The sequence below is a fragment of the Eleutherodactylus coqui genome, chromosome 7 (assembly GCF_035609145.1).
Source record: "Eleutherodactylus coqui strain aEleCoq1 chromosome 7, aEleCoq1.hap1, whole genome shotgun sequence".
NCBI classification, from domain to species: domain Eukaryota; kingdom Metazoa; phylum Chordata; class Amphibia; order Anura; family Eleutherodactylidae; genus Eleutherodactylus; species Eleutherodactylus coqui.
This window is the reverse complement of record NC_089843.1, coordinates 44,210,143-44,354,321: the sequence shown is the minus strand read 5'-3', so window position 1 is coordinate 44,354,321 and position 144,179 is coordinate 44,210,143. Positions and strand designations below refer to the sequence as shown.

The following is a 144,179-nucleotide window of genomic DNA, read 5'->3' as shown; positions in this document are numbered from 1 at the left end:
ATGAGTAGTGTGTGGACACATGGATTCCCCATTGCTATGTCACTCGCAGCACCTTGGGCCACACAAGGTTTTTGCAGGGACCGAGCTTGACCCAGGGCCCGCTCACATACTTCCCACACCGAGTATTGCTGCATTGTGGAGATGTGTAGAAGTGCTGGGCTTGCACCTAAGTCCCCTTTTATGCCCACGTTTGCGGCTCCAGCCAATTTTGCGAAGGAGGTGTCATGAGATTGGAATGACGATCGTACGTCAATTTATCATCGATTCTCAACAGCATCGTGGGCTATCGCCCCCCCCTCCTTTCAAAGAGGGTCTCTGCCTGGCCCTGCCAACCCTCTGCATTGTGTGCCTCCAGTTCCTCCTCATCGCAGACGCACTTAGAAATAGATATGAGGGTGGTGTAGCTATGAAGCGAGCGTGTGGCATGAGGGCAGCTGAAGGTTGCGCAGAGACACTTTTGTGTGCGCTATGTCGTGCGGGGGGTTGGGCAGCATGTAACCCAGGAGAAGAGGCAGTGGTGTGACCCGCAGGCAGTGATTGTCCTTGCTTGCAGGTAGTGTGGTGCTTAGCTAAGGTGTGCCTTGCTAATGAGGGTTTGTTTGAAGTAAAAATTGTTAGGGGGGGGTGAGTGGGGCAGACTCTAGCCCCTATTGGGGCTTGATAGTGGGACCTGGGAGCCTGAGATGCAGCCATGCATGCTGCCCCTATCCTTCCCTATCCTTTTCTGTGGTGTTTCCATGACTTTCAGATGTTTTCCAAGGTTTCTCAAGTGAAGACCTATGTGGAGCATCGGTCATATACAAAAATACTCGAGTCGCCCATTCACTTTAATGGGGTTCGTTATTCGAAATGAGCTCTCGAGCATCGCGGAACGTTCAACTCAAGCAATGAGCACCCAAACATTTCCGTGCTCGCTCATCTCTAGTCCCAACTCGTTTTTTCAATTCTAGCGCAAAAGAATTAGCGCCCAAATTTTACGTACGGAATCTGGTTCTCTCACTTCATGATGTCATAGAAACTCGAAATTTGGCACTAGCATTGATCATGTCATAAATAGGAAAAGGTAATGGGTCCCAACTCGATTATTCAATTCTAAGCACAAAAGAATTAGCGTCCAAATTTTACGTACGGAATGTATTTTTCTCACTTTCCGGTGTCATAGAAACGTGAAATTTGGCACGAGCATTGATTATGTCATAAATAGGAAAAGCTAATGGGTCCCAACTCGATTATTAAATTCTATGCGCAGAAGAATTTAGCGTCCAAATTTTGCATACGGAATGTAATTTTCTCACTTTCCGGTGTCATAGAAACGTGAAATTTGGCACGAGCATTGATTATGTCATAAATAGGAAAACCTAATGGGTCCCAACTCGATTATTCAATTCTATGCGCAAAAGAATTAGCATCCAAATTTTGCGTACGAAATGTAATTTTCTCACTTTCCAGTGTCATAGAAACGTGAAATTTGGCACAAGCATTGATTATGTCATAAATAAGAAAAGCTAATGGCTCCCAACTCGATTATTCAATTCTAGCGCAGAAGAATTAGCTTCGAAACTTTATGTACATAATCTAAATCTCTCACTTCCCAATGTTATAGAAACATGAAATTTGCCATAAGCATTGAATATGTCATAAATAGGACAAGTTAATGGGTCCAAACCTGATTATTCAATTCTAGTGCAAAAGAACTAGCGTCCAAATTTTACGTACGGAATCTAATTCTCTTACTTCTTGGTGTCATAGAAACATGAAATTTGGAACGGGCATTGATTATGTCATAAATAGGATAAGTTAATGGGTCCCACCTTGATTGTTCAATTCTAAGCACAAAAGAATTTGCGTCCAAATTTTTTGTATGGAATCTAATTCTCTCACTTCCTGATGTCATTTTATATAAAGGAAACATTGCATGGCTACCTCCCCGTGGTATTTCCTGGGTAACGCAAAGAACCATACAAAATGGTGAACATATGTTTATCCCGTTATCTCTAAAGTAACCACGACTTCATAAGATTTTCTGTGTGAACACCAGATAAACACCAGTACCAAAATAACTCGGGCGAAGCCGGGTATATTAGCTAGTTTTATATAAAGGAAACATCGCATGGTTACCTCCCCGTGGTGTTTCTTGGGTAACGCAAACAACAATGCAAAATGGTGAACATATGTTTTTCCTCAGTATGTCTAAAGTAACCACAACTTCATAAGATTTTCCGTGTGAACATCAGATAAACACCAGTACCAAATTACTTCCGGCGAAGCCGGGTATATCAGCTAGTCTTTGTAGAAATCTTTGTATAATAAGAACTGTAAACATATTTTTGATGATATCCGATCATTAAGATGTAAATGTTGGTATTACGTTCTTTTGTGTACTTTCCTACAATAAAAATGTATTGATATAAAAAAGAAACCCCTCAGATATCATAGAGCTAAAAATATTGATAAGTCCACAGTGTTAAAAAATATAAAGCACACTTTTCCTTATGACTGTACATACTGTAACATACACAGGTTTTCACATGGCTGCACATTATGTATATTTTTGTAATGTGGCTTATTATATGATAACAGCTGATCTCAAGAAGCTCAGTAGCAAAAACAACTGCAATCATCTGTTCTCAGGGGTCTGTGGTATGAAAACTAGGTGGCTTTTTTATTTAAACACTCATTATGTATTTACATGAAGAGAAAAAGAGGAAGTAGGTTTTTGTACGGCTCTGTATCACCGTGTGATTTCTTTTGTTCTGTATTGCATACAGTAATAACGTGCTTCATCGTCTGCTGTAAATCCATTAATTGTCAGAGTGAAATCAGTTCCAGATCCGGACCCATTAAATCGTTCTGGGACTCCTGATGGCCGTTCGCTGACTTTATACATAATTCGTTTTGGAGGTTGACCTGGTTTCTGTTGCAGCCAGGCTAATGCATCATACTTCCATACTGTATGGTAGACACTTTCACTGGCTGTACATGAGAGGGTGACTGTATCTCCTGGTGACACCGACCTATAATCTGGAGTTTGTGTCATCACAGCCTGTCCACAAGATCCTAATGCGATAAATGATAGAATTACATGTTGTACATATAATCCTTATATCTAGAAATATCCAACACATTATAATTCAGTGCATCATAAATGTTCCCACCAGAAGTATTAGCATTGGGCCCTTATATCCATAATCAGATGCAGTTAGCATCCTTCCTACTAATGGGTTGATGTTACATGCATCAGGTCAAATATTACAGTACCTGGGATGTATAGACACAGGACACACAGCAGATATGTCAGAGGAGTCATCATGGCTGAGCAGTCACACACACTGATCATGGGCCTTCAGTAGCAGCTGTTTATAGCACAAGAAATCCATAGGGAAATACAGAAATAGAAGCAAAATGCAAAATATATGTAAATTTATACCGCAATCTAATAATAATACAACACAAATCTTACTGCATTCTGCAAATCTCTATAATAGAAAGTCACTTCATCAGTAACTGATGTAAAAGATGGTGTTGGTGCCGGACAATGGCCAGAATGTACAGTAATATCAATGCAGTCTGTAATAAGTGAATGAGCAGCTCATCGTACAACTGGGAAAATAGTCACATTACAGAGTCATCAACTACTGACTGTTAGAGATGAGCGAGCGTACTCGTCCGAGCTTGATGCTCGTTCGAGTATTAGCGTGTTCGAGATACTTTCACTTTCTTCCCTGAGAAATGTGCGCACTTTTCTGGCCAATAGAAAGACAGGGCAGGCATTACAACTTCCTCCTGTGATGTTCCAGCCCTATCCCACCCCCTGCAGTGAGTGGCTGGGGAGATCAGGTGACACCCGAGTATTTAAATCTGCCCCGCCCGCGGCTCCCCACAGATGCATTCTGACAGAGATCAGGGAAAGTGCTGCTGCTGCTATAGGGAGAGTGTTAGGTGTTATTTTAGGCTTCAAGAACCCCAACGGTCCTTCTTAGGGCCACATCTGACCGTGTGCAGTACTGTTGAGGCTGCTGGGAGCACTGTTGCACAATTTTTTTTGTTTTTGTATATCGGGCGTGTAGAGCATTGCGTCCTCAGTCTGCAGTCATTTTACAGAGTATAGGGGCAGTACTGGTGAGGCAGGGACAGTGGTACAGGGAAAGAGATATACTGGCTATATAGGCAGTGGGCTTTTTCAAAAAAAATTGGGGAAAAATACTATATTTGGGCTGCCTGTGACCGTCTTCAGTGTACTGCGTGTCTGCTGGGAGTAGTAGTCATAATTAATACCCAGCTAAGCGTTACAGCAGGCTTGCGCAAAATTGTTTCCTGGCTCTGCTGTCTCAGTTACATCACCGCCGTCATAGCGCCAGAGGGAAACAGTATACATAATATACGCTGCATACAGTATCTGTCTGGTGTTTCAACGCACCATTTAAAAAAATAGAAGCAAAATACTTAAAGGGGTTGTCCCGCGAAAGCAAGTGGGGTTATACACTTCTGTATGGCCATATTAATGCACTTTGTAATATACATCGTGCAATAAATATGAGCCATACAGAAGTTATTCACTTACCTGCTCCGTTGCTGGCGTCCCTGTCTCCATGGTGCCGTCTAATTTCAGCGTCTGATCTCCCGATTAGACGCGCTTGCGCAGTCCGGTCTTCTCCCTACTGAATGGGGCCGCTCGTGCCGGAGAGCTGCTCCTCGTAGCTCCGCCCTGTCACGTGTGCCGATTCCAGCCAATCAGGAGGCTGGAATTGGCAATGGAACGCACAGAGCCCACGGTGCACCATGGGAGAAGACCTGCGGTCCACCGTGGGTGAAGATCCCGGCGGCCATTTTAGCAAGGTAAGTAAGAAGTCGGCGTAGCGCGGGGATTCGGGTAAGTACTATCCGTTTTTTGGGTTTTTTTACCCCTGCATCGGGTTTGTCTCGGGCCGAACGGGGGGCCTATTGAAAAAAAAAAAAAGTTTCGGCGTGCGACAACCCCTTTAAGGCCTACCACTGGCCTTTGGCCACTTGACTGCTTCTGTGCTGTGAATTCCACTAGCTCAGTCATACGCACCTACGTCTCACTACAGGCGTGCGCAAAATTGTTTCCTGGCTATGCGTTGCCCGTTACATCACCGCCGTCATAGCGCCAGTGGGAAACAGTATACATAATATACGCTGCATACAGGGTCTGTCTGGTGTTTCAGCTCACCATTTAAAAAAATAGAGGCAAAATACTTAAAGGGGTTGTCCCGCGGCAGCAAGTGGGTGTATACACTTCTGTATGGCCATATTAATGCACTTTGTAATGTACATTGTGCATTAATTATGAGTCATACAGAAGTTATAAGAAGTTTTTCACTTACCTGCTCCGTTGCTAGCGTCCTCGTTTCCATGGAGCCCGTCTAATTTTCGGCGTCTAATGGCCAAATTAGACACGCTTGCGCAGTCCGGGTTTTCTTCTTTTCTCAATGGGGCAGCTCGTGCAGGATGCCGCCTCCGTGTAGCTCCGCCCCGTCACGTGCCGATTCCAGCCAATCAGGAGGCTGGAATCGGCAATGGACCGCACAGAAGCCCTGCGGTCCACCGAGGGAGAAGATCCCGGCGGCCATCTTCAGCAGGTAAGTAAGAAGTCACCGGAGCGCGGGGATTCAGGTAAGCGCTGTGCGGTTTTTTTTTTAAGTCCCTGCATCGGGGTTGTCTCGCGACGAATGGGGGGGGGGTTGAAAAAAAAAAAAAACAGTTTCGGCGCGGGACAACCCCTTTAAGGCCTACCACTGGCCTTTGGCCACTTGACTGCTTCTGCGCTGTGAATTCCAATAGCTCAGTCATACGCACCTACGTCTCACTACAGGCGTGCGCAAAATTGTTTCCTGGCTCTGCGTTGCCCGTTATATCACCACCGCCATAGCGCCAGAGGGAAACAGTATACATAATATACGCTGCATACAGTATCTGTCTGGTGTTTCAGTGCACCATTTAAGAAAAATAGAAGCAAAATACTTAAGGACTACCACTGGCCTTTGGCCACTTGACTGCTTCTGCGCTGTGAATTCCATTAGCTCAGTCATACGCACCTACGTCTCACTACAGGCTTGCGCATAATTGTTTCCTGTCTCTGCTGTGCCCATTACATCACCGCCGTCATCCCGCCAGAGGGAAACAGTATACATAATATACGCTGCATACAGTATCTGTCTGGTATTTCAGCGCACCATTTAAAAAAATAGAAGCAAAATACTTAAGGCCTACCACTGGCCTTTGGCCACTTGACTGCTTCTGCGCTGTGAATTCCACTAGCTCAGTCATACGCACCTACGTCTCACTACAGGCGTGCGCAAAATTGTTTCCTGGCTCTGCTGTGCGTTCCGTAAGCGAAGTCAGCCTCCAACCACAGGCCAATAAGCGGCACATTTAATTACAGCGTTCTGTTTCTGCTAATCTCGTAATACACCATGCTGAGGGGTAGGGGTAGGCCTAGAGGACGTGGACGGGGGCGAGGACGCGGAGGCCCAAGTCAGGGTGTGGGCACAGGCCGACCTCCTGATCCAGGTGTATCGCAGCCGACTGCTGCGGGATTAGGAGAGAGGCAAGTTTCTGGTGTCCCCAGATTCATCTCACAATTAATGGGTCCACGCGGCAGACCTTTATTAGAAACTGAGCAGTGTGAGCAGGTCCTGTCGTGGATCGCAGAAAGTGCATCCAGCAATCTATCTACCACCCAGACTTCTACGCCGTCCACTGCTGCAACTCTGAATCCTCTGGCTGCTGCTCCTCCTTCCTCCCAGCCTCCTCACTCCATTAAAATGACACATTCTGAGGAGCAGGCAGACTCCCAGGAACTGTTCTCGGGCCCCTGCCCAGAATGGGCAGCAATGGTTCCTCTCCCACCAGAGGAGTTTGTCGTGACCGATGCCCAACCTTTGGAAAGTTCCCGGGGTCCGGGGGATGAGACTGGGGACTTCCGGCAACTGTCTCAAGAGCTTTCAGTAGGTGAGGAGGACGATGGCGATGAGACACAGTTGTCTATCACTCAGGTAGTAGTAATTTCAGTAAGTCCGAGGGAGGAGCGCACAGAGGATTCGGAAGAAGAGCAGCTGGACGATGAGGTGACTGACCCCACCTGGTTTGCTAAGCCTACTGAGGACAGGGCTTCAGAGTGGGAGGCAAGTGCAGCAGCAGGGCAGGTTGGAATAGGCAGTGCGGTGGCCAGGGGTAGAGGCAGGGCCAGACCGAATAATCCACCAACTGTTTCCCAAAGCTCCCCCTCGCGCTATGCCACCCTGCAGAGGTCGAGGTGCTCAAAGGTGTGGCAGTTTTTCACTGAGAGTGCAGACGATTGACGAACTGTGGTGTGCAAGGTTTGTCGTGCCAAGATCAGCCGTGGAGCCACCACCACCAGCCTCACCACCACCAGCATGCGCAGACATATGATGGCCAAGCACCCCACAAGGTGGGACGAAGGCCGTTCACCGCCTCCGGTTTGCACCACTGCCTCTCCCCCTGTGCCCCAACCTGCCACTGAGATCCAACCCCCCTCTCAGGACGCAGGCACGACCGACTCCCGCCTGCACCCACACCCTCACCTCCGCTGTCCTCGGCCCTATCCAGCAATGTCTCTCAGCGCCGCGTCCAGCCGTTGCTAGCGCAACTGTTTGAGCGCAAGCGGAAGTACGCCGCCACGCACCCGCACGCTCAAGCGTTAAACATGCACATAGCCAAATTGATCAGCCTGGAGATACTGCCGTATAAGCTTGTGGAAATGGAGGCTTTCAAAAACATGATGGCGGCGGCGGCCCCGCGCTACTCAGTTCCCAGTCGCCACTACTTTTCCCGATGTGCCATCCCAGCCCTGCACGACCACGGCTCCTGCAACATTGTACGCGCCCTCACCAACGCGGTTACTGCCAAGGTCCACTTAACAACGGACAAGTGGACAAGCACAGGCGGGCAGGGCCACTATATTTCCCTGACGGCACATTGGGTGAATTTAGTGGAGGCTGGGACAGAGTCAGAGCCTGGGACCGCTCACGTCCTACCCCCCCCCCCCAATTGCGGGCCCCAGCTCGGTGCTGGTATCTGCGGCGGTGTATTCCTCCTCCACTAAACTACCCTCCTCCTCCTCCTCCTATGCAACCTCTGTCTCGCAATCAAGATGTGTCAGCAGCAGCACGTCACCAGCAGTCGGTGTCGTGCGGCGTGGCAGCACATCGGTGGGCAAGCGTCAGCAGGCCGTGCTGAAACTACTCAGCTTAGGAGAGAAGAGGCACACGGCCCACGAACTGCTGCAGGGTCTGACAGAGCAGACCGACTGCTGGCTTGCGCCGCTGAGCCTCCAACCGGGCATGGTTGTGTGTGACAATGGCCGTAACCTGGTGGCGGCTCTGTAGCTCGGCAGCCTCACGCACGTGCCATGCTTGGCCCACGTCTTTAATTTGGTGGTTCAGCGCTTTCTGAAAAGCTACCCACGCTTGTCAGACCTGCTCGGAAAGGTGCACCGTCTCAGCGCACATTTCCGCAAGTCCAAGACGGACGCTGCCACCCTGCGCACCCTGCAACATCGGTTTAATCTGCCAGTGCACCGACTGCTGTGCAACGTGCCCACACGGTGCAACTCTACGTTCCACATGTTGGCCAGGCTCTAAGAGCAGCGTAGAGCTATAGTGGAATACCAACTCCAACATGGGAGGCGTAGTGGGAGTCAGCCTCCTCAATTCTTTACAGAAGAGTGGGCCTGCTTGGCAGACATCTGCCAGGTCCTTGGAAACTTTGAGGAGTCTACCCAGATGGTGAGCGGCGATGCTGCAATCATTAGCGTCACCATTCCTCTGCTATGCCTCTTGAGAAGTTCCCTGCAAAGCACAAAGGCAGACGCTTTGCGCTCGGAAACGGAGGCGGGGGAACACAGTATGTCGCTGGATAGTCAGAGCACCCTCATGTCTATATATCAGCGCGTTGAGGAGGAGGAAGAGGAGTTGGAGGAGCCTGAGGAGGAGGGGGAAGAGTCAGCTTGGCCCACTGCTGAGGGTACCCATGCTGCTTGCCTGTCATCCTTTCAGCGTGTATGGCCTGAGGAGGAGGAGGAGGAGGAGGAGGAGGAAGAGGAGGAGGATCCTGAAAGTGATCTTCCTAGTGAGGACAGCCATGTGTTGCGTACAGGTACCCTGGCACACATGGCTGACTTCATGTTAGGATGCCTTTCTCGTGACCCTCGCGTTACACGCATTCTGGCCACTACGGATTACTGGGTGTACACATTGCTCGACCCACAGTATAAGGAGAACCATTCCACTCTCATACCCGAAGAGGAAAGGGGTTCGAGAGTGATGCTATACCACAGGACCCTGGCGGACAAACTGATGGTAAAATTCCCATCCGACAGCACTAGTGGCAGAAGGCGCAGTTCCGAGGGCCAGGTAGCAGGGGAGGCGCGGAGATCAGGCAGCATGTACAGCACAGGCAGGGGAACACTCTCCAAGGCCTTTGACAGCTTTATGGCTCCCCAGCAAGACTGTGTCACCGCTCCCCAGTCAAGGCTGAGTCGGTGGGAGCACTGTAAAAGGATGGTGAGGGAGTACGTAGCCGATTGCACGACCGTCCTCCGTGACGCCTCTGCCTCCTACAACTACAGGGTGTCGAAGCTGGACACGTGGCCTGAACTCGCGCTGTATGCCCTGTAGGTGCTTGCTTGTCCTGTGGCTAGCGTCTTGTCAGAGAGGGTGTTTAGTGCGGCTGGGGGAATCATCACAGATAAGCGTACCTGCCTGTCAACCGACAGTGCTGACAGGCTTACACTCATCAAGATGAACAAAGCCTGGATTTCCCCAGACTTCTCTTCTCCACCAGCGGACAGCAGCGGTACCTAAACAATACGTAGGCTGCAGCCGTGGATGGAAGCATCGTTCTCTATCACTATCAAAAACGGGGACCTTTTAGCTTCATCAATCTGTGTATTATATTCATCCTCCTCCTCCTGAAACCTCACGTAATCCCGCCGAACGGGCAATTTTTTTTAGGCCCACAAGGCTCAGTCATATTACTTTTGTAAACAATGTTTATACGTTTCAATTCTCATTGAAGCGTTGAAACTTGCACCTGAACCAATTTTTATTTTAACTGGGCTGCCTACAGGCCTACTTACAATTAAGCCACATTAACCAAAGCGATTAATGGGTTTCACCTGCCCTCTTGGTTGGGCATGGGCAATTTTTCTGAGCTACATTAGTACTGTTGGTACACCAATTTTTTGGGGCCCTCGCCTACAGTGTAAGCCTAGTAATTTTTTTGGGCTTCACTTGCACTCATGGTACAGCAAGGTGTGTGGGGTTGGCCTACACTTTTGCTACATAAATGTAACTGGGGTCTTGTCTATACTGCAACTACTGAAATGTGAAAGAAACTGTTATCTCCCTAAACTGCTGCATCGGGAATGTTACTGTGGCCTGTCTTGACTGCTACTACTACTGAAATGGAACTAATACTGTGCTCCCCCTATACTGCTGCTTCGGAATTGTTACTGGGGCCTGTCTTCAGTGCTACTATTACTGAAATGGAACTAATACTGTGCTCCCCCTATACTGCTGCTAGTGATATGTTACTGGGGCCTGTACCTAATGCTACCGCTGAAATGTTACTAATTCTGGGCTCTGCCTATACCGCTGCTAATGCTATGTCACTGGGGTGTGGAAACGGGGGCTTCCCAAAGACATGATGGTGGCGAGGCCATTTCCCACCAACGCGGTTACGGTTAAGGTGCATATAACCACGGACACGTGGAGAGGACACGTAGTGCCTCAAAAACATCCCCCTCCTCCTCCAACAATGAAAACATTCTTGGCAAATACCTTTGCATTGGTTCGTCTGGTGGCAGTCCAAGAATTTCACATTTACCGACACAACAAGAGAGCCCCCCCACCATCCCCCCCGCCACGGCCCACTTAATCCTGGCCACATTCCGAAAACCAACTAAATAAAACCGCGCTACTAGGTCCGCAGTCGCCACCACATTCCCACCAACGCGGTTACTGTTAAGGTACATATTACCAGTCTGACTGGGGCATGCACTGTGGGCCGAAGCCCACCTGTATTGTACGTGACGTTAGCTCTGCTGAGCAGGGCACTGCAATGGGATACATTTATGTACCGCCGATGGGTTCCAGGGAGCAACCCATGCTGTGGGTCCACACGGACTTCACATTAGGGATTTGTACCTGCCAGTGTCTATGTATGAAAAACCCCGGTCAGACTGGGGCATGCAGTGTGGGCCGAAGACCACCTGCATTTAATCGGACGTTACCTCAGCTGTGCTGGGCACTGCAATGGAATATATTTATGTACCGACGGTGGCTTCCTGGGACCCACCTATGCTGTCGGTCCACACGGAGTTGTACCTGCCAGTGTCTATGTATGAAAAACCCCAGTCTGACTGGGGCATGTAGTGTGGGCCGAAGCCCACCTGCATTAAACCTGACGTGACCTCAGCTGTGCTGGGCACTGCAATGGGATTTATTTATGTACCGCCGGTGGGTTCCAGGGAGTCACCCATGCTGTGGGTCCACACAGACTTCACAATAGGGAGTTGTACCTGCCTGTGTCTATGAATTAAAAACCCCGGTCAGGTTGGGGCATGCAGTGTGGGCCGAAGCCCACCTGCAAGTAATCTGACGTTAGCTTTGCTGTCCAGGGCACTGCAATGGGATATATTTATGTACCGCCAGTGGCTTCCTGGGACCCACCCATGCTGTCGGTCCACACGGAGTTGTAACTGCCTGTGTCGACTTCTAAAGAACCCCAGTCTGACTGGGGCATGCAGTGTGGGCCGAAGCCCACCTGCATTAAACCTAACGTTACCTCACTTGTGCTGGGCACTGCAATGGGATTTATTTATGTACCGCCGGTGGGTTCCAGGGAGCCACCCATGCTGTCGGTCCACACGGACTTCAAAATAGGGAGTAGTACCTGCCTGTGTCTACTTATAAAAAACCCCAGTCTGACTGGGGCATGCAGTGTGGGCCGAAGCCCACCTGCATTTAATCTGACATTAGCTCTGCTGTCCAGGGCACTGCAATGGGATACATTTATGTACAGCCGGTGGGTTCCAGGGAGCCACCCATGCTGTGGGTGCACACGGAATTCCCATTGCGGAGTTGTACCTGCCTGTGACTATTTATAAAAAACCGCGGTCTGACTGGGGCATGCAGACACCTTGACAGAATGAATAGTGTGTGGCACATGGGTTCCCCATTGCTATGCCCACGTGTGCAGCTCCTGATGGAGGTGGCACATGATTGGATTTCTCATTGCTTCTGTACAGCATTGTGGTCTATCGCCCTGCCCCTTTTAAAAAGGGTCGCTGCCTGGCCGTGCCAACACTCTGCAGTGTGTGCCTGCGGTTCCTCCTCATGGCAGACGCACTTATAAATAGACATGAGGGTGGTGTGGCTATGAGGCCAGCGTGTGGCATGAGGGCAGCTGAAGGCTGCGCAGGGACACTTTGGTGTGCACTGTGGACACTGGGTCGTGTGGGGGGGAGGGGGGGGTTGGGCAGCATGTAACCCAGTGGCAGCGGAGTGTCATGCAGGCAGTGATTGTGCTTTGTTGGAGGTAGTATGGTGCTTAGCGAAGGTATGCCTTGCTAATGAGGGTTTTTCAGAAGTAAAAATTGTTGGGAGGGGGGATGCCCACTCTTGCCGCTATTGTGGCTTAATAGTGGGAACTGGGAACTTGAGATGCAGCCCAACATGTAGCCCCTTGCCTGCCCTATCAGTTTCTGTGGCGTTCCCATCACTTTCTTGAATTTCCCAGATTTTCACAAATGAAAACCTTAGCGAGCATCGGCAATATACAAAAATGCTCGGGTCGCCCATTGACTTCAATGGGATTCGTTACTCGAAACGAACCCTCGAGCATCGCAAAAGCATTTTGGTGCTCGCTCATCTCTACTGACTGTAGATATTTAAGCATAAAGGATAATTTAACCCTCTCATAAAGTGATCTGTTGATTTGTAAACATTTTAATGTTTAATTTTTAGTGGGTTTCCCCCTTATAACTGAACACAAGTCTGCATGGTGACCAATACAGCTGCTAGGGAAGAAATGCAGCTGCCCAACAGCGTTCCTGCTGTCAAGATAAGCCCCCTAGTCCCCAAACCTACTTCCCTCTCAGACACAGTAAGGAGATGTTCACAAGCATCATATTTTTTCCAGCTATTTCTGTGCCTGAAATCCATACTCATGACTGGGGTTTGTTTCCAGTTGGATATGCATGGATTTTTATGAGCCTATTTTAATAAAAGGCAAAGTAGAGGAAATTTATGCAACATGTTTGCTGCAAACCGATATATCTAAATTGAAACTTTCAAGCAAGAGAACATATAACAAATCTCAATTATCCTTGGTCTTTAATAGAGATGAGCGAACGTGTTCTTCTGAGCTTGATATTCGTGCGAATATTAGGGTGTTCGGGATGTTCGTTATTCGTAACGAACACCATGCGGTGTTCTGGTTATTTTCACTTTCATCTCTGAGACGTTAGCGCGCTTTTCTGGCCAATTGAAAGACAGGGAAGGCATTACAACTTCCCCCTGTGACGTTCAAGCCCTATACCACCCCCCTGCTGTGAGTGGCTGGGAAGATCAGGTGTCACCCGAACATAAAAGTCGGCCCCTCCCGCGGTTCGCCTCAGATGCCATGTGAGTTAGATGAGGGACAGTGCTGTTTGTACCGGAGCTGCTGTAGGGAAAGAATTGGTAGTTAGTGTAGGCTTCAAGACCCCCCAAAGGTCCTTATTAGGGCCACTGATAGCTGTGTGTTGGCTGCTGTTAGCAGTGGCAATTTTTTTTTTCTCAAAATCGCCTCTGCAGACCGTTGCACCTGGCATTAGGGACAGAAGTGCTGCAAAGGCAGGGAGAGTGTTAGGAGTGAGTGTAGCCTTCAAGAACCTCAACGGTCCTTTCTAGGGCCATATTTAACCGTGTGCAGTACTGTCCAGGCTGCTGTTAGCTGTGCTGCATTTTTTTTTGCTTCTCAAAATCGCCTCTGCAGACCATTGCACCCTCCATTGATACTGCAGGGAAAGAATTGTATAGGCAGGGCGACAACACAGTTGTTATTCATTGAATATACGCAGTGCTGCCTTTTGGTGCCAAAAAACGGAAAATAATTAAATTTGTCCTGCCTCTGTCCGGCCTAAGGCCGGTGGACACGTGTGAGCTGCGTCTGCAACCTGTAAAAATCAGACGCACCCAGCTACGCTTTACTGCTGGCTTCGCCATTTGCTTTCCTTAATTGGGAAAAAAATACCTGCTCTGCCAGAGTTATAATAACTCTGCTACCCTCACGTTCTGTGACACATAAGCAGGGACACAGCACAGTTATTAAACTTCTCATGTTCATTGAATATACGCAGTGCTGCCTTTTGGTGGAAAAAAACTGAAAACAAATCTATTTGTCCAGCCTCTGTCCGTCCTAAGGGCTGTGGACACGTGTGAGCTGCGTGAACAACATTGCTAAATCAGACGCACCCAGCTACGCTTTACTGCTGGCTTCGCCATTTGCTTTCCTTAATTGGGAAAAAAATACCTGCTCTGCCAGAGTTATAATAACTCTGCTACCCTCACGTTCTGTGACACATAAGCAGGGACACAGCACAGTTATTAAACTTCTCATGTTCATTGAATATACGCAGTGCTGCCTTTTGGTGGAAAAAAACTGAAAACAAATCTATTTGTCCAGCCTCTGTCCGTCCTAAGGGCTGTGGACACGTGTGAGCTGCGTGAACAACATTGCTAAATCAGACGCACCCAGCTACGCTTTACTGCTGGCTTCGCCATTTGCTTTCCTTAATTGGGAAAAAAATACCTGCTCTGCCAGAGTTATAATAACTCTGCTACCCTCACGTTCTGTGACACATTAGCAGGGACACAGCACAGTTATTAAACTTAGATAATTCATTCACTAGAGGCAGTGGGGCCTTTCGTTTTCCAAAAAGGGCAAACATTATATTTGGCCTGCAGTCTTGCGCCAATTTATTTCCTGCCTGTGAAATCAAATCACTGGTAATACAGCATGCTGAGGGGTAGGGGTAGGCCTAGAGGACGTGGACGCGGCCGAGGACGCGGAGGGCCAAGTCAGGGTGTGGGCACAGCCCGAGCTCCTGATCCCGGTGTGTCGCAGCCGACTGCTGCGCGATTAGGAGAGAGGCACGTTTCTGGCGTCCCCACATTCATCGCCCAATTAATGGGTCCACGCGGGAGACGGTTATTAGAAAATGAGCAGTGTGAGCAGGTCCTGTCCTGGATGGCAGAAAGTGCTTCGAGCAACCTATCGTCTACCCGCAGTTCTGCGCCGTCCACTGCTGCCAATCCGAATCCTCTGTCTGCTGCTCCTCCTTCCTCCCAGCCTCCTCACTCCACTACAATAACACCTGCTCAGGAGCGGGAACACTCCCAGGAACTGTTCTCGGGCCCCTGCTTAGATTGGGCAGCAGCGGTTCCTCTCCCACCAGAGGAGTTTATCGTCACTGATGCCCAACCATTCGAAAGTTCCCGGGGTCCGGGGGAAGAGGCTGGGGACTTCCGCCAACTGTCTCAACAACTTTCTGTGGGTGAGGAGGACGATGACGATCAGACACAGTTGTCTTGCAGTGAGGTAGTAGTAAGGGCAGTAAGTCCGAGGGAGCAGCGCACAGAGGATTCGGAGGAAGAGCAGCAGGACGATGAGGTGACTGACCCCACCTGGTGTGCAACGCTTACTCAGGAGGACAGGTCTTCAGAGGGGGAGTCAAGGGCATCAGCAGGGCAGGTTGCAAGAGGCAGTGCGGTGGCCAGGGGTAGAGGCAGGGCCAGACCGAATAATCCACCAAGTGTTTCCCAAAGCGCCCCCTCGCGCCATGCCACCCTGCAGAGGCCGAGGTGCTCTAAGGTCTGGCAGTTTTTCACAGAGACGCCTGACGACCGACGAACAGTGGTGTGCAACCTTTGTCGCGCAAAGCTCAGCCGGGGAGCCAACACCAACAGCCTCACCACCACCACCATGCGCAGACATATGATGGCCAAGCACCCCGCAAGGTGGGACGAAGGCCGTTCAGCGCCTCCGGTTTGCACCCCTGCCTCTCCCCCTGTGCCCCAACCTGCCACTGAGATGCAACCCCCCTCTCAGGACACAGGCACTACCGTCTCCTGGCCTGCACCCACACCCTCACCTCCGCTGTCCTCGGCCCCATCCAGCAGTGTAGTTCAGCGCACCATCCAGCCGTCGCTTGCGCAACTGTTGGAGCGCAAGCGCAAGTACGCCGCCACGCACCCGCACGCTCAAACGTTAACCGTCCGCATAGCAAAATTCATCAGCCTTGAGATGCTGCCGTATAGGGTTGTGGAAACGGAGTCCTTCAAAAGTATCATGGAGGCGGCGGCCCCGCGCTACTCAGTTCCCAGTCGCCACTACTTTTCCCGATGTGCCGTCCCAGCCCTGCACGACCACGTCTCCCGCAACATTGTACGCGCCCTCACCAACGCGGTTACTGCCACGGTCCACTTAACTACGGACACGTGGACAAGCACAGGCGGGCAGGGCCACTACATCTCCCTGACGGCACATTGGGTGAATTTAGTGGAGGCTGGGACAGAGTCAGAGCCTGGGACCGCTCACGTCCTACCCACCCCCAGAATTGCGGGCCCCAGCTCGGTGGTGGTATCTGCGGAGGTGTATGCTTCCTCCACTAAAGCACCCTCCTCCTCCTCCTCCTCCTCCTCTGTCTCGCAATCAAGATGTGTTAGCAGCAGCATGTCGCCAGCAGTCGGTGTCGCGCGGTGTGGCAGCACAGCGGTGGGCAAGCGTCAGCAGGCCGTGCTGAAACTACTCAGCTTAGGCGATAAGAGGCACACGGCCCACGAACTGCTGCAGGGTCTGACACAGCAGACCGACCGCTGGCTTGCGCCGCTGAGCCTCCAACCGGGCATGGTCGTGTGTGACAACGGACGTAACCTGGTGGCGGCTCTGCAGCTCGGCAGCCTCACGCACGTGCCATGCCTGGCCCACGTCTTTAATTTGGTGGTTCAGCGCTTTCTGAAAAGCTACCCACGCTTGTCAGACCTGCTCGTAAAGGCGCGCCGGCTCTGCGCACATTTCCGCAAGTCCCACACGGACGCTGCCACCCTGCGCACCCTGCAACATCACTTTAAGCTGCCAGTGCACCGACTGCTGTGCGACGTGCCCACACGGTGGAACTCTACGCTTCACATGTTGGCCAGGCTCTATGAACAACGTAGAGCTATAGTCGAATACCAACTCCAACATGGGCGGCGCAGTGGGAGTCAGCCTCCTCAATTCCTTTCAGAAGAGTGGGCCTGGTTGGCAGACATCTGCCATGTCCTTGGTAATTTTGAGGAGTCTACCCAGGTGGTGAGCGGCGATGCTACAATCATTAGCGTCACCATTCCTCTGCTATGCATCTTGAGAAATTCCCTGCAAACCATAAAGGCAGCTGCTTTGTGCTCGGAAACGGGGGCGGGGGAAGACAGTATGCCGCTGGATAGTCAGGGCACCCTCCTGTCTATTTCTCAGCGCGTACAGGAGGAGGAGGAGGAGCATGAGGAGGATGAGGAGGAGGGGGAAGAGACAGCTTGGCCCGCTGCTGACGGTACACCGGCTGATTGCCTGTCATCCTTTCAGCGTGTATGGCCTGAGGAGGAGGAGGAGGAGGAGGAGGATCCTGAAAGTGATCTTCCTAGTGAAGACAGCCATGTGTTGCGTACTGGTACCCTGGCACACATGGCTGACTTCATGTTAGGATGCCTTTCTCGTGACCCTCGCGTTACACGCATTCTGGCCACGACGGATTACTGGGTGTACACACTGCTCGATCCATGGTATAAGGAGAACCTGCCCACTCTGATTCCCGAAGAGGAAAGGGGTTCGAGAGTGTTGCTATACCACAGGACCCTTGCGGACAAGCTGATGGTAAAATTCCCAGCCGACAGCGCTAGTGGCAGAAGGCGCAGTACCGAGGGCAAGGTAGCAGGGGATGTGCGTAGATCGAGCAGCATGTACATCCCAGGCAGTGCAACAGTCTTTAAGGGCCTGGCCAGCTTTATGGCTCCCCACCAAGACTGTGTCACCGCTCCCCAGTCACGGCTGAGTCGGCGGGAGCACTGTAAAAGGATGGTGAGGGAGTACGTAGCGGATCGCACGACCATCCTTGGTGACGCCTCTGCCCCCTACAACTACTGGGTGTCAAAGCTGGACACGTGGCCTGAACTCGCGCTATATGCCCTGGAGGTGCTTGCTTGTCCTGCGGCTAGCGTCTTGTCGGAGAGGGTGTTTAGTGCGGCTGGGGGAATCATCACAGATAAGCGTAGCCGCTTGTCAACCGACAGTGCCGACAGGCTAACACTCATCAAGATGAACAAAGGCTGGATTTCCCCAGACTTCTGTTCTCCACCAGCGGACAGCAGCGATACGTAAGCAATACGTAGGCTGCACCCGCGGATGGAAGCTACGTTCTCTCTCACCATCCAAAATGGGGACATTTCTGCTTCATCAATCTGTGTCTAATATTCCTCCTCCTCCTGCTCCTCCTCCTGAAACCTCACGTAATCACGCTGAACGGGCAATTTTTCTTAGGGCCACAAGGCTCACTCAAATAATTTTTCAGAACAATTTTTATAAGTTTCAATGCGCTTAAAAGCATTGGAACTTTAACTTGAACCAATTTTTCGTTACACTGGGCTGCCTCCAGGCCTAGTTACCACTTAAGCCACATTAACCAAAGCGATTAATGGGTTTCACCTGCCCTCTTGGCTGGCCATGGCCAATTTTTGGGATGTACATTAGTACTGTTGATACAGCAATTTTTGTGGGCCCTCGCCTACAGTGTAATCAAATTAATTTTTAGCCCACCTGCATTACAGCTGACGTTACCTCAGCTGTGTTGGGCAATGCAATGGGATATTTTTATGTACCGCCGGTGGGTTCCAGGGAGCCACCCATGCTGTAGGTGCACACTGAGTTTTTAATACATCTGTACACTTCTAAAGCACCCGTCTGACTGGGGCATGCAGTGTGGGCCGAAGCCCACCTGTATTACGCACGACATTACTACCTCAGCTGTGTTGGGCAATGCAATGGGATATTTCTATGTACCGCCGGTGGGTTCCTGGCACCCACCCAGGCAGTGGGTCCACAGGGAGTTTAACCTACATGTGTCCACTTGTAAAGAACCCCAGTCTGACTGGGGCATGCAGTGTGGGCCGAAGCCCACCTGTATTACGCACGACATAACTACCTCAGCTGTGTTGGGCAATGCAATGGGATATTTCTATGTACCGCCGGTGGCTTCCTGGCACCCACCCATGCTGTGGGTCCACAGGGAATTATAAATGCATCTGTTTCCACTTATAAAGAAACCCAGTCTGACTGGGGCATGCAGTGTGGGCCGAAACCCACCTGCATTAACCCTTTCCAGTCCACTGTGTGACCTGTGAAGACATTAGGGTTTAAGGCTGTACAGCTCCGTTGTTGGTAGACGTCCGTCGGGGTTCTCTTACTGTATATTGCCAGCCTCTCTGCTGTCGGAGCCTATCCTATGTGTCAGCTCATGCAGTACTGGCTTTAGCCAGCATATAGCGCCGTTGTATAACGGCAGAAAAAGAGTAAGCCCCCTAGGAAAACCATATACAAATTGGATTGGAAAGGGTTAAGCACAACATTACTACCTCAGCTGTGCTGGGCAATGCAATGGGATATTTCTATGTACCGCCGGTGGCTTCCTGGCACCCACCCATGCTGTAGGTGCACACGGAGTTTTTACTACATCTGTACACTTATAAAGAACCCCAGTCAGACTGGGGCATGCAGTGTGGGCCGAAGCCCACCTACATTAAGCACGACATTACTACCTCAGCTGTGTTGGGCAATGCAATGGGATATTTCTGTGTACCGCCGGTGGGTTCCAGGGAGCCACCCATGCTGTGGGTCGACAGGGACTTCACAATAGGGAGTTGTACCTGCCTGTGTCTATGAATTAAAAAGCCCGGTCTGACTGGGGCATGCAGACACCTTGACAGAATGAATAGTGTGTGGCACATAGGTTCCCCATTGCTATGCCCACGTGTGCAGCTCCTGATGGCGGTGGCACAGGATTCTATTTCTCATTGCTTCTGTACAGCATTGTGGGCTATCGCTCCGCCACTTTTAAAGAGGGTCGCTGCCTAGCCGTGCCAACCTCTGCAGTGTGTGCCTGCGGTCCCTCGTCATGGCAGACGCAATTCTAAATAGACATGAGCGTGGTGTGGCATGAGGGCAGCTGAAGGCTGCCCAGGGACACTTTGGTGTGCGCTGTGGGGGGGAGGGGGGGCGGTTGGGCAGCATGTAACCCAGGAGAAGTGTCAGTGGAGTGTCATGCAGGCAGTGATTGTGCTTTGTTGGAGGTAGTGTGGTGCTTATCAAAGGTATGCCATGCTAATGAGGGCTTTTCAGAAGTGAAAGTTGTTGGGAGGGGGGGGGGGCCCACTCTTGCCGGTATTGTGGCTTAATAGTGGGACCTGTGAACTTGAGATGCAGCCCAACATGTAGCCCCTCGCCTGCCCTATCCGTTGCTGTGTCGTTCCCATCACTTTGTTGAATTGCCCAGATTTTCACACATGAAAACCTTAGCGAGCATCGGCGAAATACAAAAATGCTCTGGTCGCCCATTGACTTCAATGGGGTTCGTTGTTTGAAACGAACCCTCGAGCATCGCGGGAAGTTCGTTCCGAATAACGAACACCCGAACATTTTGGTGTTCGCTCATCTCTAGTCTTTAATAATTTTCAAAAACTCAATTTATAGGGGGGAGTGGCCTGGAGTGAGCCCGAGACGGCAGCGCTTGTGTAGGCTCCGCTCGGCGGTGACTCGTAGCGACAACCACAGCTACCGGTGGACTTCAAAAAACGTACCTTCTGCCAGGGGAACGTCGTGGGATCATGGCAGCAGCAAAAAGAAAAGCTTCTAAAGCGGTCCCGGCGCGCCTGGAGGAGTTTTTCGCTCCGCGCGGCTCTCCTCCTGAAATGGCGGCGGAGGGAGTCCGGAGACAGCAGCGGGAACCCCGGTAAGAGACTCCCGTAAATCCCTAATTCCGAGACCCACTAGCAGAGAGGAAGAAGACAGAGGTCGGGAGGAGATAGCGAGCTCAGGACAGGAAGAGAAAGGAGCTGTAACGGGGAATAAACAGAAACCCGGGGTCCCCACAAACCGTAGTGTAAAACAAGATGGCGCCGACGGCAGCGCAGGGAGCTGGTTCTGCATCAAATAGCCCTGCTAAACATAAGCAAAAAATGTCAGATGCTGCAGAAGGAGAGGTCACTGAGGCACCTAGCTCTCAACCAGCAACAGAGGGTGAAATAAACAACCTAGTTGCGTCTGACAAACCGGCCTCAGAATCATATATTAAAGAAGCAATGCTGGCTTTGAGAAATACCATACAAGCCGATCTGTGGGGTCTGTCCCAACATGTAGATGCATCAATCTCAGAAGTCACCAATAGACTGAACACCACTGAAAATAAAATGGAAGAGATCGTAAAATCGCATAACGAGCTTATTGATGCCCATTACGACTTAGAAGGGACCGTCTTTGCGCTACAAAAAAAGTTAGTCGATATGGAGGACAGAAACAGACGTAATAACGTCAAGATCCGGGGAGTCCCTGAAAAGATATCTAACGCAGAAATTCCCGATTTTGTCACGGGTCTGATCCAGAAAGTTCTCCCGAACCTTCCCGAACACGAGGGGAGGATCGATAGAGCGCATCGGCTCCCCCTTCCGAAATTTTTGAAGGATGGTACCCCCAGAGATATCATCGTGCGGCTTCACTATTATAGCACGAAAGAGGCCCTCATGTCTGCAGCGAGAAAATTGAAAGCTTTGCCGAGCCCCTATGCAGATATTGGCCTGTATATCGACCTTTCTCAGGCCACCATGACGGCGAGGCGCAACTTTGCAGGCGTAACTTTTGCCCTGAGAGAGGCGAACATCCCATATAGGTGGGGATTCCCCACGAAGATTATTGCTTTCAAAGACAATTCACCACACGTGTTCCTGGATCCTGCGTCTGCTAAAACCTCCTTAATCGCGTGGGGGTTAAAAATTGTGGACCCCCCCTCTATCCCCCCAGGAGAGGCGTCCGCCGGTCCCCGAGATAGAAGACTACATCCAAGACTTTCTTAAGGACTCAAATGTGAGTTTTCTCTTTCATTTCAGCCTACCAAGGTCCACCGACACAAGAAAGGCCATACTTGAGAGTCCGGCCAGTCACCATCACGAACTTTTTCACCCCCCCAAATGATTCAGCAAGCTATAGCTTGCCACTTTCTTTTCTACTGTTTCTTCCTTACACACTATAAGGTTTTGCTATTTGATCTAGCAATTCATACTTACTTAATTTTCTGTATAACAATTTGTTGCTGTTTTTTGCTCAGTTATGTGTTTCTAGGCATCATCACTTTTCTGGGACCCCTGTCTCTTAGCTCCAGAATGCTCGCTTCTATGATATGGCTGTGAGAGTTATGTCGCTGAACGCCAACGGGTTCAACCTCCCACAGAAAAGAAGCTTCGCTTGGAAGGAGGCCCTTCACCACAACATTGATATAGTATGTATCCAGGAGACACACCTACTAGCCACAGACACACACCGCATGTCTCATAGGAAATTCCCTTACACCGTGTTTGCCTGCGCTTCAAAAAAACAGGCTGGAGTCATGGTTGCTCTCCGTGACTCCGTCTCATTCTCGCTCACGAAACAACTATGCGATCCGGATGGTCGCTATATAGTCCTGGTAGGGGAGCTGAACGGTTCCCCAATCACTCTAGTTAACGCTTATGTCCCGAACAGCAAATAAATAAACTTTCTAAACAAACTTATGAAAAAAGTCAGAAGAATAGCGATAGGACCACTGCTCCTATGTGGAGACTTTAACCTGTGCCCCGAGAAATCTATTGATTCCTCCCAACACCCAAAACACATAACTGGCGCTGGTTTAAACCGCTGGCTGCGTAGTCACTCGCTCTTTGATACTTTTCGTTGCCTAAATGCTACGTCTAGGGAATTCACGTTCTACTCTCCCAATCACAAAACGTTCTCCCGCATAGACCTGTGTCTGGTTGATAAACAGCTCATAACAACGGTGACGAGGGCAGAGGTGGGTACGGCCACGTGGTCTGACCACGCCCCCATAATAACATCAATAGCCCTGGGTAGACCTAAACATCCCACCAGATTGTGGAGAAACAACGCTTACCTTATGAAAATCCCCGAATATAGAACCGAAATCTCAAAAAACATAAAAGAATTCTTCGCAATAAATGATTCCCCAGATATAGACCCTTGTACTTTGTGGAACGCCCACAAAGCGTTCATGAGAGGGGTGCTTATCAAATTAGGTGCAAGATTTAAAAGGAAAAAACTAGAAAAAACCGACTCGCTGGTGCGGGAAATACAACGCCTGGAAGACGAGTTGCAAAATAGCCCTCCCCCAGCCACCCATGACGAATTATTTAAACTAAGACTTGAATTACGTAAAACACTACAATGCGACTTTGACAAGGAAACCATGGCCCGGAAAGCTAATGTTTATTCCTCGCTGAATAAACCTTCCAGACGGATGGCCAAATTAATTAAAAGAAAGTCGGTTAAAGCCTCGATTCCATTCTTGTGGAATTCGAAGCACAAAGAATTCAAAATAACGCACCCAAAGCAGATAGCAGACAAATTTTGCTCCTACTATAGTGAATTATACAATTTAAAAGACGACTCGTCCATCGTACAACCGAACAAAAACGCGATAGAAAACTTCTTAAATAAGTTAAACCTCCCTAGCATTTCCAGCGCACAAGCGAAGGAATTAGATAAGGACATATCTGGCCTTGAAATTACTGAGACAATTTTAAACATGAAAAATCTTAAAGCCCCCGGACCTGACGGGTACTCATCTGAGTACTATAAATTATTTTCACCCCTCCTGTCCCCATATTTAGTTAAATACTTTAATTTTGCCATGAGTAGTGGCTCCTTCCCAGAAGAAGCCCTGCAAGCTATCATTGTAGTCCTGCCCAAAGCGGGCAAATCCCCTGACGATCCATCGAATTTTCGTCCAATATCGCTGTTAAACACGGATATAAAAATTTACTCTAAAACGCTGGCGACTCGGCTGCTTGGAGTCCTGCCCGGGATTATACACTCCGACCAGGTCGGATTTGTGAGGGGGAGGCAGGCCCCGGATGGCACCCGCAAAGTTCTGAACCTTCTACATTCTCTAAAGGCTTCCCGTACCCCGGCGGTCATGCTGGTCCTTGATGCTGAAAAAGCTTTTGACCGGGTCCATTGGGACTATGCATTTCAAACGTTGGCTAGGTTTGGATTGGGGGAGGGAATGCGCAGTGCCATCCGGGCCCTGTACTCTGTCCCGTCGGCGAGGACACTGGTGGATGGTACGCTATCGGAACCGTTTAAAATAACTAATGGAACGAGGCAGGGCTGCCCCCTTTCCCCAATTCTATACGTTCTTGCCATAGAGCCTCTGGCTGAGGCCATTAGGTCGTCCCCTGAAGTAAGAGGCATCCCAATAAATTTCCGTCAATACAAGATTGGGTTGTTTGCGGATGATGTCATTCTCACCTTGACACATCCTCTTAACTCTCTGAGGGCAGCTCAGCAAATCCTGCAGGCATTTGGCAGAGTGTCGTATTATAAACTCAATACAAATAAATCACTAGTCTTGGGGATCAATGCTCCTGCGGAACTAAAAAACGCGATAAAAAAGGAGTTCCCGTATGAATGGAGGGACACAGATTTACCGTACCTGGGTATTTACTTAACGCCTAACAAAAATGACCTAGAGAAAACAAATTTCCCCCCACTGTTGGAAGATGTGCAGAGGGAGATAGATCGCATGGCACGTCTTAACTTGTCATGGTATGGCAGAATCATGTCATATAAAATGAAACTCTTACCCATGATTCTCTACGTTTTCAGAGTTCTGCCAATTCCCCTTTCCAAAGCTACATTAATTAAACTCCAAAGACAGGTGTCCCTTTTTGTGTGAGGTGGCAAGAAATCCCGTCTGGCACTGCCCATCTTAGCTATGCGTAGACTTAAAGGAGGAGCGGATCTACCTGACATAGAAAAGTACTATAAGGCCTCCCTTTTAAATCAAACGAGATATTTAATTCAGGGAGACGACGTGGTGTGCTGGGCAAACATGGAAAAAGGCTTCGCCAAACTTTCCTCGGGTGGCAATCTACTTTTAGCGACATCATTGGAAACTATGTTAAATTCGACGGACATGAAAGCGAATATAAAAATAATTTCTGACCCTCTGGCCCCTACCACATTAGCAGCACTTGCAGCCTGGAGAGATTTTACAAAAAAGGCCGCCCAACGAGACAGGCTGGTGGCTCCTATTGTACCTCTGGGGACCTTATCTGCATTCATCCCCGATCTGGATGTGAGAGGGTGAGTAGAGAGAGGTCTGCGGTCAGTGTCAGATCTAGAATCAGGGGGAGTTCTAAAAACGTTCAATGAGCTCCGTTCTCGGTACGACCTGAACCTCCAGGATATATACAAATTCTCCAGAATTAACTACTTTTTGTCCAGGTCCAAAATACACACAACAAGGATCCCACAATCTATTGTAAACATAATCAATTCCCCACCTAACCTAAAGAAATCAGAAATCAGGTATTTTTATGACATACTGTCGGGCAATGACATTCTCTCCAAAAAAGTCCATATGCTAAACTGGGAGAGAGAACTGGAGACGGTCATCTCCTTGGAATCCTGGAAGAACGCCTTTGGACTTACGGGGAACTCAACCAAGGGGCTAGGTATCTTAGAAGTTCAAACGAAGATCTTCACTAGATGGTACTACTCTCCCGCCCTGCTGCATAGCAGGTTTGGGAGGGGTGATGGCTTATGCTGGAGAAGTTGTGGCCATAGAGGTTCCCTCTCGCACATTTTTTATTCCTGTCCCAAACTAGACTCCTACTGGAAGAATGTGCTTGATTCTTTAGATGTAACCCTAAGTGCCCGGGTCCCTAGGGGAGCAAAACACGTCTTACTACTGGTGGGATTAGAAAAACTTCCCCCGCCAGCCAGACACCTGGCCTGTCATGCCTTGATGACGGCAAAAACTCTCATAGCGCAACATTGGAGAGGCCCGGATTCTCCACATTTCAACGAATTTAAAAATAAGATGGCGGAGCAGAAACTATTTGAAAGATGGTTGGCGTTCAGGGAAAACACGTTAGCGAAGCATGAGGAGATGTGGAGCAGTTGGAGGGAGTCACTATAACTGTGTTACAAAGTTTGCCCATCGATGCCTAGTCTGTTTGTTTTATTCCTTGTTTTATGTTTCATCCCCCCCCCCCCCCCTCTTTGGAATACAAAGTTGATTTGCAAAGATGCGCTGGGGAAGCAGCCATTTCTGCATCAAGTTCTTTAAATCTATACGTTTCTTTATTGCTTATTACACATATATGGTCTGTATATGCCATATATATTATGCTTCCCATTGCTAATTGTATTTATATTTACATAATAAAAAAAAATTCTAATGATAAAAAAAAACAAAAAACTCAATTTATACAAGTGAGTAACCACAGAAGATGTGGAGGTAAAATAAACGTGAGACACCAGTACTATACATGGCACTTGGTAGGGGACTGTCACAGTTTTTGCATTGAGGCTCAATTAAGTTGTCTCTTGTATGGAAGAATATTTGAAAATGTATGAGGAAAAAATAAAACACTTATTAGCCATTGTTCACATCCCTTTTTGGACCATATGACCAAAATGATAATGTCACAGAACAACGCGCTGCCTGTCTTATAGACAAATCATATTTTTTTATTAACTGTTCTTAAAACAATTTAAATAATAGAGAACAGGGAAGCACTGCTCTAGTATATCCTACTATGGCCGCCTGCAGACGGGCGGGTCAGATCCGGCGGCGAGAATTCTCGCCGCGGGACCCGAGCGCCTGCAGGGACCAGCGCGTACTCACCTGCGGCTGCGGCTCCGGCAGTTTGATGTGCCAGCTTGCCGGGCAGCAGACACATGTGCAGAGCGGAGCAGGCGGCGGGTGAGTGACATTTCTGTGTGGGGCTCTGCGAGCCCCGCACAGAAATAGGACATGCTGCGGTTTGTTTGCCGTGCGAGATTTCGCGCGGCCAAACCGCGGCCATCTGCATAGGATTGCGTTCCTTAACGCAATCCTATGCAGGCTTCAAGCAGCGGAAATTCCGCGGGAAATCCCGCCGCGGAATTTCCGCTCGCATGCAGGCGGCTTATGGCTACCAACAATGCAGAGTCCCTGAAATGGGCCACCGTTTCCAGGATCTTAACACCGGATCACTCTATTTCACCATATATTAAAAGGGGTTTGTGAGCAATTTTTATTGATGACCTATCCTCAGGATTGGTAATCAAGAGTTGATTGGTTGGGATCTGATTCCACTTTGAGTTCAGCCAATGACAATGACCACTCAAATAGATGATTGGTCGGGGTCTGGATGATAGGTCATTAACTAAAATTGCCTGGAAAACCACTGTAAGGAGAAAAAAGGAAACACCAAATAGAAAAAAGGACTTGAAAGCGTAAACAAGCTGATGAGTTACATCAGCTAGTCTAAACTTTCAAGTGGTTTTTTCCATTTTTCTAAAATTTTCCCTCTTAAATATAGGACAAAATAGGATAATCAACTGTTAGGATCCTGCAAGGGGTCACACTTTTTTCACTGATGCGGCTCTGTGTTGTTGTTAGTGGCCATAGAGCAGTGTGATAGGTTACATGTTTATGCTTACTTTTTCTCTATTGTTTTAAGAATTCTTAAAAACGTTTATGTTTTATCTATTTAACAAACAGTGTATTTTTTGTGACACCTGTAGTTAGATTGCTGTACTGCGGATATAGTGACCTTTCAAATGTTTAACAATAGAGATGAGCGAGCATACTCGTCCGAGCTTGATGCTCGTTCGAGTATTAGGGTGCTCGAGATGCTCGTTACTCGAGACGGGCACCACGCGGTACTCGTCTCAATTAAACGAGCACTGACCATTGAATTCAATGGAGCCGGCAATACAGCCGGCTCCATTGAAAGCAATGGGCTGCCGGCGATCGCGGGATGAATTGTCGGGAAGGGCTTAAATATATAAGCCCTTCCCTGCAATTCATCCAGAAATGTGTAAAAAAAAAATATATATATATATATATATATATATACTCACCTGGTCCCGGCAGACAGAGTTCAGCGCGGCCGGCGGCACTCCTCCTGAACTGCTCTGAACAGCTGTGAGTAGTATTCAGCAGCCGGGGATTTAAAAATCCCCGCCTGCTGAATGAGCTGCCTCTGATTGGTCACAGCCTGACCAATCAGAGGCAGCTCTCACTCACACCCATTCATGAATGGGTGAGTGAGTGCTGCCTCTGCTTGGCTCAGGGGCAGCTCTCAGCTGAATGACAGCTGAGAGCTGCCCCTAATTGGCCCTGAATTCATGAATGGGTGTGAGTAAAAAAGCTGCCTCTGATTGGTCAGGCTGTGACCAATCAGAGGCAGCTCATTCAGCAGGCAGGGAATTTAAATCCCCGGCTGCTGAATACTACTCACAGCTGTTCAGAGCATTTCAGGAGGACTGCCGCCGGCCGCGCTGAACTCTGTCTGCCGGGACCAGGTGAGTATATATATTTTTTTTATTTTTACACATTTCTGGATGAATTGCAGGGAAGGGCTTATATATTTAAGCCCTTCCCGACAATTCATCCCGCGATCGCCGGCAGCCCATTGCTTTCAATGGAGCCGGCTGTATTGCCGGCTCCATTGAATTTAATGGGCCAACATCGTTCTTCTCTGCCACAGCTTTTACAGCTGTGGCAGAGGAGAACGATCTTTATGCTGACAGTGCGGGGGGGGGGGGTCTCACTCTTGCCACTATTGTGGCTTAATAGTGGGACCTGGGAACTTGAGATGCAGCCCAACATGTAGCTCCTCGCCTGCCCTATCCGTTTCTGTGTCATTCCCATCACTTTCTTGAATTTCCCAGATTTTCACAAATGAAAACCTTAGCGATGCTCGAGTCGCCCATTGACTTCAATGTGGTTCGTTACTCGAAACGAACTCTCGAGCATCATTGAAAGTTCGACTCGAGTAACGAGCACTCGAGCATTTTGGTGCTCGCTCATCTCTATTTAACAACTTGGACTTATGTGATAGTAAAATAATAATGTGCCAAAACAGAAATATTCTATATTATTTCCATATTGTACTGTAGGTTTACATCAACCAAAAAACATACAAAAGTTTGTCCTAGTAGCAAAAATTTGACATGCTTATAGTTGGATATAGTTTTTAATGACGATACTGCTTTGCTATTCAGTGAAGTGGTTTCTGTTGCAGCCAGTATAATGCATCAACTTTATGATTAAGGTTGGAAACACTTTCACTACATTTACATGATAATCTGGCTGTATCTCTGGGTAACACCGACATATATTCTGGAGTCTGAGCCAGCGTAATCTCTCCATAGGAAACTTTGGGCAGAAAGAGAGGAGATAATGGTGACAATCAGTGATATAAATGTGATTGTTTTCCTCCTCCTGCATGTATACATGGATGTTCTATGTATTCTCATCTCTCCCACATAGTATAAAGCTCACTGGACAGTACTTGAGATGAGCGAGCACCAAAATGCTCGGGTGCACGTTGCTCAAGTCGAACTTTTCATAATACTCGAGAGCTCGTTTCGAGTAATGAACCCCATTGAAGTCAATGGGGGACTCGAGCATTTTTCAAGCTGACCGATGCTCCGCATGGGGGAGGTTGTGTGTAACACCTGAAAACATGAGAAAGTCATGGAAACACCACAGAAACGGATAGGGAATGGCAGGGGCAGCAGGCAGGGCTGCATCTGAGGCACCCAGGTCCCATTATTAAGCCAACTTGGGGGCAAGAGCCTGGCGGTCACCCGTCTAACAATTAACTTGGGACAGACCATCATTAGCAAGGCACACATGCTGGAACATCTTACCTAAACACCACACTAGCTGCAACCAAGGTCAATCACCGCCTGCGGGTGACACTGCTGCCTCTTCTCCTGTGTTACATGCTGGCATTGCTGTCAAATCATCCACATGAGCCAACGTCCACAGCGTACTCAAATTTTTCCCTGTGCAGCGTTCAGCTGCCCTCATACCACACGCCCGCTTGATAGCCACACCACCCTCATGTCTATTTATAAGTGCGTACTGGATGGGGAGAAACCGGAGACACACACTGCAGAGGGTTGGCAGGCCCTGGCAGCAACCCTTTCTGAAAGTGTGAGTGATAGCCCACAATGCTGATGAGAATTGATGATAAATTGATGTGTGATCGTAATTCCAATCCCGTGCCACTTCCATAACAAAATTGTCAAGAGGCGAAAAACATGAGCCTAAAGGGAACTCAGATGCCAGTACTTCTACACATCTCCACAATGCAGCAGCGCATACTAACACCAAAGATTGGTTTAAAGCAGGAGGTGTCGCAAAAGTAGCCCCCACAGGTATACAGTGACCCTGTGAACGTCTCATTCAATCAGTTACGCTTACTGTGAACGCTCCAATCCAGGATCTCGGATAACTCTGGTAAAACGAGAGATAATACATGGCGACTAGTGCTGTTCCCCAGACTCCAAGGAAGAGGAGGAGGTGGCATAATAAGCCTGAGAAACAGTGACCGAGGTAGGACCCACAATACTCTGTGTGGGAAGCACGTGAGCGGGCCCAGGGTCAGGCTCGGTCCCAGCCTCCACCTGGTTGGCTCAATGCATTGTGAGTTACATAGCAGTGGGAAATCCATGTGCCCCCACACAATTCATTCGGTGTATGTGTCAGATAGCTGAACAACGCAATGGGAAACCTTTGTGTACCCACAGCATAAGCAAGCCCATGAAACCCAAAGACAGTATTACACATGAAGAAATGACAGTGCACAAACATGGTGCTGTTGCCCTCCCCCAGGACCTCGTCCTCTTACCTACACCCTCAGCAATCGTGGGCATAAAGCGGACTCGGATGCTAGTACAGCTTTGAGCATCTCATTAAGGGCGAGCACCCACTGGCGTTTTTTTACCTGCGTTTTGCGTTTTTCCTGCACAGGCATAGAGATAACATGTGTTCCTGTCCACTGGCGTTTTTTTTGCGTTGCGTTTGCGTTTTTAACATAGGAACTGTCAGTTGCATATGTGTCCTTATTTTTCTCCATGGAAATTAATGGAAAAGCCGCGAAAACGCCACGAAAACGCCGCGAAAAACGCGCGGAAAAATCGCGGGAAACGCAAACGCCAGTGGGTGCTCGCCCTAAATGAGTTATGCTTGCTTTCATCGCTACAAAGACTGGATGAACCACCAAGAAGTTCCACAGGCCAAAACTGGCACAGTTGCACCCTCCTCGCCCCCTCGGACCTCGACCTCTGCCCTACACCCTCACCAATCGGGGGCATAAAATGGACTTGGATGCTAGTACAGCTGTGCACATCTCATTAAAACATTTACGTTTCTTTTGATTGGTTCAAACCAGTGTCTCAGATAATTGTGGTAACACGAGAGTAAATACATGTCTACCAACGCTGATCCCCAGACCCCAAGCAGTAGGAGGAGGTGGCATAATAAGCCAGAGGAACCATGACCGAGGAAGGACCCATAATACTCTGTGTGGGAAGCACGTGAGCAGGCCCAGGGTCAGGCTCGGTCCCAGACTCCACCTGGTTGACCCAATATGCCGTGAGTTACAGGGGAAATCCATGTGTCCCCACACAATTCATTTGGTGTATGTGTCAGATAGACGAACAATGAAATGTGAAACCTTTGAGCACCCACAGCATAGGCAAGCCCATGAAACCCAAAGACAGTATTACACATGAAGAAATGACAGTGCCCAAACATGGCAGAGTTTCAGTGTGGCCAGGACCTCGGCCTCGACCCATACTTCTGCCCAAGTCATTCTGTGTATTTGTGCCAGACAGCTGAACACTGCTATGGGAAACCTTTGTGCACCCACAGTATAGGTGGACCCCTGAAACTTCTCTGTTGCAAGAGTATAGGCGAACCCCTCAAACCTTTTAGTAGCAAGTGTATAGGCGGACCCCTCCAACCTTTTAGTAGCAAGTGTATAGGCGAACCCCCCAAACCTTTCAGTAGCAAGTGTATAGGCAAACCCCGAAAACATTTCTGTAGCAAGTGTATAAGCGGACCCCTGAAACATTTCTGTAGCAAGAGTATAGGCGAACCCCTCAAACCTTTCAGTAGCAAGTGTATAGGCCGACCCCTGTTACATTTCTGTAGCAAGAGTACAGGCAAACCCCCCAAACCTTTCAGTAGCAAGTGTATAGGTGAACACTTGAAAAAATTTGTTCACCAAGAGTATAGGCGAAGCCCAGAAAAATTAGTTTGATAACAGTATAGGCGAGGGCCTGAAAAATTGGTGTACCAAGAGTACAAGAGTACCCCAGAAAAATTGCTGAACCCCAAGGGCAGGTGAAACCCCTAAACATTTTTTAAAGCTACAGTTCGTTGTTGCTCAATTTGTAACAAAGCCTGGAGGCAGCCCTCCGAGAAAATTGGTTTAAGTAAAACTTTTAAAACTTGTAAAAATTGTAAAACTTTTAAACAGAGCCTTTTGGGCCACAGAAAAAATGGCAGTTCAACATGATGACATGCTGTTTTAGGAGGAGGAGAAGTAATAATACCCGAGAGGGATAGACAAAGCTAATTTTCCCCTTTTTTGGGGTGATAAAGGATGCATTTTTTTTCCTGTTGCAGCGAAACAGGAGAAAGGTTTAGGTTTTGCTGCTTTCCACTGGTGGAGAAGAAAAGTCTGGTGAAATCCAGCCTTTGTTCATCTTTATGAGTGTAAGCATGTCGGCGCTGTCAGTTGACAGGTAGGTACGCTTATCCATGATGATCCCCCCCAGCTGCACTAAACACACTCTCTGGGAAGATGCTAGCGGCAGGGCAGGCGAGCACCTCCAGGGCGTACAGCACAAGTTCGTGCCACGTGTCCAGCTTTGACACCCAATATTTGTATGGAGCAGAGGCATCACGGAGGTTGATGGTACGGTCGGCTATGTACTACCTCACCATCTTTTTACAGTGCTCCCTCCGACTCAGTCATGATCGGGGAGTGGTGACACAGTCTTGCTGGGGAGCCATAAAGCTGGCAAAGGCCTTGGAGAGTGTTCCCCTGCCTGCGCTGAACATGCTGCCTGATTCTCGCGCCTCCCCTGCTACTTGCCCCTCTGAACTGCATCTTCTACCGCTAGCGCTGTCTGATGGGAACTTTAGCATCTCTTTTTCCACCAGGGCCCTGTGGTATTGCATTGGTCTCTTACCCCTTTCCTCTTCGGGAATGAGAGTGGAAAGGTTCTCCTTATACCGTGGGTTGAGAAGGGTGTACACCCAGTAATCCGTGTTGGCCAGAATGCATCTAACACGCGCGTCATGGGAAAAGCAGCCTAACATGAAGTAAGCCATGTGTACCAAAGACCCAGTACGCAACACATTTCTGTCTTTATTAGGAGGATGCTCCTCCTCCTTTTCAGCCAATACATGCTGAATAGATTAGAGGGAAGCAGCATGGGTATCCTTTGCAGTGTGGCCAGCAGTCTCTTCCCCCTCCTCCAAAACGAGCTGAGATATAGGCGTGAGGTTGGTCTGGCTATTAAGCAACTTACTGTCATCCCCCATCTCCTGTTCTAACCACAAAGCGTTGGCCCTTATGCTTAGCAGCGAACTTCTCAGCGGACAAAGCAGTGGGATGGTAATGCTAATGATGGCCGCATCGCCGCTCACCATTTGGGTAGACTCCTCAAAGTTTCCGAGGACCTGGCAGATGTCTGCCATCCATGGCCACTCCTCAGTAAAGAACTGCGGAGGCTGATTACCACTCCACCGCCCATGTTGCAGCTGGTATTCCACAATTGCTCTACAGCCTGGCCAACACGTGCAGCGTAGAATTCCAGCGCGTTGGCACGTCGCACAGCAGTCGGTGCTCTGGTAGCTGTAACCGACGTTACAGTTTTCTGAGGGTGGCAGCATTCGTGGTGGACTTGCGAAAATGTGCGCAGACGCGGCGCACCTTGCCAAGCAGGTCAGACAAGTGGGGGTAGTTTTTCAGAAACCGCTGAACCACCAAATTGAAGACGTGGGCCAGGCATGGCTCGTGTGTGAGGCTGCCAAGCTGCAGAGCTGCTACCAGGTTACGGCTGTTGTCACACACGACCATGCCCGGTTGGAGGCTCAGTGGTGAAAACCAGACGTCAGTCTGCTCTGTCAGACCCTGTAACAGCTTGGGGCCGTGTGCCGCTTGTCACCTCAGCTGATTTGTTTCAGCACGGCTTGCTGATGCTTGCCCACCACTGTGCTGCCGAGCACTACCGACTGCTGGCGACGTGCTCACACTTCTTAATTGAGAGGTAGACGTGGCGGAGGAGGGGGGGGGGGGTTGGGGTTGGAGGAGGTGGCATAGTATGCCGCAGATACCAGCAACGAGGTAGGACCCACTATTCTTGGTGTGGGTAGCACGTGAGTGGTCCCAGGCTCCACCAAGTTCACCCAATGTGCCGTCAGGGAGATATAGAGGCCCTGCCCACCAGTACTTGTCCACGTGTACGTCATTAAGTGGACCTTCCTAGTAACTACATTGTTGAGGGAATGACTAATGTTGCGGGAGACATGCTGACGTAGGGCGAGGATGGCACACCAGGAAAAATAGTGGCGACTGGAGACCGAGTAGCGCGTGACCGCCGCCATCATGTTTTTGAAAGCATCCGTTTCCACAAGCCGGTACGTCAGCATCTCCAGGCTGGTTAATTTGGCAATGTGCATGTTTAAAGCTTGTGCATGCGGGCGTGTGGCGGAGTATTTCTGCTTTCGCTCCAATGCTTGTTTTAGCAACAGCTGAACGCTGTGCTGGGAGACATTGCTAGAGGCCGTGGAGGACCGTGGACGTGAGGGTGTGCGTGCAGTTCGGGAGGCGCTTCCAGGGAGGGGAATTGGATCTGTGGCGCAGGTTGTGGCACAGGGGAAGAGGCAGTGTTGTGACCCAGCGGTGGTGAATGGCCTTTGCCCCACCTTGTGGGGTGCTTGGCCATCATATTCCTGCGCATGCTGGTGGTGAGGCTGGTAGTGGTGGCTCACCGGCTGATCTTGGTGCGGCACAGGTTGCACACCACTGTTCATCGGTCGTCCGCGCTCTCACATCCACACCTTTGAACATCCAGTCCTCTGCACGGAGGCTTACTGGGGGAAACAGTTGAGGGATTCTTCGATCTGGGCCTGCCTTTACCCCTGGCCACTCCACTGCCTTTTCTGACCTGTCCTACTGCTGCCCTTGCCTCCCCCTCTGAAGCCCTGTCTTCACTAGGCTTAGCAAGCCAAGTGGGGTCAGTCACCTCATCGTCCAGCAGCTCTTTCTCCGAATCATCTGTGCGCTCCTCCCTTGGACTTACTGCCCTTACCACAACCTCCTTGACAGACAATTGAGTCTCATCATCCTCACCCACTGAAAGCTCTTGAGACAGTTGCCCGAAGTCCCCAGCCTAATCACCCAGACTCCGTGAACTTTCCAAAGGTTGGTCATCGGTCACGACAAACTCCTCAGGTGAGATAGGAACCATTTTTTTCCCACTCAGGGCAAGGACATGAGAACATTTCCTAGGAGTCTGCCTGCTTAGAATCTGTCATTTTCCTGGAGTGATGAGGCTGGGGGGAAGGAGGAGCAGCCAGAGGATTCAGAGGTGCAGTCCCTAGGCCAGGAGTAGTGGACTGCGTCGAAGACTGGGGATTTGATAGATTACTGGATGTGTTATCTGCCATCCACGACAGGACCTACTCGCACTGCTCTGCTTCTAATAAAGGTCTACCACGGGAACCCGCAAATTGTGATATGAAGCTGGGGAGCATATGGACTTGGCGCTCTCATAATCCCTCTGCAGCCGGCTGTGATGCACCCTGCCCAGGACCTCAGCCCGCATGCACGTCCTTGACCCCTATCCCTACTCCTCATCGTGTTGGATTAAGGATAGAGCAGGGCCCAAATAAATTACCCCAATTTTTAGTGCAGAGAACTGGGGCTAATTCACCGCACTCGGAGACTTGTAGATACCGGAGGCGCAGGGGCAGAAAGCTTTAAAGCCAGTAGATAGTGCTGATAACTGTGGCTATTTCACCGCAGCCAAGGAAAGGGTATTGTGAGACGCTCTGCATAGGGGCAAAAAGCTATAAAGCCAGTGGACAGTGCTAATAACTGCGGCTACTTCACCGCACCTAAGGAATGCGTATTGTGAGACGCTCTGCACAGAGGAAAAAAAAAAATATACAGCCAGTTGACAGTGCTAATAACTGCAACTATTTCACAGCACCCAGGGAAAAAGTTTGTGAGACGCTCTACACAGGAACAGAAAGCTATAAAGCCAGTGGATAGTGCTGATAACTGCGGCTACTTCACCGCACCCACGGAAATGGTATTGTGAGACGCTCTGTACAGGGGCAGAAAACTCTAAAGCCAGTGGATAGTGCTGATAACTGCGGCTATTTCAACGCACCCAGGGAAAAATTTTGTGAGACACTGCACAGTGGCAGAAAGCTATAAAGCCAGTGGATAGTGCTGATAACTGTGGCTACTTCACCGCACCCAAGGAAAGGGTATTGTGAGATGCTCTGCACAGGGGCAGAAAGCAATAAAGCCAGTGGACAGTGCTAATAACTGCGACTACTTCACCGCACCCAAGGAAAAGGTATTGTGAGACGCTCTGCACAAGGGCAGAAAACTCTAAAGCTAGTGGATAGTGCTGATAACTACGGCTACTTCACCGCACCCAGGGAAAAAGTTTTGTGAGATGCTCTGCACAGGGGCAGAAAGCTATAAAGCCAGTGGACAGCGCTAACAACTGCAGCTACTTCACCGAACCCAAGGAATGCGTATTGTGAGATGCTCTGCACAGGGTCAGAAAGCTATAAAGTCAGTGGACAGTGCTGATAACTGCAGCTACTACAGTGCACAGAAGGAATGCGTATTGTGAGACGCTCTGCACAGGGGCAGAAAACTCTAAAGCCAGTGGATAGTGCTGATAACTGCGGATACTTCACCCAACACAGAGAATGGTATCTATGAAATGCTCTGCAGTGGCCCAGGAAGTATTAGCGTACTGTTTAGCGATGAGACCTCAGCCTAATGCACTACACATAGAACAATATAGCTGAAATGGTATGCAGTGGCCTGGGAAATATTAGAGTACTGTTTAGCGGTGAGACCTCTGCCTAATGCACTGCACACATAGAGCGGTATAGCTGAAATGGTCTGCAGTGGCCCAGAAAATATTAGAGTACCGTTTAGCGATGAGACATCTGCCTAATGTGCTGCACACATAGAACGGTATAGCTGAAATGGTCTGCAGTGGCCCAGGAAATACTAGAGTACCGTTTAGCGATGAGACATCTGCCTAATGCACTGCACACATAGAACGGTATAGCTGAAATGGTCTGCGCAGGCCTAGATGCTTAAAAAAAAAATTGGTGCACTACTGCTCCCAGCCAGCCACAACAGTAATGCACACAATGATGAGTAGCCCTAAGAAGGATTGTTGGGGTTCTTGAAGAGAGGATCCTACTGTAACACTTTCCCTATTTCAGCAACAGCACTTTCCCTAACTTCTGCCAGCATGCGTCTGAGGCGAGCGGCGGGTGGCCCCAGTTTAAGTACTCAGCGGTGACCTGATCCCGCTAGCCACTCACTGCTGTTGGCGGGCAGAGGTCTGGCACGTCACAGCAGGAAGTGGTAATGCCTTCTCCGCATGTTTATTGTCTAAAAAATGGCGCTAAACATGCAGTGAAGGGAAATTTTCTCGAGTACCGTGTGTTGCTCAAATCGAGTACCCAGCATCTCCAGTACCCTAATACTCGAACGAGTATCAAGCTCGCTCATCCCTAAGCAAGAGGGATCTTGTTAAACCTGGCATAATTTATTCAATGTGTGATACAAGAAGTGTTAAACTTACCCTCTCTATTTGGAACAAATCCCACTTGATCAGGATGTATGAGTTTAAGGAGAAAGGGTGAGATTCTATGTACGAAGGTTTTGCAAAAAGGATAAGGTTGGTATTCAGTAAGAAGTTGAGGCTATAGTTACTTTAAAGTTTCAGATATTTGCAAAAATGATTGTTTAGGAAAGGATGTACCAGATAGTAGAAGGGATTACGATGTTTAAGGGCTGTAAATGGCCAAAGACACGCATTGCTGTCAAAGCACAGTGTTGAAGACGCTGCATTTTGACGCTTATGTGAACAGTCGCATTGAAATGAATAGGAGTCTTGTACAGAGTTTAATGGGAGCTGAAAAGTCAGTGCTAGATGCTGTAAAAAAGTCTGTGTAAGGGAGGCCTGACAGTGTCCAATGGGAGCTGTTGTCTGCAAAATTAAGTCAGATGATGAAGGGTATTAGGGACACTCAGTTGCTTGGTGGTTTGATAACAGAAACAAACACCTCAACAGTGTTGGATGGGAGCTATCTTCACCACTATGCTAGGGAGCTTAGCAGATGGATAGTGGGGAGGCTGGTTAGCTCCACCTCTCCTAATTAGGATAAGAGGTTGCAATGGCTAGCCCCCTTCTTCACCTTTGACTCCTCTCCCTCTTTATCTCAAATACTTCCCACTCTCCTACTATCCTGTATTCCCCTTCTTCTCTACCTCTTCTCCTTCTTTCCCCCTTACTGACCTTGCGCTCCTATGCCGCCATGTGTGTGAGCCAGTGGGATGATGTCCTCCAGCCTCTCTGCTTCCAAGATGGTGGGTGACTGTGAGATGGCAGGCAAAGTATGTCTCAGGGCCTGTGCCATGCTCAGGCCGCCGATAACCAGAGAGCTCCAACTCCAGGCCAACAGCAGTGTAGGAGGTGCAGGCCAGTGTGATAAAACTAATCAAGCCTGTATCTCGCTAGCACAGCAATCTGGAGCGCCGCTCACCAGGCCACCTTCATAAGATGGTTTTGGAGGGAGTGGATGGAGGCCCAGCCATGTAGAGGTCACCAGCTCACAGCCCTCAGGGAAGAGAAGACTGATGGAGCAGCTGCAGCCCATTAAGGTGAGTACAGGAGTCTCCACGAAGACCCTTCCTGACATCCGTCGGCAGAAATCCAGTCTGAGGCTGCCCAGGCCTCTGTAGGCTGCGGTAAGTCACTGCCTTGTTTCGTCACCAAGAGGGGAAATTCGGTTCTCTAAGTATAGGAGGGGACCAGTATAGGGATTAAGCTGGTCTTCCAGCACCAGGAGTCGATGGGATGGCAGGGATTGCAGGGAAATATTAACGGTGTTGTATGAGATTAGACAGGACACTCCAGGATCTCTCTTCAGGAAGTGGATAAGTTAATTTGTGTGCGCACAGAACAGAGGGACTTCAGTCCAAAGCTCTGAATGCCAAACACAGGAATTGCACAAAAGTATATACCAAGTGGACAGGCTTATTCACAGTTGTATGACTATTGGTTAACAATTCAAACAAAGAACCAGGAAGAGAATTTCTACTTTCATTTTTGTACAGAAATGTAGAAGGGAGGGGGGAAATGTATCCGAGGGCTCTCTCGGCAACAAGTTATCGTGCCAGGTAGATACAGTCTAGCAGCAGTATATACTATTATTAGAAGGAAACACCTTAGTTAGCTACATTTTACATAAGAGGAAGAGAAGTTAATAAGACAAAAATTAGTATGCAGTAGCTATATCCTATGTGCATAGAAACATCTGCAGTAGGCTGATAACAGAGAGCAATAGCAGTTATTACAAAAGTACTTTTTCTATGTCTTCGTATGACAGCAGAGCTCAGTGGAGCACATCCGCTGCTATTGGTAGTTAAGCTGTGAACCTGCGTGAAGTATTTTTTAAACTCACCTTCTCCCATGATCCAACACTGTTACCCTCTGAAGCTTGCGTGGGGCTGGAAAATCACACTTTTTTTCAGACTTCTGTGTGTGTGTTTCCCCTCTTGATTGGTATAGGAGAGCCTATACAAGGAACTTTAAATATAGAACAGAGTAGGGCCAAAGAGGGGGAAGATTTCAAAGTTATCTTTTACAATGCTTGCAGGGTTGTTTTTTTTTTTGGGGGGGGGGCAGTATTTATGAAGGGGAATTTTTGATTCATGTTTATTTTATCTGTCTTTTCATCAGTTATTAATACATCAAAGCTAAAGTGAGTAATGTAACACATATGTGTTATCATGAGCCACAGAAGTTGAAGACTTCAGGCCAGCATCTTTAATTACTGATAATGTAGCAGCAAATTAAGCAATGTAAACCTTCTTCTTCATAGTTTTTCATATTCACCAAAGACAGCCTTTATCTGTAATATATCTGGCAGTTCTATATCTTCATGTGTCATAGTAAAGGGTAAAGGGGAAGTACGTTTTTGTACGGCTCTGTATCACTGTGTGAGAGGGTATAATCTATATTGCATACAGAAATAACGTGCTTCATCGTCTGCTGTAAATCCATTAATTGTCAGGGTGAAATCAGTTCCAGATCCGGACCCATTAAATCGTTCTGGGACTCCTGATGGACGTTCGCTGACTTTATACATAATCAGTTTTGGAGGTTGACCTGGTTTCTGTTGCAGCCAGGCTAATGCATCATGCTTCCATACTGTATGGTAGACACTTTCACTGGCTGTACATGAGAGGGTGACTGTATCTCCTGGTGACACCGACATATAATCTGGAGTTTGTGTCATCACAGCCGCTCCGCAAGATCCTAATGGGATAAATGATGGAATTATATGTTGTAGATATAATCCTTATATCTAGAAATATCCAACAGATTATAATTCAGTGCATCATAAATGCTCCCACCAGAAGTATTAGCATGGGGCCCTTATATCCATAACCAGATGCAGTTATCATCCTTCCTACTAATGGGTTAATATTACATGTATCAGGTCAAATATTACAGTACCTGGGATGTATAGACACAGAACACACAGCAGATATGTCAGAGGAGTCATCATGGCTGAGCAGTCACACACACTGATCATGGGCCTTCAGTAGCAGCTGTTTATAGCACAAGAAGTCCATAGGGAAATACAGGAATAGAAGCAAAATGCAAAATATATGTAAATTTATACCGCAATCTAATAATAATACAACACAAATCTTACTGCATTCTGCAAATCTCTATAATAGAAAGTCACTTCATCAGTAACTGATGTAAAAGATGGTGTTGGTGCCGGACAATGTTTAGAATGCAGCCTATAGTGAATGGGCAGCTCATCGCACAACTGGTAAAATAGTCATATTACAGCATTGTCATCAGCCACTGACTGCAGACCTTTAAAAAGGTTTCCAGGTTGTTGCTTTTTATATAGTTTTGAGCGCCTCATGCCGAAAACTATCTAAAATCATCATATGCACCACGGGGCCGGACTGCTGTTTCAGCGGTCCAGTTCTGTGGAATTTGACAGGTGACATCACCCGGCCAGACGGCTGGTTGGTGTAATGTAAACCTGTCATGTTGGCTTCAAATATAGAAACCCCAAGCAGGTTTATGGGATGTCACTGATAATATCCCTGTGGAGGCTGTTATAGGGTACAATGGGTAAACAACCAACGTGACCACTGCAGACAGAATAGACAAAGCATGGGAGGGCCAGAGTTTCCTGCAGGGTAGCAGAGCGGTATTGGGGAGGTAAGTATTTGTGGGTTTTTTTCTTCTTAATAATACTTGCCCCCCTCTGCCACCACTGTGTATTATTAGGGGTTAACACGGAAAACCCATTTGAGTAAAAAGGATCATTTTCCTTTTCATAGAGAGATCAACCAGAAATACTCAGTATTTTACAGTGATCTGCTGCTTTGTACACATTTTGATTATACCCCTCCACTTCAGCTAAGAAAAGATATGGGCCTAAAAATGGCCAGAATTACAGGAGTCTTCCCGGGTTTGGGTAGTGTCACAATAATGGCCTTCAACCTCCTGGGGGAAAAGGACCCATTCTCTCTACTTGCATTGAAAAAACTATTTAAATATGATGCTAAGAGGGATTCATGGGCTTTGTAATACTCATTTGACTGACGATCGGGGCCAGGAGATTTGCGGTTTTGAGTGAGGCAATACTCTTGCAACGTTTCTGTGGTAAAAGGGATGGATATGCTTTGTGTCTGTGTAGGGGTTAATCTAGGATGAGATATGTTATCAAGAAAATGCGATATGGCAGAGAATGTAGGATGGGAGTGTTGATATCAAGATTTAGATTATAAAGTGTAGAATAGTACTCAGCAAAAGCATTAGGTATGTCTTTAGGGCCCCATATTTTATCATTATTAGGTTTGCAAAGATATGGAATTCTAGATTTGCTCTATTGTGAAGCAAGCTGCCTGGGTGAAATGTTATCAGGTTTATTGCCATGCCAGTAATACTTAATTTTTAATTTATGGAAAACTGGGACAAATTCGTGTATAATAAGTTCATGAAGCTGAAGGGATAAAGAGGAAATTCTAAACGCCCTTTCGGGAGAGTAAGATATTTTGTTAAGTCTATGCAGATCACTAAGTTGAGTCTGTAGTGATAAAAGTAGTTGCTATTTTTTTTCTTGAATAAATATTGCTTAAAAAATGCCCTTGAAGTACAGCTTTGTGGGCACACCATAGTGTAGCATCACTGACCTGTTTATTGTCACTATGAACAAAAAAATCCTGTAAAGCGTCAATTGTACTAGGTGCATAACGAGGATGTTGGAGAATATACAGTTAGGGCCAGAAATATTTGGACAGTGACACAAGTTTTGTTATTTTAGCTGTTTACAAAAACATGTTCAGAAATACAATTTTATATATAATATGGGCTGAAAGTGCACACTCCCAGCTGCAATATGAGAGTTTCCACATCCAAATCGGAGAAAGGGTTTAGGAATCATAGCTCTGTAATGCATAGCCTCCTCTTTTTCAAGGGACCAAAAGTAATTGGACAATGGACTCTAAGGGCTGCAATTAACTCAGAAGGCGTCTCCCTCGTTAACCTGTAATCAATTAAGTAGTTAAAAGGTCTGGGGTTGATTCCAGGTGTGTGGGTTTGCATTTGGAAGCTGTTGCTGTGACAAGACAACATGCGGTCAAAGGAACTCTCAATTGAGGTGAAGCAGAACATCCTGAGGCTGAAAAAAAAGAAAAAATCCATCAGAGAGATAGCAGACATGCTTGGAGTAGCAAAATCAACAGTCGGGTACATTCTGAGAAAAAAGGAATTCACTGGTGAGCTTGGGAACTCAAAAAGGCCTGGGCGTCCACGGAAGACAACGGTGGTGGATGATCGCCGCATACTTTATTTGGTGAAGAAGAACCCGTTCACAACATCAACTGAAGTCCAGAACACTCTCAGGGAAGTAGGTGTATCTGTCTCTAAGTCAACAGTAAAGAGAAGACTCCATGAAAGTAAATACAAAGGGTTCACATCTAGATGCAAACCATTCATCAATTCCAAAAATAGACAGGCCAGAGTTAAATTTGCCGAACAACACCTCAAGAAGCCAGCCCAGTTCTGGAAAAGTATTCTATGGACAGATGAGACAAAGATCAACCTGTACCAGAATGATGGGAAGAAAAAAGTTTGGAGAAGAAAGGGAACGGCACATGATCCAAGGCACACCACATCCTCTGTAAAACATGGTGGAGGCAACGTGATGGCATGGGCATGCATGGCTTTCAATGGCACTGGGTCACTTGTGTTTATTGATGACATAACAGCAGACAAGAGTAGCCGGATGAATTCTGAAGTGTACCGGGATATACTTTCAGCCCAGATTCAGCCAAATGCTGCAAAGTTGATCGGACGGTGCTTCACAGTACAGATGGACAATGACCCCAAGCATACAGCCAAAGCTACCCAGGAGTTCATGAGTGCAAAAAAGTGGAACATTCTGCAATGGCCAAGTCAATCACCAGATCTTAACCCAATTGAGCATGCATTTCACTTGCTCAAATCCAGACTTCAGACGGAAAGACCCACAAACAAGCAAGACCTGAAGGCTGCGGCTGTAAAGGCCTGACAAAGCATTAAGAAGGAGGAAACCCAGCGTTTGGTGATGTCCATGGGTTCCAGACTTAAGGCAGTGATTGCCTCCAAAGGATTCGCAACAAAATATTGAACCAAAAAAAATTTGTTTGGGTTATGTTTATTTGTCCAATTACTTTTGAGCTCCTAAAATGTGGAGTGTTTGTAAAGAAATGTGTACAATTCCTACAAATATTTTTGCTCAACCCTTTAAATTAAACGTTACAATCTGCACTTGAATTCTGTTGTAGAGGTTTCATTTCAAATCCAATGCGGTGGCATGCAGAGCCCAACTCGCGAAAATTGTGTTACTGTCCAAATATTTCTGGTCCTAACTGTAATTGTTTAGATGCCAAACTCTCAATTTTTATACTTCTCGTTTACTGCCATACATATGGGAGCATGATCCGACCAAGTCAAATTGCAAATCTTTTTTTTATAGTTCTGCTCAGTGGTGACAGTGTCCCTTTAAGATTTTGCTTAACTCTGTTATTTGAGAGTGCAAATACACACATTAATGATAGTAAAAATTATATTTATTATTCTCTAAACAACGATATGAATAAAGTAGAACTACTGTGCTGAGTATAAAGTCACATATCTACTGTACCTCTTCTAAGCTTGGTAAGACCTAGTACATGCACGAATTAGAGGAAGGAGGTTTTTGTACAGCTCTGTTCCACTGTGTGCGAGTCGCATACTAAAAAAACTGCATAGAGAAATATTCATCTTATACTATTTTGATTGTAGGAGTGTAACATGTTTCAATCACTGACCCACTGAATCAAGCTGGAGTATAGGGCAATCTCTCAGTTGCATAGGAAATAATTACTTTGGGTTGTTTTCCTGGTTTTTGTTGATACCAGTTTAGTTCACCAGTTTAATAATTCCACTATAGAAGAGACTGGTACTGGACTGAGATAAGATGGTCACTTCACTGAGATATGATGGGCTAGTGGTACACTGATTACATCCGGGGTCTGGGTCAGTGTGATTTGTCCCTGGGCACCAGGGAACATAAAAAATAAAGAAAACGGCAAACAACTGTTTTATAATCAAGTCCAATAAAGATATTTATGAAATGATTACAATTACCAAAAATATATATAACTCTTTGTGTACCTTTTAATGTTAAGAAAGAATGCAGAGAGGAAATAGAGAAAAGAATTCATTTTTAGGTTTCTGGACTGTCACAGGTTGTGGAGTAACTGTCTATGTCACATTATAGCTGCAAGGAAATGATCTTAGAATTTGACTATATAAAGCAGGTAACAAACCAGTAGAAGAGCCACATAAAGTAAAACATTTTCATAAGATCAGCTCGTTAGAACACTATCCCTTATCCAGACCAGGTGACAGATTTTCAGTTCTACCATATCTTTATTTAGAACTGCATTGGATTGTCTAAAACAGTTTTTTTTGTGTTAGCAATAATTAGAAAAAAATATTTATTTATCTTTGTTTTTTTTTACTCCCCATGTTGGACTTGAACTCGCAGTCATTCATACAATATAATACAATGGTCCAGTATTGCAATATATTGCAGTTTTGCAAGTGTGCAGGAAAACATTGCACTTGTGTGTGCAATGCTGATCTCATTCTTTGTCTTGCCTTCAAATGCCTCCAACCTGCTCCCTTCCTCCAAATATGTAAGGCGTGTGATGCTGTACACAGGGCAAAAGGATATACTAATGAGAAATAAAACCTCACCTTGCTGCAGCTTCTATTCTGCTCTTTCATTGTTCTCCAAGTTGCAGGGATATATCCACACCCGCTGCCACTCAGTCCCAGTGGCTTTCACAACACTCAGACAGAACTTTCCGGGAACACAGGTTTTTGTGAATAAAGATCTCCCTGCTTTATTTAGTTGGCAGTGCTCATTTTAACAGCTGGAGAACGCGTTTCGTTTACCTCTGAACAAGTTTTTGGATGTAAACGAAACGCGTTCTCCAGCTGTCGTGTTAAAATCAGCACTGCCAACTAAATAAAGCAGGAAGATATTTATTCACAAAAACCCGTGCAAAAGGATATAGTTTAGCTTAAAATGATGTCATGGGGAAAATGTACATGATACAACCAAATAAAAGAGAAAAAGAGAGTGAGAAAAGAAAATATTGATGAACGGGACAGAAAATCTTGAATTTATTTAGGCAAATCAAGAGCAGCTTTAAAGTGAATCTGTCACCTTGGATGACCCTCATAATCTAAAGCAGCGGTTCCCCGACTGTGCTCCACGGAGCCCTTGGAGCTCTGTGGGTGGCAGTCAAGGGCTTCGACTGAGGGTTTATGTGGTGGCGAACCTAAGGCACACATGCAATAGGGGGCATGCATGCCGACAGCTGCTCACTATAGTAGTGGTTATCGGTGGGGCCGCCGCAGCTCCCCACTGGTAATCATAAAGTGATGCTGATCCCGATGCACACTCTGACATCAGTGTGCAGCCGGGATCCTCCTCCCCTGAGTACTCTCCTCCTTAGTTCCGCAGGAGAGAACAGGGGAAGAAACATTCCTAGCACACAAACTGACATCAGTGTGCAGCAGGATCAGTGCTGAGCAGAGGAAGAGCGGCACTAACTGCAAGGACGAGGTAAGTATATGAGTTGGGCGGACTATTATTATTCGGGCTACTGTGGAGTTAATATTACTGAGGGGGTTAATATTACTGATGGGTAATTACTGAGGGGGTTAATATTATTACTGTTGCTACTGAGGGGGTTCATATTACTGAGGAGGGTTAACCCCTTAAGGACATGGCCTATTTGGGGCTTAAGGACCAAGCCTTATTTTTCAAATCTGACATCTGTCATTTTATGTGGTAATAACTTTTAAATCCTTTTACTTATCGATGTGATTCTGAGAGTGTTTTTTTGTGACATATTGTACTTTATGATAGGGTAAAAATTGCATCAATAAATGTTGTCCTTATTAGGAAAAAAAATCCAAATTTACTGAAAATTTGGAAAAATTCACAATTTCAAACTTTGAATTTTTCTCTTTGTAAGATAGAAAGTCAAACACCACAACATAGTTAATAATTAACATTTCCCATAGGCCTACTTTACACAGCAATAATTTCTTAAGTGTTATTTTACTTTTTGCAGACTCCACAAAGTATATAAATTTAGCAGTAATCCCCTGTATATCAGAATCCCCCATGAATTGCCCCATTTTAAAATGCGCACCCTTCAAAGTATTCAAAATGGCATTTAGAAAGTTTATTGACCCTTTAAATGTTTTACAGGAATTAAAGAAAAGTGCATCAAAAATTAGAACAGTTCCATTTTTCTACAGATTTTCAATATAAAACCTTTTTTTTTTTTTTTAGAAAACAGCAAGAGTTAGCAAAGAAATAAAACTTGGAATGTATTACTCAGATTCGGCAGTTTTTAGAAATGCCAAATATGTGGATGTAGCCTGTTGTATGGGCACATGGCAGGACTCAGAAGGAAAGGAACGCTTCTTGGCTTTTTGAATGCAGATTTTGCTGGAATAATTTTCAGACCCCATGTACTGTTTGCAGCGCCCCTGAGGTGCCAGTACATTTGAAGCCCCCAACAACTGACCCTATTTTGGAAACTACACCCCTCAGGGAATTTATTAAGGGGTGTAGTGAGCGGCTTGATTCCACAGGTGTTTGAGGATTTTTTTTTAACAGTTTGAGATGAGAATGCAAAATTCACATTTTTCCCATAATGTTCAGCTTTAGGCCCAGATTTTTATTTTTTACCAGGGACAGAAGGAGAAACGTAATCCATAATGCGTCACCCAATTACTCTCGAGCACGGAAATGCCCCATATGTGGATGTAAACTGTTGTTTGGGCACATGGCAGGGCTCAGAAAGAAAGGAGCGCTTTTTTTGAATGCAGATTTTGCTGGAATAATTTTCAGACCCCATGTAGTGATTGCAGTGCCCCTGAGGTACCAGTGCATTTGAGACCCCCAACAACTGACCCCATTTTGGAAACTACACCCCTCATGGAATCTTTTAAGGGGTGTAATGAGTGGTTTGAACCCACAGGTATTTGAGGAATTTTTTTAACAATTTGAGTTGAGAACGAAAAATTCAAATTTTTCCAATAATGTTTAGCTTTAGGCCCAGATTTTTATTTTTTACCAGGGGCAGAAGGAGAAAACGTACCCCATGATGTTACTTAACAGGGAAATGCCCCATATATGGATGTAAACTGTTGTTAGGGCGCAGGGCTCAGAAGGGAAGGAGTTAGCATGTGGCTTTATGTACAAGCTGTGCGAAGTACATCAGGGTAAAACGTCAGGGCAATAATAAAATTTAAATTTCAGGGACGTGTGGTAGATCTTAAAACACTCATTTATACAGAGGCCGGGTTGTGTGGGGCACGTTTCACACTGGTATCTGGTGTCTTTTCTTATCCCCTGTTTGTAGCACACTCTGCACCTCTTTTGGGTCCTTCCCTTGGTCGCAGTGGAGGGAATTTCACTGGGAAAATGCTGCCATGGCACAATCGTTGTGGCCTCGCTTCCAGAAGTACTGGGCCTCTCCCCCACCTCCTGGTCCCCAAATATTAGGTCCTTGATGACTTCCTCCTGAAATTCAAGGAATGTCCCCCTGTGGCCTGCACCTCGGAACAGCACGTAGGCATTATACAGTGCCATCTGTACGAGGTGCACGGCCAGTTTTTTGTACCACACCCGTGTTTTCCGCATGGCTCTATAGGGCTCCAGTACCTGGTCTGATAGATCGACCCCTCCCATGTACTTATTATAGTCGAGGACGCAGTCTGGTTTGGGGATCTCTGCACTGGTACCTCGTACTGGGCAGGGGGTACTGCTGTGGCCGTGTATTGTCGTCAACATAAGGACATCCCTCTTGTCCTTATATTTAACGCACAATACATTGTCGCTGCATTGGGCCCGGCTCTCACCCCTTCTGAGCAGTTGCCCAAGCAGCATCTTAGGGAGGCTTTATTGATTTTTCCAAACAGTGCCACATGCCACTGTTCCTCTGGAAGCGAGGCACTGAAACAGGGGACACTGGTATAAAAGTTATCCAGGTACAGATGGTAACCCTGGTCTAACAGTGGGTGCACCAGTTCCCACAGAGAGAGTTTTTCTCTGACCAATCACAGCGATCGTGGGGGAGGGACCGCTGCAGTGCTTATCTGCTGACTATGTCACTGCTGTGTCGCAGTGATTACCACTCCAGTTTTCTTCACATTGATCAGAGGTTGTGGCTTTGGCCTTTTGTTTAGTCCAAGAGGGACGTTGTTTCATTTGCTCTGCTTACCATATAGTGCAGTCTTTCTGTAAGTGTCCCTTTTTGTGACATCTGAAACACAACCTGGTTTCCTTCCTGTGTGACCTTGTGTCTGTAGCTTTAAGAGCTGTTCTGATTTCAGGTTTCTGTGGAGTCATGTGCAAGTTCCTTTCTTCTCTGATACTCATCTATGAGCCTGGTCTTAACAAATGCCAGTGTCAGATTTGTCTCAGGTCCTGTCTCCAGCGCATTGATCAGTGCAGTGTATGTGTCAGGTAAACTGCACAGCAATATGGCTATGGCATGGCTGTCTGTCATTTCCAAACAACTGATCAGAGTTGTGCGATCACCTCCAGCATGGCATTTAAGGGCTCATGCATATCTTTTTCTCTGCTATACCTCATATTGTAAAGTTTTCTCATCAGAAACAACTTGCTGTTCAGACTGGATCTCTCATGCAGTCTCTTCAGTACATCCCACATGCCTCTCGCTGTACTCTCATGCAGTCTCTTCAGTACATCCCACATGCCTTTCGCTGTACTCTCATTGCGTATGTGTATAAGCTGATCATCTTCCACTAGTAAGCTTATGGTGGCCCGTGCCTGTCTGTTTTTCTTGTCCTAGTTCTGGTCGTTGTCCTGTGGCCTCTCTGTAGTGATGACTTCTCACAAGTCATCTCTGGATAATAGCATTTTCCCCTTAAACCTCCATAGCTGATAATTGTCATTGTTCAGCTTGGTCACTGTGAGTTTAAGCTCTGAGCTGCCGGCCATTCTCACTCCTTTATATCACAGACTTTATTTGTGTTTGGGTGATGTCTCTCTGGAAGCTTCCTTGTATCAATCTTCTCACTTGGCCGCACTATCTCTTGTCCTGGGCTTTATCTGGTCACTGGGCCCATAACTTGTTGCAGAGTTTTAGTGCTGGATGCGGCGGAGTCACTTTAGGCAGACATTGCGGAGGAACAAGTTGTCTTTACTGGAACCACGTGTGGATTCACAAAGAGATAAAACATAACATGGTGGACTGTACACAGACAGGAAGAAGGAAGCGGAAAAACCAGAGAGTATACAGCAGTACGCATATTAGCAGTAACTGCTTAGGTTAAGCAGCGCTGCTGATTAGAGCCACCTGATTGGCTCTTCGGCACCACGTGACTACACAGCGTGCACGCGCATTGCCTTCAGCAACCGTGCACTACACAGTACAGTTAAGCAGACGTGCACTACACACTACACTTAAGCAACACGGGGTTAGGTTTAGGGTTAGGGTTAGCTAAACATAACCCTAAACCCTAACCCTAAACCTAACCCTAAACCTAACCCTAAACACTAACCCTAAACCCTCAAACTAACCCTACACCTAACCCTAAACCTAACCCTAAACCCTAACCCTAAACCTAACCCCGTGTTGCTTAAGTGTAGTGTGTAGTGCACGTCTGCTTAACTGTACTGTGTAGTGCACGGCTGCTGAAGGCAATGCGCGTGCACGCTGTGTAGTCACGTGGTGCCGAAGAGCCAATCAGGTGGCTCTAACCAGCAGCGCTGCTTAACCTAAGCAGTTAGTGCTAATATGCCAGCAGTACAGCAATAAAACATTTCAATACCAGAAAGACTATGCATAAGCATTAGTGACAGCGCCATCTACTGTCCTGTTAGTAAACTGCAGTCCTTCCAGCAATATACATGACAAATAATATACATGACAAGCTAAAGCTGTTGTATCTCCAACAAAACCATTGCTTCAAAAAGGGCTCCATGGCTATAAAAGTTTGGGAACCACTGATCTAAAATAATGAATGCATAGGAATAAGGAAATACTTTCTGCACTATTTGGGAGTGTTGTCATTCTTTGGATTATACCTCTACAGCATGATATAACGATGGAACATGATAGCATTGACATTAAATGAAGAATTGCAGATCCAATTATTGCAATTGCACTGTGGTGAACAGTTACAATCTTAGGTTTATATAATGATTTTTATGCCTGAGCTTTTCAACCACAAGCAGCTTACAGTATACAGTAGTTATCACTATAAATGTTCATATCACTAATTCTAGAGATATCAGCTATCCAAGTTGATAAATTTCAGCCTACCATTTGCTGGCCAGAGCTGGGGCATAACTAGTCTTGATGATAATGTATGAAATTTTGGAGGAGCTACCTCGCACTAATGGTGTATCTTGTAGATTTTTCCGTTTCTTGGGTTCAAAAACCAAAAACACAAGAGTATATTCAAAATGAGGCAATTTATAAACCATTTCTATACAGTATATTTGACATCTTTTTTGGATTATCTTCTTTTCCTAAAAAAAACATGGCAGCAATTACACAAAAAATACACGTAATAGAAATTTTGCCTTCAGTTTTCACATGTTTAACTCCTTAGGCTTTATTCCGACAAGCATATATCAGCCGTCCGTTTTCACGGTCGCGTCCGATATATGCTGTGATCTGATGCATTGAATTCCAATGCATCAGATCACATGGCCGTAAAAGAGACGTAAAAGCGCTCGGCTAGGCCAATATAGTGTTGGGCGTTTTTACGTCGGACTCAAAAGATAGTCCTGAAACTATCTTTTGGGCTGAAATATGTCGGCTGCTGCATGGGCTCCTATGGGAGCCAATGACATCGTCCGGAGGTGGGAGAAGGTTTAGCAGTGTGACTGTTAAACTCCCTCCCTCTGCTCTCCTCCCTGCTCGCAGGCTCACCTCTGCTCTCCTCCCTGCTCATTCTTTACAATGGAAGGGGAGCTAAGAGAGCTAAGGAGAGCTAAGCTTTGCCCCCGTCTACAGACAGCAATGGGAGGAGGCAGGACGGGGCAGTGCTTATATCCGTTCCCCGCCTGCCCCCTGCCATTGCAAAGAACGAGCGGGTAGGAGAGCAGGGGTGAGCCTGCGAGATAGAGGGAGGGGAAAGGGGCGACGGCATGGTGACCTCAGTATATATGCGCCAGGGCCCATGCTGTGTGAACGGGCGCACAAACGGTAGATTTATGCGCCTGTTCACGAGCTTCTACGCCCCAGATGGTAGCGTATATCGGCCGGCCATGAAAATGCTGGCCGATATACGCTCATGGGAATAAGCCCTTAAGCACATGGTCTTTTTCTTTCTTTTTCTTTTTTTTTTCTACCCACTTTTAAAAAAATTTAACTTCATCAACATAGCTGTATGAGGGGTTGTTTTTTGCAAGGCGAGTTGTATTTTTCAGTGGTGCTATTTAATGTACCATATAATGTACTGAGAAACTTACAAAAAAAAATCGAAGTAGTGTTAAATGGAAAAAAAACACATTTATGTAATCTCTGGGGGGGGGGGGGTGTCTTGTTTCTACAGTGTAGCAAAAATGACATGATAACATTATTCTACAGGTCAGTATGATTATGAGGATACCAAATTTATATTGTTTCTTTTTGCTTGACTACTAAAAAATAAAATATCTTTGGAAAAAAATAAAAATATTTTCTGCCAACATATGCTGACACCCATAACTTATTTATTTTTCCATTAACATAGTTGGGCGAGGCCTCATTTTTTGTGGAACATACTATAGTTTCTATTGGTATCATTTTACAATATATATGACTTTTTGATCACTTTCTATAATTTTTTTTCTTGGAATCGAGGGTGAACAAAATAGCACAATTCTTATGTGCATTTTTTTTACTGATGACATTCACCGTGCGGGGTAAATAATGCATTACTTTTATAGATCGGTCTTGCAGCGATACCAAATATGGTTTTGAGGTTCTTTTTTTAAATTTTTTTATTATAAATATGGGAAAAGGGCATTTTTCATTAGCAGCTATGAGCGCTTTCACAAGGCCTCTGGCTGTTATGGCAGCTGATCGGTTCCCCACAATCTCATTAAAGGCATTTAAATGTCACAATTGATGGCAGTATTTAAAGGTTCAATAGCTGCAATCAGTGTGGGCACTGATTGCATCTGTTGCAGGTGGGTGCCAATCGAAAGAAACAGCCAGCACCCGCATTGTATGAAGCAGGATCGGCTCCTGATTACCCTCCATACTAACCCAGAACCTCAATGACACACCTGTATGTCATGGAATGTTAAGGGGCTAATGTTCTTTTAGATGACCTGATTATCAGCCCAAATATTTCTATGAACACTTGCTTGTCCAACAATCGTCCCCTTAAAAAAGATAATTGATCAGCTGACAACCTAGTATGCGATCATTAAACAAGTGATTATGTCTTTAACGGTTTCAGACACTGGGTTGGAACCTCAGGTGTAATAGCCACAGGTCTGGAGAGCAGTCAAGGAAGAGCCAGGAGTACACAACAGGAGGTCTCAGTTTGCAGTACAAATGGATAAAGCAGGTAGTGTAATCAGAAGGGAAGCCAGGGGTCAGCAATGGGAGGTCCTCTATTAAAATTACAATAGTATACTATTGGAACCTCAGGTGTAATAGCCACAGGTCTGGAGAGCAGTCAAGGAAGAGCCAGGAGTACACAACAGGAGGTCTCAGTTTGCAGTACAAATGGATAAAGCAGGTAGTGTAATCAGAAGGGAAGCCAGGGGTCAGCAATGGGAGGTCCTCTATTAAAATTACAATAGTATACTATTGGAACCTCAGGTGTAATAGCCACAGGTCTGGAGAGCAGTCAAGGAAGAGCCAGGAGTACACAACAGGAGGTCTCAGTTTGCAGTACAAATGGATAAAGCAGGTAGTGTAATCAGAAGGGAAGCAAGGGGTCAGCAATGGGAGGTCCTCTATTAAAATTACAATAGTATACTTCAATAGGAAGGCATGATTGCCCTGCCTAAAGGTATGTCGCATGGGCTACAGGGGGCCCCAGAACGCAGTTTGAATTTTGTGTTGTGGCTCCTGTAAGAGAGAGAGAGAGTAAAACCCTATTGTAAAACTGAAGAGCAGCATGTGAGAAGCAGAAATCCGTTTACTGCGTCTTCGTGGGACAGCTGCTACCACTGGAGCAAGGAAAGCATACTCAAAATGGCCTTCTTCTGCTACAATATATGCATGAAGCCTTTTGACAGGGCCATCCAGAGCTGATGCTATCATTGTAAAACTGTGTTAGTGAATGGCGAAGCACCAATTCAGTGCAGATGCAATGCAAATTACTAGTAAGAGCACAATCTAATCAGAAAACAATGTAAATTCCAGCATAAGCATGTGGGTTGGAATTATAGGACAATATAGGACCAGAGTATTGAGATATGTCACTGGGTCAATCTTTTTGACTATACCCTGTATTTAGAGCACAATATGTTTTCATAGGGAAGTATAACCTGTGAAAAAAAACCAGGCCAGGGATTCTGTTCCATTTATCAAATTTCAGCTGGGTAGTGAGTTCCAGCAGAGGTGCATTCAGTCCGCAATTATCTGTAGGGAATTGCAATATTGGTGTGGCAAGTTAAGGGTTTTAAAGTGAAGAAAGCTGCTGACCATTGAGGGGAGAAATACAGGATTCCTGAATTTGTTTGGTGATCCTAAGGTAATTACAATTCTACTGGGTCTGCAGCTTGGTTACACAAAGTATTGCTGTTTCCTTTGCAAATAGGACAGTTGTGCAAGAGATTTGCATTATATCAGAAAAAAGTGGCCTCCCCACAAGAAATTAGTTCCAGGGCAGAAAAATGACCCATTGGTTGATCCACCTTTCACATCAAACTCGGGCTACTGAAAACTTTGTTAAAGCAATGAACAAGTAAAGCGAAGCCTTTGTTACCATCTGGTGGTTGCTGGTCCTCCCGGGGCATCGGTGTGCGGGGTCCCGCCCTCAAGGCGCGTCCTCCCAGCTTATTGTCCGGATGCCGAGGGCGCGGGTGCCTGGCCGGTGTGGTGCTGGTGGCGCGCGGCACCATGCATGCGCGGACCTGTGAGTGCAGCTGCCGGTCACGAGCTCCTTTATATTTTTTTCTGTTGGCAGTTGGCTGTCTCCCTCTCTCCACCCTTGGGCGGAGGCTTTTGTTTAAAGGTCGGGCAGAGACTTGCAATCACTGCCAGTTATTGGTTTTCCTCAGTATGCTAGCTAGTCTGCCTCTGTTGGTCTCCTGCTTCTGTCATTTTGTCTGCTATTCTTTCCTATTATCCGCCAGGTTTTTCCATCTGCCTCAGTTCTGCTTAGTATTGTTCGTGTTGGTTATTTACATCTGCCTTTTCTGTCAGTGTTCTACCCTTTCCATCCCGGTACGCCAGCGTCCCTTTTTTGGTCACAAGGGTTGCGGGTGAGATCTAGGGCACCCGGGCTGGCGTATCAAGGGTAGTATACCGTAACATAATAACTGGCCCTTGAAATTGCTCGTCAATGGAGGCCATAAGTACCCTCACAAGTCAGTTGAAAGATTTAGTGGTCATGATCCAAGACCTGTCCGGTCGTATGGTGGCCCAGGAGCAGCGGGAGTTAATGCATGTTTCTGCCACCCCTTCTATTCCTGAGCCCAAGTGTCCTCTTCCTGAGGTATTTTCAGGGGAGAGGAGCAAGTTTTTTTTTTTTTTCAGCAGGTATGTAGATTGTATTTTCAGATGCGGCCCCGCTCCGGCTCAGAATCCCAGAAAGTTAGATTGATTATGTCCTTACTTCGAGGTTCCCTTCAGACATGGGCCTACTCCTTACCCGAGAGTTCGGCTTGCCTGCAGTCAGTTGATTTGTTTTTTCGGGAACTTGGAGGTATTTTTGATAAGCCGAACCATGCGGGGTTGGGGGTATCTCATCTCATGTTTCTACGTCAGGGGCAGCAGTGGGTAGAGGACTATTGTTCTAAATTTAGACTGTATGCAGGTGAAACCTCTTGGAACGATAGCACCCTTAAAGATGTGTTTTTGTTGGGTCTTTCTGACGCTGTCAAGGATCTACCCATTTCTCATCCCACTCCCGTGACACTCAATGGTGCGATGGAATTGGTGGTCAAAGCTGACAGGAGGCTGAGATCTAGAAAAGAGGAACGTCCGGCCCGTAAGGCTAGGGAATCCAGCAGACATGCTCCAACTTCCCCCATGCCAACTTCGGGTGCCGAGCTTATGGAAGTGGATCAGCTAAGTCCTGAGGAATGGCGACAGTTACAGATGACTTATCACCTCTGCCTCTATTGTGGGGCATCGTGTAGCGACCTGTCCTCAGAAGTGGCTACAACATCAGTCCGAACCGGTGGAAAACTTCAGATCCTAGGCGATTTTTGGGAGGATCACCTAGGATCACAGGTACTCCCTAAGTTGTTGGTGCCTTGTCAGATTGGCTTCCGGAATTTCATTCGGTCCAGTCAAGCTTTTATTAATTAGGGTGCTGCCGACAATTTGATTAGTTTAGGTTTTGTCAGACCTCTGATGACTGAATTCTCGGCGTTCCCATAGATTCCCATACGCTTCACTAGTATTCATTCTACCCCTCTGTCTGCAGGTGTTGTACAATGGAGGACTCTCATTTTACAGTTCACTGGGGGTGTTCTCCATTCTTAGAATCTGTCGTTCTTGGTAATGGAAAGGATGTCTGTTGATGTAGTGCTTAGTATGCCCTGGTTGGCACAGCGCAATCCCCGATTTGATTGGTCCACTCGGGAATTGACACATTGGGGGTTGTCCTGTCATAGTCACTTAGCTACTATATCCGTGTGTTCAGCAGATACCATACTTATTCCTGAGTATTTGTCTGATTTTCATGACGTATTTTCCAAGAAACTGTCTGAGACTTTGCCTCCCCATAGGGAGTGGGACTCTGGTATTGATTGATCCACAACAGTCCCATGCCTAAGGGTGCGTTCACAAGAGCGTATATCGGCTCGTTTTCAGGCCGAGCCGATATACGTCCTCCTCATCTGCAGGGGGGGGGCCTGGAAGAGCCAGAAGCAGGAACTGAGGCTCCCGCCCCCTCTCTGCCTCCTCTCCGCCACTCTGCACTATTTTCAATGAGAGGAGGCGGGACGGGGCGAGGCTAAGGTCCGCGAATTAGCCCCACCCCCGTCCCGCCTCTCTTCATTGCAAATAGTGCAGAGAGGCGGAGAGGAGGCAGAGAGGGGGCGGGAGCTCAGTTCCTGCTCCTGGGCTCTTCCAGCCGCCCCCCCTGCACATGAGGACAACGTATATCGGCTCGGCGTGAAAACTGAGCCGATATACGTTCGTGTGAATGCACCCTTAGGGAGCCATTTTCAATTTGTCTGGACGTGAGCACGAAGCCCTTAAGTCCTATATTTCAGAGTCTCTGGCCAAATGACATGTCAGGCCGTCCAGGTCCCCTGCCGGAGCAGGTCTCTTCTTTGTAGAGAAGAGGGATGGGACATTGAGGCCTTGTGTGGATTACCGGGCTTTGAATAAAACTACAGTGAAGAACCAGTGTTCCTTGCTCCTGATTTATTGAATCAGGTAGTAGGGGACCACTGGTTTTCTAAATTGGACTTAAGGGGGGCTTACAATTTAATTTGCATACGAAAGGGAGATGAGTGGAAGACCGCGTTCAACACCTCATTCGGACATTTTGAATGTTTAGTCATGCCCTTCGGACTTTGTAATGCCCCCGCTGTGTTCCTGGGATTTATAAACGCGGTCTTCCACCACTTCCTGGGGGTATTTTTGGTTATATATCTCTGACATTCTGGTGTACACCCCAGACTGGGATTCACATGTGTGGCACCTGAGGCTGGTTCTGACCCATTTGCGTGAGTACCAACTTTTTGTCAAGTTGGAGAAATGCATTTTTGGTACTAAACAAGTGTCTTTCCTTGGTTATGTGATTTCACCCACGGAGATTCAAATGGAGTCTGAAAAAGTGTCAGTGATCTCCCAATGGGTCAGACCAGATAATCTGAAAGATCTCCGGCGGTTTTTAGGCTTCGCAATTTTTTACCATAAATTCATTAAGAATTATTCTGTTATTGCTCAGCCCCTGACGAATCTTACCAAGAAAAACCATATAAATATGCCAGGGAGGCGCTTCAAAGGGAAGCCTGGAGTATTAGAAAAATAGAAACTAATTTGAGAGAGTGAAAAAGAAAATAATAGGACTTACCCGGTGTATAGTGAGATCTCCTACATAAGGAGCCTCACTAACACCTCCAAATCCAAGTAGGCTTCTAAAATCACAAAGGATCTTACAATAATCCTCGTCGGTCCTTCTGGTGTCTGGAGTATGCTGCAGGTACTTGATAAAGTTGCCGTTAGCAACGAAACGCGTTGTACAAATTGTCTTGAATAAATTTATGGCAATAAGAAAATTTGATGTTACCCTGGTGGATTGTTGAGCAAGCGCGGGCGGATTTTTTCTACCTTCTTACCAAGAAGGGTGCCGACTTGGTAAGATGGTCGCCAGAGACTCTGGAGGCTTTTTGTCATCTCAAAAGGGCATTTACTTCTGCCCCGGTGCTACTACAGCATGATGCACGATGACCGTTCTTCATTGAGGTCGATGCGGCTGAGGTGGGGGCGGGGGCTGTATTGTCTCAGGAAGTCAGCGGGAGATCTGCGTATAGTCCATGTGCATTCTTCTCGCGGAAGTTCAATTCGGCGGAACATAACTACGACGTGGGTAATCGTGAGTTATTGGCGATTAAGTGGTCTCTTGAAGAGTGGTGTCACCATCCGGAGGGAGCAAGGCATCCCATTACCGTGTATACTGATAATAAAAACTTGGTATATCTCGCCAAAGCTAAGAGACTCACAGCTCATCAGGCCAGGTGGGCGTTGTTTTTTGCCAGGTTTAATCTCGTCGTTACATATATTCCAGGGGAGAAGAACGTGAAGGCAGACGCCCTCTCAAGGAGTTTTGGTTTGGTTTGGAAAGTGAGACAGTGGCTCCCGAGAATATCTTGGCACCTGGGATGGTGGTAGCAGCTGTAGAATCTGATCCTGTTCCTCATCTACAAATTTGGCAGCCGGACGCTCCCTCGGGGGTGCCGGAGGGCAGATGGTTTGTACCAGAGACCTTGTGTCTTAGAGTCATTGAAGAGTCTCACTTATCTGTTAGCACAGGCCATCTGGGGGTTCAGGGGACTTTGGATCTTTGTACTAGACACTACTGGTGGCCAGGCATGTCTCAGGAGATCCGCAACTTTGTTAAGGGATGCTCTGTCTGTGCACGCAGTAAAAGTCGGCGGCGTCCGGAGGGGCCTCTGAGACCGTTACCGGTGCCTTCTCGTTCGAGGTCGCATTTATCGGTAGATTTTATCACCGATCTACCTGATTCTCAGAAGTTCACCACTATCCTAGTTGTTGTAGACCGTTTCTCAAAAATGGCACATTTCGTGGTGTTAATAAAGCTACCCTCTGCGATACAATTTTCCAAGATTTTTGTAAAAGAAATCATTCGTCTACATGGGGTTCCCGAGAACATTGCATCTGATCGCAGTGTTCAATTTGTTGTGCAATTTTGTCGAGCCTTCTCTAGAAACCTGAGAACGTCTCTTTTCTTCTCATCAGCCTTCCACCCACAGACTAATGGTCAGACTGAGCAGAAGAACCAGGATTTAGTGCAATATTTATGATTGTTTGCTAGCAAAAAGGCTCATCAATGGGCAGAATTCCTGCCGTTAGCAGAGTTTGCGCTAAACAACCGTACTTGTTCTTCCACTGGGGTATCTCCATTCCGTTGCGTATATGCCCTAAACAAACCCCTCTGTACTCCGCCTGATAACATGCTCTCTGTCCTATTGACTGCAATCCCTGCTAGCCATCATAAACCGCTCCTGCAGTCATACCGTTTTTACCGTCACATGGCCAAATGTCTGACCATTGTCTATGTGTATAACATCGCTCACTCTCCACTTGGCCATACCGTGCACATCTCCAGCCCCTCTACCTTCTGTATCATCCCACTATTCGTAGTATGTAAGCTCGTTGGAGCAGGACCCTCACCCCTATTGTATCAATCAACTGATTACTATATGTAACCGTGGTTCTGTAATTTTTGTATTTTGTCTTTCTGTATTCCCCCTGTCTATGTAAGCGCTGCGGAATATGTTGGCGCTATACAAATAAAGTTTATTATTATATGGTCAGCATCCTTGCTTCCTTACAGCTATTTCTAGTCCGTCTGCCTGTCCTGCAGCTGATGTCACCACAGATACGCTGCAGGGGGTATGGAAAGAAGTACAGAAGAACCTGGAAGCAATGGGGGCTCATATGCAGTTGCGTAGTGGGAGGATTCTGTCAGTATCTGAACCCTACAGGATGGGATAGAAGGTAGATTTGTCTTCTAGAAATCTCAAATTGAAGGTTCTGTCTTTGAAACTAGTGCCGTGTTACGTGGGTCCCTTTGTTATCACTCATGTATTAAACCTGCTTGCTTATGAACTTGATTTGCCAGCTACATGGAGGGTTCATAGGGTTTTTAATAAGTCATTATTGAAGCCTTTTGTCCCTTCAGTGATGTTGTCAACATTTATAAAACCTGTCAGACTAGCAAAACATCACAAGATCTGTTGTCAATGTTTACTGCAAATAAGCAAATGAATGGATTATTTATTCAGTAGACTGAGTATAGAGTTTAAACATCATGAGTTGTAGAATAATATTGATTTGCAGGTCACACGGTAAGAAGCTGATTATAGAGGGTCCTTGTGCCCACTGAAAGCAATATGTGTAAATGGAAGTCGGTGAAGAACCCTAATGTGAAATCTCCAGAACAAGTGTTGCTCTTTACAGCAGTTCTTTGTTCTGACTAAGAGAACGAGCTTCTAACTGCATGACCCAAAATACTTAGTAGCGTATAAAAAAGGGTTAATTATTTCCTAATACTGAATAAATAGGACGATCATTATTATGAGTGGCAAAAGTTGTAGCTGGGGGGAAGATTTCAATCGACATTGTAAGAAAAACATCAAGCACCTAGAAGGAGTTGTCGGAATGGAATAAAACTTTCTATGTGTGATTGTAAGGATGGTATAAGTAAGTGCTTACTATGTCAAATCAAAAAAGGATCCTTTAATGCAGAAAATTAAACACCTGAAGGAAGGCTCTAGTACCCTGTTGTACCACCTCTAGCTTGGATACAAGATGTGATACGGACGGACATAGTATCCTGCACCATATCGGTTCACATTTGTTGTAACTGAGCCACTAGATCATGAAAAATCGTAGGCTGTTGAAGTTTACATCCCTGAGGATCTCACACATGTTATATTGGTTTTGAATCTGGCAACCGGGCAGGCCATAGACGTGTAACAATGTTGTGGAGACATTCGTATGATACCTTTGCTGTATGCAACTGAGCATTATCCTACTGGAAAATGCCTCTTGGAAGCCCTGGCATAAGAAGCAACACATGTGACTGCAGGATGTCCTGAACATATCTCTGAGCTGTCATTGTCCCTCATATCACTACTAGGGATGACTGACTGTCATATACAGTTGCTCCCAGACCATCACACCAGCAAGGGGGCAGTATGCTGCTCCACAGCAAAGGCAGGATTGAGGCACTCACGTCTAGATCTCCAGACACTGACACGGCCATCATCAATGTCCAAACTATAATTGAATTTGTCACTATAGACAACCTGGTTTCACTCCATAGCAGACATTTTGTCTTTAATAACACCACTGCAAATGGATGGTATGGTAGGTGGGTGTTAAAGGCAGTAAACATAATGGGTGCTGTGAGACATGCTATCATGAATAAGGAAACAGGACTGCTATGAAGTGGAACCAGGTTGTCTACAGTGATGAATCCATGTTTAGTTTGGGCACTGATGATCGCTGAGTTCATATCTGGAGACCTAGCGGTGAGCACCTCAATCCTGCTTTTGCTGTGCAGCAACACACTGTCCCCACTGCTGCTGTGATGGTCTGTAGAGTCATCACATATGAAAGTCAGTCATCCCTAGTAGTAGTACAAGGGACAATGACAGCTCAGCAATATGTTCAGGACATCCTGTAGCCACATGTGTTCCTCTCATGGCAGCTTCCAAGAGGTGTTTTGCAACTAGATAATGCTCAGATTCACATAGAAAGGTTCACAGGAATGCCTCCACAACATTGCCATACTTCCATGGCCTGTCCAATCACCAGATTTATCACCAATAGAACATGTATTGGACCATCTAGGATGCCAACTTTGACAGCCTATGGATTTGCATGATATACAGGTACAGTTACAGCAAATGTGAACCGATATGCTGCAGGACACCATACAAAATCTTTATGGCTCCCTGCCCAACCATATTTTGTCTTTTATCCAAGCCAAAAACCCTCCCTTCAAGTTTTTGGTTTCCTGCAATATATTATCTTTTTGCCATGATATTGTAATCACTTACTGATATCAATGTTGCAATCACACATACAAAGTTTCATTTATTATCCCAATGTTGTCTGAACTCAGTTAATCCCTTTAAATGTTTTTTTTTCCCTTTGTCTTAGAAGTGTCACCTAATAGCTTGATCACTGAGGGTCCCGGTTTTGGAATCCCCAGTGATTATTTGCAATCTGTAGGGCAGCAAATTTCCAATTCTCCTGCAGTACTACCAGAGGGGAAATTAATAATTACATGGTGCTAATTGAAATGAATGTTTTGTCTCTGTAATGCAAAGATGTGCTGAGTCCACCAGAGAGAAATAAACACTTTTTGTTGCTGCTTTCTATTCCTGAGTCATGAAGGTCTTGAACCAATACACTAATATTCCCCATGATGAAGGTATTGCTGCTGTGAAAACTGCCTTATTGTGCTCCAGTACTATTCATCATTCCAAAAGGAATGTATTATCTTCTTGCTAACATTTAATATTAAATGCTATTATTAAAAATAGGGACTGCAATGGGCAGTAACATTGCGTCTACCTACAAATTATTTTGAAGATACATTTTTTGTATTCATCGCAACTGTTTATTACTCATTGTCAGTTGTATTAACACTATATTGATGATGTTTTTCCAATGCAGCATGGTGACACACCTAGTCCGGACAGTTTCCACCAATCACTCAGTTGTGTATACCCTGCCATCTTTTTCACCATGTCAGCAGACTCCTCCAAAGCCATATTCCAGGATGTCTCTACATAGGTACATAATGGTCAGTTGTCCTTTGATCTAATAAGAAACCCAAGGACAAAAACACTATTCTGACTTTCACTTCACAGAACTCCTTTCCATTTTCACAATACATGCAGATTAAATTACTGTGGAATTGTGTCTAGATTACTTGGTTTCTCTCACTGAGAACTATCACACATTGTGTCTAGTTGACATGCAGGAAAGGTTTATCAAGAGGGTTTTCTGCAATTGCATTCTCCAAAAACATTGAGATTCAGTTGCTATGATCCCAGGAAAGACTGCTCAACAAAAGGTTAATAGCTCCAATCCACACATTCCTTGTATTCCTACATTTAGCCGGACCAGTAGGGCAGTATGCTGTTTTATTTTCAAACACTTGTCAATTCTAAGTAAAGTGCTTTCCACTTTATTTCCACCTTCACCCTTATGTCTTATTAAAAGGGGATATAATTTGCATGGGATGTTGGTGCATTAAGACTTTGGGCCAACTAGGTAGCCAGTACAGACTACAATTACTGGTACCCATAACCCTGGGTGCTTCCACAGTCTGAGTTAACCCTAATTCTATAATTTCTAAACGGGTTCTTCTTTTACACACACCTGCACATGAAGACACTATAAAATCCATGTTCATTTTACTTGTGACACTAGCTATGTAGTGTAACTGATTAAATGTCCCTGTGGACTTACTACATTGGTCAAATGTCTGAAAAAATATAGGATTATATAGCCAAACACAAACACACTATCCAAATCTAAGTGCCTCGATCTCCCTATTAATCACCACTTTGCTTTACAAAACCATGCAATAGATCAATTGAGGTTTCAAGTAATTGAATGGATTCCTCCTTCCAGAGGTTGTGTTTATTGCCATGAAATGATTTTTGGAACTCGACACCTTGTACCTAGAGATGAGCGAGCACCAAAATGCTCGGGTGCTCATTGCTCGAGTCGAACATTCCGCGATGCTCGAGAGTTCGTTTCGAGTAACAAACCCCATTGAAGTCAATGGGCGACTCGAGCATTTTTGTATATGACCCAAGCTTGCGAAAATCTGTAAAACCTACGAAAGTGATGGAAACGACACAGAAACGGATAGGGCAGGTGAGGGTCAACATGCAGGGCTGTATCTCAGGTTCCCAGGTCTCACTATTAGGCCACAATAGCGGCAAGAGTGCCCACTCCCCTAACAATTTTTACTTCGGACAAACCCTCATTAGCAAGGCACACCTTAGCTAAGCACCATACTACCTCCAACCAAGCACAATCACAGCCTGCGGGACATACCACTGCCTCTTCTCCTGGGTTACATGCTGTCCAACCCCCCTGCACGACCCAGTGTCCACAGCGCACACCAAAGTGTCCCTGCACAGCCTTCAGCTGCCATCATGTCACACGCTGGCCTCATAGCCACACCACCCTCATGTCTATTTATAAGTGCGTCTGCCATGAGGAGAAACCGGAGGCACACACAGCAGAGGGTTGGCAGGGCCTCTTTGAAAGTGTGGGCGATAGCCCACAATGCAGTTGAGAATTGATAATAGATTGACGTTCGATCTTCATTCCAATCCTGTGCCACCTCCGTCAGGAGCTGCAAACGTGGTCATAAAGGGGAATCTGCTGCCAGCCCAGCACTTCTATACATCTCCACAATGCAGCAATACTCTGTGTGGGAAGTATGTGAGTGGGCCCTGGGTCAGCCTCTGTCCCAGCAAATACCTTGTGTGGCCCAAGGTGCTGAGAGTGACATAGCAATGGGGACTCCATGTGTCCACACACTACTAATTCTGTTTGGGTGTCGGAGACCTCATTGACAACGCAAGGGGTAAACCATCTGCACTCTGCACCCTACCCAAGTCTGTCAGTGTTTTGGGGGAAGGCAGGTAAAACACCTCAATGGCAAGTCTGTGTGCACCCACAGCATGGGTGGCTAGCAGGAACCCACAGTCGGTACATAAAGAAATCCCATTGCAGTGCCCTGGATAGCTGAGGTTATGCGGGAGAAAATACAAGTTGGCCGCAGCCCACACTCCATGCCCTTGACATTCTGTTTTTTGTTTTTTTTTTAAAGTGCCAGGCAGGTACAACTGCGCTATGTCAAGTCTGTGGGCACCGACAGCATGGGTGGCTAGCAGGAACCCACAGACAGTACATAAAGAAATCCCATTGCAGTGCCCCGGATAGCTGAGGTTACGTGAGAGAAAATACATGTTGGCCATGGCCCACACTCCATGCCCTAGACATTGGTTTTTGTTTTTTTTAAAGTGGCAGTCAGGTACAACTTCGCTATGGCAAGTCTGTGGGCACCCACAGCATGGGTGGCTAGCAGGAACCCACAGATGGTACATAAAGAAATCCCATTGCAGTGCCCCGGATAGCTCAGGTTACGTGAAAGAAAATACATGTTGGTCGCAACCCACACTCCATGCCCTAGACATTCTGTTTTTTGTTTTTTTTAAGTGCCAGGCAGGTACAACTGCGCTATTTCAAGTCTGTGGGCACCCACAGCATGGGTGGCTAGCAGGAACCCACAGACGAAACATAAAGAAATCCCATTGCAGTGCCCCGGAAAGCTGAGGTTACGTGAGAGAAAATACATGTTGGCCGCAGCCCACACTCCATGCCCTAGTCAGTCAGGGTTTTTTGGGGGGCCATATAGGTAGAACACCGCGATGGGAAGACTTAGCGCACCCATAGTATACACAGACCCCTGTAATATTTCTGTAGCAAAGGTATAAGCTGACCCCAGTAACAGTTATTTTGCAGAAGTCTAGGGAGACCCCAGTAACATTTCTGTAGTAACAGTATAGACAAACCCCAGTGACATTTCTGTAGCAGAAGCATAGGCAGACCCCAGTACAATTTTTGTAGCAGAAGTATATGCAGACCCCCTGTAACATTTACGTGGCAGAAGTATAGGCAGACCCCAGTAACATTTATGTAGCAGCAGTATAGGCAGACCCCAGTATCAGTTCTGTAGCAGCAGTAGAGGCAGAACCCAGCACCATTTCTGTAGTAGAAGTATAGGCAGACTCCTGTAAAATTTACGTGGCAGCACTATAGGCAAACCCCAGTAACATTTTTGTAGCAGAAGTATACGCAGACCCCTGTAACATTTCTGTAGTAACACTATAGACAGACCCCATTAACATTTCTGTAGCAGAAGTATAGGCAGACCCCTGTAACATTGACGTGGCAGCAGTATTGGCATACTCCAGTAACATCCTTGTGGCAGCAGTATAGTCTAACCCCTGTAACCTTCTTGTAGCAGAAGTATAGGCAGGCAGACCCCAGTAAAATGTCTGTAGTAATAGTATAGGGCAACCTCTGAAACATTAGGATACCATGAGCGTAGGCGAAGGCCGGACAAATTAGTTAGATTACAGTGTAGGCGTGGGCCCCAAAAATTAATGTACCGAGAGTACAAGTGTACCTCTGAAAAATGTATCAACTGAGAGGGCTGGTGAAACCCATAAACATTTTTTTTAAAGATACAGCTCACTGTTGCTTAATTTGTAACAGAGCCTGGAGGCAGCCCTGTTGAAAAAATTGCTTCATGTTACAGTCTCAAATCTTTTGAAACTTAGAAAAATTGTAAAAATATTGGTAGATGTAGATGAGCCTTTTGGGCCGCAGAAAAATTGGCCGTTCAGTGCGATGGCATGTTGTTTCTGGAGGAGGAGTAGCAGGAGGAGGACTAATGTCACAGACAGATTGACAAAAATAAATGCCCTGTTTTCCCGGTGATAGAGAAGAGTGCTTTTATCTGCTTATCCGTGATGATTCCCCCAGCTGCACTAAACACCCTCTTTGACAAGACACTAACGGCAGGGCAAGCCAGCACCTCCAGGGCGTACAGCACAAGTTTGTGTCACGGCTCCACCTTCGACACCCAATAGTTGTATGGAGCAGAGGCATCACGGAGGATGGTGGTACGATCGGCTACGTACTCCCTCACCATCTTTTTACAGTGCTCCCTCCGACTCAGCCTTGACTGAGGAGTGGTGACGCAGTCTTGCTGGGGAGCCATAAAGCTGGCAAAGGCCTTGGAGAGTGTTCCCCTGCCTGCACTGAACATGCTGCCTGATCTCCGCACCTCCCCTGCTACTTGGCCCACGGAACTGCGCCTTCTGTTGCTAGTGCTGTCAGATGGGAAGTTTACCATCAGTTTGTCCACCAGGGCCCTGTGGTATTGCATAATTCTTGAACCCCTTTACTCTTCGGGAATGAGAGCGGAAAAGTTCTCCTTATACCGTGGGTCGAGAAGGCTGTACACCCAGTAATCCGTAGTGGCCAGAATGCGTCTAACGCGAGGGTCACGAGAAAGGCAGCCTAACATGAAGTCAGCCATGTGTGCCAGGGTACCAGTACACAACACATCGCTGTCCTCACTAGGAAGATCACTTTCAGGATCCTCCTCCTCCTCGTCCACAGGCCATACACGCTGAACAGATGGGAGGCAAGCAGCATGGGTACCCTCTGCAGTGGGCCCAGCTGTCTCTTCCCCCTCCTCCTCCTCCTGCTCCTCCCCCTCCTCTTCCTCCTCAAAAACGTGCTTAGATATAGACATGAGGGTGCTCTGACTATCAAGCGACATACTCTCTTCCCCTATCTCCTGTTCCGAACGCAAAGCGTCAGCCTTTATGCTTTGCAGCAAACTTCTCAGCAGGCATAGCAGAGGAATGGTGACGCTAATGATTGCAGCATCGCCGCTCACCATCTGGGTAGACTCCTCAAAGTTTCTGAGGACCTGGCAGATGTCTGCCAACCAGGCCCACTCCTCTGTAAGGAATTGGGGAGGCTGACTCCCACTTCGCCGCCCATGTTGGAGTTGGTATTCCACTATTGCTCTACGCTGCTCAAAGAGCCTGGCCAACATGTGCAGCGTAGAATTCCACCGTGTGGGCACGTCGCATAGCAGTCGGTGCTCTGGCAGATTAAACCGATGTTGCAGGGTCCTCAGGGTGGCAGCGTCCATGATGGACTTGCGGAAATGTGCGCAGACGCAGCACACCTTGCCGAGCAGGTCAGACAAGTGAGGTTAGTTTTTAAGAAACCGCTAAACCACCAGATTGAAGACGTGGGCCAGGCATGGCACGTGTGTGAGGCTGCCAAGCTGCAGAGCCATCACCAGGTTATGGCCATTGTCACACACGACCATGCCTGGTTGGAGGCTCAGCGGCGAAAGCCAGAGGTCGGTCTGCTTTGTCAGACCCTGCAAAAGTTCGGGGGCCATGTGCCTCTTGTCACCTAGGCTGAGTAGTTTCAGCACAGCCTGCTGATGCTTGCCCACCGCTGTGCTGCCGCACCACGCGACACCGACTGCTGGCGACGTGCTGCTCGCATTTCTTAATTGAGAGGTAGAGGTTGCGTAGGAGGAGGGGGAGTGTTTAGAGGAGGTGGCATAGACCGCCGCAGATACCAGAACCAAGGTAGGACCTGCTATTCTGGGTGTGGGTAGAATGTGTGCGGTCCCAGGCTCTGACTCTGTCCCAGCCTCCACCAAATTCACCCAATGTGCCGTCAGGGAGATATAGTGGCCCTGCCCGCCAGTAATTGTCCACATGTCCGTGGTTAAGTGGACCTTCTCAGTAACTGCGTTGGTGCGGGCACAATTTATGTTGCGGGAGACGTCCTGGTGTAGGGCTGGGACGGCACACCGGGAAAAATAGTGGCGACTGGGGACCGAGTAGTGTGGGACCGTCGCCGCCACCATGTTTTTGAAATCCTCCGTTTCCACAAGCCTGTACGGCAGCATCTCCAGGCTGATCAATTTAGCAATGTGCACGTTTAATGCTTGAGCGTGCGGTTGCATGGTGGTGTATTTGCGCTTGCGCTAGCGACAGCTGGACGCTGCACTGTTAGACATTGCTGGATGGGGCCGAGGACAGCAGAGGTGAGGGTGTGGGTGCAGGCCGAGAGGCACTCATGCCCGTGTCCTGAGACGGGGGTTGGATCTGAGTGGCAGGTTGGGGCCCAGGGGGAGATGCAGTGGTGCGACCCGGAGGTGGTGAACGGCCTTCGTCCCACCTTGTGGGCTGCTTGGCCATCATATGCCTGCGCATGCTGGCGGTGGTGAGACTGGTACTGGTGGCTCCCCGGCTGATCTTGGCACGACACAGGTTGCACGCCACTGTTCGTCGGTCGTCCGCACCTTTGAAGACCTAGGCCTCTGCATGGTGGCTTGGCGCGAGGGGGTGCTTTAGGAAACAGTTGGGGGAGTCTTCACTCTGGCCCTGCCTCTACCCCTAGCCACCCCACTGCCTCTTCCAAGCTGTCCTGCTGCTGCACTTGCCTCCCCCTCTGAAGACCTGTCCTTAGTTGGCTTAGCGAACCAAGTGGGGTCAGTCACCTCATCGTCCAGCGGCTCTTCCTCCGAATCCTCTGTGCGCTGCTCCCTCGGACTTACTGCCCTTACTGCTACCTCACAGATAGACAACTGTGTCTCATCATCATTGACCTCCTCACCCACTGAAAGCTCTTGAGACAATTGCCTGAAGTCCCCAGCCTCATCACCCAGACCCCGGGAACTTTCCAAAGGTTGGGCATCGGTCACGGCAAACTCCTCAGGTGAGAGAGGAACCATTTATTCCCACTCAAGGCAGGGACCCGAGAACAGTTCCTGGGAGTCTGCCTGCTCATCAGAATGTGTCATTTTCATGGAGTGAGGAGGCTGGACCCTCTTTCTTTTCCTCCTCCATCCTTGTTCCTTTATTTTTAGCCCCTACAGTGAACCTCTTCTTTTTTTTATATTTGTTTTATTGAAGAAGAATGATGTAAAAGTTATCAATATTTTGCTTCATGCATAAAATAATATAAATGTTTATAGAACAATAAAAATTTGTACAGTGATTACCTACCATTTACAATCGAAGAGTTTTTTCCACACATGCTTATAAATTATAGAGAAGTAAAAATACACTGGAGGATGATAAGAAAAGACAGAGCTGTATTTCTATAATATTCACTATTTTTATCTAACATAACGGTGTAGTTAGTCTGTTAGGAATTAAATAGTTGGATGAGCAAAAATCGTACTAAAATAATTACACTATACAACCCAAACAATATAAGGCTTTCAAGAACAGTTTCTATTTTTAAAGATAATTTTTTTCATGGGGAATAACATTGTCAACCGTAACTCTCCACTGGGCCATAGTTGGAGGCCTTCTGTTCTTATTCATTTCATTTCCACCACTTTGTGTGCCAAAACAATGTTTTGAATAATAACATTTGTACATGTTTTTGCAATTGTTCTATATCCGGAAGCCCCAGTAAACAAATCTCTGGGACCCTTGGTACTGGAATTCCCACAACCTTAGGGTTCTTTCTCACAAGCATAGACAATTTTTGGACGCCTGTATAACGGCCACAGTGCATGAACGGGCATTAAAACTGCTGTTTCATAGGCCATTCAGATGGCCGAGTGCGGCGATTATACACTGCACCAGAAATACATCAGTATTAGCTCTGCCCCCTCGCTGGCTCTTGGCAAGGGGAGGGAGCAGAGTTGGGTAGGAGCTAGTGTGCTAAGCTCTCACCCCTTGTCTGCTTCCAGCAATGGGAGGGGGCGGGATGGGGTGGGAGCTTAGCAACTAGCTTCTTCCCCGCCCCATCGTGCCCCCTCCAAGTGCTAACAGCTAGCAAGGGGCAGAGAAGAGGAGGATTGAAGAGGGTGGGAGTTTAGCAGACATGCTGCTAATCTTCATCACACCTCCCCTCTTCAGCAGCTCCTATAGGCTCCTATAGGAGTCTAAGGGAGCCGCCGCCATATTCCAGCCAAAAGATAGTTCCTGAACTATCTTTTCTGGCCGGTGTAAAAATGCCCAACAGGACTACATACAGTATCGGCTATCTTTGCAGGCCAGAAATTTTTACGCCCAATGGAAACCAAATGCATCAGATGGGCAGCGTCCATGAAAGCGCCGCCAATATATGCTCGTGTGAAAAAGCCATTACCTAGCAAATCAGTCACTTTGCACCAAAATGTTTAAATCACAATGCATTCCCACATCAAACGCATAAAATTAGCATCAGGTGTGAAACATCTATGACATTGGGAATTGGTCCGACTACCCAATCGTTTAGGCTTGAACTGCACATAAGGGCTTATGTGATCAATTATTGCCCACTTTGACTCATCATAGTCGTCTTCTTGGTGACTCCAATGAAGTACTGTCAAACTACCCCCCCCCCCCACAAGTCTTTAGATACTAGTCAGTTATGAGAGTGAAGAATTATACATACTAACGTATGTGTGTTTTTGTTGTTTCCTTGTTGTTGTAGTCTGGTCTTGTCAATTCTTGATTTTAAGAGGATTAATAAATTTCACATCTACCCTGCAGCATCTGTGTCATATCACCTCCACTGAAAATCGGTCTCTACATGTCTTATTAAAATATGATTTATAATCCCATGTAACTTAAAGCATGCATTTTGTATGGTGTTTCCATATTTTTGTCCCACTCCCTGTAACACCTATATGTAAATAACACAAGATCCACCATTTACAACTGATCAACTGTGACTTTCTACTCACCCTCCCTGCCAAATGACCTCTGCACAGGTCACAGAACATGTCTAGAACAGTCCCTCATAAAAGTCAATGGTTCTCCTCCTATCCATTGTGTAAATGACCCATGAGGCTGCTGTAAAGGATAGCTCTTAATTCTGCTACATGTAGATCAAGTAAGATGGCAATCCCCACAGTCACGTAGAGATAACATAATAAAATATTTTACAATCAGAAAAGAAAAATAAATAAAACAAATTAATATGTTTCTCTATCTGGTTTTAAAGTCAACAAAATGGATATGTCATCCTTAAGATCCTACTCACATCCTGCTTGTATAATTGACATGTGAAAGTGAATGACACACACACACAAAAAAAAAACAAAAAGCAAATGTGATATTAATAAGGGAGCAAACTCAAAATATTATCTATGAAGCTCTTTGTATTTTACCAGCATTACTAACCTCCTAATTAAACGGTGCAACATGGACTCCGGCTTTAGATACATCTACAATTTTGATGAAAATGACACCAAGATTCTACTTAAAGGTTTCTATTCTCCTAACTGTCCATACACATGTTATAAGGAATCAACTATAAATGTTATGATATCAATTTACAAAGCATTCGATACAGGTAAGTGCAAGAAGAAGTAATTGTTATAAAAGACACTAATGAGGGACATTCTGCAAATCATTTATATAGAACGCTGTAGATATGTGTGCAGCACTGACATTACACTGTATGCAATATACACAATCTCATCTATGCTGGATACTATGGGTTTTAATGCAAATGCAGTTAACAAAATGCAAGTTGAACTCCTACTAAACCCATTGGGAAAAATGTATTAGGACTGTCATTTCAAACACTGGTCCTAATGTTATGTCCCCACTAATATATTAGAAGAGGCCCCTTTCATGTATTTCATATATTAGGCACCTCTCGGCACCTCCGTGCACATACACAGGAATATACATCGGATTGCAAATTTGTGGTATAATTTATATCAATTTCTAGTGTAAACTATACATGAATATGTTGGTGACCACAACTCTTTTTCAAGGAAGTGGAAGACGATGGTGCAAATTTTTGTGCAAGCAAACCTGGCACAAAATGCTGTGACTTTATTTTACAGCAGAAACTAGCATGGCATGTGTTATAAATGTGCCCCATTATCTCTAATCTTTAACCCTTGAATGACACAAGACATACAGTGTCGTCCTATGCATTCAGGGTATGTATGGAAGGGATTGAGGGTCGACCCTGCTCCATACAATGTGGGTGCTGGCTGTTTCTTACAGCCAACAACTGACCACAAGAGCTCCGATCCGCAGTGCTGCGGATTGGAGCTGTTAACCCTTTAAATACTGCTGTCAATTCTGACAGCGACATTTAAACACCCCGATCAATGTTCAGGGGTCCTGTACAGCCCATGCAATAAGAGCTCAGTGTGCTTTGTGGTTGCCATGGCAGCCAGGAGCCTTCTAAAAAGCCCCCAGGGTTGCCATAGTAATATAATGTAATACTATGGTATTACACTATACTGCAGGAGTGAACAAACCACTGCAAGTTCATACCTATTATGGGAACAAAAAAAATTAAAAATCAGTTTAGAAAAGTTGTGTTAATTATTACAAAATAAACTGTAATCAAAGTCTAAAAAATGTTTGCCATTTTTATAATAAAAGAATCTTAATAAAGTAATAATAAAAAAAACATATTTGGTATTGCTGCATCCATAAAAGTCCAATCTATCAAAATAATGCACTACTTACCCTGCACTACTTACCCATCAGAAAAAAAAAATATGCCAGAGTTGCGCTTTTTGGTCACCACATCCCCAAGAAAAAAGTGATAAAAAGCGATCAAAAGGACATAAGTGCTCCAAAGTTATACAAAAAAACTACAGGAAGTCCCAGCAAAAAAAAAAAAAAAAAAGAAGAAGAAGCCTTGCACAACTATGCAGACGGACAAATAAAAAAAAATTATGGCTGTCAAAAAACGGCAGCAGTAAATTTTATTTTTTCCAAAGATATTTTATTTTTTTAAAGTAGTACAGCAAAATTAAACTTTATATAAATGTGAGATGGTAAAAACCATACTGCCCCATAGAATAAAGTTATCATGTCATTTTTGCTGCAGTGTGTACACCAGAGAAACAAGACACCCTCCATCCCCCAAAAATGGCAGAATTGTACTATTTTCAATTACATTACACTCAGAATTTGTAAAAGGTTTTTCAGGATATTATATGATACATTACATAGTACCATGGAAAAATACACTTTGGCCCACAAAAAAACAAACCCACAGACCGAGTTATGATTTTTTGAAAGTTGTTGAGGAAAAAAATGAAGATGAAAATGAAAAAAAGGGGGCATTCCTTAAGGGGTCAAGGATGTTCAGTTTTTTGGACGATCACAAAAATGGAATAATCAACAATCAGCGTATTCTGACACTCCTAATATAAATGGGATACACATTAAAAAGGGATTTTCTGAGATCAGACAAAATTGGGGCAAAGGTGGCGATGATGGAAAATAACAAAGTAAGAGTTAATTACCAGTTAAATATCCTGCATCTCCAGCACTGAATCTTCACTGCCCCCTGCTTGTCTTTCACAATGATTCATCTACTCTGCCCTTATATTATTTCCTTTTTATTTCTCTCTTAGGCTATGTGCACAAAGATAATTTTAAGGTTGTGGCAAATTTTCCCAGGCACAATTTGCATTTCACAACAGACAGATATCCCCTCTGTGTGCTCTCTGTTGTATGAGACACAACACATGTAGATGTGCTGTTTTCCATCTGAGGATGAGACAAGAATAGGACATGCTGCACCCTCTCCATTCTTTCCTCATGTAATATATATATATATATATATATATATATATATATATATATATATATATAAAGGTTTCTGTCATGTCTCCTGTCTCCCTTCTCTCCTCCTGTGACATATATAAAGGTTTCCATCATGTCCCCCTCTCCCTTCTCTCCTCATATAAAGGTTTCTGTCATGTCTCCTATCTCCCTTCTCCTGTGACATATATAAAGGTTTCCATCATGTCCCCCTCTTCCTTCTCTCCTCATATAAAGGTTTCTGTCATGTCTCCTGTCTCCCTTCTCTCCTCCTGTGACATATATAAAGGTTTCCATCATGTCCCCATCTCCCTTCTCTCCTGTAACATGTATAAAAGTTTCCATCATGTCTCCCTGTCCCTTCTTCCCTCTTGTAACATATATAAAGGTTTCCATCATGCCCCCCTCTCCCTTCTTTCATCCTGTGACATATATAAAGGTTTCCATCATGTCCTCCTCTCCCTTCTCTCCTCCTCTAACATATAAAAGTTTCCATCATGTCCCTCTTTCCCTTCTTTTCTCCTGTGACATATATAAAGGTTTCCATCATGTCCCCCTCTCCCTTCTTTCCTCCTGTAACATATATAATGGTTTCCATCATGTCCTCCTCTCCCTTCTCTCCTCCTCTAACATATAAAAGTTTCCATCATGTCCCTCTTTCCCTTCTTTTCTCCTGTGACATATATAAAGGTTTCCATCATGTCCCCCTCTCCCTTCTTTCCTCCTGTAACATATATAAAGGTTTCCATCATGTCCTCCTCTCCCTTCTTTCCTCCTGTAACATATATAATGGTTTCCATCATGTCCTCCTCTCCCTTTTTTCCTCCTGTAACATATATAAAGGTTTCAATCATGTACCTACTCTCCCTTCTTTCCTCCTGTAATACACTTAAAGGTTTCCAGCCTTGTCTTTGCCTCAATGTTGTCCGATCTCAGATAACCTCTTTATTAGTAAAACTGACCAAATCAGAAAAAATTACATCCACAAAGCAAATGCAATACAAGTAATTTCTGTTTATACTAGCATTATGGATTTCCTGGCCGCCATGACACATTCATTGTCCACATAGTTGCACAAAGATTCTATTGATTATAATGTGTTCCATTTGGCACTATTAATATTTATATCAAGAAGAATTCTGCACTCTGCGCTATTCATGCAGTCATAAGAGAGTCTGACAGATTTTTTGTAAATAAATAGAGATTCTAATATGTTTATTTGATTATCCCTCACCCCCTCTCACCCATAGGTATCGTTAATGGAAGATCCGTGTGTGATTTCAGTTTCGGTCCCATTATTGGTCCTCTTATTTCAATAAATGACTTTGTAGAGGAGATTACATTTCTACAATCAAGTGACGCCAGCCTGAAGGAACTTGAAAAATGGATGAATAAAGACTCAGATGCCTTTGATTGGTCTTCTGCCAAACATTTTTACAAAGTTTTAAAAGGAAACAGGTTTAGTATTATCTTATACACTTTCACCTAACACAACATAAGGAATTATTTTCATTCCTTCATACATTTTTGTTTTTTTTAATCCTAAAAGAATGCATTTTTCATGAGCTCTAGAGAAGCCTATGCTAAAACACCACAAAAATACCATAACTGCTGCATAAGGCCTCATGTCCACGGGGAAAATCAAATCTGCTCCGGATTTGTAACGCGGATTTGGGCCGCGGATGCAGTGCGGATGAGCTTAAAATAGTATTTTATTGTATTTTATTGCATGCGGATGACACGCGGATGCGTTTTTTTTCACGCGTGTATGCACGCGGATGGCATTTTTGCATCTGCGCGTGAAAAAAAAGCTGCATTCAAAGTCCTGTAACTTTTTTATTTTTCTAAATACGGAGCTCTATGTGGGCTTATTTTTTGCGAAATGAGCTGTAGTTTTTATTGGTACCATTTAGGGGAATGTACGGCTTTTTTGATCACTTTTATAGCATTTTTTGGGAGGCAAAATGCTAAAAATTAGCATTTTGCCTCTGTTTTTTAGCGTGGTTTTTTTACGCTTTTTGTCGTACAAAATAAAAAGCGTGTTCAACTTTTTGTACACGTCGCTACGGACGTGTCAATACCCAATATGTGGGGTTTTCATTTTTTTTCCCTTTTTTTATGCTAATATTAGAAAAAGCATAAAAAAAGGTGTTTTTTTACATTTTTTTTACATTTTTCTTTTCTTTTCTTTTACACTATTCGAGTCCCTCTGAGGGACTGGCAGCACTGTGCTATGATCGCTGTCATAAGGCATGGCAGAGCTACTGCTCTCCCATGCCTTATCACCTATACAGCGATTATAGGCACAGGCAATACAGGACGCCAGTGTCTGGCGTCCTGTTGCCATGGCGACAGGCCGGGCTCTCGCGATGACATTGCGAGAGCCGGCCGGAGACACCGAGGGAGCGCGATCTCTCTGTCAACTCTTTCCCTGTCGCGATCTACTTAGATCGCGGCAGGGAAGGGGTTAACAGCGGGGGGGGGGGGCATGCCCCCCCCCCCCCCGGCTCCCGCTGCAGGATAGCGCGGGATCTTATGTGATCTCGCACTATCCCCAGGACGTACCGGTATGTCCTGTTGCGGTAAGTACCATGCTCCGAGGACGTACCGGTACGTCCTGGAGCGGGAAGGGTTTAAATCCGCAGCGGATCTCATGCACCCGATAAATTAGTATTTACAATCCGCAGCGGATCTCCCACACCCATAGAGGTCTATGGGGGCCATCCGGAGCGTGATCCGCACTAAAATGGAGCATGGCACGTTTTTTTTCATGCTCCAGATTTTTTAAATTCCTTTTTATTGACCATCCGCGGGTATTTCTCTACCCGCGGGTGGTCAATGCATCCCTATGGGGTGCGGATCTGCGCGCCGGAGATCCGCTGCGGATTTTAAATCTCATTTTGCCCGTGGACATGAGCCCTAAGGGATTTGAAGATAAAAGCCACTGACTGGAAGAAAAAAAAACCCCAAAAAAACACTTGTCAAGTGTCAAGCAAAGACAAAACAAAAAAAAACACTGTTTGGCACATTTAGTGTTTTCCTCTTGACTTGTCTATCCTGCTCCATACAAACACTGAACAAACTTTGATGACGTAACTGCACGTTCTGGAGCAATAAGAGCTTAATTTTAGACTTTCACCTTTTCACAATCAAAGCAGCTCCCACAGCTATGACAGTCTGACTGACTGCACACATTCAGCTCCGACCCAGAGACACCCAGGCTTCTTATAGCTATACTATCAAGCTGCACCCAGCCTTTTCCACAGCAAGATTCCATAGCTTCTCTCATGGCTCACTGCTCAAGCCACACCTAACTTTGTGCCAATCTTATGTACTTATTGCTCATTCCATCACCATACCAAACACAACAATAATTTGCCTTTTGTACCAACAACAGGCACCACCCTGTGGGGAAAGATAAGTTCTGCTATTCATCAAGGGACAGCAAACTATTGTACCATTGTAGCACTGGCTTGTCCCATGTACCCCCAGGGCCAGGAAGCCCCCATCTGCCTGCTCTTCAGTGCGCTAAAGGAACCCCAAACTCTGGTTCTCATGGGTTCAGCAGAAATCGTGAGAAACAATAAGGCCCAAGTTTGTAGTTTTTACTAAAAAAAGACCCGCATACCCATCTCTTGCATAACCCCCACATCTTTCCCCAAGCAACTCTCTACTGGCCTTCTACTTTTCCTTCCTCCGAGGTCTTCCAAGGTCAGAGCAGGTGTGTGGCCTTGGGGATAGGCTTGCAGTAGTGCTGATCACTTGTCACAGCACATAATATGCACCCTGTTGCGGTGGTTCTGGGATTACTCCCATGCTCATAGTCAAGTACAGTTTTTGTAGGTGGTTCTCCATCTTCTGGCTTTGGTTGGTGTGGCATTAAGTGATACATGCTTAGCCACACCTGTGGGTAGTTGTCAGGGTTATTTAGTTTTACTGATGCTGTACTGAAATGCAGTTGAATCTTCAGTCTAGTGCTGACCGTGGTCTCAGTCAGAGCTTGGTCCTGGATCTATCATTTGCCTGCTGCATCTCAAAGCTAAGTTTATGTTTCTTTTCTATTGTCTTTCTTATGTTATTCCCACATAGGGTTACCTAAGGGCCTTAGTGCGAGGTCAGGTATGTCCTTGTCAAAGCGAATTGACTGAGTTTATACGAGTCCCTGTCCCTGAGGTTATTTAGATGTTTTTGTTTATTTTTGTTTTAACACAGTTTGTGTACTTTTGTGCAAGATCTGCGGGTTACAGATCCAGCAAGTCCTGTCTGGATGTGACATATTCAACAGCCCAAACTTGGTGGAATCTGTGTTTACATCAGAGATTGATCCCATTGAGGTTTTGTCAGCTCAGCTGAGGACAGTGACGTTTGAGGTCTCTGAGCTTAAACAGTGGCATCTCACTTTGGCGGCTCCAGGGAAGGAGCCTAAACTTGATCTACCTGACTGATTCTCTGGAAACAGGCAGGAATTTATTTCCTTTAGAGAGTCTTGCAGGCTTTTTTTTAGGTTACGTCCTGTTTCCTTGAGTGACGAGTTGCAGAAGGTGGGCATCATTATTTCCAGGCTGCAGGGGGTGCCACAGGCATAGGCTTTTTTCCTTGCCTTCCTCCTCTGAAGCCTTATCCTCTGTGGATAGTTTTTTCTCTGCCTTAAGTTTAATCTATGACGATCCCAATAGGGTGTCCCTGGCAGAAGGAAAGATCAGAGGTTTACATCAGGGAGACTCTCCTTTTGAGGATTTCTGTACCGATTTCCGCTGTTGTGTGACAGAGACTTAATGGAATGATGCTGCTTTATGAAGTCAGTTTTACTGAGGCTTAGCTAATAATATTAAAGCTCTATCTGTTGCTTGTCTGATGCCTTGATTATGCCTTGTCCTTGGCCATCAGAGTTGGTTTTCTTGATTGTGGAGCCGGTATCAACCTAATCTATTATGAGATGGTCAAACGCTTTGGGTTGGACGTAAAACATCTGGATCCACCCATTCCTGTGTCTGCCATTGACGCCTCTCCTTTATCACAGAAATCCTTGAAAGTTTGTGTTCCGGATATATGTTTAAAGATCAGGTTATTCCATACCAAGATTACCCCTCTATATGTCATGGAATCCCTTCCAATGCAGGTAGTCTTAGGCCTACCATGGTCACATTTGCATATGTGGTGGATTGGGAGAAAGGAGACATCTCTAAATGGAGTCCATACTGTAATTCCGGTTGTATCTCTGTAAGGGTGTCTTCCGTGCAAGTTGAGGAATTACCAAAATATATTGCAGACTTCACCAATGTTTTTGCTCTGGCAGGGGCAGATAATTTACCGCCTCACAGAGAGGGAGATTGCGCTATTGAACTGGTAGCAGCCTGTAAACTTCCAAAAAGCCATATGTACAATCTAGCTATGCCTGAGAGACAGTCTATGAAAGTTTATATCTGGGACAGATTGAAAAAGGGGCACATGTGTCCCTTAAATTCCTCACTGGAGGCTGGGTTTTTCTTTGTCAAGAAAAAGGATGGGGGTTGCGGCCCTGCATTGATTTCAAAGAGCTAAACAAAATGACCAAACATAATCCATACCTATTGCCTCTCATTCCCGATCTGTTTTCATAGTTGAATGGTGCCAACTGTTTTTCAAAGTTGGATTTACGTGGGTAGGATAATTTGATTCAGATTAAGGAGGGCGACAAATGGAAAACTGCCTTTAACACCCCTGAAGGGCATTATAAGAACTTTGTGATGCCATTTGGCTTAACAAACTCTCCTGCAGTTTTCCAGTCCTTTATCAATGAGGTCCTCTATAAATTTATCAGTCACTTTGTTCTGGTATACCTCGACGATATTCATATCTTTCGTTGGATTTTGATTCATATATTTCTTTATGCTCGTCAGGTCCTAAAGGTGCTAATCATTTTTTGCAAAAAAGGAAAAGTGTGTTTTTTTCCATACAAAAGATCACATTTCTTGGACACATTATTACCCCAAACGGGTTCAAGATGGATCCAGAGAAGGCAGTGTGGGACTGGGTGCTACCAGAGAATGTGAAGGCACTTCAGAGGTTTCTGGGGTTTGCCAATTATTATTGGAAATTCATTGGGGGATTTTTGGTGGTGGTCAAACCTTTGACGGATATAACAAAGAAAGGTTGCTTCCTTTCTAAATAGTCCCCAAGGGCATTACAATATGTTCATGCCTTTAAACCCTTAAGGACGAAGCTCTTTTAATTTTTTTCCATTTTCATTTTTTCTTCCCCCCCCCTTTATTTATCTATCGACGTAATGGTATGAGGGCTTGTTTTTTGTGGGACAAGTTGTAGTTTTGAATGGTTCTATTTAATGTACCATATCATGTACTGAAAAACTTAAAAAAAAATCTAAGTTGAGTAAAATGAAAAACAAACATTTTGCCATTTTTCGGTGCATCTTGATTCTACGGCACACAAACTGCAACAAAAATGACAGGATAACTTTATTCTATGGGTCAGTACGATTACTACGATACCAAACTTATATAGTTTTTTTTTTTGCCGTACTACTTATATTTTTTCAAAGACATTCCATGTTTTAAAATTATTTTCTGCTGCCATCTTCTGTGCGCAAAAGTTTTTAACTTTTCCATTGACATAGTTGTAAGAGGGCTCATTTTTCTGTGAGACGTCCTGTAGTTTACATTGGTCCCAATTTGGAATAGATATGTCTTTTTCATCGCTTTTGTATTGTATTTTTTTCTGGGAGACAGTGTGACCAAAAAAGTGCATTCCTGGTGTCCTTTTTTTTTTTTTTGGATGACGTTCACCATGTGGGGTAAATAATGCATTAGTTTGATAGATTGGACTTTTGTGGACATGGCGATACCAAATATGTATTTTTGTTTTATGATTTAGATTCTTTTATTATAAAAATGGCAAAAGGGGGGGTGAATAAAATTGTATATATTTTTTTTCTTCTTTCAATTAAATCTTAATTTATCTTATTTTTACTTACTTTTTTAGTTCTCCTAAGGGACCACAACTAGTGATGCTTTGATCGCTCCTGCAGTATGATGTAATGTCATAGCAATACATCATACTGTGATCTGACAGACAGTTTATCAAGCCACCCCATGTGGATGGCTTGATAGGAATACTGCCAAGACAGCCCTGGGCTGCCATGACACCCACATGGCACCCTGCAATCTCACCCCAGGGGGGACCATACGGGACCCCCAAACATCATTCAGGGGATTTAAATGCCACTGTCAGAATTGACAGCGACATTTAAAGGGTTAATATTGCCGATCAGCCACGCAGCCATTGTAGCTATTGCCCGCAGGTGGGAGCTGTAATAAAAAGCCTTTGCCCATGCTGTATGAAGAGAGGAGACCGGGTGATCTCTCTTTGTAATACCCCGACCCCGCAGGATGTAACTGTACGTCCTATAGAGGGAAGTGGTTGAAGATATGTTTTGTGACATCTCCGGTTCTGATGCAACAAGACTCCATGAGAGAAACTGTAGATATGGAGGAGGGCTTCAACCATTAAAAATAATAACATTATTGATTAAAACGCATACATCTAACAGGTAAACACTGAACGTGTTTCGGCCAGACAATGTTTTGCAACAGCTCTGGTTCTGATGCACCCAGACTCCTCCAGACCTTTCATGGTGCAGGTTGATGCCTCAGAAGTTGGGGTTGGCATAGTGCTGTCTCAGGGACCTAGTGTGTTGCAAGATCTTTGTCCTTGTGCATTTTTCTCACATAAATTTTCTACTGCTGAGCAAAATTACGATATTGGTGACAGAGAGCTGTTGTCAATTAAGTGGGCTTTTGAGGAATGGCATCATCTCCTCAAATGGGCTCAGTATAAGGTGACCTTTTTTACAGACCACCGGAACTTGATCTACTTAGAGTCAGACAAAAGACTTAAGCCAAGACAGGTGCGGTGGTCACTATTTTTTTGCACTTCGACTTTATGGTTACATATCATCTGGGCAGTAAAAATATTTAAGCCGATGCTCTTTCCAAGAGTTTTTTTGTCCTGGTGGTTTTGGACGAACCCCTTGTGCCCATTCTTTCTCAGGGGGTTGTAGTGTCAGCAGTTTCACTAGATTTGGGGAAGTAGGTCCATAAGGCACAGGATTTAGTCCTAGTGAGCCTTCCGATGGGAAAGCTTTTTGTCCCTGTTCATTTGAGGCTGCAGGTGCTGTCTGAAGTACATAGTTCTGTGTTAGCTGGTCATCTGGGGATTAATAATGCATGAAAATTATTCACAAGAATTTTTTTGGTGGCCAATATTATGACGAAATGTTTTTGGTTTTGGGACTTCTTGTGAGGTTTCTCAAAAATCGTAGAGTCCAATTTGTTTCCAGGTTCTGGTGTTTTGTTTGACCTCGGTTGAGAATTCATCTCTCTTTTTCCTTGGCATATCACCCAGAGATTAATGGACAAACTGGGAGATGTAAGCAGAGTCTGGAACAATACTTGTGTTATTGTGTCTCAAAGAATCAGAAGCACTGGTCTGGGTTTTGCCTTTGGTTGAATTTGCATTTAACAATAGATCATTGGAATCTACGGGGACATTGCCTTTCTTTTGTAATTATTGGTTCTATCCATGTTTTGGTACCTTTTCTTAGAAAGTGTCAGAAGTACCAGAGGAGAATTGGTTTTCCTTTAATATCGAGGCAGTTCTTTGTGGGTAGAGTCATTTCTTTCTGTACCTCTTTGTCCTCTGCTCTGTTCTTTGTGGGTAGAGTCATTTCTTTCTGTACTTCTTTCTCCTTCAGCTCAGGAAAAAGTACCAAACCCCCTGCGTGAGACCCTGGTACTGGTTCCCAAGCAGTATGGGTGCTGGCTGACTCCTGATCCTCCTGCTTCTTTGGGTCACTTGCTTTCATTCCTCTGCTTCTGCAGGTACACTGGAAATTTCATTTCCTTTTACATTTCGAAGACTTTCTTCTGCTCTGTCAAAGAAATCCTCACCTTCCTTAATGAGTTTCCATGTAGCTTTCCTCTTCTGAAGACTCTGCACCTTTTCCTCTAATAGAGACACAAGCTTGCATTTCTGGCAGGTGAAGTATGTCTTTTCCTCTGGTAGGTCTGTAAACATATAGCATACATTGCAGCTCACCATATGGCTCCTCTCCTTTCCATGCTGTCAGTTGATGTCCACTTCCAAACTTCTAAAAGTCAAGAATTGTAGTGAAGATACATAACCTATAAGATGCTACTAAGTGTACAACATGACAGCACACGGTCTGGAGAAGTCCTCTCAGCAGCTAGACCTGACTAATCCCAGCAATCTACCTGCTTACAGTGACTCTTCGCTCTTCCCAGAATGCAAAAGGAATATGCAAATGAAATTCCTGCAGCTTCAAAATCTCTGGTCTGAGAAAGTCCTCTGAGTAGCTAGACCCTGCTAATCCTAGCAATCTTCCCATTTACAGTGACGCTTTGCTCTTCCCAGAATGCACAGGGAATATGCAAATGATATTCCTGCAGCTCTTCAATCTTTTTAACATGGCTCTACACTTCTTTTTATCGATTAAACTGGTGAAATTTTGTGAAGCGTTAACAGTATAAATGACGGGCGAGAGCTGCCTGTGATTGGCTGAGCACCTCAATCAATCACATTCAGCTCTTTCAGCAGGCGGGGATTCTAAATCCCCGCCAGCTGATAGATCAGCACCACAGTGCAGGGGACAGCAGGAGACGATGCTGCTCAGCCCCGGCAGCCGAAGGGAGGTAAGTATGTATTATTTTTGTTTTATAAACCACTTTTTCTGGATTTTCAGCAAAGGGCTTATGTTTAAAGCCCTTCCCTGAAATCAATTGAAGGGGTTGACGGCAGCAGAATCCTCTACTGCAGCTGACATGTGTGACAGCTGGGAAGAGAATTAAAGAATTCCTCTGCTGCATCTGTCACAGATGTGGCAGATGTAGCAGCAGGGAATTCTTTTAACTAGCGGGGATGAAGGAAACATTTGCCTGTGTTCTTCATTCCCGTGGGGGGTCACAGCAGCAACGCACAGGTAAGTGTATATGTATGTATATATATATATATATATATATATATATATATATTTATTTTTTTTTTACACTAAAATTTTTTTTTTCCGTGAAAAGAATGCAGGGGTGCAGGCAGGCCGTTGTTTTTAATGGAGCTGCCAGCAGCAGCCGTGGCTCCATTGAAAACAATGTGTGCATTCCCTATGGTGCACACATGTTCTATCTTTGCAGGCACATGCCACAGGTTCATTGAATACAATGCACGGACTTGCATTCACGCGTGTTTTTGCACATACATGGGTGCGCACCTATGTACGCACAAAAACACATTCGTGTGAAGCCACCCTAAGGCAACAATTACACGGATGAGTGTAATAATGCCTTTGAAAATCTAATCGATATTACACTTTTAAACATGTGATTTTCCATGGAAAGCTCACTGTATCCCAGTGCACGCATTTTCATGTGCATGAAAATCGCATGATATTTCATAGAAGAATTTTAAAATCACATGTAAATTGCATTACATTCGAGTATGATGCAATTTTTTAACTCTCCCTTAGAAAATATTGGGCACGTTTTCTGTGTAATCACAAAAAATAGGACATGTTGCAGTTTTTCCATCTTGCAGCTTCTTTATGAAATAAAAATAAAAATCTCACATACAAATAGACCCATTTAAAAATGATATATTTGTGTGTGTTTTGTACATTTTCCAATGCACAAAACTTGCATGAGAATATCGCCCGTGTAAATATGCCTTAAATTCCTATGAGTAATGTTAAAAGGGTTATCCCATTTCTTGCTGTCTTGCTGCAGACAGCTTATACACTGTGCAGTGCCCAAGTCCTATTGAAATGAATGGTACACAAACCCTGCAGTACCAACCTTAGCCACTGAGCGATGTACCGAGCTGTCTGCTCCCTGCAGCAAAGTAGCTAAAAAAAGGGCTGAACAGATTTTCTGCACAAGGATTTGGATGTATTCATCTAGAGCTACACTTTAATCCAGTAAGTGCTATTCACTTATGTTTTGGAATGCTTCTATCTTACAGTGATGAATCGGAAGATGTAGAAGAAAGTCTAAGAGGGAAAACAAAGATTGTGAAATGGGATCTCAGAAATGATAACTATGATTCAAAAGTTGACATTGTCACATGTGTATGGGGTTTGGAAACATACAGCAAGAACCATGATGATTACAGAGGAAATGTAAGGAAACTTGCCCATCTAATTCGTCTTAAGGGATATTTCATGATATATTCTGTTTTAAATGCCACTCAGTTTATAATTGGAGAAGACAAGTTTCACTTTTTATCATGTAATGAGAGTTTCTGTTGTAAGGTTCTATCTGAGGAAGGTTTTGATATTAAGCATTGTGAGAAGTTTGATAGAGAAATGGTCACTGATGCTACAGACCATCAGGGGGTGATGTTTATCATTGCCCAGAAAATGAGGGAGCCTTAGACCAGGTACACTTCATAGCCATGAATGTATTTCTGGCAGCTTATCTATTACCTGCTGTACCGGTTTTGTTGTAGGCTATAATTTTTAAAATGCATCTATTAATTAGGCAAATATCAAAGAAATACTGTATCACACAATTTACAATAACCCTTTCACTAAAAGCAAGTACTCAGTATGAAGAATATTTGCTTCATTCCAAAGAACTCCAAAATATTTCCTTCCTCATGGCCTCTTCATATTGTGTTTTACTTTATTTCCATGGGTTTCATCATGGTTTATATCTAAAATTCAAAACATTGGATCCGAACAGAACCCCTGAATGTCAGCAATCTCTGCTATTGTGGCAATCAGCTAAAATGGAGTGCAATAAGATTCAATAGGTCTCCATTTGCTTCTGCAGTTAGAAGAATAATATGGTGCAATGATTTCAAGATGGAAACCCTGATGGAAACTTAGGACATAAAGCTCAACTAGTTCAATATGTGCAGCAAAAGTCCGGTAGTCTTCTAATTGTAGTTTAACTGCTGGTAGTGTATAAACATTTATCCCTACTAGAAGGTTAATACAGTGTGGTATCAAATTTAATCTGCAGTATAAAATATGAAGGACATCCGAAGACTTAAATTGAAGCTTCTAAGCCCTAAAACAAAATCTCTAACAGTCCCCAATTTACTATGTGCCACTAATAATACTGGTGTGATAGACGGGCCTTTGAGCTACCTGAATCTCCAAGACCTGGAGCTATTGCAACCTCTGCAGCAGCCAATGGATACACCGCTGGCATTGGTCTAAGCTCCAACAATCAGCAGAGATGAGAAAGGGCATAGATTTCAGACTACCACTGACTCCACTAGACAATTTTGGTAGGTGGCTTTTATTTGATCACCACATATAAACTTGGTTGACCCATAAATATCAGTATATAATGCAGGGATGAGGCTTTCTTCCATCCAATACACAGATCCAATTTGGCATCTACATGGGCAGCATTGATGTGCAGTATTGCAGTATAGTGATTAGCATTTAATTGTCTAGTTTAGACAAGTTCTAATCTCAGAAGCTTTTAGAATTGTTCCAATGATGAATCCTTGGAATATAATAAAAATACTGGCTATTTTGATATATGTGCAAAGTGAATGCAATAAAGTGTATGCCATAGTATACGGTGTTGTGTGTATTTACTAATGAACAAAGTAATGCATTAAGGACCTTTCACACAGGACATAATATTCTGCAACAGCATTATGGAATTAACCCTCCTGTGAAATATGCAGCCCCAGAATCCACACTGCTAACGTGCGTTTTTTGGTGTGGAACTGAAAATAGCATAATCCTGATGGCAAGTCTGCAAAAAAAAACCACAATCAGTAGTGCAAATTTTGTTGTGGAATTCAGGACAGCATATTCTGCAATGCTGTCGCAGAATACTCTGTCCTGTGTGAAAGGCTGTTTAAGAGGCTTTAACCCAATAAATATATTGCACCTGGTAATGGGCTTAAAACCCCGCTGATAAAATTACAACGGCACTTTAAGCCTCCTGCAATCAATCAGAGGCAGGACAGGTTGTCAGCTTTTAGTAACCCTTTTTTTTAACCCTTTCTGCCTTCTCCTTCACTGAGTGTACAGTGCTCAATGAGCGCTGTGTACTATTAAGTGGAAGGGTGTCTTCCACCACCGGGATTCCCTGCTACAGCAGAGCTGGAGGGTCATACTAAACCCTGGCAAGCTCTGCCAGTGACTAATGTCACTGCAGGGGTTGCTTTAGTGAGAAAGTGTCATCACCTTAGTGGTTGATTTTTGCATCCCGAACTTCTTTGGACGAGGAGAACCACTGTGCCTCCACTCTTTTGACCGTTCCTTGGTTTCAGGGTCATGCAAATAAATCCAGGTCTCATCCATAGTGACCAGTTGATCCAGGAAGTTCTTATCAGTCCGGAAACGCTGACAAATGGACCGGGAAGTTTTCACTCGCATGCTTTTCTGATCTGTTTTTCAAACATTTGGGGACCCACTTTGCTGATAGCTTCTTCATGTTCAAATGTTCATAGATAATGACACAAACACATTCACCAGAAATCCCCATGATGTCTGCTATTCCTTTAGCTGAAATTCACCGATTCTCCAGTATGAGGTTGTGCACAGCATCATCGATCTCCAGAACAACAACCTCTCTCGGTTGTCCAGGACGTTCCTCATCATTAGTGCTGAAGTGGCCCGATTTTAAATTTGGCAACCCAGTTCTTAACTGTAGAATATGAAGGGCATTGATCCCCCAATGTCTGCGACATATCACCATGAATATCCTTCGCGGACTTTCCTTGCAGAAACAAGAATTTTATCAGTCCTCTACTCTCATTTGCTGTGAATATCTCCTTAGATGCCGTTATTTTGTTTTCCGGTGTGTCTAGATCACTGTTGCCATAAGCTACAAACAAAACATTTTGAAAACATATATTAGACACATAAGGCTTTCATGTGATGTAACATTTGTTACCATAGAAACAAAAAACGAACAAAGCTAAAGACTTATGAGCAGCCCCTCGTAGCTGCGGAATTCATGTGTGGATTTCTGCAGAAGAAAATGTGGTATAAATCCGTTCGAGGTCATTCATGCTTAAGGAACCTTTTCACACAGGATGGAATTAGTCCGCGCAGACATTTCTGCATTGCAATGTTATCCCTACGGTACTTGAATTCAACACCCCAAGATTAAATTCCACAGCAGAAATGTTTTCTGTTGTGGAATTAATAAAGTCTTGAAGAATTTTTGTTGTGAATTACTAACATACAGGAGATGTAAGTCTGCAATAAAAGACTACATAAAAAGTACTATAAATTCCGCAAGACGTTCTGCGGAAGACATTCTGCAGTTAAAGATAACAAATCTGCGCTAATTGACAATATTTACATCTACGCTGTGTCCTGCAGGTAATTCTGACCTTTTTGAAAGGTTCTTAAGAACCTTAGGAATTTTCTATGGTTATGCTTTCCCATGTTGAGAGAGCCATAACGTTTTTATACTTCCATCTTTATAGACACATAAAAGCGTATTCCTTTGGAGGAGGAATTATATTTTTCACTTATTGATGAGAAGAGCGAGCACCAAAATGCTCAGGTGCTCGTTACTCCAGCGGAGCTTTTTGTAATGCTCGAAGCTCATTTCGAGTAACGAACCTCATTGAAGTCAGTGGGAGACTCAAGCATTTTTCAAGGTGACCCATGCTCTGCATTGTTTTAAATGGAGCCGCGGCTGCTTCCAGCGGCTCCATTGAAAACAATGGTCTGCCGACACCCCTGAATTGTTTTTTAGAGAAGGGCTTAACAAATAGGCCCTTCCCTGAAAAATAATCATTTTAGTGAAAAAAAAATAAAATAAAATAAATGAACTTGCCTCTCCGCCGCTGCCGTGTCCCCCGCTGGGATGAAGAACACATCTGCCGCATGCGGCAGATGTTTCCTTCATCCCCGCTAATAAAAAGAATTCCCTGCTGCTGCCCCTGCCATATCTGTGACAGATGCAGTAGAGGAATTCTTCAATTCCCTACAGCAGCTGTCACACATGACAGCTGCGGTAGAGGATCCTGCCACCTGCACCTAGTCATTGGTTTTCAGGGAAGGACTTTAAACATAAGCCATTCCCTGAAAAACAATAATTTTAGTGTAAAATTTTTTTTTTAAAACTTACCTTTCCATCGCTGCCATGTTCCCGCAGGGATGAAGAACACATCTGCCGCATGAGGCAGATGTTTCCTTCATTCCCACGAGGAAAAAGAATTCCCTGTTGCACCTGCCACACCTGTGACAGATGCAGCAAAGGAATTCTTCATCCCTGCGGGGAATAAAGAATTCCCTACCCCAGCTGTCACAGATGACAGCTGCGGTAAAGGATCCTGCTGCCGGCACCCGGTAATTGTTTTTCAGGGAAGGGCTTTAAATACAAGCCCTTCCCTGAAAAACAAGAAGAAACGGTGAATAAAATAAAAAAAAGAATACTCCCCTTTCTTCAGCTGTCGGTGCTCAGCCGAGTCCAGCCAGCTCTTCTTCCTGCACTGCTTTCAGTAGTTTGTCATTCAATAGCTGAGAGCTGCCTCTGATTGGTCACAGTGCTCAGCCAATCAGTGGTAGCCAATTCAGCAGGCGGGGATTTTAAATCCCCGCCTGCTGAATACCACTGAGAGCAGTGCAGGGAGAAGAGACAGCTTTACAATATATACTGTGAAGCAAACAGAGAAAGTTGCAAGCATTTATTTTATCTGGCAACACAATTATGTGAAGACTAGAGATGACCAAGCACACTCGGATAAGGCAGTTACTCGAGTGAGCATCGCTCTTCTCGCGTAACTGCATTCTCATCCGAGCAGGCTCGGGGGGGGGGGGAGGGGGGAGAGTGAGAGATCTCCCCCCCCCCCCGCTTCCCCCCGCTCACAACCGCTGCCCCCCCCGAGCCTGCTCGGACGAGAATGCAGTTACTCGAGAAGAGCGATGCACTGCATGCTTGCTCATCTCTAGTGGATACCAAATATGTATATATTTTTTCTCATGTTTTACCACTCTTGTATAACAACAGTACATTTCATGAAGAAAACTAGTTTTTAAGTTGCCGCATTGCAAGACCTCTATTTTATTTTGCAATGAATGTAAGTATATGAGGAATATAATAGGAGAAAATGTTCATTAGTGATGGATTTTCCCTTCATTTTCCTTTTATTGAACATTTTAAACAAAATCTAACAGGTGAAATGAAAAACTGAGAATTCTAAGTAGAAATAAAATGTAAAAAACAAAACATATCTAGAATATCACTTAATTGCTTGTGTTACTGAATAGGTATTGAAATCTAAACCCCTTTTAAAGAAATGCTAAGTAGAATATTGATGAAATCATTGAAATGCTTCAAATCAAATCTATCTACAAGTAAGAACGGCTATAGCTTCTTCATTCTGCTAATCAATGGGACCTAATAACTGAGGACTCACAAATTATACATTGATGTCTTATTCTAATAGTAGAAAGAGAGGAGAGAAAAAATACAATACCTGGATATTTCTTACCATCAAGGTAAATGACTAACATTTAATCCATATAACGATCTTTAAAGTAATTTGCATTGTATGTCATAGAATCTTAGACCGGTAGTGTTGGAAGTGACCTCCAGGGTCATCAGGTCCAACCCTCTGCTCAGTGCAGAATCACTAAATCATCCCAGACAGATATTTGTCCAGCCTCTGCTTGAACACTTCCATTGAAGGAGAACTCATCACCTCCCGTGGCAACCTGTTCCACTCATTGATCACCCTCACTGTCTAGGTAAATAGTTCAAGTAGCAGAAATCTCCTACATTTATCAATATATTGCGACATTGTTTATCCAAATAACATCATCAGATGGACAGACACAATATTGTTAGATATCTATAAAGGAAAAGTCCAAAATGGCTGGTAGGATGGTGCGACACTTTTTGGGAAAATGTGCACTTATTCGAATTTAAAAGAAGGACATTTTTTTTATTTGATAAAAAATAAAAAACGCAAAGGGTTTTGAGGCAAAGTGTATCTCTTCCACTTTGCCTCAAAACGCTTTGTGTTTCTTAGCTGGTTTTTATCAAATAAAAAACCACTTTCTTTTAAATTGAGTAAGTGCACAGTTTTCTAAAAAGGGTCGTGCCATCCTACCAGCCATTTTGGACTTTCTCTTTTTACATTTCCCCCAGTCAATCTGTTAGGTTGTATTGTTACTGGCCTGGCAATGCCTGAAATATGATGCACAGCTTTCTAATTTTTCCTACCACATACCAAGCAACTCATTTGGGAGAAAATAACCCTCCGTCTCCTCATCACTAGATCTTCATTGGAGTAGCTCCACTTTCCTTCTATTTTCACCACTACTGTTTTCAATTTAGATATCTATAAAGTTACTACAACAGAAACTTCAACCCAAATGGGATGTATTGTACAGGGTTATATGTTACAGAATTCAGGAAAGCAGAACCCTTTAGAACGAGGATAGCACTGCTCAACAACATTTTTGCATCTGGTGTGCAATATATCAATTCTTATGGATTTTTGGGTGCAGAATGCAAATTTACCTTTATAAATGATGCATCATGTAAGGTTTTTATGTAATTTAGATTTCTTAAAAAACGTTTTTTGTGTTTGTGCTTATTTTATGGGGAATTATTTGTTCTAAAATTAAATCAGTGACTAAGCTAAACTCTTTATTTGAATGTAATACACTGTGGATGAAGTTCTAGAAATGGTCACTAGATGGCAGAACAATGCAGTTGAGTAGGAAGGTTACCGACATGAGCCTATCTGTACTGCTATTTAGTGTTTGATGTAATCTGCATGAAGCACTTCTCTTCATTCTTACCTCAGCATATCGGTATCTTTTGAGTTTCATTCACAAATACATTACCAGAAAAACATTACTGAGTGTTTTTTTTTTTGTATTAAAAACCAGACAATATTTGTCAATACTGTATTATTGTCTATGTAATAGTGCTATGTATCTCAAAATGTGATGTGATAGATATAATCTGATTCTTCCACTAAATCCAGCAACCAAAATTAGTTAAATAAGCCTGTTTCCAAAACAGGGACAATTTTTTTTTTGATTTGTTGACTAGTGTAATTAGTCAAACAACATTAATGGAACACAGAAGTCACTGCTGTGTTATCAAGATAAGGGTGACTACCCACTACCTTTTTTTTCTTTTTCCATTGCAAATTCGCTGTGTTTTTTTTTCCAATTGTCAATGGGACTTTCTAATGTTAAAAACGCAAAGTTCCGTTGCGTCTCGTTGCGGTTTTAACATTAGGAAGCCCCATAGGCATCTGGAAAAAAAAATGCAGCAAATTTGCAGCGGAAAAAAAAATGCTAGTGGGTACTCACCCTAAACCATAACTTTTAATAAATTATTAGATTTCAAGGAGGAGGGATAAAAAATAGAAAAAAATATGTGCAGAAAGGGAGAAGGCCCTGAGATTCGCCCTATAGTGTTCGCTAACAATATGGAACACTCATACCAAAAGGTGTAGAATCTCACCCTATATATTTCTGTAATAAACTCCCTGTCTCTCGGCTATAACTTCTCTTTATAAATAATACTGAAACTGACGATTTTCACAAGAACATGATTAGAAGCACAAACAACAATAGAAGTTCTCTAGTACCAGGTAGAAGTTATAATTAGAGATGAGCGAACGTACTCGTCCGAGCTTGATATTCGTGCGAATATTAGGGTGTTTGGGATGCTCGTTACTCGTAACGAGTACCACGCGGTGTTCCGGTTACTTTCAGTTTCCTCTCTGAGACGTTAGCGCGCTTTTCTGGCCAATTGAAAGACAGGGAAGGCATTACAACTTCCCCCTGTGACGTTCAAGCCCTATACCACCCCCCTGCTGTGAGTGGCTGGGGAAATCGGCCCCTCCCGCGGCTCGCCACACATGCCTTGTGAGTTAGCTGAGGGACAGTGGTATCGTGCTGGAGCTGCTGTAGGGAGAGCGTTAGGAGTGAGTGTAGGCTTCAAGAACCCCAACGGTCCTTCTCAGGGCCACATCTTAAAGTGTGCAGTACTGTGTTAGCACTGTATATATATATATTTTTTTTTCAAAATTGGATCTGCAGAGCATTGCGCCCTGCAATAGGGACAGAAGTGGTGGTTAGGCAGGGAGAGTGTTAGCAGTGAGTGTAGGCTTCAAGAACCCCAACGGTCCTGTCTAGGGCCACATCTATCCGTGTGCAGTACTGTCCAGGCTGCTGTTAGCAGTGTTGCATTTTTTTTTTTTTTCTCAAAACCGGCTGTGCAGACCATTGCACCCGGCATTAGTACTACAGGGATAGAATTGTGTAGGCAGGGCCAGAAGACATACATTATTCATTGAATAGACGCAGTGTGGCTTTTCCTTTGAAAAACAAGAGAAAAAATTCTATTTCGCCTGCCTCTGACAGTCCTCAGGGCTCTGGGTACGTGTGTGCTGCGTGCAGAACGTAAAAAAAATCAGACGCAGCCAGCTACGTTTTACTGCAGGCTTGCGCCAATTTTTTTCCTGCATGGGAAATCCCTGATCTGCTGGAGCCAATAACTTTGCATCACTGCAGTTCTCTGACACATTTGCAGGGCCACAACACAGTTATTAAACTTAGTAGTATTCATTGAATACACGCAGTGTGGCTTGTCCTTGGAAAAACAAGGGAAAAAATTCTATTTTGGCTGCAGGCCTGCGCCAATTTCTTTCCTGCATGGGAAATCCCTGATCTGCTGGAGCGAATAACTTTGCATCACTGCAGTTCTCTGACACATTTGCAGGGCCACAACACAGTTATTAAACTTAGTAGTATTCATTGAATACACGCAGTGTGGCTTGTCCTTTGAAAAACAAGGGAAAAAATTCTATTTCGCCTGCCTCTGACAGTACTCAGGGCTCTGGGTACGTGTGTGCTGCGTGCAGAACGTTAAAAAAAATCAGACGCAGCCAGCTACATTTTACTGCAGGCTTGCGCCAATTTTTTTCCTGCATGGGAAATCCCTGATCTGCTGGAGCCAATAACTGTGCATCACTGCAGTGCTGTGACACATTTGCAGGGCCACAACACAGTTATTAAACTTAGTAGTATTCATTGAATACACGCAGTGTGGCTTGTCCTTTGAAAAACAAGGGAAAAAATTCTATTTTGGCTGCAGGCTTGCGCCAATTTTTTTCCGGCATGGGAAATCCCTGATCTGCTGGAGCCAATAACTTTGCATCACTGCAGTTCTGTGACACATTTGCAGGCCCACAACACAGTTATTAAACTTAGTAGTATTCATTGAATAGACGCAGTGTGGCTTGTCCTTTGAAAAACAAGGGAAAAACTTCTATTTCGCCTGCCTCTGACAGTCCTCAGGGCTCTGGGTACGTGTGTGCTGCGTGCAGAACATTAAAAAAAATCAGACGCACCCAGCTACGTTTTACTGCAGGCTTGCGCCAATTTTTTTCCTGCATGGGAAATCCCTGATCTGCTGGAGCCAATAACTTTGCATCACTGCAGTGCTGTGACACATTTGCAGGGCCACAACACAGTTATTAAACTTAGTAGTATTCATTGAATACACGCAGTGTGGCTTGTCCTTTGAAAAACTAGGGAAAAAATTCTATTTTGGCTGCAGGCTTGCGCCAATTTCTTTCCTGGCTTGGAAATCACTGGTAATACAGCATGCTGAGGGGTAGGGGTAGGCCGAGAGGACGTGGACGCGGCCGAGGACGCGTAGGCCCAAGTGAGGGTGTGGGCACAGGCCGAGCTCCTGATCCAGGTGTGTCGCAGCCGACTGCTGCGCGATTAGGAGAGAGGCACGTTTCTGGCGTCCCCACATTCATCGCCCAATTAATGGGTCCACGCGGGAGACCTTTATTAGAAAATGAGCAGTGTGAGCAGGTCCTGTCGTGGATGGCAGAAAGTGCTTCGAGCAAGCTATCATCCACCCAGAGTTTTGCACCATCCAGTGCTGCAAATCCGAATCCTCTGTCTGCTGCTCCTCCTTCCTCCCAGCCTCCTCACTCCACTACAATGACACATGCTCAGGAGCGGGAAGACTCCCAGGAACTGTTCTCGGGCCCCTGCTCAGATTGGGCAGCAGTGGTTCCTCTCCCACCAGATGAGTTTATCGTCACTGATGCAGAACCATTGGAAAGTTCCCGGGGTCCGGGGGATGAGGCTGGGGACTTCCGGCAACTGTCTCAAGACCTTTCAGTGGGTGAGGAGGACGATGACGATGAGACACAGTTGTCTTGCAGTGAGGTAGTAGTAAGGGCAGTAAGTCCGAGGGAGGAGCGCACAGAGGATTCGGAGGAAGAGCAGCAGGACGATGAGGTGACTGACCCCACCTGGTGTGCAACGCCTACACAGGACAGGTCTTCAGAGGGGGAGGCACGGGCAGCAGCAGGGCAGGTTGCAAGAGGCAGTGCGGTGTCCAGGGGTAGAGGCAGGGCCAGACCAAATAATCCACCAACTGTTTCCCAAAGCACACCTTCGCGCCATGCCACCCTGCAGAGGCCGAGGTGCTCTAAGGTCTGGCCGTTTTTCACCGAGACGCCTGACGACCGACGAACAGTGGTGTGCAACCTTTGTCGCGCCAAGATCAGCCGGGGAGCCACCACCAACAGCCTCACCACCACCAGCATGCGCAGACATATGATGGCCAAGCACCCCACAAGGTGGGACGAAGGCCGTTCACCACCTCCGGTTTGCACCGCTGCCTCTCCCCCTGTGCCCCAACCTGCCACTGAGATCCAACCCCCCTCTCAGGACACAGGCACTACCGTCTCATGGCCTGCACCCACACCCTCACCTCCGCTGTCCTCGGCCCCATCCACCAATGTCTCGCACCGCACAGTCCAGCCGTCGCTAGGGCAAGTGTTGGAGCGCAAGCGCAAGTACGCCGCCACGCACCCGCACGCTCAATCGTTAACCGTCCACATAGCCAAATTTATCAGCCTTGAGATGCTGCCGTATAGGGTTGTGGAAACGGAGGCTTTCAAAGCTATGATGGCGGCGGCGGCCCCGCGCTACTCAGTTCCCAGTCGCCACTACTTTTCCCGATGTGCCGTCCCAGCCCTGCACGACCACGTCTCCCGCAACATTGTACGTGCCCTCACCAATGCGGTTAGTGGCAAGGTCCACTTAACTACGGACACGTGGACAAGCACAGGCGGGCAGGGCCACTACATCTCCCTGACGGCACATTGGGTGAATTTAGTGGAGGCTGGGACAAAGTCAGAGCCTGGGACCGCTCACGTCCTACCCACCCCCAGAATTGCGGGCCCCAGCTCGGTGCTGGTATCTGCGGCGGTGTATGCTTCTTCCACTAAAGCACCCTCCTCCTCCTCAACCTCTGTCTCGCAATCTAGATGTGTCAGCAGCAGCAGGACGTCGCCAGCAGTCGGTGTCGCGCGGCGTGGCAGCACAGCGGTGGGCAAGCGTCAGCAGGCCGTGCTGAAACTACTCAGCTTAGGAGATAGGAGGCACATGGCCCACGAACTGCTGCAGGGTCTGACAGAGCAGACCGACCGTTGGATTGCGCCGCTGAGCCTCCAACCGGGCATGGTCGTGTGTGACAACGGCCGTAACCTGGTGGCGGCTCTGCAGCTCGGCAGCCTCACGCACGTGCCATGCCTGGCCCACGTCTTTAATTTGGTGGTTCAGCGCTTTCTGAAAAGCTACCCACGCTTGTCAGACCTGCTCGTAAAGGTGCGCCGGCTCTGCGCACATTTCCGCAAGTCCCACACGGACGCTGCCACCCTGCGCACACTGCAACATCGGTTTAATCTGCCAGTGCACCGACTGCTGTGCGACGTGCCCACACGGTGGAACTCTACGCTCCACATTTTGGCTAGTCTCTATGAGCAGCGTAGAGCTATAGTGGAATACCAACTCCAACATGGGCGGCGCAGTGGGAGTCAGCCTCCTCAATTCTTTTCAGAAGAGTGGGCCTGGTTGGCAGACATCTGCCAGGTCCTTCGAAACTTTGAGCAGTCTACCCAGGTGGTGAGCGGCGATGCTGCAATCATTAGCGTCACCATTCCTCTGCTAGGCATCTTGAGAAGTTCCCTGCAAACCATAAAGGCAGCCGCTTTGCACTCGGAAACAGAGCCGGGGGAAGACAGTATGTCGCTGGATAGTCAGAGCACCCTCCTGTCTATATCTCAGCGCGTTCAGGAGGAGGAGGAGGAGCATGAGGAGGATGAGGAGGAGGGGGAAGAGACAGCTTGGCCCACTGCTGACGGTACCCATGCTGCTTGCCTGTCATCATTTCAGCGTGTATGGCCTGAGGAGGAGGAGGAGGAGGAGGAGGATCCTGAAAGTGATCTTCCTAGTGCGGACAGCCATGTGTTGCGTACAGGTACCCTGGCACACATGGCTGACTTCATGTTAGGATGCCTTTCTCGTGACCCTCGCGTTACACGCATTCGGGCCTCTACGGATTACTGGGTGTACACACTGCTCGACCCACGCTATAAGGAGAACCTTCCCACTCTCATTCCCGAAGAGGAAAGGGGTTCGAGAGTGTTGCTATACCACAGGACCCTGGCGGACAAGCTGATGGTAAAATTCCCATCCGACAGCGCTAGTGGCAGAAGGCGCAGTTTCGAGGGCCAGGTAGCCGGGGAGGTGCGTAGATCGAGCAGCATGTACAGCCCAGGCAGTGCAACAGTCTTTAAGGGCCTGGACAGCTTTATGGCTCCCCAGCAAGACTGTGTCACCGCTCCCCAGTCAAGGCTGAGTCGGCGGGAGCACTGTAAAAGAATGGTGAGGGAGTACGTAGCCGATCGCACGACCGTCCTCCGTGACGCCTCTGCCACCTACAACTACTGGGTGTCGAAGCTGGACACATGGCCTGAACTAGCGCTGTATGCCCTGGAGGTGCTTGCTTGTCCTGCGGCTAGCGTCTTGTCGGAAAGGGTGTTTAGTGTGGCTGGGGGAATCATCACAGATAAGAGTACCCGCCTGTCAAACGACAGTGCCGACAGGCTAACACTCATCAAGATGAACAAAGCCTGGATTTCCCCAGACTTCTCTTCTCCACCAGCGGACAGCAGCGATACGTAAGCAATACGTAGGCTGCACCCACGGATGGAAGCTACGTTCTCTCTCACCATCCAAAACGGGGACATTTCTGCTTCATCAATCTGTGTCTAATATTCCTCCTCCTCCTCCTGCTCCTCCTCCTGAAACCTCACGTAATCACGCTGAACGGGCAATTTTTCTTAGGGCCACAAGGCTCACTCATATAATTTTTCTAAAAAATTTTTATACGTTTCAATGCTCTTAAAAGTGTTGGAACTTTAACTTTAACCAATTTTTCGTTAAACTGGGCTGCCTCCAGGTCTAGTTACCACTTAAGCCACATTAACCAAAGCGATTAATGGGTTTCACCTGCCATCTTGGTTGGGCATGGCCAATTTTTACTGAGGTACATTAGTACTGTTGGTACACCAATGTTTTGGGGCCCTCACCTACAGTGTAATCATAGCAATTTGTATGTTCTTCGCCTGCACTCATGGTACAGAAGTGTGTGTGGGGTTGGCCTACACTTTAGCTACATAAATGTAACTTGGGCCTTTGCTATACTGCAGCTACTGAAATGGAACTAAGACTGCGCTCCCACTATACTGCTGCTTCGGAATTGTTCCTGGGGCCTGTGTAGGCTGCTACTATTACTGAAATGGAACGAAGACTGCGCTCCCACTATACTGCTGCTTCGGAATTGTTCCTGGGGCCTGTGTAGGCAGCTACTATTACTGAAATGGAACGAAGACTGCGCTCCCACTATACTGCTGCTTCGGAATTGTTACTGGGGCCTGTGTAGGCTGCTACTATTACTGAAATGGAACTAAGACTGTGCTCCCCCTATAATGCTGCTAGTGATATGTTAGTGGGGCCTGTCGCTAATGCTACGGCTGAAATGTTACTAATTCTGGGCTCTGCCTATACCGCTGCTAATGGTATGTCTCTGGGGTGTGGAAACAGAGGCTTCCCAAAGACATGATGGCGGCGAGGCCATTTCCCACCAACGCTGTTACTGTTAAGGTGCATATAACCACGGACACGTGGAGAGGACACGTAGTGCCTCAAAAACATCCCCCGCCACGGCCCACTTAATCCTGGCCACATTCCGAAAACCAACAAAATAAAACCGCGCTACTAGGTCCGCAGTCACCACCACATTACCACCAACACGGTTACTGTTAAGGTGCATATTACCAGTCTGACTGGGGCATGCAGTGTTGGCCGGAGCCCACCTGCATTAAGCACGACATTACTACCTCAGCTGTGTTGGGCAATGCAATGGGATATTTCTATGTACCGCCGGTGGCTTCCTGGCACCCACCCATGCTGTGGGTCCACAGGGAATTATAAATGCATCTGTTTCCACTTGTAAAGAACCCCAGTCTGACTGGGGCATGCAGTGTGGGCCGAAGCCCACCTGCATTAAGCACGACATTACTACCTCAGCTGTGTTGGGCAATGCAATGGGATATATTTTTGTGTATCGCCGGTGGGTTCCAGGGAGCCACCCATGCTGTAGGTGCACACGGAGTTTAACCTACATGTGTCCACTTGTAAAGAACCCCAGTCTGACTGGGGCATGCAGTGTGGGCCGAAGCCCAACTGCATTAAGCACGACATTACTACCTCAGCTGTGTTGGGCAATGCAATGGGATATTTCTATGTACCGCCGGTGGCTTCCTGGCACCCACCCATGCTGTGGGTCCACAGGGAATTATAAATGCATCTGTTTCCACTTGTAAAGAACCCCAGTCTGACTGGGGCATGCAGTGTGGGCCGAAGCCCACCTGCATTAAGCACGACATTACTACCTCAGCTGTGTTGGGCAATGCAATGGGATATTTTTGTGTATCGCCGGTGGGTTCCAGGGAGCCACCCATGCTGTAGGTGCACACGGAGTTTAACCTACATGTGTCCACTTGTAAAGAACCCCAGTCTGACTGGGGCATGCAGTGTGGGCTGAAGCCCACCTGCATTAAGCACGACATTACTACCTCAGCTGTGTTGGGCAATGCAATTGGATATTTCTATGTACCGCCGGTGGCTTCCTGGCACCCACCCATGCTGTGGGTCCACAGGGAATTATAAATGCATCTGTTTCCACTTGTAAAGAACCCCAGTCTGACTGGGGCATGCAGTGTGGGCCGAAGCCCACCTGCATTAAGCACGACATTACTACCTCAGCTGTGTTGGGCAATGCAATGGGATATTTTTGTGTATCGCCGGTGGGTTCCAGGGAGCCACCCATGCTGTCGGTCGACAGGGACTTCACAATAGGGAGTTGTACCTGCCTGTGTCTATGAATTAAAAAGCCCGGTCTGACTGGGGCATGCAGAGACACCTTGACAGAATGAATAGTGTGTGGCACATAGGTTCCCCATTGCTATGCCCACGTGTGCAGCTCCTGATGGCGGTGGCACATGATTCTATTTCTCATTGCTTCTGTACAGCATTGTGGGCTATCGCCCCGCCCCTTTTAAAGAGGGTCGCTGCCTAGCCGTGCCAACCCTCTGCAGTGTGTGCCTGCGGTTCCTCCTCATGGCAGACGCACTTCTAAATAGACATGAGGGTGGCGTGGCATGAGGGCAGCTGAAGGCTGCGCAGGGACACTTTGGTGTGCGCTGTGGGGGGGAGGGGGGGTGGGCGGTATGGCAGCATGTAACCCAGGAGAAGTGGCAGTGGAGTGTCATGCAGGCAGTGATTGTGCTTTGTTGGAGGTAGTGTGGTGCTTAGCTAAGGTATCCATTGCTAATGAGGGCTTTTCAGAAGTAAAAGTTGTTGGGAGGGGGGGGGCCCACTCTTGCCGCTATTGTGGCTTAATAGTGGGACCTGTGAACTTGAGATGCAGCCCAACATGTAGCCCCTCGCCTACCCTATCCGTTGCTGTGTCGTTCCCATCACTTTCTTGAATTGCCCAGATTTTCACACAAGGAAACCTTAGCGAGCATCGGCGAAATACAAAAATTCTCGGGTCGCCCATTGACTTCAATGGGGTTCGTTACTCGAAACGAACCCTCGAGCATCGCGAAAAGTTCGTCCTGAGTAACGAGCACCCGAGCATTTTGGTGCTCGCTCATCTCTAGTTATAATCAATCCAAATTTATTACAAAATGTTAAAAACACAGATGCATATCTTGCAGAAGCTCTTATGTAATTCAAATCTAAAACGGAATTCTTACTCATTGCTTCTTTATGACTGATTTTAATTTCTACCAAGTGCTGGAGATCTTCAATTATTATCTATGTTTCTGGTTTACTGGTCAGCAGATACAGCATCTTCCTTTCTGCACCAATGCTGTTTAGTTTCATCTATGTACTTCATGGTGATGAGTGGATTCACGATCCTTTCTGGGTGTAGTTGATCATGTTTAGAAATATATTATAGAGAAGTGATGGCAACATGGAAGTGATTTCAGAGATATACATATAGTTCATGGTGCCCTACAGGAAAGTCAGAATCACGCCCCACCACCAGAAAAAAATATATATTAAAAACAGCTTATTTATAATGCAGCAGGCTCAGATACAGTGGTTCAGCTCTAGTAAACCTTTAAATAATGCAGTGATCATATACTAGTCAGATAACATTTATGCACTGTGATGGTGATTACAGTGCAGTAACCTCCAGTCATCACAGGTGGCATCTTCTGTGATTAGTAACATCCATTTTTAATTCCCATTTTATCTGTGTCTAGTCTCTCTCAAATTTTTTTAAAAGGAAAACAAGATTCCAACCGAGGCCACAAACTGGGGAATTTTTGGGAAGTGAGCCAAGTGTGACTCTGAATAGGGGAGTGGGTCATCTCACAGCCAGCATTTTAGGTGGAACAATTGGCTAACTATGTAATATAGGAATAAATTCAGAAGAGGAGCCCCAGCTTCTTGCCTCGGTCTGGAGAGTGGAGATTTTAAATTTGAAAATGGGAACTTTCCCATATAAAAGATTTTATGAGTCAGTCCATTAACCTGAAAAATCAGACAATAAAAATAAATATAACTCCCGGGACCAATAAACACCAACTAGACTAAATTTAAAACCCACCACAGGGGTCACACTTGGCCAGACTACTACTCTCACGTCTGGTCTATGCGTACATCATCACTGGGCACCACTGGAGGGACATACCTCTTAAGGAGCGCCTTGTGGAAACCCTATTAATTCTCCACGTGTCCTGCAGGGCTAACTCATACGCCGTAGGATTGATGACTCTGGTGACTGGGAAAGGGCCCACAAATCGGGGGACCTGCTTCAAGGAAGGCACTTTTAATTTCAAATTCTTGGACGACAAGTATACCAACTGGCCGACAGAAAATGGTTCAGAAATAGTACAGATGTCTCTACTCCTCCTTAGCACCACACCCCTGGACTGCTCCAAATTGCCACGCACCTTCTCCCACACCTCCCGCAGGTTCTGGACCCAAGTGTCTGCAGAAGGATTATTGGGAGAAGAAGAGAAAGACACGGCGAAACTGAGATTAACACCAAAATTACAGAAGAAGGGAGAAATGCCAGACACCGAACGTGTATGGTTATTGCTGACAAATTCGGCCAACGCTAAATAATTGACCTAGAGACTCTGACAATCTCTCATGTTCATTCTGAGGTACTGAACCAGTTCATGGTTCATACGTTCTGTCTGTCCATTAGACTCTGGATGGAAGGCAGAGAAAAACGACAACCCATTACCGATACCCTTACAAAAAGCCCTCCAAAACTGGACAACAAATTGGACTCCCCGGTCAGAAACAATATCCTTGGGAACCCCATGCAGGCATACAATCTCTTTGATAAATATGATGGCTAGCTCAAGAGCGGACGAAAGCTTCTTAAGGGCAGTAAAAAGCGCCATCTTGGAAAATCTGTCGACGACCACCAAGATGACCGAGCACCCCTGGGACTCGGACAAGTCGGTAATAAAATCCGTCGACCGATGGGTCCATGGTCTCTCTGGAACGGGAAGAGGAAGAAGCGGACCCTCAGGAGGTCTCCGTACACTCTTCCCCCGAGCACAAATAGAGCAGGACTTCACAAATTCCCTGACGTCTCGAGACATTTGTGGCCACCAATATAGACGGCCACACAACTCCAGGGTGCCTTGGATTCCTGGATGATCTGCTAAGACCGACAATGAACTTCCTCCAAAATGAGAAGCCACAAGGCCCTGGGAACAATTAACCTCCCCTCAGGGAGGCCTTCAAGAGCGGACTGCTGAGCCGCTCAGAGTAAAGCAGACGTGTTGGACGTAAGGGCAGAAACCACCACACCAGAGCCCATAACACTCCGGTTGAGGCTTCTTAACCTCAGGTACCACAAAACCTGAGGGACAAAGCATCAGCTTTGACATTCTTGGACCCAGGCACATATATGACCACAAAATTGAAGCATGAAAAACATAATGCTCACCTTACCTGACGAGCATTCAAGCAATCTCCTGTACCCAGAAAAGGCATTTCTCCAGCTTTGCATACAAATGGTGGGTTCGAAGGCGGGAAAGAACTGTCCATAAATGCTTAACATGGCTCTCTCAATCAGGAGAGAAAACTAGAATGTCATCCAAATATACCAATCATGAATGTGCCCAGAATGTCATGGAAAATGGTATTCATAAATCCCTGGAAGATAGCTGGCGCATTGCATAACCTGAATGCCAAGACTAGACATTTTAAATGTCCCAACGGAGTATTAAACACCATCAGAAGAGACTAGAGACAGCAGCAGCATATGATGCAAGTAAAACAATAAACTTTATGCCTCCATTGTATTGGCAGATGCAACATTTTGATCTATATCAGATCTTTTTCAAGCATATCTGACCCACAAAACACACCTCCAATATATAGCAAACATTTAAAAATCAAACACAAAACAGCTGATGAATCATAATTGTCTTATCTGCACGTGTAACACGCGTCCATTGCGGTGCAATGCGCACGCGCGAGAGGATCAACACCCGCAAGATTAAAGATAATACCATCACAGTAGTGAGGGCGGATAGCTGCGTATGCGCGGAAGCAGAAAGTCTCGTGAGAAGCGAGATAGCGGGTCATCAACAGAATGCGCTATTGGTGGCGGTGCTTCTGTTGATGACCCGCTATCTGTTGATGACCCACAGGTACTAAGTCACCAATTTTCTCAGGTAAAAACAATCATATTGACCCCTAGTAATTATCACACTACAGACACAATTTACGCAGTACCTCATGGAATAGCGTAGCCTGAAGGATATCAGAAAAAGAATACGAAAAGGAGAAAAGGGAGTGTGACTGCCTTATCTAAGAACCATGCATTCCCCAGTAGGGATAATTAGGCTTTTTAACTATTTCTAATCCTCTCAGATGGATCCAAATTGATTGCTACTGTAGCATTCACTCGCTCAATGTTATCTCCCAGGACATACAACTTCCAAATGCTTACATACAGTAAAACATACCCAAAAAATACCATCTGTTGGATTTTTTTGCCATATCTCAAAGCAACACAGTAGTGCCCTTCATCACCCAATTATTGAATAATCTAAACCTCAAAAGGAAGACAGATGATTTTGAAAGAAAAACATTTTTTTTACCTAAGTGCTCTGTGTCTGTCCCTTCCAGAGAAGGAGAAAATTGGATTCTTTGCAGGGGGCTGGAATGAGAGTCTGGCCCCCATTGTGTGGCAAATGGTAGTGCAAGCTTAAAGATTGCTTTTCAAAGTATGTCTTTGGGTTTCAAATTAGTTAGTTCTTATAGGCCGAGCTTTCACCACAACATCACTGCATGTGATCAAAAGTTTTCTATTTATTGATTGACAGGCAGCAGTTTTTATAGAGGCACATACTTTGATTACAATAATTCAAATTTATTATAATTAATTTATTACCATTGGTTGATAAAACATAAACACAATATGAATATGCAAGATAAGGAAATTGACATCTAAAATGCCAAACAAACGCAGCGCAAGTGCAGTGGAATCATACACGATTTGCTTCTTAGAACACAAAAGTACAGTAATGGTAAACAATAAAATTTTTAGTATAAATATTTATGAACATGTGTGAACAAAACAGGACAGGTCATCTTGACCCACCAGCCAGTCTGAATGCTACATAGCTATTTCCTGCAGCTCTGGTCTCAGTTATTCACTCAAGGCTTTTTGAGTAACTATTTAATATCTATAAATCCTAAAAAAGAGAAGAAACTATTAGAATGAAAAGAGGCATACAAGATCACTACCTGATACAAAATGGCTATGCGTAGGACAGAACATTGAGTCATATTCATTTCACCAACACATCTACAAGTGCTAATAGAGTAATTTGATAAGATTTGTCATGAGACAGCACCTTTAAATGCTCATGCAGGAGGCATTTTAGCAGTGGTCCCAGTCTTTGGTTATCTTGCTGTTGTGAAAACACAACTCACCCTATAGCCATGTTGTCATTGAGCAATTATGGTAAAACACCAGATAACAAAATTAGTTTCTCTACATTTGATGAGTGTGGCTCTGGTTTAAACCATAAACCTATTTGAATGGTAGATGAGTGCAGACAGGACCGGTGCCCTGGATTGGATGCTGGATGGGGGAGGGGCACCATTGCTACTATTAGCAATAGTTTGTAAAATTTGACTAGTAACAGGAATACACATGAGGGGACCTGTGATCCAACAAAAAGAAAGAAAGGCTGACTACTAAATGGACTGCTGTACTGCACATTAGTGCTGTCCATGTTGTTGCAAAACTGGATCTGTGTACTGACAAAAAGCTCATCCCTGCATTATCTACTGCTATTAATGGCTTGACATTTCTATAAGTAGGGATCTAAAAAAATCCTTAACATACATTATATACTGGAGTCAGTGGTAGTATAAATTCCACCTTCAATGAAACATCTGAATATATTATAGGCTTAGACCACTGGCAGCAGTATATGTATTGCCTGCTGTAGGTCTTGGTGCATGAGTCAGCTCATAGGCCGCTCTATTGCATCCAAGGGCATCAGCATTATTATTGGAGCATAGCAAACAAGGACCCTAGTAGAGATTTTGTATTAGGGTACAGGAGCTTCAAGTTAAGCCTCTTGGTGTCCCTCATGCTTCAATTTCAGCAGATTTCAACAGTTGCAAAGATAGGTGATGAACAGGGGTTCCTTCCTGATACAATGTTCAGAATTTTAGACATAAATTATGATGGAAACCCTGGACATAAGGGGAAACACAATGCGAACAGGCCTTTAGAATTGAATGTTTGAGTTATTCTTGGAATGAAACAAACATTCTTCATACGGCACCTACTGAAAGGGTTAATATAAATAGCTAATTGTGGAACACTATTTATTAGATGTGAAGCATAATTAATGTTCATTACATTGAATTATATTCTATAGCAAGAGCAGCAGATAATAGCAGATAACCTGCACAGAAATACATTCATGGCAATTAAGCTTCTTGGTTCTACGGCTCCCTAACTTTATGGGCAACAATAAACACCACTGCTTTATAGTCTGTAGCGTCAGAGATCATTTCTCTATCAAATTTCTCATAGTGCTTAATTTGAAAACCTTCCTCAACTATTACTTTTCCATAGAAATTCTCATCACAAGGTAAGATGTGAAACTTGTCTTCTCCGATGTTAAGGAAAGTGGCATTGATATCTGCAACTACTATGAGATATCCCCCCAGATTAATTACATTGGAAAGTTTCTTTAGGCATCTTCTGTAATCATCATGATTCTTGCTGATATATTCCAGAAACCATATACTTGTGGCAATGTCAGCTCTTGGCAGTGATAGTGCATCTGCAGGATTATCTTCACTAAGGTTATATTTCAAAATCTTTGTTTTCCCTCTTAGACTTTCTTCATCACTTTCACTGTAAGACATAAACATTTGAAAACAGATGATTAGTACTTAGTGAATAGCATATTTCTAGAAGATACTTCTGACATTTTCTACATAAAGGAAAGAACACATGGGTGCATGTGCTAATGCGCTCGCCACTACGGAGCGTATTTACGCATAAACAGTTTTTATTTTCAAACTATTCAAACTCTGTGCTATTGCGTGCTAATTTGAAAAAAATGTGAATATAGGTCCTGCCTTAAGGGGTTGTCACGCGCCGAAACGGGTTTTTTTTTTTTCAACCCCCCCCCCCGTTCGGCGCGAGACAACCCCGATGCAGGGACCTAAAGAAAGCTTACCAGAGCGCTTACCTTAATCCCCGCGCTCCGGTGACTTCTATACTTACCGGTGAAGATGGCTGCCGGGATCCTCTTCCTCCGTGGACCGCAGCTCTTCTGTGCGGTCCATTGCCGATTCCAGCCTCCTGATTGGCTGGAATCGGCACGTGACGGGGCGGAGCTACACGGAGCTACACGGAGCCCCATAGAGAACAGGAGAAGACCTGGACTGCGCAAGCGCGTCTAATTTGGCCATTAGGCCATTTTAGACGGCGAAAATTAGACGGCAACCATGGAGACGAGGACGCCAGCAGCGGAGCAGGTAAGTATAAAACTTTTTATAACTTCTGTATGGCTCATAATTAATGCACAATGTATATTACAAAGTGCATTAATATGGCCATACAGAAGTGTATACCCCCACTTGCTGCCGCGGGACAACCCCTTTAACGTTCTCTCATGTGGTATTAACTATATGCAGGAAAGACAGGGCAAGTTCTTTTCTTGTACTATTAGGTCACCTGCACATGGGTGTAAATTCCACGGCGGGACTTCCAGCAGAATTTCCGCCTGTGGCCTCTGCGATAGGATTGCATTACTAAACGCAATCCTAGGCAGACGGCCGCGATTTGTCTGCGTGTGAAAACAAATTGCGGCATGCTCTATTTCTGTGCAGGTCTCGCAAAGGTTTGCACAGAAATGTCAGTGAAGAGCACCGGTGCCTCTTTACGCATGCGCTGGCTGGCCGGCAGCCGACACACAGTGCAGAGAAGACAACGCCGGTAGCGGGTAAGCCACAGGCCTCTGCAGGGGCATGGGACGCATCCCTCTGTGAGAATTCTCGCAGCGAGATCCAACCCGGCCGTCTGCAGGCGGCCTTGATCTGTGAGAATCCCAATGGAGAAATGAAACCATTGAAATCAATGGTTTTGTTTTGTCCTGTTAAGTGGCCATGATTATGACAGCCGCACAGCGGGGCTAAAACACACCCATGTGTTTGAGACCTAAAAAAAACATTTTCTACACCAGTATTAACCATTTCCCGCTATATGATATACATTTACGTCATGCAGTGTCAGGGTATATCTAAAGAGAGTTTGTGGGGTGACCTCTCTTGATATGGTGTGGGTGCCAGCTGTTTATTACAGCTGACACCAGCGGGCAATAGCTACAATCAGCCACGTGGCTGATCGCAGCTAATATCCCTTTAAATGCCACTGTCAATTCTGACAGTGGCATTTATATCTCCCAAAAGATGTTCGGGTCTCCCATACACACCCTCCATGATGAGATCGCAGGGAGACATGCAGGTGTGATGGTAGCCGGGGACCTTTTGCCTTATCAAACTGTCTATCAAGCCATTCCCGTGGGGTGACTTGATAGACTGCCTGTTAGATTGCAGTATGATTTAATGCCATGGCATTACATCATACTGCAGGAGTGATCAAAGAATCGCATGTTGTGGTCTCCTAAGGGAACTAAAAAAAGTAAAAATCCAATCAATAAAGTTTTACTAATTGTGAAAAAAAAGTATTAAAAGTTTAAATCCCTCCTTTTGCCATATCTATACTAAAAAAATATAAATCAAAACTGTAAAACAAAAATACATTTTAGTATCGCTGCATTCATAAAAGTCTGATCTATCAAAGTACTTCATTATTTACCCCGCACAGTGATCGCCGTCTTAAAAAAAAAAAAAAAAAAAGAATGCCAGAAATGCACTTTTGCAGTTACTCTGTCTCTCAGGAAAAATGCAATAAAAAGTGATCAAAAAGTCCTATGTAATTTTAACATAGTACCAACGTAAGCTACAGAATGTCCTGCAAAAAATGAGCCCTTGCACAACTACATTGACAGAAAAATAAAAGAGTAACTGCGTGCAGAAGATGGCGGAAGAAATTTAAAAAAATTAAATGTCTTTGAAAAAAAATAAAAGCAGTTCAAAATATAAACCCCCAGCAGCACTCAATTCAATGGCCCATGTCCTGCGAAAATACAAGCCAGATGATGTCTCGCCTCAACAGGCCAGATCCAGGCCTGCTCCACTCACCCAGTAATCCATATAATAAGAGGCAGCATCCATGGCAGAAATCGGATAAAAGGGAATTTTATTCCATCATGGTTCCAACATCCAATACAGAAAATGGAATTAGCAGCAATAAAAGCAGTACAGCAAAGAACAAAAAAAACCCTATTTGTTTGGTATCGTAATAATCGTACTGACCCATAGAATAAAGTTATTATATCATTTTTGCTGCAGTTTGTGCGCCGTAGAAACAAGACGCATTGAAAGATGGCGGAATGTCTTTTTTTTCATTTTACTCGACTTCAATTTTTTTTACGTTTTTCAGTACATTATATGGTACATTAAATAACACCATTGAAAAATATAACTTGTCCCGCAAAAGGCAAGCCCTCACACAGCGACGTCAATGGATAAATAAAGGAGTTACTTTATTTTTAAAAGGGGGGAGAAAAAAAACGAACATGAAAAAAAAGGGCTGCATCATTAAGGAGTTAATCCACAGAGCCTTTTGTTGGAGTATAATGTGCCAACGTTATTGAGAGGTGTGTGCCTCTTAACAAATTTGGTGCATTTTTGGCTGTCCTTGAGTCAAAAACTGTAATCTACACCTACTGTGACTAAATTTAGATTTGTGACAATTTCAAGTGTAAGCCCTATTAAATCTTTCAGTTTGTAGGAGCAATGCCCTGCAGAGTCTGGCATGCAAGTTGTTTGTTTGCCGTGGTGGTGGAGAGGGAAACAATTTTGCACAAATGTGAGGTTTGTGCAAAGTTAGGTGTGGCTTAGGTTGTGAGCCACGATAGAAGCCCTAGAATCTTGCAGTAGAACAAGCTGAGTGTAGCTTGAGAGTATAGCTATGAGAAGCCCTTGAGCTTAGGTCAAAACCAGAAGTGCCCAGTCAGTCTGACCCTCATAGCTATGAGAGCTCTGGTGATGAGCCTGCTGTGTTACTGAACGAGTGGAAGTCCACCATTTAAACACAGTGATAGGTGCGGGATGGATGGCCGAGTGAGAAGCTCCTTCACAGTGGCATCTTCTAAGACCCTTTTCAGCGGCTAGCAGCCGACAAAGATGGAGGAAAACGGCTAAGAGCGAGGAAGTCAGCTGCAAGGTACAACCCGACCGAGCAGAGGACAAGACGACATGCTGTCATTCAATAGCTGAGAGCTGCCTCTGATTGGTCCCTGTGCTCAGCCAATCAGAGGCAGCACTTACTTACCTATTCATGAATTCATGAATTCATGAATTGGTGAGTGAGAGCTGCCTCTGATTGGTGAGGGCTGTGACCAATCAGAGGCAGCCCATTCAGCAGGCGGGGATTTTAAACTACTACACAGAGCAGTTCAGGAGAACTGCTGGCCGGACGCGGCTGAACTCCGGCTGCAGAGAAGAGGTGAGTATCCTTTTTTTTTTTTTTTTTTACTTACACATTTTAGGATGGTTTTCAGGGAAGGGTTTATATTTTTAAGCCCTTCCCGAAAATTCATCCCACGCTCGCCGGCACCCCATTGCTTTCAATGGAGCCGGCTGTATTACCGGCTCCATTGAATTCAATGGGTGAACATCGTTCTTCTCTGCTACCGCCGTAACAGCTGTGGCAGAGGAGAACGATCTTTAAGTATATGTTCTCAATGGGGTCGGCGCTGCTGCCGCCGGCCCCGTTGAGCGCATATATAGAACACAGCGATACGCAGATAGGCGTGTTCTGCAAATCATTGTGTCCTATAATTGATCGCACATCTGCATAAAAAGCGAACATGTGACCCATCCTATTGGGATGCATTTGGTCTATAGATCTCCAGATCGCAAGCGCGTCTTCAGATCGGACCAAAAAACGGTCTCAACCTTTTGCGAGATAATTAAAATTTACTGGAATATCCAGTGAACAGTTTTTTTCCCATATTTCCCTTGCTATCCCCCCTCCCCCTCCTTTAATTCCTACATATACCTCCCAAAGGGGCAGACCTGAAATTATTGCTGTATGGCTAAAATTGTATTTTCTTTGTCTAACGCATTGCTTCTCTCTCCTAGAATAATAATAATAATATTCCTGTGATTGGCCTGACTCGACATTCGGTCGCTGACTGGCTTAAGTTTTTCTGATTCAGCGTGGGGGATCTACATTGTACCTTGTTCAATGTAAGAGGCCTCAACTTGCAATTAGAAAGGCACAATGTCATCCTTCTTTTAAAAAGGTATGGCACAAAGGTTCTTCTCTTACAGGAGACACGTTTTAAAAAAGGCAAATGCCTATCTTTGTCAGGAAGACATTTTACTTCTATTCCACAAAACCCTTAATTTCATATGCCAGGCTCAATATGCAGATGGGGTGGGTAGAATCCTTTTCGTAAAAGGATCTATTAATTATATGAAAATGACTATAGCTAATTTATACACCCCCAATGTTGACCAGATCCCTTGGATAACCAAACAATTAGAAGTTCTCAAACACTTTGCAGTTGGGCATATAATACTTGTGGGGGATCTAAATGTAATCTTACACCCTCTGCTTGACTCCTCTGTGGTCGCTGTCAGATATTACAGATCAAGTTGAAGAGGCTCAATCGCTGTTTACAGGACTTGGGTGTCGTAGATGCTTGGCGTTTTTTGCACCCCTCTACAAAAGACTACACCTTCTTCTCCCAGGTCCACTCCTCTTATCAGAGATTGCACTACTTATTTGTATCCTCTGGCCTCCTAGCTAGAGATGAGCGAACGCGTTCGTCCGAGCTTGATATTCGTGCGAATATTAGGGTGTTCGGGATGTTCGTTATTCGTAACGAACACCATGCGGTGTTCTGGTTACTTTCACTTCCTTCCCTGAGACGTTAGCGCGCTTTTCTGGCCAATTGAAAGACAGGGAAGGCATTACAACTTCCCCCTGCAACGTTTAAGCCCTATACCACCCCCCTGCTGTGAGTGGCTGGCGAGATCAGGTGTCACCCGAACATAAAAGTCGGCCCCTCCCGCGGTTCGCCTCAGATGCGGTGTGAGTTAGATGAGGGACAGTGCTGTTTATACCGGAGCTGCTGTAGGGAAAGAATTGGTAGTTAGTGTAGGCTTCAAGACCCCCCAAAGGTCCTTATTAGGGCCACTGATAGCTGTGTGTTGGCTGCTGTTAGCAGTGGCATTTTTTTTTTTCTCAAAATCGGCTCTGCAGAGCGTTGCACCTGGCATTAGGGACAGAAGTGCTGCATAGGCAGGGAGAGTGTTAGGAGTGAGTGTAGCCTTCAAGAACCTCAACGGTCCTTTCTAGGGCCATATTTATCCGTGTGCAGTACTGTCCAGGCTGCTGTTAGCTGTGCTGCATTTTTTTTGGGCTTCTCAAAATCGCCTCTGCAGAGCATTCCACCCTCCATTGATACTGCAGGGAAAGAATTGTATAGGCAGGGCCACAACACAGTTATTATTCATAGAATATACGCAGTGCTGCCTTTTGGTGGAAAAACAAGTGGAAACAAATCTATTTGTCCAGCCTCTGTCCGTCCTAACGCCTGTGGACACGTGTGAGCTGCGTGAAAAACATTGCTAAATCATACGCACCCAGCTACGCTTTACTGCTGGCTTCGCCATTTGCTTTCCTTAATTGGGAAAAAAAATACCTGCTCTGCCAGAGTTATAATAACTCTGCTACCCTCACGTTCTGTGACACATAAGCAGGGACACAGCACAGTTATTAAACTTCTCATGTTCATTGAATATACGCAGTGCTGCCTTTTGGTGGGAAAAAACTGAAAACAAATCTATTTGTCCAGCCTCTGTCCGTCCTAACGCCTGTGGACACGTGTGAGCTGCGTGAAAAACATTGCTAAATCATACGCACCCAGCTACGCTTTACTGCTGGCTTCGCCATTTGCTTTCCTTAATTGGGAAAAAAAATACCTGCTCTGCCAGAGTTATAATAACTCTGCTACCCTCACGTTCTGTGACACATAAGCAGGGACACAGCACAGTTATTAAACTTAGATTATTCATTCACTAGAGGCAGTGGGGCCTTTCGTTTTCCCAAAAGGGCAAAAATTATATTTGGCCTGCAGTCTTGCGCCAATTTATTTCCTGCCTGTTAAATCAAATCACTGGTAATACAGCATGCTGAGGGGTAGGGGTAGGCCTAGAGGACGTGGACGCGGCCGAGGACGCGGAGGGCCAAGTCAGGGTGTGGGCACAGGCCGAGCTCCTGATCCCGGTGTGTCGCAGCCGACTGCTGCGCGATTAGGAGAGAGGCACGTTTCTGGCGTCCCCACATTCATCGCCCAATTAATGGGTCCACGCGGGAGACGGTTATTAGAAAATGAGCAGTGTGAGCAGGTCCTGTCCTGGATGGCAGAAAGTGCTTCGAGCAACCTATCGTCAACACGCAGTTCTGCGCCGTCCACTGCTGCAAATCCGAATCCTCTGTCTGCTGCTCCTCCTTCCTCCCAGCCTCCTCACTCCACTACAATGACACCTGCTCAGGAGCGGGAACACTCCCAGGAACTGTTCTCGGGCCCCTGCTCAGATTGGGCAGCAGCGGTTCCTCTCCCACCAGAGGAGTTTATAGTCACTGATGCCCAACCATTCGAAAGTTCCCGGGGTCCGGGGGATGAGGCTGGGGACTTCCGCCAACTGTCTCAACAACTTTCTGTGGGTGAGGAGGACGATGACGATCATACACAGTTGTCTTGCAGTGAGGTAGTAGTAAGGGCAGTAAGTCCGAGGGAGCAGCGCACAGAGGATTCGGAGGAAGAGCAGCAGGACGATGAGGTGACTGACCCCACCTGGTGTGCAACGCTTACTCAGGAGGACAGGTCTTCAGAGGGGGAGTCAAGGGCATCAGCAGGGCAGGTTGCAAGAGGCAGTGCGGTGGCCGGGGCCAGGGGTAGAGGCAGGGCCAGACCGAATAATCCACCAAGTGTTTCCCAAAGCGCCCCCTCGCGCCATGCCACCCTGCAGAGGCCAAGGTGCTCTAAGGTCTGGCAGTTTTTCACAGAGACGCCTGACGACCGACGAACAGTGGTGTGCAACCTTTGTTGCGCAAAGCTCAGCCGGGGAGCCAACACCAACAGCCTCACCACCACCACCATGCGCAGGCATATGATGGCCAAGCACCCCACAAGGTGGGACGAAGGCCGTTCACCGCCTCCGGTTTGCACCCCTGCCTCTCCCCCTGTGCCCCAACCTGCCACTGAGATGCAACCCCCCTCTCAGGACACAGGCACGACCGTCTCATGGCCTGCACCCACACCCTCACCTCCGCTGTCCTCGGCCCCATCCACCAATGTCTCGCACCGCACAGTCCAGCCGTCGCTAGCGCAACTGTTGGAGCGCAAGCGCAAGTACGCCGCCACGCACCCGCACGCTCAAACGTTAACCGTCCGCATCGCAAAATTCATCAGCCTTGAGATGCTGCCGTATAGGGTTGTGGAAACGGAGTCCTTCAAAAGTATCATGGAGGCGGCGGCCCCGCGCTACTCAGTTCCCAGTCGCCACTACTTTTCCCGATGTGCCGTCCCAGCCCTGCACGACCACGTCTCCCGCAACATTGTACGCGCCCTCACCAACGTGGTTACTGCCACGGTCCACTTAACTACGGACACGTGGACAAGCACAGGCGGGCAGGGCCACTACATCTCCCTGACGGCACATTGGGTGAATTTAGTGGAGGCTGGGACAGAGTCAGAGCCTGGGACCGCTCACGTCCTACCCACCCCCAGAATTGCGGGCCCCAGCTCGGTGCTGGTATCTGCGGAGGTGTATGCTTCCTCCACTAAAGCACCCTCCTCCTCCTCCTCCTCCTCTGTCTCGCAATCAAGATGTGTTAGCAGCAGCATGTCGCCAGCAGTCGGTGTCGCGCGGTGTGGCAGCACAGCGGTGGGCAAGCGTCAGCAGGCCGTGCTGAAACTACTCAGCTTAGGCGATAAGAGGCACACGGCCCACGAACTGCTGCAGGGTCTGACACAGCAGACCGACCGCTGGCTTGCGCCGCTGAGCCTCCAACCGGGCATGGTCGTGTGTGACAACGGCCGTAACCTGGTGGCGGCTCTGCAGCTCGGCAGCCTCACGCACGTGCCATGCCTGGCCCACGTCTTTAATTTGGTGGTTCAGCGCTTTCTGAAAAGCTACCCACGCTTGTCAGACCTGCTCGTAAAGGCGCGCCGGCTCTGCACACATTTCCGCAAGTCCCACACGGACGCTGCCACCCTGCGCACCCTGCAACATCACTTTAAGCTGCCAGTGCACCGACTGCTGTGCGACGTGCCCACACGGTGGAACTCTACGCTCCACATGTTGGCCAGGCTCTATGAACAACGTAGAGCTATAGTCGAATACCAACTCCAACATGGGCGGCGCAGTGGGAGTCAGCCTCCTCAATTCCTTTCAGAAGAGTGGGCCTGGTTGGCAGACATCTGCCATGTCCTTGGTAATTTTGAGGAGTCTACCCAGGTGGTGAGCGGCGATGCTACAATCATTAGCGTCACCATTCCTCTGCTATGCATCTTGAGAAATTCCCTGCAAACCATAAAGGCAGCTGCTTTGCGCTCGGAAACGGGGGCGGGGGAAGACAGTATGCCGCTGGATAGTCAGGGCACCCTCCTGTCTATTTCTCAGCGCGTACAGGAGGAGGAGGAGGAGCATGAGGAGGATGAGGGGGAAGAGACAGCTTGGGCCGCTGCTGACGGTACACCGGCTGATTGCCTGTCATCCTTTCAGCGTGTATGGCCTGAGGAGGAGGAGGAGGAGGAGGAGGAGGATCCTGAAAGTGATCTTCCTAGTGAGGACAGCCATGTGTTGCGTACTGGTACCCTGGCACACATGGCTGACTTCATGTTAGGATGCCTTTCTCGTGACCCTCGCGTTGCACGCATTCTGGCCACGACGGATTACTGGGTGTACACACTGCTCGATCCACGGTATAAGGAGAACCTGCCCACTCTGATTACCGAAGAGGAAAGGGGTTCGAGAGTGTTGCTATACCACAGGACCCTTGCGGACAAGCTGATGGTAAAATTCCCAGCCGACAGCGCTAGTGGCAGAAGGCGCAGTTCCGAGGGCCATGTTGCAGGGGATGTGCGTAGATCGAGCAGCATGTACATCCCAGGCAGTGCAACAGTCTTTAAGGGCCTGGCCAGCTTTATGGCTCCCCACCAAGACTGTGTCACCGCTCCCCAGTCACGGCTGAGTCGGCGGGAGCACTGTAAAAGGATGGTGAGGGAGTACGTAGCGGATCGCACGACCATCCTTGGTGACGCCTCTGCCCCCTACAACTACTGGGTGTCGAAGCTGGACACGTGGCCTGAACTAGCCCTGTATGCCCTTGAGGTGCTTGCTTGTCCTGCGGCTAGCGTCTTGTCGGAAAGGGTGTTTAGTGCGGCTGGGGGAATCATCACAGATAAGCGTAGCCGCTTGTCAACCGACAGTGCCGACAGGCTAACACTCATCAAGATGAACAAAGGCTGGATTTCCCCAGACTTCTGTTCTCCACCAGCGGACAGCAGCGATACCTAAGCAATACGTTGGCTGCACCCGCGGATGGAAGCTACGTTCTCTCTCACCATCCAAAACGGGGACATTTCTGCTTCATCAATCTGTGTCTAATATTCCTCCTCCTCCTCCTCCTGCTCCTCCTCCTGAAACCTCACGTAATCACGCTGAACGGGCAATTTTTCTTAGGGCCACAAGGCTCACTCAAATAATTTTTCAGAACAATTTTTATAAGTTTCAATTAGCTTAAAAGCGTTGGAACTTTAACTTGAACCAATTTTTCGTTACACTGGGCTGCCTCCAGGCCTAGTTACCACTTAAGCCACATTAACCAAAGCGATTCACCTGCCATCTTGGTTGGGCATGGCCAATTTTTACTGAGGTACATTAGTACTGTTGGTACACCAATTTTTTGGGGCCCTCACCTACAGTGTAATCATAGTAATTTCTATGTTCTTCGCCTGCACTCATGGTACAGAAAGGTGTGTGGGGTTGGCCTACACTTTAGCTACATAAATGTCACTTGTGCCTTGGCTATACTAAGGCTACTGAAATGGAACTAAGACTGCGCTCCCGCTATACTGCTGCTTCAGAATTGTTACTGGGGCCTGTCTTGAGTGCTACTATTGCTTACATGGAACGAAGACTGCGCTCCCGCTATACTGCTGCTTCAGAATTGTTACTGGGGCCTGTCTTGAGTGCTACTATTGCTTACATGGAACGAAGACTGCGCTCCCGCTATACTGCTGCTTCAGAATTGTTACTGGGGCCTGTCTTGAGTGCTACTATTGCTTACATGGAACGAAGACTGCGCTCCCGCTATACTGCTGCTTCAGAATTGTTACTGGGGCCTGTCTTGAGTGCTACTATTGCTTACATGGAACGAAGACTGCGCTCCCGCTATACTGCTGCTTCAGAATTGTTACTGGGGCCTGTCTTGAGTGCTACTATTGCTTACATGGAACGAAGACTGCGCTCCCGCTATACTGCTGCTTCAGAATTGTTACTGGGGCCTGTCTTGAGTGCTACTATTGCTTACATGGAACGAAGACTGCGCTCCCGCTATACTGCTGCTTCAGAATTGTTACTGGGGCCTGTCTTGAGTGCTACTATTGCTTACATGGAACGGACACGTGGAGAGGACACGTAGTGCCTCAAAAACATCCCCCTCCTCCTCCAACAGGGAAAACATTGTTGGCAAATGCCTTTGCATTGGTTCGTCTGGTGGCAGTCCAAGAATTTCACCTTTACCGACACTACAAGAGAGCCCCCCCACCATCCCCCCGCCACGGCCCACTTAATCCTGGCCACATTCCGAAAACCAACAAAATACAACCGTGGTACTAGGTCCGCAGTCACCACCACATTACCACCAACGCGGTTACTGTTAAGGTGCATATTACCAGTCTGACTGGGGCATGCAGACACCTTGACAGAATGAATAGTGTGTGGCACATAGGTTCCCCATTGCTATGCCCACGTGTGCAGCTCCTGATGGCGGTGGCACAGGATTATATTTCTCATTGCTTCTGTACAGCATTGTGGGCTATCGCCCCGCCCCTATTAAAGAGGGTCGCTACCTAGCCGTGCCAACCCTGTGCAGTGTGTGCCTGCGGTCCCTCGTCGTGGCAGACGCACTTCTAAATAGACATGAGGGTGGTGTGGCATGAGGGCAGCTGAAGGCTGCGCAGGGACAGTTTGGTGTGCGCTGTGGGGGGGAGGGGGTGCGGTTGGGCAGCATGTAACACAGGAGAAGTGGCAGTGGAGTGTCATGCAGGCGGTGATTGTGCTTTGTTGGAGGTAGTGTGGTGCTTAGCAAAGGTATGCCATGCTAATGAGGGCTTTTCAGAAGTAAAAGTTGTTGGGGGGGGGGGGGCCCACTCTTGCCGCTATTGTGGCTTAATAGTGGGACCTGTGAACTTGAGATGCAGCCCAACATGTAGCCCCTCGCCTGCCCTATCCGTCACTGTGTCATTCCCATCACTTTCCTGAATTGCCCAGATTTTCACACATGAAAACCTTAGCGAGCATCGGCGAAATACAAAAATGTTCTGGTCGCCCATTGACTTCAATGGGGTTCGTTGTTCGAAACGAACCCTCGAGCATCACGGGAAGTTCGTTCCGAATAACGAACACCCGAACATTTTGGTGTTCGCTCATCTCTACTCCTAGCACTTCTAGATAAGGCTAACATAGACCCAATGACAGTCTCTGACCATGGCCCGTTACATGTTGACCTTCAACCCCTTCAGTCGAACCCACAAGAATGGAGATGTCAGCTTAATGCAGCACTATTAGACTCTTACAAGGAAAGGGAATGGCTCTCTAAACTCATTGACAAGTATTTCCACCTTAATGTTGGGGGGGGGGGGGGATTCTAGGATTCCTATGGTATGGGAAACCCACAGGGCCTTTGTGCGTGGCTTGTTGATAGCCCTAGGTTCCAGAACCAAGTATCTGTTGCAGAAAGATATTGATGATCAACTCCATCTAATAGCAAGATTAGAGCAGGCAGTGAAGCTCTCCCAAACAGAAATTAACCTAGAGAGGCTGACTGAGTTGAGGAGGGATTTGCGGCATTGCCTTGAATCCAAATTTAATAAGAAACATTTGTATCTGAAACATGTTGTGTATGCGCAGGGCAATAGGGGGAGCAAATTCATGTCCTCGTTAATTAAGAAAGCACAGGCAAAGAACATTATTAAATCCATCAAAACTCATGCGGGAAACTTGTTTACCTCTTCCACAGATATAGCCAATGAATTTCAGCAGTTTTATTCCCACTTGTATAATCTTAGAGAATATACAACACCACCCGAAGAATCGAAAACAAAAAAAACTGATAGACTCCTTTCTGCAAGTTCATCTTCACAAACTAAGTGACCTTAATGACCCCTCTCACACATTTAGAGGTTGAACACTTACTGGCTTCCTGTCCCCGGGGTAAAAGTCAACAAAGACAGCAAAGATCCTGAGCTGTGTGGTAGCTATAGGCAAATTTCTCTGATTAATTTTGATGTTAAACTCTGGGCCAAACTTTTATCCAAAAGATTTGAAAATGTAATCCCTGCACTGATAGATGGGGAACAGGCGGGGTTCATCGGGAAAAGGGAGGGCAGAAACAACTGTCGTGGGTTACTACATGCAGCTTGCTACACTTAGCACCATAATATTCCCCTTGCTTTCGTGAGAACTGATGCTGAAAAGGCGTTTGACAGCATCGACTGGTGCTACATGGAAAAAGTCCATTTTGACATGCCTGCAGCGTTTGTCTCTGCCATCTTCTCTCTATACATAAGGTACTATGCTAGACTGAAAATTAACGACATTCTATCTCCACCATTTGATATTAGGAATGGAAACTGACAGGGCTGCCCGCTATCCCCTACCCTCTTTACATTAGCATTGGAACCCCTCCTCCTGACCGTCAGACAGAACTCAGACATTAGGGAATAAATTGTGGTGACTTGCCACGGCCGCGTTCACGGACAACATTGTGTTTCTAATAGCAGATTAGGGAAGGGGCCTCCCTAAACTTATGTGGCTTCTAAAGACGTTTGGGTCAGTTTCCAACTTTAAGATTACTTTTTCAAAATCCACGGTACTAAATGTGTCCATTTCCAAGGCCCACTGTAGGGTCTTGAAATCTGGATCCCTTTTGTGTGGTCAGAGACATCAATAGATTATCTGGGAGTTAAACTAACAAAAAATTCAGAAGATTTGTATGCTTTCAACTTCCTACCCCTGCTAGACCAGGTTAAGAGTCTCCTGAGACCATATGACCTGTCTTCCATTTCATGGTTCGGCAGGAAAAATATTTTAAAATCTTATGTGCTTCCAACTATTTTGTATAAGATCTGGATGCTTACCATTCATCTCTTGGTGAGTTTCTTTAAGGCCCTCCAATCTGCTTTTTCTGGTTTTGTGTGGAGGCAGAGGAGACAGAAATTGGCCTACAGCTTGATGATTAAGAGAGGATCAGAGGACGGCATTGATCTCCCTAATGTTCATGACTTTTACTGTGCCTCCCAGTTGGGTTATTGGATGGATCAGGTTCAAGTTACTATACAGGATAAGTGAATGACATCACTGAATGGCTGTGATTGGCTCATCGAGCGCCGGCAGTGATTAGCTGCTGGTGCTCAATTAGCCAATCTCAGTGCGAACTTTGCTGGAGGGGGTATTCAAAGCCCTGTCACCAGAAAGAAGCTGGGATGGCAGACGGGGAGGACACTGCAGTAAGCCGCAGTGCCGCCGGAGACCATCACGAGGCATCCGGATGTCACGGACCAGGCGAGTTAAAGACCACCTCCTGCCAAAAAAAAGACACTGTATCTCTTTTGGGGAAAAAAATAATATAATACAGTACCTAATTTTTGGGGAAACACAGTATTAATAAACAAAACAGGCACAAAGACAGTGCAAAATGTTTTAGAGGTACACCTCTCGTTTTCCAAGCACAAATTCATTACAGTTAGGGTATACAGTAAGATATATATATAGTTTTCTATCACCTGGTTGCATGGGGGCAGAGTGGCTGCAATTACATCCATAAGTGAACGTGATCGCTGTGCCCTCCAGTGAAAAAGCACCAAATCCACTGGAGACCAAGTAATCTGTAGTATCCCAGATATCACACTGAATGGGACTGTGCAGCAATAATAATAATCTTTATATAGCGCCAACATGTTCTGCAGTGCTTTACAAATCAGGATATATGAGAATTCATTGAGGATACATAGAGTCTGCAAGACTCAAACACTTAATTATTCTTTATAAAAATAAATTGAAGAAAGTTTTTTTTTTCGTTTTTTAAACAAAAAGTAGTTATAATGATTCAAAATGAATTCATGAATGGGTGTGAATGAGGGCTGGCCTCTGATTGGTCAGGCTGTGACCATTCAGAGGCATCTTATTCAGCAGGCGGGGATTTTAAATCCCCGGCTGCTGGATACTACTCACAGCTGTTCAGAGCAGTTCAGGAGAACTGCAGCCTGCCGCGCTGAACTCCGTCTGCCGGCACCAGGTGAGTATATATATATTTTTTATTTTTACACATTTCTGGATGAATTGCAGGAAAGGGCTTATATATTTAACCCCTTTCCGACAATTCATCCCGCGATCGCCGGCAGCCCATTGCATTCAGTGGAGTCGGCTGTATTGACGGCTCCATTGAATTCAATGGGCAAACATCGTTCTTCTCTGTCACAGCTGTTACAGCTGTGGCAGAGAAGAAGGATTTGTCTTCTATATGTTCTCAATGGGGTTGGCGCTGCTGCCGCCGGCCCCATTGAGCGCATATAGAAAAGATTTCTCAGGGAAGAAAGTTAAAGTAACCCGAACATCCGAACATCGTGTGGTGTTCGTTATGAATAACGAACATCCCGAACACCCTAATATTCGCCCGAGCATCAAGCTCGGACGAGTACGTTCGCTCATCTCTAATAGAGATGTGTTCATTAATAGCTATTCCTCAAATTTTGTTAATAAGTCCCATTTCTGACCTACATTCAGTACATTATAGCAACAGGCTAGCAAACATTTTGACAGGTTGAAATGCATATCACAACTAGTGGGTTGCCATACATACGCAAATATAGCATTGACATCTCCAAACACAGTACTATGAAATCATTACAATTTTTTAAAACTGGTCATCTTTTGCCTCTCAGCTTGTGAAATGTTAAGCCAAGAGGAAAGGTAAGAAATGACACCTTTGTATCTCCTATAGGAGGGACTAATAAAATGTGAACAAAGCCTCATACTTTTCTTTCCTAGTAAATCCACCCCTTTGTCTCAAAAGCTTGCCTAAAGAGCAGCATAAAATGTATTAAAACTGCAAGTATGAATCTAGCCAAAAGGGGTTCTTATCTCATTAAGATGGCTCCCTAAAATATGGACTCCCAAGAACTCCAGCAGAATCAACATATGGACAACCCCTATAAATAAAAAACTGAAAAATCTCTGTAGGTTGGTTCACACCGTTTTTTAAAATTACTTTTTGAGTGGAATTTTTGGTCTGTTTTTTCCCAGGCAAAAAGCTGCAGTGCCAGATTTTAGCTGGTCAACAGAGAGCTATTAAATATGCCACAACTTCTTTTTTGGTTTTTTTATTTTAATTTGGCACACAAGTTTTGAATCAGTGGATTTTATTTTTAAATCCCTCCGGTGTCTGGTTTGGCATTTCTGTCTGGCATTTTTCCACAGGCTTCTCTACAGCACATGGAAGAAGCCAGTAAAACAGATGTACCAGTTTGGAGCCACAAAAAAGGGTGTAAAGGAAGACAAAAATACTTATAACACGCTAGGTGAAAGTGGACAGGATACAGAATACCTGTTTTCTTTTAACTCTTTTAAGAATTCTGTGACACGAGACCAATCAAAGGCATTGGGAGTTTTATTCTTCCAGTTTTCAAGTTCCTTCACACCAGCATCATTTGATTGCAGTAATGTAATCTCCTGTACAAAGTCATTCATCGCAAGAATAGGAACAATTATCGGAGCAATGCAGAAACCATTCACGGATTTCCCAGTAACTTTACCTATGACCGAAGGCAGAGAAATCCAGTAAATATGTAACAATCAACACTTATTTACAAAATCAACAAGTTCTCTCAGACCTTCTCTTATTTTTGCAGAAGAGAGATAAAAAGCTTCACATGGTGCAAAAATCCAGATAAAGAATACTCAAAGACAAGATGACTTAACCTAAATACTTCTCATTTATTTTGTGCCTAGCAAAATAAATACAGATTTCGAGGAAGTGAAACTGATATAAACAGAGTGTATATATTCAACCAATATCATACAATATATCATACATGTACTATTTCCCTATTCTTGAAAAAACAAAAACAAAAAAAAACCTGGATTGAATTTATTAAAGTGAATAGAGTCTGTGTGGAGCCACTGGGAAATAAATCTGTCATGGCAGTCAGGAGATTCATAATGCTATTCTAAACAGAGGCTTATCTACATGGCATTTACTTTGGGGATTATTTCTTTTTTTTTTAGGGGGATGCAGAATAACAAAGAAAGGGTTACTTACTTATCACCTGCCACTCCAGTGCCAGATTTACATTGCTATGTGCCAGTCTGTATTTACAGGGTTACAGCACTAATGTGCCATTGACAACAGGTGACTGCTGTAGTTAATCACTGCCTTCAAGGGTACACCACTGAGACCAGAGATTGGCTGTCTCTGTAACTTATTGTCAATGTGAAGCCCCCACTGCAACCCTGTAAACAGAGACCAGTGTATGGTATTGAATATTTGGTGCTTAAGTGAGAGGAAAGTCAACTGGTAACTATTTGTTATTTTGCAGAATGCTCACCCTTGCCTCAATGTTGTCTGATCTAAGATATGCCCTTTAAAGGTTTACCCCATTTTATTAAAAGTCTCACATAAAAATAAGCTAATCACAGTGACCTACTTTTTTGACTCCCGGTGATCAAATGTAATCTGTAGAGCAGTAACTGTTCAATGACCCTGCAGCACCACCACAGGGGAAATGAAGAATTGCACGTTACTCATTGAAATCAATGTTTTTATCTTTGTAATGAAAAGACATACTGAGTCTACCATAGAGAAATATATGCTGTTTGTAGCTGCTTCCCATTCCCAAGTCATGGAGGTCCTGAATTGAGAACTCCCTTCTATTACCAAAAATTCACTAATGTAGCAATGGGAAATTGGTTTTCTAAATCAGATGTCTTCATACAAAAATAACTCCCCAAACCGTAAATTACCGAAAGAGTAGAGACAACGGGCTTAGTACAAGTTCAATTTGTCCAGCTCTAGTTACTGAACGACTATCACTCCAGTGTTTATGCACCCAGCCGTTGTCCCATATATAGCCCCACTTAATTGCATTTGCACATTTAAAAAAAAATTATTCTTGTACGAAATAGTTGAACCTATAAATGTCATGTATGATATAATGTCATATCTTCACTGTTCTATCCAAATAATTGTCAGAATGAGAAAAATATCTCAGCGCTCAAGGATAAGGGTACTAATTGATGAAGAGTGTAGCGAATGGTATGGTAATAGACTTACTTCACGGAGGCGTCCGTGCCCAGGCGTCTCCAATCCCAGCAGATATATAAAACAAAATCCTTCGGCAATAGCAATCGGTTCCACGTATTTAATAACAACGATTGTAGACGCGTTTCGGCCAATAAAATCATCTGGCCTTCATCAAGTACAAGGTATAATACAAAAGACATACAGTATTTATAACAATAAAACAAATAGGTAATTACCTCCTCATGTGATGTGTGGAGTGATGTCCCATTCTGCAGATGGTCGCGTTGTTCACGTCTGGGCGCCGCGTGATGACGCGCCGGTTTCTCTTCATGTGTTATGTTACAAGAATGGGACATCACTCCACACATCACATGAGGAGGTAATTACCTATTTATTTTATTGTTATAAATACTGTATGTCTTTTGTATTATACCTTGTACTTGATGAAGGCCAGATGATCTTATTGGCCGAAACGCGTCTACAATCGTTGTTAATAAATACGTGGAACCGATTGCTATTGCCGAAGGATTTTGTTTTGTATATCGGCTGGGATTGGAGGCGTCTGGGCACGGACGCCTCCGTGAAGTAAGTCTATTACGGAGGCGGAGCCTAGCTACCGAGAGTGATGGCTGCATAGAGAGTGTGCTCCCTCACTACGGCACTGATTACAGGCACTTATCAGCAGCCAACATGTCCAAAATAGGAAGACACAGCAAGGAAAGAGGAGGGGAACATTCCCTGACACCGCGCCTGGCCCGGGGACAATCCGATCTCCAGAAATATCTGAAGGAAAAGACAACCAGGTCCCCCCATGCTACAAGTAAGATGGGGCCAGCAGCTGCAGCTGCACTGTGCACAGCGCGGGAAGATGACTCTGACTCAGAGGGAGAAGAAGAGGGACCTCTATCCAGGAGCTTTATGAAGTCTCTACTTACCAAAACGATGAGCCCAGTCCTGGCAGAACTTGCTGAAATAAAAGAAGAGGTGAGGCATATGGGGAGGAGGGTAGAGGAGCTAGAGGGAGCATCAGCCATAGTCACATCACATGCTCTGAGTATGGCCGACATCTTAAAGGAGCAGCACCTGCAAATAAATAAAATGCTTCTTATGCAAGAGGACTTGGAAAACCGCAATCGGCGGAACAATTTGCGCATTAAGGGTTTACCAGAGTCGTGGGCACCTGATGTTCTCAAGAAAGTGCTGTTAGAAATATTTGCAGATCTGGTCGGATCTGAAAAAGCTGGTGCTATCAATATTGAAAGAGCACACAGGGCCCTGAGGCCACAACCAGCTGCTGCAGAACCTCCCAGAGACATAGTATGTAAACTGCTTGCATTCTCGGATACAGCGGCCATTTTAGAAGCTGCCCGCAATCGCAAAAATCTACAGTATGAGAGCTCGCCCATACAGATTTTTCAGGACCTTGCACCAGCAACTCTGGCCAAGCGCAGGCTTTTGAAACCGCTTCTGGATGAACTGAGAGCAAAAAACATCAAATACGCCTGGCTCTATCCTTTTGGTTTGGGCATTAATTATAAAGGCAAGAGAATTAATATACGATCACCAGAGGACTTAAGAGAATGCTGGCCCCACTTAGGTCTGGACCCTATCGAGTTACCCAATTGGCTCCCTCTGCCGGATCTCCCGTCACTGCCTCATCTTCCGACACCAGAAAATTGGCGCACAGTGAGTCACGCCAAATCCCCGAAAAGCAAGCAAAAAAAGAAAAATAGAGAAGAGGAATCAACAAGAGACACCTGAACACTTAAGTATGGACTCTATAAAACCTCCACTCTGTATCGGAAGATGCATTTGGCGTTGAGTGTCGCTGAAATATTTAGCCCCTAGGGTCGATACTACCCTAATGGACCCTCACACAGTTCCAGGACTTATTTCCTCAAATCTTGAATGTTTTTCATGTTTCTCATGTTTCTTTCTTCCTTAAGAAAGTGCCTGTATTGTGCCCCTCTAGTTAGGCGAAACTTCATTAATAACAGTTTTTTGGCACATACGCCGCCTCCATTATACGTTTGAGCTCTGACTGTTACGAGAGCCCAGTCGTATACACCTGTAGATAAGAGTGTATTGCTTGATTGAAGTTATCTTCTGGTAACCTACTCTGCACCTATCTACTTAACCGCATTTATTTCTATTTTGTTGTTACATCATTTACCTCTGTTTCTGTTCTTTTTCCTTCCCCTTTCCTCTCTAATTTACCCTTCCCCCACCCTATATCTCTAGATACCTTATCTGACGAGAACAAATAACAGCTCGCCTGCAAGCCAGCTCCCATTGTGTCCTTTTCCATATATTGAGATTAATTTATATCTGTACCGTATCATCTATACATCTAGGCACCTTAGCGGGTGAACGACCGGGGCGAGTGTCGACAATGGAGGCAATACGTGTCACCTCGTTCAATGTCCGGGGTCTCAACCTACCACAGAAGAGATCGTCTGTCCTACAACTCCTGAAAAGGTATAATTCCAAAATTGTTTTATTACAAGAAACACATTACAAAGGAGACAAGTGTTGGCCCCTCCCGGGGAAACACTTTACATCAAATTTCCACAATTCACATCCCACCTCTGCTTCAAAAGGTGTGTCCACCTTCATACATAAATCCATCCAATTCTCACTCAAGGCCAAGTACTCAGACGAAATGGGGAGAGTCCTATTCTTAAAAGGCTCTATTAACAATTCCACCTTAACAATAGCAAATCTGTATGCCCCAAACACAAACCAAGTGAATTGGTTGATTACCCAATTAGAGATCTTGAGAGAGTTTGCGGAGGGCCAGGTCATTCTGGGAGGGGACTGGAACATTACATTGAATCCCAAATTAGATTCCTCCTCAAACAGATCCAGAATCCCACAGAAACAGATAAGGAGATTGAATAATGCCCTACATGAAATGGGAGTCGTGGACGCATGGCGCTCCCTGAACCCCTCAACAAGAGACTACTCACACTACTCCCAAGTGCATTCTTCATTCCAAAGAATTGATTTTATTTTTGTTTCTGGCGATTTACTAACTAAAGTTCTAAAAGCTAAGATAGACCCAATTACGGTATCGGACCACGCCCCCATTCACATTAATATCCTAATTAGAGGAGACGGTCCCAGAGAATGGAGGTGGCGGCTCAATCCTTTCCTTTTAGACTCCGAAATTGAGAGGTGCAACCTCTCTGATATGATAGAAGAATATTTTCAGATTAATAACGACGGATCTACAAAGTTACCGGTGGCATGGGAGGCACATAAGGCCTATGTACGGGGACTTCTGATTTCCCTGGGCTCGAGAAGTAAAAAAAAGCAACAAGCCGAGGTGGACAAGCTTCTGTCACAGATAGCTAGAATAGAACGAGAGACAAAGCTCTCTCATATAACAAACAAACTAGATGAACTGACAGAACTAAGACGCTCATTAAAAAATTTGTTGGAATTAAGATACAACAAAAAACTCCTCCACCTGAAACATATAGCCTATGCCCATGGCAACAAGGGCAGTAGGTTCATGTCGGCGATCCTCAAAAAATCACGCGCCAAAAACGCTATCGTAGCTATCAGAGACCAAGCCGGCAAAAAGCTCACATCGTCCCAGGGGATAGCGGAGGTCTTTCAACAATTTTACACGGACCTTTACAATTTGAAAGATCAACATTCCCAGTCACCACATAGTAACAAAAGAGAAAAAATAGACGCATTCTTAAATAATACCAAACTACCAAAATTGGATGAAGATGCGAGGCTCTTACTATTAGAACCAATAACTACACAGGAAGTGGAGGATATTATAGCAAACAGCCCCACGGGAAAAAGTCCAGGCCCGGATGGTCTATCGATCGACTATTACAAAATCTTTAAGTCAATTCTAGCCCCAAAATTAAAAGACCTATTCAATGCTCTCCTTATGGGCGACACACTACCCAAACAGGCTCAAGAGGCCCACATTACTCTACTGCACAAAGAGGGAAAGGATCCGGAGATGTGTGGCAATTACAGACCCATATCTCTTATCAATGTGGATGTAAAGTTCTGGGCAAAACTCCTAGCCAACAGAATGGAAAGCCTAGTCCCCCTCTTAATAAACAGAGAACAAGCAGGCTTTATAAAAGGGAGAGAGGGGAGGGACAATTGCCTCAGAATATTACACGCAATCAGAGGCGCCCAAGCCCACGGCATTCCTGTCACCCTGATTGGGACTGACGCCGAAAAGGCTTTTGACAGGGTGAGCTGGCTTTACATGGAGAGGGTCCTAGCCCAATTTAACTTCCCTCCCAAGTTTATCTCGGCAATCTTTTCACTGTATCAAGACCCCCATGCAAGACTAAAAATTAATAATATTCTATCCCCACCCTTCAATATTCGCAATGGAACACGCCAGGGATGCCCGTTATCACCCACCCTCTTTGTATTGGCCCTGGAACCACTTCTGCAGGAGGTAAGACTGAACCCAGATATAAACGGCCTCAAAGCTGGATCCGACACTCTAACAACTGCTGCATTCGCAGATGACATTATGTTCATCATCTCGGACCCAGAAAAAGGAATACCCAACCTGGTTTCAGTCTTGAATCTCTTTGGAGAACTATCTAATTTCAAAATTAATTTCTCTAAGTCAACTATGCTCAATATCTCAGTTCCCCCAACAAGTTGCGACTCCCTGAAAGCCAGCTCACCCTTCAAATGGTCAGATTCCTACATAGAATACCTTGGGGTTAAGGTTACAAGGAGAACAGAAGACTTATATAATGCTAATTTCCAACCGCTCCTGACGCATATAAGAAACCTGCTACAAAAGTACGATATACCATTTCTTTCATGGTTCGGAAGAAAAAATATTATAAAATCCTACATTTTGCCTATAATACTATATAAAATCCGAATGCTCCCAATTGCATTACCTCAAACCTTTTTCAAAGCATTAAGAGCGACTTTTTCCAACTTTGTATGGAAGCAAAAAAGACCCCGCCTGGCATACAGCCTTATGATTAAAAGACGTGAAGAGGGGGGGATCGGGTTGCCGTGCGTCCACGACTTTTACCAGGCCACCCAAATTCAATACTGGATGGACCTGACTCATCCAACAAAAGACAAAATGTTATTCTCTTTAGCAACATTCTCACATGGTAGCTCTCTCCTAGAGGAATTATGGTTCCCCCGCAGACTCTCGTACAGGTCCAAAAGTTTTAATCCACTTATTAGAGGGCCCTGCGAAACGTGGGATAAACTGAAAACATCTTTGGCCCCCGAACCCTCTCCCATTACTCCACTGAGATTGGCCCAAAAATTGCTTAACATACCCACAGATTCAGCAACTAGGAGCCTGTGGGCAAAATTCAGGGACCTGCGAATATCAGACCTACAAGCTTTAGCACACAAAAAAACGCCCGAAATTATACAGGAATTAATTCCACAAACATCCCTATCCTTCCTACAAAGAATTCATATCGTCAAGGTCCTGGATGGTTTCAAGGAGAAATACAGATCTACTAGACCCGCTACTCCCTTCGAGAAATCAGTAACGGGGAACTCCCCGAGGAACAAGACAATCTCCTTCATAAGGAGAAACTTTATCTCGACACCAGTAGAATACAAACCAAACTTCCTAAATTCGTGGGAAAAAGAATTAAATATATCCCTATCCCCAACAGACATAAAAGTGATCCTACAAACATCACTCGGCCTATCTCAATGCATACTCTTACAGGAAAGCCATTACAAGCTCCTTGTACGTTGGTACAAGACCCCTCAATGGCTCTTCGCTTATAAGCTTGCTCCACACAACAGGTGTTGGAGATGCAACACTGAGGAAGGCTCATTTAAGCACATATGGTGGGAATGCACCAGGATAGCCCCCTTTTGGAAAGACATTGAAAAAGTACTACGGTCCCTCAAAACAGATCTGACAATCTCAGCGGAAATGATTTTCCTCTGGAAGCCATCCCGGGATTTTCATCCCAGAAAAGATAAATTAATCGCTTTTCTACTTGACGCAGCAAAAGCATTAATACCCACTAAATGGCTCCAAAGAGAACCCCCTACACTAAAACAGTGGCAAATGAAGGTGGACTCAATCTGCAACCTGGAGGAACTCTCTAGCTGGAATAGAGGCACACAAGAGGACTTTATTATCACATGGGACCCATGGAGGAAACTAAGACGGTAGACGCATCCCCCTCCCGCCCTATGGGGTGGAATGGGGACCAAGGCTGGTTGAGACCTCGGACATTGGGACTGGCTGGATCGCTCCTGGTAACGTCAACCCGACTCCGACGGGCCTTCTGTGGTGGACATCAGTGGGGTGAGCAGATGTCGTCGGCTTCTATATCCTCCTCCCCCTCCTTTTCCTTCCCTTCCCCTCGGACATACCCCCCCCCCCCCTCTTTTTCTCTTTTTCAAAAGGTTTAATTCAACAGTTAATATATAAGGATTAGACATAAGGGAAGATCTCCTTGCTAAAACAGTCCATCTTTCCGACGATCGGAGATCCGCAAATATGTGCATTATATTATGTTTATTGTCTAATGAAAATCTACCCCCTGTCAGGGGACATAACCTTGTATTGTTAAAAAATCTTAATAAAATCTGATTTACAAAAAAAAAAAAAAAGAAGTAAGTCTATTACCATACCATTCGCTACACTCTTCATCAATTGGTACCCTTATCCTTGAGCGCTGAGATATTTTTCTCTTTCTTTCCTTTACATTTTCTCCACCATTTATATGTCTGGAGCTTTCTCAAGTCGCTCTGCAGCATCATCATTACCTGTATGAATTTGGGTACACATCATCTTCACATCAGGATCTACATTCTTTTCCATTACTGCATCACTCCCTTTGATACAGTACTACCTATGGTCATCTGAACAGTGAGCGCCACCTACTTAATAATATTGCAATAATTGTCAGAATGATATCCTTCCTGAGTAATGACTTACAACAATGCCTGCTTGTACTTACCTGTAAGAAATGTTTTGTATATTGCTTGCATCGGATTTCTAGTTGATTCCTTAAAAAATGAGTCTGGAGTATGTGAAGAAAAGAAGCCCTCAAGCATTTTCCTGGTGATAATCTCATCAATATAGCAGATGTTTTTACAGCTGGAGTCCATGTTGCACTGTTTGTAACAGATCAGTCATGCTGGTAAATTAAGTTGACTTTTAAAGATCATTTAATGGGTCGCAACCCTCATACATTATACTTGTCTTTTGTGTTACTCGCTCTCACATGTCATACATACAAGCAGGATGTCAACAGGATACTTGGGATGACATTAGTATGCTGGTTTATTAGAGTAGAGATATGTGGGCTTTAGATGCAACATTTCTAGCTAAAAGTGATATCACAAGAAAAGTTCTGTTCTTCTTTAATAACCCATTAAGGACCAGGCGCTGTAAATTTTACGGCGCTTGGTCCTGGGCTTTAATCCAAGTCGATAGTAAAAATACGGTGGGAGATTAAAAGAATCAAGCAAAAGCAGGTCGGGTTGTCAGCTGTTAGTCACGCCTGAGAACCTGAAGGAAAAGGAAAAAGTGGTTAAAAACCTCTCCTTTTCCTGGTACATAGCGCTGAGCGCTCAATAAGCGCTATGTACTAAAAAGTGAAAGTGGAAGGGTTTCTTCCACTACTCGAGCTGATGGTCACATGACCTCCGGGATCCCCTCGCACTGCAGAGCTGCAGGGTCCTAGCATGCTAGGACCGTGATCAGCTCTGTCAGTGACTATTGTCACAACAGATGTTTTCCACTATACGGGCTCATGTCCACGGGCAAAATAAGAATTAAAATCCGCAGCGGATTTTAACTCTTCTCCTGCCCGCGGATCCGCACCCCATAGGGATGCATTGACCACCCGCGGGGTAGATAAATACCCGCGGATCGTCAATAAAAGGAATTTAAAAAAAAATGGAGCATGAAAAAATCCGGACCATGCTCCATTTTCGTGCGGGTCTCCCGCGGGGACGGCTCCCGCAGGCTTCTATTGAAGCCTATGGAAGCCGTCCGGATCCGCGGGAGACAAAAATCAGAGTTTACTCACACGCTCCGGTTCTTCTCTTCTCCGCGGCGCCATCTTCTCTCAGTCGCGGCCGGATCATTTTGCTTCGGGCCGGCGCATGCGCGGGGCACGTCACCGACGTCATCCTGCACATCCGCCGAGCCGAAGAAAGAAGATCCGGCCGCGACGCACAGAAGATGACGCCACAGCGAAGAGAAGAAACGGAGCGGATGGGAGGTGAGTTTATTCTTATTTATTGTTATTTTCAGCGCTCATGTCCGCGGGGCAGGAGGGACCCGCTGCAGATTCTCCATGGAGAATCTGCAGCGGATCTGATTTTCCCCGTGGACATGAGGCCTTACTTCACCAGTTGCAGGAGAAAAGTGTCAAAGAAAACAAACAAATAACCACAACAACCAGCACCATCACCACAACAACATGTGAATGTCCCCCAGAGGTCATTGGTGAAATAGATGGTGATTTTTTTTACATAAGTAAAAAAAAAAAATATATTACAACACAAAATAAAAATATTCACATTAAGAAAATAACCCTAAAGCATACGCAAACCAAAACCACCACCGTATGTGCCCTATAATCCAAAACCATACATACTAAAATATAAAACGTTCGAAACAAAATGAGGAACCCATTTCCTTACTTTATTTTAGCATAACTATACTAGTTTAAAAAAAAAAAACACACTAAGGCCGCCTGCAGAGAATTCTCACAGAAGGATGCCCATTGATGTAACATCTGTCCGTCTTCTGGAATCTGGGGGCCCCATCCACATTCCAGACCTGTGATGTATCATCGTATCATAAGACACACTGTGAATACAGCATGTATCATGATAATAAGCCTTTATTATATTTATAGCCTGACTTAATGTAATGTACCATTCAAGTCCCCTTATGAGTATAAGCGACAATATATAGAATGTATTCCCCAGCCCTATTAAGGTGTTGTGTATAACCTGACATGGCCAGTATTATAGAGATCATACAGTAGGCGAAATGCAAAGTTTTTAAAAAATCTTTTACTAAGCACGCATATGAATACATAAACAACGTGTGATAAAAAATATGGATGGTAGAGTTATTACATAAATGAATACATGAACAGTATACAATATAAATAGAAAAATATGGTTTATAGAGATGAGCAAACGTACTAGTCCGAACTTGATGCTCACGCGAGTATTAGGGTACTCAAGATGCTCGTTACTTGAGACGAGCAACACGCGGTACTCGAGTCAATTGCATTTCCTTTCCTGCATGTTTTGTGCCATTTTCTGGCCAATAGACATGCAGGGAAGGTATTACCACTTCCTCCTGTGACGTTCCAGCCCTATCCCACATGCAGTGAGTGGCTGGAGAGATCAAGTGACCGCCAAGTATGTAAAGTGGTCCCGCCCGCGGCTCACCTCAGACACAGGCTGGCAGAGATTAGGGAGAGTGCTGTTCCTGCTATAGGGAGAGTGTTAGGCTACTGTTTGCGTCTTCAAGAACCCCAACGGTCCTTCTTAGGGCCACATCTGACCGTGTGCATTACTGTTGTGGCTGCTGGGAGCAGTTTTGCACCAATTTTTTTTTTCATCTTGGGCTGTGCAGACTATTGCGTTCTCAGTCTGCAGCCAATTATACAGAGTATAGGGGCAGTACTGGTCAGGCAGGGACAGTGGTAGTGTAGAATCCTGTCAACAAGTACCCGAAAAAAGCTCCTTCTTGGGGGTACCTGTGACTGTGTGCATTACTGTTGTGGCTGCTGGGAGCAGTTTTGCACAATTTTTTTTTCATCTTGTGCTCTGCAGACTATTGCGTTCTCAGTCTGCAGTCAATTATACAGAGTATAGGGGCAGTACTGGTCAGGCAGGGACAGTGGTAGTGTAGAATCCTGTCAACAAGTACCCGAAAAAAGCTCCTTCTTGGGGGTACCTGTGACTGTGTGCATTACTGTTGTGGCTGCTGGGAGCAGTTTTGCACAATTTTTTTTTCATCTTGGGCTCTGCAGACTATTGCGTTCTCAGTCTGCAGTCAATTATACAGAGTATAGGGGCAGTACTGGTGAGGCAGGGACAGTTTTAGTGTAGAATCCTGTCAACAAGTACCCCAAAAAAGCTGTGATCCTCCAGGTGCAGGCCCATAATTGCATAATTTTTTACACCGCTCTGTGTGTCCTCTCAACTTCACGCATAGCGTACGGCCACAGCTGCTGATAGAGGGAAAGAAATATACACGCTATCTAGGCTGTTGGCTTTTTCAAAAAAATCTGAAAAAAAAACTCCTCCTTAGGGCTGCCTGTGTCCATGTGCAGTTTACTGCGTGCCTGCTAGGAGTTTTAGTGGCTCACTATGAGCCCGCTAGGCCTTTTTGCAGCCTAGCATATAATTTTTTCAGCCTGCAGTGTGCATTACATAACCGCTGTGATCCTCCAAGTGCAGGCCAATAATTGCATAATTTTTTACACCGCTCTGTGTCTGCTCTATTCGTAATACACCATGCTGAGGGGTAGGGGTAGGCCTAGAGGACGTGGACGTGGACGCGGGCGAGGACGCGGAGGTCCAAGTGAGGGTGTGGGCACAGACTGAGTTCCTGGTCCAGGTGAATCGCAGCCGGCTGCTGAGGGCTTAGGAGAGAGGCACGTTTCTGGGGTCCCCAGCTTCATATCACAATTTTTGGGTCCACGTGGTAGACCTTTATTACGAACAGAACAGTGTGAGCAGGTCCTGTTGTGGATGGCAGAAAATGCATCCAGCGATGTATTGACCACCCAGTCTTCTAGGCCGTCCACTGCTGCAACTCTGAATCCTCTCGCTGCTGCTCCTCCTTCCTACCCGCCTCTTCACTCCATGAAAATGACACATTCTGATGAGCAGACAGACTCCCAGGAAATGTTTTCAGGCCCCTGGCTCGATTGGGAAAAAATGGTTCCCTCTCACCTGAGGATTTTGTCGTGACCGATGCCCAACCTTTGGAAAGTTCCCGGGGTCTGGGTGATGAGGCTGGGGAATTCCGGCAACTGGCTCAAGAGCTTTCAGTGGGTGAGGAGGACCATGATGATGAGACACAGCTGTCTATCTGTGAGGTAGTAGTAAGGAGAGTAAGTCCGAGGGAGGAGCGCACAGAGGATTCGGAGGAAGAGCAGCAAGACGATGAGATGACTGACCCCACTTGGTTCACTAAGCCTACTGAGAACAGGTCTTCAGAAGGGGAGGCAAGTGCAGCAGCAGGACAGCTTGAAAGAGGCAGTGGGGTGGCCAGGGGTAGAGGCAGGGCCAGAGCAAAGACTCCACCAACTGTTTCCCAAAGCACCCTCTAGCGTCAAGCCACCCTGCAGAGACCTAGATCTTCAAAGGTGTGGATGTTTTTCAGTGAGAGTGTGGACGACTGACGAACAGTGGTGTGCAACCTGTGTATCGCCAAGATCAGCCAGGGAGCCACCAGTACCAGCCTCACCACCCCCAGCATGTGCAGGCATATGATGGCCAAGCACCGCACAAGGTGGGACGAAGGCCGTTTACCGCCTCTGGGTCGCACCACTGCCTCTCCCCCTGTGCCCCAACCTGCCACTCAGATCCAACCCCCCTCTCAGGACACAGACACGAGCGCCTCTCGGCCTGCACCCACACCCTCACCTCTGCTGTCCTCGGCCCCATCCAGCAATGTCTCAAAGCGCAGCGTCCAGCTGTCGCTAGCGCAAGCATTGGAGCGCAAGCGCAAATATGCCGCCACGCAACCGCACGCTCAAGCATTAAACGTGCACATTGCCAAATTGATCAGCCTGGAGATGCTGCCGTACAGGCTTGTGGAAACTGATGTTTTCAAAAACATGATGGTGGCGGCGGTCCCACGCTACTCGGTCCCCAGTCGCCACTATTTTTCCTGGTGTGCCGTCCCAGCCCTACACCAGCACGTCTCCCGCAACATCAATCATGCCCTCACCAACGCGGTTACTGGGAAGGTCCACTTAACCACGGACGCGTGGACAATTACTGGCGGGCAGGGCCACTAAATCTTCCTGACGTTACATTGGGTGAATTTAGTGGAGGCTGGGACTGAGTCAGAGCCTGGGACCGCACACGTCCTACTCACACCCAGAATTGCGAGCCCTTCCTCGGTGCTGGTATCTGCGGCGGTCTATGCCACCTCCTCTAAACCCTCCCCCTCCTCCTATGCAAACTCTGCCTCTCAATTAAGAAATGGGAGCAGCATGTCACCAGCAGTCGTTATGGCGCGGTGCGGCAGCACAGCGGTGGGCAAGCGTCAGCAGGCTGTGCTGAAACTACTCAGCCTAGGTGACAAGAGGCACATAGCCCCCGAGCTGTTGCATGGTCTGACAGAGCAGACCGGCCTCTGGCTTTCGCCGCTGAGCCTCTAACCGAGCATGGTCGTGTGTGACAACGGCCGTAACCTGGTGGCGGCTCTGCAGCTCGGCAGCCTCACACACGTGCCATGCCTGGCCCACATCTTCAATCCGGTGGTTCAGCGGTTTCTGAGAAACTGCCCGCACTTATCTGACCTGCTCGTCAAGGTGCGCCGCGTCTGCGCACATTTTTGCAAGTCCACCACGGATGCTGCCACCCTGCGGACCCTGCAACATCGGTTTAATCTGCCAGAGCACCGGCTGCTGTGCGACGTGCCCACACGGTGGAATTCTACGCTCCACATGTTGGCCAGGCTATATGAGCAGCATAGAGCAATAGTGGAATACCAACTCCAACATGGGCGGCGTAGTGGGAGTCAGCCTCCCCAATTCTTTTCCGAGGAGTGAGCCTGGATGGCAGACATCTGCCAGGTCCTCAGAAACTTTGAGGAGTCTACCCAGATGGTGAGCGGTGATGCTGCAATCATTGGCGTCACCATTCCTCTGCTATGCCTGCTGAGAAGTTCACTGCAAAGCATAAGGCTGACGCTTTGCGGTCGGAACAGAAGATGGGGGAAGAGAGTATGTCGCTTGATAGTCAGAGCACCCTCATGTCTATATCTCAGCGCCTTTTGGAGGGGGAGGAGGAGGGGGAGGAGCAGGAGGAGGAGGGGGAAGAAACAGCTTGGCCCACTGCAGAGGGTACCTATGCTGCTTGCCTCCCATCTGTTCTGCGTGTATGGCCTGTGGACGAGGAGGAGGATCCTGAAAATGATCTTCCTTTTGAGGACAGCGTTGTGTTGCATACTGGTACCCTGGCACACATGGCTGACTTCATGTTAGGCTGCCTTTCTCGTGACCCGTTAGACGCATTCTGGCCACTACGGATTACTGGGTGTTAACCCTTCTCGACGCCCGGTATAAGGAGAACCTTTCCACTCTCATTCCCGAAGAGGAAAGGGGTTCGAGAGTGATGCAATACCACATGGCCCTGGTCAACAAACTGATGGTAAACTTCCCATCTGAGAGCGCTAGTGCCAGAAGGTGCAGTTCGGAGGGCCAAGTAGCAGGGGAGGCGCAGAGATGAGGCAGCATGTTCAGCGCATGCAGGGGAACACTCTCCAAGGCCTTTGCCAGCTTTATGGCTTCCCAGCTAGACTGCGTCACCACTCCCCAGTCAAGGCTGAGTCGGAGGGAGCACTGTAAAAAGATGGTGAGGAAGTACGTAGCCGATCGTACCACCATCCTCCGTGATGCCTCTGCTCCATACAACTATTGGGTGTCAAAGCTGGGCACGTGGCACGAACTTGTGCTGTATGCCCTGGAGGTGCTGGCTTGCCCTGCCGCTAGCGTCTTGTCAGAGAGGGTGTTTAGTGCAGCTGGGGGAATCATCACGGACAAGCTTACCCGCCTGTCAACTGCCAGTGCCGACATACTTGCACTTATAAAGATGAACAAAGCCTGGATTTCCCCAGACTTCTCTTCTCCACTGGCAGAGAGCAGCGGAACCTAAAGATTCTTTTCGCTGCAACCGCAGATAAAATCACTCTTCTCTATCACTAGTAAAACGGGGCATTTAGCTTTGTCAATCTTTCTCTGACATTAGTCCTTCTCCTGCTACTCCTCCTCCAGAAACAACATGTCATCGCGCTGAACGGACAATTTTTCTGCGGCTCAAAAGGCTCATCTACATCTACCAATGTTTTTACAATTTTTCAAAGTTTCAAAAGTATTGAGACTGTAACATGAACCAATTTTTCAACAGGGCTGCTTCCAGGCTGTTTTACAAATTAAGCAACAGTGAGCTGTATCTTTAAAAAAATGTTTATGGGTTTCACCTGCCCTCTCGGTTGATACATTTTTCAGAGGTACACTTGTACTCTTGGTACACTAATTTTTGGGGCCTACACTCTTATCCAACTAATTTGCTCATGGTATCCAAATGTTTCAGAGGTTGGCCTATAATATTACTACAGAAATTTTACTGGGGTCTGCCGATACTGCTGCTACATAACTGTTACTGGGGTCTGCTTATACTTCTGCCACATAAATGTTAAAGAGGTCTGCCTATACTTGTGCAACAAGAATGTTACTGGGGTCTGCCTCTACTTCTGCCACGTAAATGTTACAAGGGGCCTGCGTATACTTCTGCTACAAAAATGGTACTGGGGTTTGCCTATACTTCTGCCACGTAAATGTTACAGGGGGTCTGCTTATACTGCTGCTACAGAAATGTTACTGGGGTCTGCCTATACTTCTACTACAGACATGTTACAGCGGTCTGCCTATGCTTATGCAACAAAAATGTTACAGGGGTCTGCTTATACTGCTGCTACAGAAATGTTACTGGGGTCTGCCTATGCTGCTGCTACATAAATGTTACTGGGGTCTGCCTATACTGTTACTACCAGAAATGTTACTCGTCTCTGTCTATACTGTTACTACAGAAATGTTACTCGTCTCTGTCTATACTGTTACAACAGAAATGTTACTGGGGTCTGTCTATACTATTACTACAGAAATGTTAATGGGGTCTGCCTATACTTATACTAATGAAATGTTACTGGGGTCTGTCTATACTGTTACTATAGAAATGTTAATGGGGTCTCCCTAGACTTCTGCAACATAACTGTTACTGGGGTCAGATTATACCTTTGCTACAGGAATATTACAGGGTTCTGTGTATACTATGGGTGCACTAAGTCTTCCCATCGCGGTGTTCTACCTATCTGGCCCCCCAAAAAAACTCAACTGACTAGGGCATGGATTGTGGTCCAAGGCCAACATGTATTTCCTCTCACGTAACTTCAGCTATCCGGGGCACTGCAATGGGATTTCTTTATGTACCGTCTGTGGGTTCCTGCTAGCCCCCATGGTGTGGGTGCACACAGACTTGCCATAGCGGAGTTGTACCTGCCTGGCACTTTAAAAAAAAAAAACACTAATGTCTAGGGCATGGAGTGTGGGCCGCAGCCAACATGTATTTCCTCTCATGAAACCTCAGCTATCCGGGGCACTGCAATGGGATTTCTTTATGTACCGTCTGTGGGTTCCTGCTAGCCACCATACTGTGGGTGCACACAGACTTGCCATAGCGGAGTTGTACCTGCCTGACACTTAAAAAAAGCCACGAATCTCTAGGGCATGGAGTGTGGGCTGCAGCCAACATGTATTTCCTCTCACGTAACCTCAGCTATCCGGGACACAGCAATGGGATTTCTTTATGTACCGTCTGTGGGTTACTTCTAGCCACCCATGCTGTGGGTGCACACAGACTTCCCATTGAGGTGTTTTACCTGTCTGTCCCCAAAACTCTGACAGACTTGGGTAGGGTGCAGAGTGCAGATGGTTTACCCCTTGCGTTGTCGATGAGGTATCCGACACCCAAACAGAATGATTAGTGTGTGGACACATGGAGTCCCCATTGCTATGCCATTCGCAGCACCTTAAGCTGAACAAGGTGTTGGCTGGACAGAGGCTGAGCCAGGGCCCGCTCACATACTTCCCACACCGAGTATTGCTGCATTGTGGAGATGTGTAGAAGTGCAGGGCTGGCAGCGGAGTCCCCTTTATGTTGACGTTTGCAGCTCCTGACGGAGGTGGCAAAGGATTGGAATGAAGATGGAACGTCAATCTATTATCAATTCTCAACAGCATTGTGGGCTATTGCCCCCCCCCCATCCTTTCAAAGAGGGTCGCTGCCTGGCCCTGCCAATCTTTTGCAGTGTGTGCCTCCGGTTCCTCCTCATCGCAGACGCACGTGGAAATAGACATTAGGGTGGTGTAGCTATGAAGCGAGCGTGTGGCATGAGGGCAGCTGAAGGCTGCGCAGGGACACTTTTGTGTGCGCTGCGGGCGCATGGTCATGCGGGGGGGGGGGGGGTTGGGCAGCATGTAACCCAGGAGAAGAGGCAGCGGTGTGTCATGCAGGCAGTGATTGTGCTTGGTTGGAGGTAGTGTGGTGCTTAGCTAAGGTGTGCCTTGCTAATGAGGGTTTGTCCTAAGTAAAAATTGTTGGGGGGGGGGGGGGGGACTCACTCTTGCCGCTATTGTGGCTTAATAGTGGAACCTGGGAACTTGAGATGCAGCCCTGCATGTTGCCCCACACCTGCCCTATCCGTTTCTGTGTCGTTTCCATCACTTTTGTAGGTTTTGCAGATTTGCACAAATGAAAACCTTAGCGAGCATCGGTCATATACAAAAATGCTCGAGTCGCCCATTGACTTCAATGGTGTTCGTTACTCGAAACGAACTCTCGAGCATCGCGGAAAGCTCGACTCGAGCAACGAGCACCCGAGCATTTTGGTGCTCGCTCATCTCTAGTGATTACCCAAGTCAGTGAATACTTGCAGCAAGCTCACCGTTATGGTACTCAAAAGTAAAACACTCTACTACATCCGCCCACTACTGGTTAACATGGTAAATTAAAGCCTATATTATCTACTATAGTCAGTGTTAGGGCTCTTTCACATGGGCGTTGGCATTTTTACGTTCACCCGCCTGCACGTCACACACACAGCTATGGGCGTGTGAAAGAAACACACAGCTGTGCTACATGCCATGCGCCTGACAGACTCCGCTCTGCTACATGGCATGCCCATCACAGACACAGCTTTGCTACATGCCATGCACCTGACAGACATGACATGTGCATGGTACAAACACAGCTCTGCTACATTATATGAGTGTGACAAACACAGCTGTGACATGCACGTCACAGGCACAGCTCAAGACAACACACTACAGCAAACTCCCCCCTATTGATTATGTCAGAAGGTATCACATCATACCGCTGATGGACGCCTCAGTGTGAGTATCTATTTGTGTATATATGTGTAGTTGACAATTGTGTATTTTATGCTTGAAAAATCACGATGCAGTGCGAAAACGCGTGGCTTTAATAAATACTGAAACCAATCCACAAGAAGTTTCCAACTCTTTGTAATCACAGCACTCTAAGTCTCCTGCAGTGCGGGGCTATTTTTTCCTAGTTTTGCACTTATCCATGGTCACCGAGCCAGCTTGTTACACCCCAGACGCCTCACCTCACCACAGTGAATCGGGGACAAAGAGTAATTGTTTATACCCTACTCCAGATACAGCGTGCAAAAGGGTTTTCCCAGGACAGGGTTAACCCTTTGAGCACCAGGTGAGTTAACATTCACCTCTATTTCTCTATTTCAGAGAGGAGGTTAAGAGAATCTCTACAATTCTCTGTGTATAGGGAAAAAGCAGGATACAAGTTATATAAGGGACAGAAAGAGTGTTAGTCCTCACACACAATCCCTTTACACCGCAAGGCATACATTTACATCCTGAATGTGTGGAGTTTATATTAAGTGGGACAGCAAGCCAATCCTGCTGTCTGTCTGTGACAGCAGAAACCCACCCGCTACAGCCCCAATCAGTGCTTATGCTAATCACAGCTGTTAGCCTTCTAAATACTGCTGTCAATACTGATTGTGGCTTTTAGATGTCATGATCATTGTTCAGGGGTCCTGAATGGTCCACTAAAACAAAATTGCATATTTTTATTTTGGGGGCTTAATCAGACCGGCGTATATCGGTCAGGTTTTCATGCCCGGCCGATATACACTGGCCCTATCTGCAAGGGAAGAAGGCAGGGCGGGTCCAGAGCTAGAGCATTGAGCTCCTGCCCCGCTCCACCCTATCTCCGCCCCTCACCACTGTTTGCAATGGGGCAGGGTGGGGCTAAGGAAAATCTGAAAATGGGAAAAAAAAGCCAAGTTCTTAAGGGGTTTAAGGGCATTTAAGTTAGTGAGCAAAATTGGAAGTTTTCACCAATCCACTAAATTTGTGAAAAGCGATAAGGCAATGGAATTCTGACCACTGGGCTTCCCACCAATCTTGTGAATTGCGTGTCGTGTTTCCCTCGTCCTCCTCACTTCCTGTTGTTATCTCCCAGGTATTTATAAGCCCAGCTTGTGTTCACATAACAGGTGCACACAACACCATTGGCCCTGGTCAGAGAGGAGAACTTTAATAGAAAGTGATTCCGGCACTTCCACTTGAATAAAACATATCTTCCTTATTGGTGCATCATTTTAAAAATTAAAGTGGCCTAACTCTGGAGACAGTAATGCTCACACTGATGAAGCCTTACAGTTCTTGTTCACAGCGTAAACTTACAAGTCATCCAAACTCATTAAAAAACAACCTAGCCAACAGCAAGTTGCATGTCATGAGAAATACACACATCACCTGTGTGACTAATACCATGTGAGTGCCTCACATTATTACTTCTGCTGATGTCAAACACATGAATGAGTTCCATTAAAGGAGATGTCCCGCGCCGAAACGGGTTTTTTTTTTTTAAACCCCCCCCCCCCCGTTCGGCGCGAGACAACCCCGATGCAGGGGTTAAAAAAACCACCCGCACAGCGCTTACCTGAATCCCGGCGGTCCGGTGACTTCAATACTTACCGCTGAAGATGGCCGCCGGGATCCTCCGTCTTCGTGGACCGCAGCTCTTCTGTGCGGTCCACTGCCGATTCC

At 45.9% G+C, this 144,179-nt stretch overlaps 2 protein-coding genes and 1 long non-coding RNA gene across 3 annotated transcripts; 1 reads left to right on the top strand and 2 right to left on the bottom strand.

The window, feature by feature from the left end:
- Positions 1 to 40,144: 40,144 nt before the first annotated feature.
- Positions 40,145 to 45,975, bottom strand: LOC136573301 (uncharacterized). Its single transcript, XR_010785866.1, has 3 exons — positions 45,781 to 45,975; positions 40,981 to 41,075; positions 40,145 to 40,779 (listed from the first exon to the last, which is right to left on the bottom strand). It is a non-coding gene; the product is annotated as an uncharacterized lncRNA (long non-coding RNA).
- A 26,220-nt stretch (positions 45,976 to 72,195) lies between these two features.
- Positions 72,196 to 87,239, top strand: LOC136572412 (nicotinamide N-methyltransferase-like). Its single transcript, XM_066572951.1, has 3 exons — positions 72,196 to 72,410; positions 75,892 to 76,099; positions 85,667 to 87,239. Exons 1-3 carry the CDS (start codon positions 72,260 to 72,262, stop codon positions 86,076 to 86,078), a joined length of 771 nt encoding a protein of 256 aa, XP_066429048.1. The 5' UTR covers positions 72,196 to 72,259; the 3' UTR covers positions 86,079 to 87,239.
- Positions 87,240 to 105,492: 18,253 nt separating this feature from the next.
- Positions 105,493 to 132,481, bottom strand: LOC136572411 (nicotinamide N-methyltransferase-like). Its single transcript, XM_066572950.1, has 3 exons — positions 132,264 to 132,481; positions 123,604 to 123,811; positions 105,493 to 107,475 (listed from the first exon to the last, which is right to left on the bottom strand). Exons 1-3 carry the CDS (start codon positions 132,412 to 132,414, stop codon positions 107,058 to 107,060), a joined length of 777 nt encoding a protein of 258 aa, XP_066429047.1. The 5' UTR covers positions 132,415 to 132,481; the 3' UTR covers positions 105,493 to 107,057.
- Between the last annotated feature and the right edge of the window lie 11,698 nt (positions 132,482 to 144,179).

Bases quoted from the DNA above. Each gene is read 5' to 3' on its own strand.
- LOC136572412 (XM_066572951.1), top strand. From the start codon at position 72,260: ATGGACTCCGGCTTTAGATACATCTACAATTTTGATGAAAATGACACC. The intron at 72,411-75,891 runs GTAAGTGCAAGA...TCTCACCCATAG, and splicing joins TTACAAAGCATTCGATACAG to GTATCGTTAATGGAAGATCC. The intron at 76,100-85,666 runs GTTTAGTATTAT...TCTATCTTACAG, and splicing joins AAAGTTTTAAAAGGAAACAG to TGATGAATCGGAAGATGTAG.
- LOC136572411 (XM_066572950.1), bottom strand. From the start codon at position 132,414: ATGGACTCCAGCTGTAAAAACATCTGCTATATTGATGAGATTATCACC. The intron at 123,812-132,263 runs GTAAGTACAAGC...CTTCGGTCATAG, and splicing joins ATACAAAACATTTCTTACAG to GTAAAGTTACTGGGAAATCC. The intron at 107,476-123,603 runs GTATTCTGTATC...TATGTCTTACAG, and splicing joins AAAGAGTTAAAAGAAAACAG to TGAAAGTGATGAAGAAAGTC.